The 144179-nt window shown below is 41.6% G+C and overlaps 4 protein-coding genes across 9 annotated transcripts; 1 reads left to right on the forward strand and 3 right to left on the reverse strand.

The window, feature by feature from the left end:
• Nucleotides 1-39531: 39531 nt before the first annotated feature.
• On the reverse strand, nt 39532-46165 carry mrgbp (MRG/MORF4L binding protein). The gene is made up of 5 exons (XM_080444247.1): nt 45961-46165; nt 42840-42961; nt 41327-41408; nt 40229-40303; nt 39532-39841 (listed from the first exon to the last, which is right to left on the reverse strand). The coding sequence occupies exons 1-5, from the start codon at nt 46097-46099 to the stop codon at nt 39648-39650; spliced, it is 612 nt and encodes a 203-aa protein (XP_080300373.1). The 5' UTR covers nt 46100-46165; the 3' UTR covers nt 39532-39647.
• A 1457-nt stretch (nt 46166-47622) lies between these two features.
• Nucleotides 47623-68829, reverse strand: LOC308097590 (minor histocompatibility antigen H13-like). 2 transcript variants are annotated; one of them, XM_080445454.1, is made up of 13 exons: nt 68427-68829; nt 61974-62006; nt 60313-60411; nt 58886-58968; nt 57676-57764; nt 56668-56753; nt 55621-55746; nt 55327-55384; nt 55053-55136; nt 54311-54347; nt 54071-54173; nt 53840-53925; nt 47623-50270 (listed from the first exon to the last, which is right to left on the reverse strand). In XM_080445454.1, the coding sequence occupies exons 1-13, from the start codon at nt 68625-68627 to the stop codon at nt 50165-50167; spliced, it is 1191 nt and encodes a 396-aa protein (XP_080301580.1). In that variant the 5' UTR covers nt 68628-68829; the 3' UTR covers nt 47623-50164. The 2 variants fall into 2 exon arrangements, with proteins under 2 accessions (XP_080301580.1, XP_080301581.1); XM_080445455.1 differs by lacking the exon at nt 61974-62006.
• Nucleotides 68830-71019: 2190 nt separating this feature from the next.
• LOC308096877 (deoxyribonuclease-1-like) lies at nt 71020-91146 on the reverse strand. 4 transcript variants are annotated; one of them, XM_080444374.1, is made up of 10 exons: nt 91052-91146; nt 82687-82858; nt 82486-82574; nt 80695-80709; nt 78911-78997; nt 78228-78325; nt 77265-77377; nt 76583-76740; nt 76077-76173; nt 71020-73728 (listed from the first exon to the last, which is right to left on the reverse strand). In XM_080444374.1, exons 2-10 carry the CDS (start codon nt 82849-82851, stop codon nt 73567-73569), a joined length of 984 nt encoding a protein of 327 aa, XP_080300500.1. In that variant the 5' UTR covers nt 82852-82858; nt 91052-91146; the 3' UTR covers nt 71020-73566. The 4 variants fall into 4 exon arrangements, with proteins under 4 accessions (XP_080300500.1, XP_080300499.1, XP_080300502.1 ...); XM_080444373.1 differs by having other exon boundaries at nt 82474-82574; XM_080444376.1 differs by lacking the exon at nt 80695-80709.
• A 6330-nt stretch (nt 91147-97476) lies between these two features.
• snx21 (sorting nexin family member 21) lies at nt 97477-117654 on the forward strand. Of its 2 annotated transcripts, XR_013934149.1 has the most exons (7): nt 97477-97582; nt 104211-104555; nt 107940-108145; nt 110554-110695; nt 111581-111746; nt 112542-115706; nt 116026-117654. XR_013934149.1 is itself a non-coding variant. In XM_080444200.1 (6 exons), the coding sequence occupies exons 2-6, from the start codon at nt 104240-104242 to the stop codon at nt 113092-113094; spliced, it is 1383 nt and encodes a 460-aa protein (XP_080300326.1). In that variant the 5' UTR covers nt 97477-97582; nt 104211-104239; the 3' UTR covers nt 113095-117654. The 2 variants fall into 2 exon arrangements, 1 of the variants encoding a protein (XP_080300326.1); XM_080444200.1 differs by having other exon boundaries at nt 112542-117654.
• Nucleotides 117655-144179: the final 26525 nt, after the last annotated feature.

Consider the following 144179-nt stretch of genomic DNA (forward strand, 5'->3'; position numbering starts at 1 on the left):
GATTCCAGGGGGTCCCCAGAAAAAGTAGTTAATACAGTGTCACAATCATTTTAACAAATGTATCCATTTATACGTTGGCTATTCAAAAATAGCAGATCTACAAGCTCGCTTGAAAATCTTCTCTCAAAAATGTTTGGACATTTTTGAATAATTTAGATTTATTTTGAACACAAATCTTCTTTTTTGGGGGTCCCTGGCACAAAACAATTTCAGATGGGGGTCCGTGGCCAAATACCAATCAATTTGGGGGTCCTTGACACGAAAAAGTTGGAGAACCACTGGTCTAGTAGCCTATGATCACAATGACATGCCCAGAAGAGATCACGTGTTTAATGAAAATCACATTGCAGTCAGTCGTGACTCGTGAGCCTGCAGCACTTTGAATGTTTTGTATGAAAGGCAGCCACGCCCCCCATTTTACATCCATTTCCCCAAGCTGAAATGACAATGACAAACAAACAAATACGTCATCATCACACGTGAATTTCTCGTTTCACAAGATATCATATTATGTCAAATGTGGTTTTTTTTAATATTTAGAAAATAGCCGATCTACAAGCACAAAACGTGTTGTGAGCTTGTAGATCGGCTATTTTCAAATGGCCGAAATATACATTATATAGGGCTGAAAATGGTTAATGTATGTTTTGTAATAATAATCAAAATCTACAAAGTAACTCAAGTTTAAAAATAACTGTGGTGGAGTAAAGTATAATATTTTCCTCTGAGATGTAGTGGGGTAGAAGTACAAGTATTGAAAATGGTAAATACTGAAGAAAGTAAAAATACCAAAAATGTTTACTTAAGTACAGTACTTGAGTACATGTACTTAGTTACTTTACACCACTGCTTGTCCCTAGTTGCTGCCCAGTCCATTGATATTTTCTAAATCTTTATTAAAGACGCATTTCTTCTCCCTGGCCTTCAGCCTATACTGTAGTACGTTTTCCTTTACTGACGCAAAGGTTTTGTTTGTGTCTGCTTCATTGGTATCGTATGCTAATGTCTGTTTATATTGCATTGTTTTGTTTTAACCCATTGAGACCGGGGAAAGCATCTGTGTAATTTTTTGATTTCTTAAGCTATTGAAAAATAGCAGATCTACAAGCTCATAGCTCAAGCTATGAGCTTGTAGATCTGCTATTTTTGAAAAAGAAAATCGTGAAAATGTGCGCAAACCTTAAAATATAAAAGCTTTGCTTCGGCCAAATACATATCATTTTGGGTGGTCCAAAAAGTTTGAGAACCACTGATATTATAGCAACATATATATATATTTTATTTTTTTACTGTGAAGATTTACAAGACATTTGTAGAATCTCCAGAAGCAAAACTTTGAGTTACAAATGTTAGCTTTAAAAATATACATGCAAAGATTTGCACACATTTTCAGGATTTTTCCAAAAATATCAGATGAATTAACTTGTATATCTGATATTTTAGCCAAAGAAAATTAAAAAAATTACACAGATGCTTTCCCGCACTTTGGTTGACCTGGTCATATTAAATGTGATCTATAAATCAGGGGTCTTCAAGGTTTTTCAGGCCAAGGACCCCTTAGCAGAGAGAGAGATGAAGCAGGGACTTCATACCTCAAAATTGTACTGAAGTACAGTACTTGAGTAAATGTACTTAGTTACTTTACACCAGTGGTTCTCAACCTTTTCAGGCTGTGACCCCCCAAAAAATCATATTTAAACCGACCATCCACCCTGATAAGAGTTTGGAATGCAGGAGTTGAGGCATTCAATTTTGTTTGACTCGGTTACACAGATAAATATTGTGAAAATAGTAGATCTACGAGCTAACTTGTGAGCTTGTAGATCTGCTATTTTAACAATTGTTGCCTCTTTCTTATATTATAAGACAATTTGGCCAAAGTTTGACCAGTTTTATAGAATAGTTTGTCGATTACTTTTGATGGAGTAATGGTCTTTATATTTTTCCTTCTTTTTTGAGGTATTAAAAAGGCCTTAACAGTCCTTACTGTTACTTCACTGTCATGTGGGGACCCCCCTGGGGGTCCCGACCAACAGGTTGAAAACCTCTGCTTTACACCACTGCAAATAGCTTTGCTGAAAACAGCTGATCTAAACAAGCTCACAACGCTTGCAGATCTGCTATATTCACAGAACGTTTGCCTATACAGTATGACTTTGTGCCCAGAAAAGGAAACATTGGAGATTAAGCGATTATTTATGAAAATCCCTTTGCAGTCAGTCGTGACTCGAGAGCCAGCAGCACTTTGAATGTTTTGTATGAAAAGTCAATCAAACAAATAGGCGGGAACATCGACACTCCAATGGTCTGAATTCAGCTATTAAAGCTTAACGTTAAGCCCTGTCTACAGTCACATGAAGAGAGGAGGCGGCAGAGAGGAGAATGAAGACACAAGCTCTGTTGTGTGTTGTGACCATAACAGGTAAGTGCTGCTATATTCTCCTATATGACTGTTAATATGACGGTTAATATGAAGGCAGTGGTGGAAAGCAACTAAGTACATTACTTAGTACTGTACTGTACTGTACTTAAGTACAATTTTGAGGTATTTGTACTTTATTGGAGTATTTCCAATTTTCTGTACTTTTAATTCTACTCCACTACATCTCAGAGGCAAATATTATACTTTTACTCCACTACAATGATTTCAAATCTTTAATTAGGCTACTTTTGTATATTTTGATTATTGTTACAAAACATTACCCACTTCAGCCCTATATACATTTCGGCCATTTGAAAATAGCAGATCTATAAGCTCACAATGCATCATGATGCGACGCATTGTGAGCTTGTAGATCGGCTAGATCGGACATTCTGCATAATGAGTACTTTTACTTTACATACATACATACATACATACATACATACATACATACATACATACATACATACATACATACATACATACATACATACATACATACATACATACATACATACATACATACATACATATTTATATATAGAAGAGTAATCGATAAAATAATCGCTAAGAAAACTATGGATAGTTGCGGGATAGTTGCGGTGGTATAGCAGACAATAACATGTATATTGTATTGTATTGTGTTCTATCCTACAGGGCTGTGGACCCTGTCCTTATGTGTCACTCATCAGTACCATTTTGTATATGACCTAATGACCTGGACAGATGCTCAGCAGTACTGCAGGGACAAGTTCATAGACCTGGCTACTATACACACCCTGGAGGACGTCAACACACTGAACAGCATGGTGGACTTAAACCGGATGGTGGACTCCCCGAGTAGAGTAAATATTTCTACTTATTATAGGGTTTGTATAGGAAGGGGGTGTGTCTGATAAAATAAATATCAAATATCTAAATACTGAATCAAGCAACTTAGAAACTGTCGGGGGTGCTCCCAAAAGCCTGCGTAGATGATAAAATGACCCACATTTGGTGAAAGAGATATACCCCTTTAAAGTACCAAAAGTAGAAAGTACTCATTATGCAGAATGTCCCATTTCACAAGTTTTCAAATGTATACAAATCTTTTGAAAATAGCAGATCTCCAAGCTCACAATGCGTCGCATCGCGACGGATTGTGAGCTTGTAGATCAGCTATTTTCAAATGGACGAAATATATATAGGGCTGAAGTGGTTAATGTATTTTTTGTGATAATAATCAAAATCTACAAAGTAACTACTAATTAAAGTTTTCAAATAATTGTAGTGGAGTAAAAGTATAAAATTTGCCTCTGAAATGTAGTGGAGTAGAGGTAAAAGTACTGAAAATGGGAAATACTTCAGTAAAGTTAAAAAAAAATCCTCAAAAGTGTACTTAAGTACAGTACTTAAGTAAATGTACTTAGTCACTTTACACCACTGTCCTTCATTTAAGTTTTCCGCACATTTAATTTGTTTCTTTATGCTTTCTTCTTTATGTACTTTAATAATATTTTTTTATTTTTAATCTTTGCTTTGCCTCAGTGGTGTACAGTAACTAAGTACATTTACTCAAGTACTGTATTTAAGTACAATTTTGAGGTATTTTTTACTTAACTGGAGTATTTCCAATTTCCAGTACTTTTACTTCTACTCCACTACATCTCTGTGGAAAATATTGTTCTTTTGCTTGAAACTTAAAAACTTTAGTTACTAGTTACTTTGTAGATTTTTATTATTATTACAAAACATACATTAACCACTTCAGCCCTATATACATTTCGGCCATTTGAAATAGCCGATCTACAAGCTCACAATGCGCCGCGATGCGACGCATTGTGAGCTTGTAGATCTGCTATTTTCAAAAGATTTGTATTAATTTGAAAACTTGTGAAATGGGACATTCTAAATAATGAGTACTTTCTACTTTTGGTAATTTAAGTACATTTTGATACCAATACTTTTGTACTTTTACTCAAGTAAAAATTTGAATTCCAGACTTTTACTTGTAACAGAGTATTTCTACATTGCAGTATTGATACTTTTACTTAAGTAAAAAACGTGAATACTTGTTCCACCACTGCTGAGAATAGGGACACGCCAGGGTTAATGATCCTTGGTGTCATTTGTGGATAGGCCTGTACAACGATGTCACCAGCTGGAGATGGTCACTGGCAGATGAAAGCTTCTACAAAGATGCAGAGGAACACAAGTTCAGGAACTGGGCTCCTGGTGCACCATACGGTGATGGAGGTTGTGCCATAATGCGTGATGGAGTGTTTTTCGATCGCAGTTGTGCAAAGAGCCAGCATGTCATCTGCTTCGACGACACAGGTGAGATGCAGTGGTGGAAAGTAACTCATTACATTTACTCAAGTACTTTACTGGAGTATTTCCAATTGTCAAAATGTTTACTTCTACTCCACTACACCTCAGAGGCAAATATTGTACTTTTTTACTTCACTACAATTATTTGAAAACTTTAGTTACTAGTTACTTTGTAGATATTGATTATTATAACAAAACATACATTAACCACTTCAGGCCTATTTAAACTTTGTCTATTTTCAAAAGATATGAATACATTTTATACATAATGATCTTTGTGAAACGGGACATGCATAATGAGTACTTTTACTTTTGGTACTTGAAGTCTCGAGTAAATTTTGAATACCGGTCTTTTACTTGTAGTATTTTCACAAATCAATCGATACTTTTACTTTTTTTTTTTTTTTTTTTATCACTTTTTCCATCTCCACCAGGCCGAAACAGATGGGGGAACTGATCATGTTTTCGCCCCTGTCTGTTTGTCTGTCTGTGTGTCTGTGAAAAGCTAATCTTGGATGGACGCTGGACTGATCAGTGTGATCAGTGTGAAATGCATGCATATTCCTAGTAGGGAACAGTTTTAGTGACTGATATTGTCCTTCTAATGCATGAGGGGGGCCACGTTTTTTTTAAATCACTTTTATCGTTTTTTGATATTTCTTTTGGGAATTTAGTTTTTTTTAAATAAATGCAAAAAGTAATAAAAATAAAAGGACAATATCAGTCACTAGAACCAGGTCTTTGTGTTTTCAATTAGTCTAACATGGTTAAAATGGAGTTTGTAATTACAATGGATTCATATGGGAAGGGGGCATGTCTGATTAAGTGAATATCAAATATCTAAATATTGAATCAAGCAGTATAAAAACTGTCTGTGAGTAAAGCTGGGCCCATGCTACCATTGTCGGTGATCACCCTCTCACCGCGGTGGTTTGAAAACTACAACATGACGTCACTGAGCCGCGGTGATAAGCGACTCACCGCTCACCTCGACACGTCTCTGTTTTTACTGACCGAAATCACCGGACTATGAGCGCCTAGTATAATAACTAGATAACAACTAGATTCTGACAAGTCCCGGAAAAGACGCGCCGTAATTGGCCAGTAGTCAGGAAGCGTGCCTTCTCCAAAATGGCGTCCGAGATACAGACGCCCCAGAGACTCAGGAGACTGAGCTGGTAATAAAACTGTCTGGGGTGCACACAAAAGCCTGAGTAGACGTTAAAAGTACCCCAGAAGTGTTTTCATGTTCAATTCCCCTTTAAACAAACAGTGTAGATTGGGGTCACAGAGATTAAAGAAAAAAATGTGTTTATCAAATGGGGGTCCGTGACTTAATGCATATGAAACTGGGGGGGGTCCTTTAAATGAAGAAATTGCATCACTGCCATATTGTGTTCATTCTGTGCAGGAACTCACTGTAGTTTATTTTCAGAGCCGATAAGGAAATACATCCAAATTCCAAAGTCACTGACATGGTCCGAGGCTCAGAGGGAGTGCAGGGAGAAACACACAGACCTGGCCAGTGTGAGGAACCAGGCTGAGAACCAGGAGATCCAGAAGATCATGGACCCTTCAAGGGCCTACTGGATCGGTCTGTACCGAGACTCCTGGAAGTGGTCCGATGGGAGCAGCTCCTCATTCGGGTACTGGAAGGAAGGGGAACCAAATGGTGGTCTGACGGCGACATGTGCTGCCATGGTGTTTGCCAGAGGGTCCAAATGGGCAGACTGGAGATGTAACATAAACATTTCCTTCATCTGCTACAGTGGTAAGTGATAACTGATAACTCACGGTTACTACTATACTGCTATAATGTGCTGCGGTTCAGAGCCCAAGGTTTGTGGGGGCCCTGAATGAAAATGCTACTGGACCGTATATGAGGCCCTCTGGTTCAGCCACTGGTGTATTTTTCGAACACAGTTCTTATATGAGGCGATCTAAGATTCCCCAATGGGGATTTCAACAAAAAAAAATAACGAACCAGCGGAACAGCGCCCTCTAGCGGCAGTGACGTCAGGACATCAGTGCTCTATTCACTTAGAACGTTCAGAATCTTTTATCAGTTCCAAAAGTGTGGTGTTGGTCAGTCTTTAAAGTTATAAAAGTAATAGAATAACTCACAACTAATATACTGTAGAATGAGATGAGGGCAAAGGTCAAGATATGAATGTTACCTCGGGTTTGATTTGTTTTAATCATTCCGTTTTGGTGAACAGAATTAAGGAAGAACATTATTAACCCATTAAGATTTTTAGCTATAACCATTATCTTATACTTAATATTTACAAGATCTGCTATTTTTGAAAAATCTTGAATATTTTGTGCAAATATTTGAATACATATATTTTTTTGAAACATTTTTTACTCAAATCTTTGCTTAAAAAATATTTGACAAATGTTCGCTTTAAAAATATATATATTCAAAGATTTGCACACATTTTCACGATTTTTCAGGCAAAGACATCCAAAATGGCATAGATACTTTCTCGGTCTAAATGGGTTAAAGAAATGTTTTAAATTAATTTCACTGCATTATACTGTGAAGAATATTGATTAGCATCTGAATTCCATCAATGAAACGGACATCTGATGTTTCTTTCTAAAGTTCCAGTGAAGAAACAAGTGTTGAGAGTGAAGCTGACCGTAAACTCCTCCCTGGATATGAACGACCCTGCAGTACAAGAGGCCATTTTGGATCAGGTATGATTAAACTGTATTATTAAATAAAAGAGCATTTCACCCATTTTCAACCTTATGTTCATATAATTGGTCATCTAATGCAGTGGTTCTCAACCTGATGGACCCCCAAAAATAATCATATTTGAACTGGGGACCCCCCACCCTGTCAAGCACTTGGAATTGTAGGAGTTGAAGGCATTATATTTAGTTTGACTCGGTTTCACAGATAAAATATTGGCAAAAGTCATATGTAATATAATATGTAATATAATATATTACTCTTGATTCCAAGTAATAATATAACATTATAACTTTTTTAAGGAGTAACATGTAATAAGTAACATTACTCTCCTGAGTAATATTGCCCAACACTGCCCAAAAGAGGTACACCATGTAGGTTGAAAGTGGATGGATAACAATGTACATATTGGCAGATTATGAGACAATGTGAATGTGAACATTCACTTTGAGACTACAAAGTGAATGTTTAGGCTAATCCTTTGGTTTTCAACAGGACTTTTGGGGCTCTGTAATCGACATGAATCATTAAGCACTTATTTGACAATAAATACAAAGTTTACCAGCGACAATTCATGCAAAGGCTCTGGGCTAAGGGCCCCCCTGAGCTCTTAGGCCCCTGGGCCTGTGTGGTAATCCACCCCTGACCATGTATAACTCACCAATAGATGATGATGATGACCAGACACTGTTCATCAGAATCATTCTGCTCTGTGTGTCTCAGTTGAAGCAGAACATGAAGGACCACCAGGGGGCGCCAGCAGACATCAAAGTGAAGTGGGTGGAGCAGGCTGATGGAAGGATCTTCCTCAAGGAAGACAAGAAGAAGAAACGGGAGAGGAAGCCAAGGCTAACAAAGAGTGAGCTTTAAACCACTTAAAATGATACCTGGCTAATGAGTCTTATATGCTTTAATACAGTAAAATTGCCCTCTATAACTAAAATTAAATATTTTAAATATTGTATTTATTTTAGAAATTGTTAATCTTTCACTCACAGGGAAAACGACAGTCGCAGGTTGATGATGTCATTTGTCCATGTGTGTTCCAGCCCTGTGGAATGTATGGAATGCATGTGCTAATATTGTAATATTTTACATATTGTTTTGATGCTCATATTAACCTTAATAAGTATTAAGTTGGTTTTAAGTTAGCACATGCATTCCATAACATAGGTCTGGACCACACATGGACAGATGACATCGTCAACTTGACGGGTGTTTTCCCCGTTGAGTAAAAGATGAACTATTTCTAAAATAAATACAACATTTAAGGTGTTTTTATTTTATTTTTTACCAGGAGGACATAGAGCCTTCATACTTACTCCTCCCGCCCAACACTCCCTGCTGACAGGCTCCGCCCCCAGCCTGTAGGAGTACATGCAGTGACAAATATCACCTCCAGTCAGTTACTTTACCACTGCGCCACTTGAGCGCCCAGCCCACCCACCTGACCACTTAACATAAGTGGTCATATGGGTGGGCCACATGCATTTTCAGAGTTTCATGTTTATTCTAATGATCAGAGTTTCATGTTTATTCTAATGATCAATCAGTGGATTTTGTTCCAGCTTGGATCAATGGAACCAACATAACCAACCAATACATATAAAAATACAATGGAAACAAGTCCCCACCACTTTTTTTATTTTATAAAAAAAAAAAAAGAGTAGCCAATTATCTTTTTACCCCTTTTTCTCACCAATTTAGTCATTGTGCCAATTGATTCCTCCCCACACACTTTTCTGTGTTGTCACTGCTGTCGTATCCTACTGACTAACCTGCCAGTGAGGAGCCCTCACCAGGAGGATGTAGAGCTTTCGCCCTACTCCTCCCGCCCAACACTCCCCGCTGACAGGTGCCGCCCCAGCCCGTAGGAGTACGTGCAATGACCAATATCACCCTCCTCCCCGCCCGGCTTCCCTCCTCCCGAACAATTGTGTTTGTGTAGACGCTCGACAAAGCCGGATGCATCACGGTGGATTTGAAGTGAACCCACAACGTGGTGGGCAGTGACTTTACCACTGCGCCACCCGAGCGCCTACCCACAACTTCTTTGTGTTATGCTTTTAGCATTAAAGGGTTAATCACCCCCCCCCCTCCGGAAATCTCATTTGGAAATTAGATTTATCTGCATCACAATGAAAACAAACGTTTCAAGGTTTTAAAGAAAAATGGTAATAATGTTATATTATCAATATAAACCTATTGTTTTGCCAATTACTTGGGGTATACTTGCAATATCCCACAGGTTGTGAATCGCTGGTCTAAATAGCTCATCTACACGCTCACAATGCATGGGCATGTGTTAATAACATGTTCCTCCACACGCGTAACGACCTCCACATCAAACTCCTGACTGTCAAAGAACCAGCTGATCACTCCATTGTGTATCAGAGGCCTCCAGAACCAGCTGATCACTCCATGTGTATCAGAGGCCTTCAGAACCAGCTGATCACTCCATGTGTATCAGAGGCCTCCAGAACCAGCAGGTCACTCCATGTGTATCAGAGGCCTTCAGAACCAGCTGGTCACTCCATGTGTATCAGAGACCTTCAGAACCAGCTGGTCACTCCATGTGTATCAGAGACCTTCAGAACCAGCTGGTCACTCCATGTGTATCAGAGACCTCCAGAACCAGCTGGTGACTCCATGTGTATCAGAGACCTCCAGAACCAGCTGGTCACTCCATGTGTATCAGAGACCTCCAGAACCAACTGGTGACTCCATGTGTATCAGAGACCTTCAGAACCAGCTGGTCACTCCATGTGTATCAGAGACCTCCAGAACCAGCTGGTGACTCCATGTGTATCAGAGACCTTCAGAACCAGCTGATCACTCCATGTGTATCAGAGGCCTCCAGAACCAGCAGGTCACTCCATGTGTATCAGAGGCCTTCAGAACCAGCTGGTCACTCCATGTGTATCAGAGGCCTCCAGAACCAGCAGGTCACTCCATGTGTATCAGAGACCTTCAGAACCAGCTGGTCACTCCATGTGTATCAGAGACCTCCAGAACCAGCTGGTCACTCCATGTGTATCAGAGACCTCCAGAACCAGCTGGTCACTCCATGTGTATCAGAGACCTCCAGAACCAGCTGGTCACTCCATGTGTATCAGAGTCCTTCAGAACCAGTTACAGGCCTTCAGAACCAGCTGATCACTCCATGTGTATCAGAGACCTTCAGAACCAGCTGGTCACTCCATGTGTATCAGAGACCTCCAGAACCAGCTGGTCACTCCATGTGTATCAGCGGCCTTCAGAACCGGTTACAGGCCTTCAGAACCAGCTGATCACTCCATGTGTATCAGCGGCCTTCAGAACCGGTTACAGGCCTTCAGAACCAGCTGATCACTCCATGTGTATCAGAGACCTTCAGACATTTTCAAAACATTCCCCTCATACAATTCAAGGATTTTTTTCTCTCATTCAGATTATTGAGGAAAAGATCCATTGAGTTTGTTGTTTGTTCACTACATATGCATACAGATATTCACCACATATCTGGAACAAACTCCCAGAAAACTGTCAGTCTACTGCCACTGTTATCTATTTTAAATTAACCCATTCAATCCGGGAACGCATCTCTGTCATTTTAAGATTTCTTTGGCTATTCAAAAAGAGCAGATCTACAAGCTCATAGCACGGCACAGAGTGCCGCGCTATGAGTTTGTATATCTGCTATTTTTGAAAAATCATGAACATTTGTGCAAATATTTGATTTGAATCTTTGCTTCTGAGGGGTCAGAATAGCAGATCTACAAGCTCATGAGTGCCGCGCTATTAGCTTGTAGATCTGCTGTTTTTGAATAGCCAAAGCATCTTAAAATGACAAACTATGCTTTCCAGGTCTTAAATAATTAAAGACCTTTCTGTTTGCCATTGCCTTTCATTGGAAACACTCCAGTAAAGTAAAAAATAACTCAAAATTGTACTTAAGTACAGTACTTAGGTAAATGTACTTGGTTACTTTACACCACTGGTTAGTTATAATCTCTATAGGAGTGTCCTTTTAACCCAGACTGAGAGTTATCTCAGTCTGGGTCTCTATATTGTGTGGTTTTGCTGTCATTTATGACCTTTTAAATGTGATCTATTTTGTGTTTTACCCTTTTCTTATGTTTTTACACTTTTTATAGTTTTACTCTGTTTTTAGTCTTATTTTAGTATTTAGGTTCAACCCTGTTGTTTTAAATGAGCTCTATAAATAAAGTGGATATGATTGGAGTGGGAGATGTGGAGTAAAAAAGACTGTAATTATTGAAATGATCTCACTTCTGGGCTGCAACAGTTCATCGTAAATGCAACTATTTAATTGATTATATAAAAAAATATGATAATTTATTAAAATAATCGAGTAACAATCAAGCCCTATTTTGGTCATGTCAGACTCATTATAGGCGAAAAGGTTAAATAGAAATTGTGACAATAGCAGATATATGAGCTTGTAGATCTGCTAATTTCACAATGTTTGCACGACCATTGTGCGACAAAGTATAAAATAGGGCTTAAAGGACCACTTCACCCATTTTCTACATATCGTCAAATGGTCCTCACTAATGCTCTCATTATAATATGGTATCAGTTCAGAAACCTGCCTACCAGTGACATCATCAATGGGGAATTGAAGCTAATAGAAACTGCAGGCTTTCTATTCCTGGAAAGTTAGCATGCTGAAATAGAAGCCATCGTTCCCGCATTAATAAAAAAAAAAAAAAAAAATGTAAATGACCAAACCTGCCTACCGATGATGTCACTGGTAGGCGGGTTTCAGAATATATATGTGTATAGTATATCTAAAGTGCATGGCCCCCTCCTGTTTAAGCTCTACACTAAATATCTTCACCTAAAATAGCCATATATATATAATAGCCAAATAGCTTGTAGATCTGCTATTTTGCCGAAAGTTAGCCCCAGCACAAGGATGCTAGCGTTCACGTGGTTAAGAGTTATTAAGTCACCCATGTTCTGGTTTTGCTATCCCTGACCAAAGAAAACTCTTTCATTATGTTTGTGAAATTAATTAACTCTACATAAGATAAACTATATATCATGGCTGGCTGTCGGTCTGTCTCCATAATTTAACTTTTAGTTTTTTTTCGTAAATCAACACCCTACTTCATCATACTACAGCATCACACAAAAGTATCAAAAGTAGCAGATCTACAAGCTCGAAATGCGGTGTGAAGCGACGCGTTTTGAGCTTGTAGATCTGCTACTTTTGCTATTTTTTGGGGGGATATATGAGGTTTCCACCCGACAGAGACGATATATATAACTCTATATAATAAACTCTATATAAGATAAACTCTATCTAACTCTATATAATAAACTCTATATAAGATACACTCTACATAACTCTATATAATAAACTCTATATAAGATAAACTCTACATAACTCTATATAATAAACTCTATATAAGATAAACTCTATATAAGATAAACTCTACATAACTCTATATAATATACTCTATATAAGATAAACTCTACATAACTCTATATAATAAACTCTATATAAGATAAACTCTACATAACTATATAATAAACTCTATATAAGATAAACTCTACATAACTCTATATAATAAACTCTATATAAGATAAACTCTACATAACTCTATATAATAAACTCTATATAAGATAAACTCTATATATAACTCTATATAATAAACTCTATATAAGATGCCTGGCACAGTTTCTCATGGAACTGGAACTTCAGGATGTAGCTGACAAAATACCTGCAGGGGAGATGAGTCATCGCCTTTATATTTACTTTAGTTTAGTTGTATTTACACAACATTCAATATATAATTCTCAATGTGGCTGAATGGGGGTTGAGCTCCAAGTCAAGCAGGGGCCTAACTCTCCAAAGAAACCCCCGACCATGCGTGTGTTTGCCATCAGAAGGAACCGGTTCAGACAAGGGCTCCTCTTAACCCATTAGGAAAGCATTGTGTGTCATTCTAGGTTTCTTTGGCTATTAAAATAAAATAGCAGATATACAAGCTCATAGCACGGCCTGAGTGTGGGCCTCAAAATACCTCAAAATTTACTCAAGTACTTGAGTAAATGTACTTTACATTAACTGTTACTTTACACCACTATCTCTGATGTTTGCCAGGTAACAAGAGCAACTCTGAGATTAATCCATATGAAAGTGATTGAACATCAATGCAGTCAGATGTATCAAAGGGAAGTAAAAGTATCAATACTGCAATATAGAAAAAGGGTTACAAGTAAAAGTCTGGAATTCAAAATTTAGTTAATCTTTTTTGAGTAAAAGTACAAAATTATTGGTATCAAAATATAATTTGAGTACAAAAGTAAACTCATTATGCAGAATGTCATTTCACAAAGTTTTTAAATGTAGAAAATGTATTAAAAAATATTCAGAAAATAGCAGATCTAGCTTGTAGATCAGCTATTTTCAAATGGCCAAAATGTATAAGACTGAAGTGGTTAATGTACGTTTTGTAATAATAATCAATGATCTCGTACTTTAGTGCATTTATCTTCTCATTTACAGTATCATGTATTGTCCGTCACTCACTTAGAATACAATTTCAGCAAAAATACTAAAACTAAATACAGCCCAACAGAGTACATTAAATAACTGTTCACCTCTCTCATCAGCAACACTTGTGAGCTGAGTTTGATTGGCCTGTCAACATACGCCCTCTAGTGGCTGAGTAATATAAATCAAATTTATATGGCTCTTATACAGATACTCTCGTTCCCAGTGGACAAACTTCTCCATCAGTGACAATACGGTATGGTAACCTTGGGAACCAACAGCTACAGTACCATGTGGCCCATAGAGCAAGAGCCTCCTGTTTTTGTAATGGATAGAGAGGCTGCTTGGGACGCAGAAGGTCCTGGTTTCAATTCACAATCACTTTGTCACATCACAGGTTTACAGGTGTAAAACAGTGGGTGAAATTTGTTTTGTGGAAGCTCCATCGTTTATGTAATTTCCAAAAGAGAAAGGGAAGAAGAAGGGGGCAAGGGGGAAGATAGATCAATTAAAAACGAATTATCTACATAATTACACACATTACTGTATATCTATCCGGTGTGGTAAGTACCTGAGGTAAGACATAAGGTGCGTGAGCATAGCAGCAGATATATACTGTACATGATATGCTATGGACGTTAAGGTGCGAGAACCCCCCCCCCCCCCAAAAAAAGCGCGTTGTACATGCCATCAAGATTTGATTGATTGATTTATTCGCACAATAAAAATAGGACAAAAGTAACATTAAAACAGTACAAAAATACGTGCAGGTGAGAAAGGAAACCCATATAGGGCTTATACAAGGTTCTCACCTAAAATAATAAACACGTAGTACGTTAAACACAGTAATCAAACATAAGACACGACTAAAAGGTACCTTGTGTGCAGTTGAATGTGTGGGTACGTGAGTGTGCCTGCACATGTGTGTCTGTGTATATGCAGAAGTAGGGCTACATTATATGGTAGAAGCAAGTGGAGAGGCTTGATTCATCAAGATGCAAAGTGTCAGCGTGTGTCGACCGCATAGTCCACATAAGGTAACCGTCCCTGGTATAATCCACAGGTAGGCCCATTTAGGCTGGACAAAGGAAAAAGCCCAAGTCACTGTCCCTGGTATAATTCTTGGCCTTGGCTATTATGTGCGTTTTTCATGTTTCATGAGCAAGACCCTTTCCGCTCCAACCCTTGAAGCTGAGCCCGAGTGCCAAGCAGGGAGGCGTTGGGTACCATTTGTATAGTCTTTGGTATGACTCGGCCCTGGATTGTACCCCGACATCCCAGGGCGGACTCTCTAGAAATTACAAGATCATAATAAAAGGGCATGAACCATTTATCAAATAAATAGAGTGCGAAGAAAGACAACCGAGTGCTCCAAAGGATACCAGGTAAACATCAAACCTGTAGCATCATGATGATAAGGTGGTGAGGCTAGCTGGTGGCCTCCTCACTGTCACCATCAGCCGTCCTGCAGGCAATGGTGACAAGTGTCATTAAATTATAATACTAACTGGATCATCTGGTGGCTCGATCAGAATCACGGCCCTTCCTGACGCTGCAAGACAATGTCAGACCTTTAATAATGAAAGACAGTCCACATAATCGCACCATGAATGGTTAATTGTGTTCTATGTGCAGTACTGAACAAATGTAGACCGACCTGCTATGAAGGGGGCAGACTCTTCAGGGGGCAGAGAGTCTGTGTGGACGTCCCCCCCTGGATCCCTTCCACCTAAAGGCCTGCCTTTATTTAAGGATAGGGCCAGTTTTTATTTTTTGTTGCTAAAACCAGCAAGCAAATAAAAGAATGTGAGCAGGCACATAAGTGATTTATCCACCTTCATTTGTACATTGTATTCAATGTATTCGAGGCACTTACCATTCTGTACCAAGATGTTCTTGTACTTTATTTTCACCTGCTGCCAGGTCCTTATTTTGCCAGTCCCGTTTGTGCTTTATGGACATTAATAAGTTAAGATAATTATTTAACAAATGAAACTAGAATACATTACAACCATGTAGGCAGAAGGCTATGTGCCTTCCTCTCAGTCTCTCATAATTATGGAAGAACACATTCTGAATAATTGGTATTGCCATGCAATCGTGACATTACACGGCACTGCAGATAGATTCCATGTAATGTCAACATTGCATGGTGCATTTAATATAGCATTGTAGATTAGTAGGCTATAATTCCAATATTCACTTAAACTCCTCACGTTTAAGCCAAAGTGCAGGCTACAACTGAATTATACATTTATCGACTTTTATATCAATATATTTTTGGACGACTTTCGCATTTAATCTGTCGGCAATATTTGCCGACAGATTGTCCTTGGATGTATTTATTGCGGACAGGTTTCCTTTTTTGTTTATAATAGATTTTACTTCCTCATATGCTTCTATATATAGCTGCTGCCTTTACCATCCTGGCTCGACAAAGTCGCTCCTTCTCAGCCTGGCAAGGCTTTGAGGAACAGAATAAACCAGGATGTACTGAGCAGACTTGGTCAAACCTGGATTTGGCTTAAATCCAGGATTATTTAATTCTGCCTTTGTGAAACAGGCCCCAGGTTGTTTATTCTGAGAATGTTATTTAGATAGCAGGTTGTTTAGAGATTTTGACATTCACCTGGTATTATAATTTAGTTTCTTTGAACTACATTGTTCTCTTTAAAAAAACTACTACAGTATGTGATACGTTTGTTGACTATAGGTTCATGACATGTACCGTGATCTCACACTTGTAAGTTGCTCTGGGTGAGAGCTTCTGCTAAATGCCAAATTGGAAATTGTAATTATCTTACTGTTTTGCAACTGAATCCATCCATACTTAGGCCTACTGGACAATACCTTGATACGCCAACCATTCCTAGCACTTAAAAATAAAATCAGCGCATTAAATACATAAGTGTTGGATTTGCTTACCTGGTAGAATCCTCACCGTTTTAGTTGTTCCTAAGTTGCTCCGAATGGGTAAAAACAGATGACCCTATGGGCCTTTGGATACGTCACCTTTAAGAACAAACATGATTAAGGTTGTGTCATGTAGCCTATGAGAAGCTTAAGTGGTGGTAAATATAATGCTTAAAAAGATTAATAAAAAATTACTCTGGGCAACTTCATTCATTACACTGTATTTCAATGAGTCAACATATCAGCTGAGGTCCTTTAAGGCCTCAACAGTAGTTGGAGAGTGAGGTATAACTTCCTTCATTTTCATTTTACATTTTCCTATTTTGTACCATATCATTTGGTCCCTTCTCTAGTCCCAAATTTCATCAATGACTAAAATGCAAATAATTTGAGTCATTTGTACAGAGTAGAATCTAACAGAATATTTAATGTCACATACTGGAAGGTAAATACCATTGCTCTGGATGGGGTGCAAACTAGTAGTCGGGGTATGTGTGACTGGGGGCTCAGAGGGGTGAAAGGTCGGAAGGAGGTGGTGTGGTGTGGTGAGGGAGCAGAGGAAGGGGATTTGGCAGGAATGAATGGTGAAGGTGAACGGGTGGAAGGGGAGCTCCCCGCCTTGCCTCTTCCACCATTTCATATACACCTCAACACTTTAGGTCAGTGTAGAAGGTCACATCAAAACCTCTCTAGAGAATTGTCTTGAAGACAAAAAATCTCCTCTACCTTCAGCCCACCTCCCCCAGGCCCACCACCACCTGCCCTACCCCTCACAGGGCAGTCCTTTATCAGGTGGTCCGCGGACCGACAGGCATGGCAGGCCTTGGGTGCTGGACAGTCAGTACAGTCCCTCGCTCTGTGCCCATCCACCCTGCACTTCCTGCAGAAGGGAGGCTGCCCGCTGCCGAGCGTAAAACAGGTAACCTCTATCTGCTCCGATGGTAAAGAAGGCGGTGGATGGGCCAGCCACTCAAATCCTTCCGAGTCTATGTTCAACAACACAATAAACTCCGTCTCCTGTCCAAATCCCCATTGTATCGATCAGCTTTTTTTTCCATTGACCCCCACTGATCCGTATCTCATAAGGGTAGGCGTCTGCTCACTTTGTGAAATAGTCCACTATGACACAAACAGATAATTACCCTCCGTTTTTGTCAGCTTTAAGAGGTCCATAGCCACCAGTTCAAATCGTTCTGCTATCTGAAAGACATGTTTTCATGAATATGAGGTTGGTGTTGGTGAGGCTGGTGTTGACATGAATACTTAGTGTCACAAAATATAACTCCTGTAATGGGTCGTGCTGAGTTTTTGTCGTGAATATCGGGTCCTGTCTATTGTCTTAGCTGTGAATCTAAACATAGGATCCGGCTGAGCTCTTGGTTCTCACAAAGCGCATTCTAATATTAGGCAAGAGTGCCTGTTTGACACTAGAACAGTTGCCCTTTTCAGTCAAGCTAGCCGAGATAAGTTAAAACAAACTTATAAAACGTATACTAATCTTTTCTAAATTCACAGATAGATAGGACTAAGTTTTAGTAAAATAGGGCCGAGGGAAAACCCTTTAGTGGGATAGAATGATCACTCTGTGTCTAAGTCCGAGGTTAATGACGGCATCATTGTTAAAGGGATTTTGACGCTCTTTCCAGAGAGCTCCGACAGTTGGAGCAGAGCGCTTTTCTTTTAAGTAACTTTAATCATCTAGATCATTCATACAACGTCGGACATGTTAAGGTTTAGACTTATTTCAAAGCTAATAAAATGTTGTATAATAACGTTATAACGGGAGCATATGGAAAAGTACAGTCTTATAGATAAGGTTTAAGGGAAGGATGTCATGTGTTCAGATCAAGGCAGACGTTAAATCAGTGCCCTGAGAGAAGGAGGCGGGTCAAGCATTGTTTAGACAAGGAGCCTATTTGTGATTGACGGTCACAGACAGCAGGTAGTTTATTTATACTAAACTGTCTGTATATAATGGCTCGCATTGGAAGCAAACAGGACTCTGTGTTTTTGGGCTACACACAGATGTCGCGTCCAACAGGATAAAATGGATGGACTATGCACTGTACGTCGAATTGACTTGAATGTATGGGATGCTGAGAACTCTGACAATAAAATGGGATTGTTAAGAAAGGAAAGCTCCGGTCTCTGAACGATGACTCTTTATTCACCGCCTCCGGAAATGGATCCGTATTTCTGCCGGCTCCCTTATGACTCAGATACCACATTTTCTCCTTCATAATTGGAGAAAACTCAGTACGACCCAATGTCCCCATGTCTTAGTCCGACATACGGCACTGTTGAATCTGAAGGAAGAGAGTGCACAGAATTATTGCATTCATGAAGTTCAGAAAGAAAATACAGTCCACTAGAGTGAAATATGATTACATTACAAAACAGCCGTGACTGTAGCAAATATGAGTTGACTTTAGTTCCCTACCCACTTGCGGATGTCAGCTTGCATCCCAGGCCAGTAATACCAAGCGATAATGGTGGTGGGAGGTGGGTTTCTTCTACATCACAGTGGGCCCCGATATCGCTGCAGTGAAATTCCTGAAGATGGAATCTACCTCCTATGCTGTTGTGAACACCTTAGCCCAGGTGTTGCCTCCTTCTGCAGTAATGGTCAGAGGTTCAAGCCATAGAGTTAAGGTTAAAGCTCATGAGTTGAAGAGAACACATGGGATAAGGCTGGGGTTGATATTGTACACAATTGCTTACCTGCATAGGAGGAGGCGCATCGTAACATTGCATCTTGTCAGCACCAACAGGGAATTGATTATGGACAAGAAAGCCCATCATTCTGCTTCTGCTCTCGTACAGTGAGGACGCTTTTGCTGCTCGCTCTGCCCTATGCTTACATTCCTCAGCTGATATCCATGTTTTATTTTTATTTTTTCCCCTGAGAAACCACGAATGGATCCTGGATATTTATAAACCCATGGGACTCTATTTCTTCTATAGATAGGAGCTTTTGCCATATTTCAATATACTATTTTTCGATCTATTTGTCGACCTCCAGTGACTGGGTACGTGGCATATAGCCAAAGCTAATTAGCATCAGGATGTACCCGACTGTTTCAACAGAGGACTACCAAAAAATTGCTTCAAAGGATTGCAGTGCTGGAAACGGACTTACACTTTTTAAGAGTGAATGTGGAAGTGAATCAACATTATGGAATTCCACAGTCTCAGAGCAACGGACAAGACCATGACAAGGCTTTCTCATGGAACACTCTCGGGGCAAAGCCAAAGGCTTTGAAGGGGCGAATAACTGGCAGAACTCGGAGCCCTGTGATTACAGATCTGACCGGCTGGCCTGCGCTACCACCCGCGCGTCACCATCATCGATGCCCCCGGACACAGGGTACCGCGTCTTCCACCCCCCTTCAACAGCGGAAAACTGCCAACGGGAGATCTACAAACAAATCTCCCAAAACATCGAGTGCTGAGCGTCAACAGTGGAAAACTGCCAAGGGGAGATCTACAAACAAATCTCCCAAAACATCGAGTGCTGAGTGTCCTGTGCGGCTGGGAAATAGATTCACCCCATTGCTTCAGGACCCCAGATGCCCGTCTGATGACAGACCAAACAAATCCTCTTCACCCAGCAGGGTAAGAACCAAGAGTAACTCAGAAGGAAAAAGGCTATATGGTGAGCCTGAATTTCTGATCATAGGGGATGCCGCTAACGGTGAAAACCCTGATTTTGCACGTTGGCACATGTGATACAGAGGACAAACAGTCAGAAATCCTAAAACAGAATTTCACTGCCTTATTCAGCAAAATCAGCTCACTTGATGTGAAGGTGTGCATCAGCGGCCCACTACCACCTACAAGAGGCGGCGATGAACGTTTCAGTAGACTGTCTGCACTGAGCAAATGGCTTTCAACTACGTGCACCAACAAATCTGTACATTTTATTGACAATTTCAATTTTTTGGGGATAGAAGACACCTTTTTTCCTCGGATGGGCTTAAATTGAACAAGCTGGGAACAAAATTGTTTATGTCAAACCTTTTCTACAATGTTCCTATGTCTTCACCAAGCTCTGCCAAGGCCAGAGCACAAGATTCCATAACAACAGATAATGCTCTGTTATCTGCTACCGCTGCTGAAAAACATGAATGGCTCTGTGTAGACGCTACCACACCACCCCCCACCGCTGCTGAGGGGGAGGGGGGCGCCACACCCCCCCCTACCAAGGATGGTGGAGGAACATCCATAACAAATGAACTCTCTGATAGTGAAGACTCGGAAACAAAAACAAAGGACAGCGTACTGAAAGCAACTGCTGATAACAGCCTAACTCCACAGGAGGAGATTGCCATGGCCCCCGGCGTCGGCTCTGCAGCCACGGTCACGCTGGGGGTGGAGGGAGACACGGAGGAGTCGACTGCTGATGACAGCCTGGAGGAGATTGTCGACTCTGCAGCCACGGTCACGCTAGAAGAGGGAGGAGACACAGAGGAGTCTCTCAATGAGGAAGATCATCCAACTCCATCACCTTCCTCCTCCTGATCATCATCTTTTTCCCTGTCCCCAATACCTCTTCTGGAGTTCACCAGTAGCATGAACGACTTGATTAAAGAGGGGATTAGACTCACCCCCCAAATCAAACGCCAGGCCCCACAACCATCAACCGTGCCCTGCCCCCCACCCATCCCCCCTCGACGGTTGACGGTGTTGGCACAAGCGATACAGAGGCGCAAGATCAGGAACGAAGAACGTCAAGAACAGAGGCGCAAGAACAAGAACGTCCTGTCGGCTTCCCTACGTCTAGAGAATACATTTGACTGCTGAGATAGGCAGGGTCCATTATGCATAGCCAAAATCATGTCTGGGGCCCAAGGCTATTTCAGTTAGCCTTGTAGAAAACAAGGTTTACAATATTTCCACTGTTATCTCAAATAGAGCCTCCGGGACAAGGAGTGACTTTAAACACTCTGCAAATATAGCAAATTTAACACGCATTCCCTGTAGAGGCAACAGCCAGATAGTTGAATGCCTGAAGCTAAACTTGGCCCTATTTAACATCAGGTCACTTAATGACAAGTCTTCCTCTGTAAATGATATCATCTGTAAAGAGAAACTAGATATTATCTTTCTAACAGAAACTTGGCTTGGATCTGATGGAGCGGTGCCCCTAGCTGCAGCATGCCCACCAAAGTACAGTTTCATTCACTCAGGACGTGAGGGAAAAAGAGGAGGTGGTCTGGCGAATATCTTTTCTGACACTTTAAAATTCAAACCTCTGCCAAACCTCGGCAGTTTTAAATCATTTGAATACCAGGCCACCATATTGGAGAGTCAATCCTCTGTGCTTATGATTAGTATGTATCGACCTCCAAAGTGCAGCAAAGCCTTATTTCTAACAGAAATATCAGAACTTTTCCACTAATTATGACAGAACTCTGATTACTGGAGATGCTAATCTACATGTTGACATTGTTTCAGATGTTGTGGCTATGGGTTTCCTACAGTTACTGCACAATTTTGACTTTATTCAACATGTTGTTGGGCCAACACACAAACATGGCCATACCCTGGACTTGGTGATCACTAAAGGTTTGAATATCACTGTTGACAGTATTATTGATAAGCCCGAACTAACAGACCACTATTTATTGTGTTTTAATATGACTGTCTCTGATCTAGGGAAAAACAATACAGAATATACTATAAAAAAACGTTTTTTTAGCTCATCTGCAGCAAACGAGTTTCCTCGTCATCTGGCGTGTGTGCAGGTGCCCCCCCTACTTGATGCTCCCTCAGTGAATGATATGGTTCAACATTTTAATCTCAAATTAGAGTCAGCTCTCGACATAGTGGCTCCTATGAAAACTAAAAAGAAACTTAACTCTAGAGTAACACCCTGGATCAACGAGCACATGCGCTCACTCAAGAAAGAATGTCGTAAAGCTGAGCGAATTTGGAGAAAAAACAAACTCACTGTCCACCTAGAGATCTTTAAGAAGTCAACGGTGGCCTATAACAAAGCACTGCGCTTGGCAAGGCAGGCATATTTTTCAGGCATTATCAATGACAACAAGCAAAATGCCAGAGTCTTATTCTCTACCATTGAACATCTCTTAAACCCCCCCCAGGCTTACAAGGAGTCGCTCCCTGCTTCTAAAGCTAAGTGTGATGAGTTCGCATCCTTTTTTGAAAACAAAATTTTTAGCATTCGAGCTGGTATTATGAATGCTGCTGCTAGCACTGCAAATGCGGCAAATGGTGCATGGTGCAAAATGTAGATCACTCCAGAGGAAGCCTAATATCATTCTGCGCAATTAATGAAGAGGAACTCCGTAAAACTATATCACAGATGACATCATCATCTTGCTCACTGGATGCAATACCCACCCCGTTTCTCAAAGAGGTTTTAGACAGTGTTATTGGAGATATCCTAAGAATTGTAAACAGCTCTCTACTTTCAGGCGTCTTTCCAGACTCACTGAAAACGGCTGTAGTCAGGCCGTTACTCAAGAAACACAACCTTGATCCATTGGTGCTGGGTAATTATAGACCAATCTCTAATCTGCCATTTCTGGGCAAGGTCTTAGAAAAAAATATCTTTCATCAACTGGATGTGTTCCTACAGAACAATAAGGTTCATAACAAATTCCAATCTGGCTTCAGGAAAGGTCATAGTACAGAAACAGCACTTGTAAAAGTAATTAATGATCTTAGGGTGTCCGCTGACGACAAAAATGTATCTGTTCTCCTACTCCTTGACTTAACCGCTGCTTTTGATACGATCGATCACACAATTCTACTACAACGTTTGAAGTACTGGATTGGTTTGTCAGGCACAGCCTTGTCTTGGTTTTACTCTTACCTAACAGGCAGAAGCTATTTTGTCAGTCTAGCTAACTTTGACTCAGAAAAACACAACATCTGTTCTGGTATTCCACAGGGCTCAATTCTGGGTCCCTTATTGTTCTCCCTGTATATACTACCGCTGGGAGAACTCATCGCCGATCACGGAGTGAACTTCCATTTCTATGCTGATGATACCCAGCTGTATCTTTCAGTAGCTCCAGACGACCCCTGCGCTCTAGACCCATTGTTGACCTGTCTGTCCAGTATAAAATGCTGGATGAGTGAGAACTTTCTTAAGCTAAATGAGGATAAAACAGAAGTTCTCATAATTGGCTCCAGTGAGCAGAGAGAATCAATAATAAGTAGACTTGGTAACCTGGCTGTAGAAAGTAACACCACAGTAAAGAACCTGGGGGTTATTATCGATTCTGAATTGAATTTCAATACACACATTAATCATGTCACCAAGATTGCTTTCTTTCATCTTAGAAATATTGCGCGAATTAGAGACTATCTGTCGTTAGACGATGCAAAAACGCTGATCCACGCTTTTGTTTTCTCTCGGCTTGATTACTGCAACGCACTCTACTCTGGCCTGCCAAAGAAAACAACTGACAGATTACAACTTGTTCAAAATGCGGCAGCCAGAATTTTAACTAAAACTAGGATGAGAGAACATATCACTCCAGTTCTAGCTTCACTACACTGGCTCCCGGTTGTTTTTAGGATTGATTTTAAAATTATTTTAATAGTTTATAAAGCTCTAAATGGTCTGGCACCTTCCTACCTCTCTGACTGCCTAGAGAGATATGTTCCAAACCGGGCCCTCAGGTCTTCAAGTGCTGACCTGCTCGAGGTGCCTACAATGACATAAAAAATACGGTGAAGCAGCATTCTGCTTTTACGGACCGACAGTGTGGAATAAACTCCCATTACACTTAAGACAGGCAGCCTCTGTCAATAGCTTTAAAGCACAGCTCAAGACCCATTACTTCACTCTTGCTTTTAGCTGATTCTTTGGTTGATTTTTAATTCCTCACTGTATTGCCTATTTTAATGTTGTTTTATGCCTTTGCTTTTATTTTATTTTATTTTATTTTTGTTTGCTTTATTGTTAAATTGGTTCTAACTGTAATTGTATTCTTGCTCTGTAAAGCACTTTGAGCTGCATTTCATGTCATGAAAGGTGCTATACAAATAAAGTTTATTATTATTATTATTATCAATTAGTTAATGTGGATCCATTGCTACCTAAACCATCTACAGTACCTAAACTATCACCAGCTCCAACTATTTCTCTCTGACTATCTATCTCTCACTCTATCTCTATGAAGCAGTAGCTACCTAGGATCATCTTATTTTAATACTAATATTTACTAGATATCTTACACTATACTGTCAATGCAATTTTTTTTCTAAACTTTGTCTTAATTCCCAACTCTACTCATCAAGTGACCAATAAGGTCGCTGCTCCACCAGAGTTTTGAAGGTGTAACGGGTGACCACGCCCCCTTTTAGAAGTATTTATTAATAAACAAGTCCATACCCGTGGGGGGATATGCGCACATGATCTGGCAACCCGGTGACAAAGATTAAAACGAGACCAGATCAACTTGAGATCGCGTCTACTGTTGTCCTAGTAACAGCAGATGTTGTCTGCGGTGAAAGAACGCGTAGCTGTCCTCGTCAATGCCTGTTTTTGTTTTGTTTTTTTAATATCACAATAACAAAACATACCGATCTGATTCTTGATTGGATGAAGAAACGTCAGACAGACGAACGCTCACGTTGCGTTGGACGCTGCTTCTCCGTTGGTTGTGTTGTTGTTGAGAAACAGGAAGACAACCACTCCTTCTGTGAACAGGGCCGAAATGCCACATTTGACTTGCCAATATCTTGGAGATATACAGTAGCACACTTTTACTTTTCTTTTCAATAAATAATTCGTATCAAATTCACAACAATAAAATATCAATGCACAATAAAGTGCGGGTGCGTAATTATTGTGAATCCAATCTGAATAATACTGCTTAACGACTACGCCACCTTTTGTAAAGAGGAAGGTCCCCTATGTACACACTTTTTCCTTTTAGGCTTTCACAGGTTCGGGTTATACTGGTAAGTTTTAGAATACTTTTGGTTTGAGAACACAACACTTGAAAACTCCCATGAGGATCTGGACACGGAAACACTTGTATCAAAAAGGTAAGTCACAATTTATTGGGTCCCTAATACAATGGCATCTGTGCCTTAAAACCAATCAAAATAAACACTATACTAATAAAATACCTAACAAAAACACAGCATTTACACAACAACTATAAAAGCAATTATAAAGTTGTGCAAACTACGCAAGGTTCTTTATCAAAGGGGTTTCACTTAGCAGGGGGTTCTTTGCAACAAGTACTTCAAAAGTAAAGTGCGGTGCCAATAAAGTGCTTGGATACTCAACACGGTTCGTTCAAGGGGTAATGCTGCATGTCCATATATGGGGGTGTATAGGAAGAGGATTTTAGGCCAGCCTTTTCTTCTTTCTCTCCGTCTGAAATTATAGAAGCTTGGACCAGTTCATCTGTGCATTTACAGTATATTGTGTCGTTCTCAGGTAGTGGTTATACAGGGATTACGTTGCGTGTTCAGGTACTTACTCGCCGGCCAGGTTTTTACACCTGGCGCCGATTTGGTTGCGTGTGCAACGTTATCGCCACTTCTCAGTCTCGTCGCTCCTTATATGGTCTGGTCTCATTCGTCTCATGTGGTCATCTCCTTTTATGGTCTGGTCTCGCTCTCTTCCTCCCCTTCGGTTCAATCGCTCTCTCCTTCCTTTCCTCGGATGTAGGCACACTTCGGCTTCCAAACTCCTAGGTGGCTTGTGTCTACACTCACTTGTTCTTCACTCTGCTCCGTGTTCCTCCGCACAACCTTCCCCTCTGCTGTCCTTCTCCTTCTGACAGGCTTGCTCTCTCTTGGTGCTCTGCTCAATCTTTCAAACGGTCCCGCCTCCACTTTTTTACCTGGGAAACCACACCTCTCGCCTCTTTCATTTGTCCTAGGTGACATTATGTCTGGTGACATTACGTCTGGTGACATTGGCCATGACCGTGTCTTTTGGGGCGTGACCTCGTGATCACCTGCAGCCAGTTAGAGTTCTAGGCAGACATTGACTAAGGGACTGGGGGAAAACAATGGTGGATACAATACAGTGCATTTAATGTGATACAGAAAATAATAAGATGATGGCGTTCAGTGAGAAAATAAGTATACATTAAGCACCAATAAAATAAATACCAAAAAATAAGAAAACCCCCGTTTCAACCTTGTCACACTTCCTTTGTCAGTCTCTCTAACAATAGATTTAAACATTTTATAAATGTAACTATTCTAGTCGGAGTCAACATGTCGGGTACAATCACTATTCAGAATTGAAAGAGTGCAAATAAACGCATCAATGAATTACTAAATAAATGTTCATTCCCTCCTGGGATTCGAACTCTTCCCAATGTCAGCATAAATACACAAGTCAGGCGCTTACTCCGGTGCGCCATTCTTCTCACAACAAATGGGTACCGTAAACAACTCAGAGTACACAACCAGCCATTAAAAAAACTAAACAGTCATGGTCACTAGATTAACTTGAGACCTCAGTCACCACACTGTTTGTATTGTACTGCTCTCCAACACGGCTGTTTACTACATATTTGTTTCTCAATCTATCACCACCATCATCATCATCTATTATTCATTATGTTAGAGGCTACGTAGAAATAGTAAATATGACACATGATAGGTTAGATCAACAGTTCATTAGAAGACAACCACTTCTTCCTGTGACAATCTAACAATACATTTTATAAATGCAACTTTTCGCCATTGGAGTCTGATTAAACATGTGTCATGTAGCCTACATTAACTATGCAGGCCATTTAAAGCGTCAAAAATAAATAAATGTTAGCCTCTCATGGGATTCGAACTCCTCCCAATGTCAGCATAAATACAACAGTCTGGGACATAGCCTACTCTTGTGCGCCAGTCTACCCACTCTGACGCATAATCAAATCATAGACTATAAAACCAGCCATTAAAACGCACATGGTCACTAGATTAACTTGAGACCTCAGTCACCACACTGATTTCTAACAGCCCTAAAATCTCTCTCAGTCTGTACAACATGGCACCCTCAAGGAGAAACACCCCCATACCATTTACACAAAGAGCAAAGAAAGAGGCATAGTAAATCAGCCAACCACATGATTTAAAAGTCAAGTTTTTTTATTTGTCACATCTCATACACGGTACACAAGAGTGAAATTCTTGGCTTTATCGTCTCTTCTAGTGTAACAAGTAGTCACAAAAGGGCACAAACTGGCAAATTGTCCGATTGCTCCTGATCACCTCAGGACATTAAGTATAGGCCTTGCCGAGCCCTGCAGGCCCATAGGGCTGGAGCCTAGCTATCTCCCGTTTCCTTAGCGTGCTTGACGTACAAGCATGGACGGCTTAAAGTGAAAATGGGCCCTGTGCACAAAATCCCCACGGGCCCCAACCAAATATTAAAGAAATATGAGGTTTTGCCAAATTCTTGCGTTTAATCCAAGTCTGTTTTGCTTACATGAAGCGTCACATGGCTTCAATAGAAGATTTCCTCCTGCAACTGGGAGGCTTTCAAAATAAGAGTGCGTTTTATTTTACACAATTAGAAACGTGTAATGTGATTTGAAATCTCCCTGGAAGTTGGAAGTCAACATGGGAATCATGTTCTCAAGTAGATGACTGACTAATCGAAAAGCAGAGTTTCAGGTGGCAGTGCCAGGGCCCCCTTGGCTCCAGGGCCCCTGTGCACGTGCACAAGCTATAGTCCGTCCCCCTGCGTACAAGGCACATTCTTGGCTTTATCGACGCTTCTAGTGTAACAACAACTAGTCACAAAAGGGCACAAAGTGGCAAAACGTATGATTTCAGATTGCTCCTGATCACCTCAGGACAGTTAAGTAGGCCTTGACGAGCCCTATAGGACAGGAGCCTATCTCCTGTTTCCTTAGCGTGACGCACACCCTCTGGATCTGACTCTAGTATGTCACAGGGATTTACCCCAATCCAACCCTTAATGCCGAGTTCTAACCAGGGAGGCAGGGTACCTTTCTAGAAGTCTTTGGTAGGACCCGACAGGGGATCAAACCCCAACTTCAAAGTCTCTGGGTGGACACTTTAACCACAAGGCCACTGAGCTCAGGACAGTAATAATAGTGATACATTGCACTCTGGTCCTGTGTATGGGTTTGTAACCTTTCCTGTGCATGCTGATGGAGCAGGTGACATTGGTTGGCAGTGTAGAAATGCACCATAATTGACTTTGGTAGGTTGAACTGAATTTAGGCATTTAGCAGACTCTTATCCAGAGTGACTTAGAAGAAGCAAGGTAAACATGCATCAAATGCAGAAAGATAAGCATCTGTCTAAATAGCATGCCATCTAAATTGCAATTTAACCTTTGCAGAAGTCTGCATCCAGACTAGGTCAAGAGCAGCAAGACAGGTCATCTTTTTTGGGGCAAAAAAAAACAACTATGCTCATACAGGATTCCGAAACAAAATCATAAAGAGTTCCCAGCTGGCCTAGCAGTCAAGGCGCAGACCATTGGCTCTAATGCAGCCTGACCGCACATCGCGGGTTCCAACCCGACGACCTTTGCTGCATGTCTTTCCTGTCCATCTTAAGTAAAAAGAATGCCTCTTAGATGAAAGAAAAGTGCTGATGATCCTGGCATCATTTATTTGGCATCACACCTATGTGGAGATCCATGTGCATTGTGATTCCACTGGGTTATGTGCAGGCTGGGCACAAGTAGTCCTCACTGGTGTTAGGCCTGCCTACACACACCCAGTGGAACCACAATGCACATGATGAGCATTCAATCTGAAAGAAGATGGATACAATGTTATTCATTTATTTATTTAGTTAGTTACAGAAAGAATGTGCTTTCCATGTAAAAAAGGTTAAAGGTTTCGTACCCAATCATCCACGGATGCAGCGGACCTTCCTGTCCCAGCGCTCACCTCCCCACAGGAGCGACAGAGATGTGTCTGGTCATCTATGAAAACATATTTTTTAGTTCAGTGAAGTCCATTTTTTTGGTCTGGGTGAGGCTGATAAACATTTGATTGAAGCCTACCAGAGTCCTCCAAAAGCTGTCGTCCAATATTTTGGCGTACCAGGTCAATGTTGCCTAGCAGGCCCTGCTCCACCCCAGCAGTGGCTAACACCAGCATCTCTGCGATCTTAAAATACAGGTTAGTGTTAACAGTGTTCTTTTAGAATGTATTAAATTGTTACTAGGATAGATATTCTAGGCTATATAATCTCACTTTGCACACAAACACCCCACATGACGTCGTATCCGTTTGGCGGAGATGAGGGACAGTCTCACAGGTCCAGTGAGAGATTGTGCCCCTCATCCTCCGCATATAAGCTCTGAAGAAAAAACGAAACCGTTGGTTACTTGTGAATCAGAAGCCATTGAACATACTTGCAATGAAGCACAATAAATCTATGATTTACTTGCCTTGTACTATTTCGACAATTCTCGACTTGTTTTGGGGTGGCAATAAGTGGGTCCACAAACACACACTTTTGGTCATGTGGATACATAACCTTCGGCAGATAGAATACTTTAATACTTCAAAAGCTTAGTTGTAAATATAGTTGCATAATTTGCATTGATTAAAGTTAACTTACTACTACGGTTGACCTCCTCCACTGCCAAAACGGTCACCCTCCTTGTGGCCTTTTGGGCGACCCACACCAGGTACTCATTGACTATCTACACACAAAAATAAATACAATTAAAAATCACTTTAATATCAATGAGAACACTTGCTCACAAAACGAGACTTACTTCACTGGTCAATGTCTCCCCTGGAGCCAGGCTCTGTACATCGAGGGTTAAAATCTTAAATGGGCCAAATTTGGCCCACAGAATTTGACCCATTTGGCCCTTCCATATAGCTTGGAGAAGTGGAAATTCAGAACATTTCAGTCATTCAAAATGTACATGGCATTATTATTCTTCATGTCACATTAGTGAATGGGATTTACCAGTGACCTGGTCCTCTGCTGATCTCCCTCCTCTGGCAGGTGGGGAGCCAGTGGAGGGGCCCGAGGATGGTGGTGGGTGGTGGAGGGCAGGAGGAGGCCCGGAGGGGCTGAATGATGGCTGTGCAGGGCGGCCAAGAAGAGGGCTGGAGGGACTGGGTGACAGTTGGGGAGGGTGGAGAAGAGCAGGAGGATGAGATAAAGGGGAAAGTGGTGGAGGGGGGCGAGCCAAAGGAAAGGTTCCAGCTAGCTTTAAAAGCTTCGCTGGAATCCTCTCCTCTGGCTCGATGTAGCGTTTCAGCTGGTCCAAATTAGCAATAAGCTTCTCATTTTGGTCCCCAACCAAGTACACCACTTTCCCCTTTCTCGGTGATGGTATAGGGGCCAAGCATCTCTGGTGCCAGCTTTCCTCCCTTTCTCTGCTCTTCTCTGATGTTTTTCTTTAACACCACATCCCCAACTGTGAACTTGTCATCCCAGCCCTGCTCCAGCTTCCTCTTCCTGACCCTGTCTTGTTGTTTGAGGACATTGCCCTGCACAGCCTCATACACTGGTGTCTGCTTTTTCAGCCCCTCACAGACCTCCTCCGACCCGCAATAGGCCTCCATATCTTCTGGTGTCACCTAAGGTACAAAAACACCAGGTGGGGTTATTGACAGTAGTGGTTTTCAATTTCATGTATTCATGTCAAGGACCCCCAAATCAATATGCATTTGGCATACATGTTGGGAAATAGCAGATCTACAAGCTCACATCGTGTCGTACTGCGTTGTGAGACTGTAGATTGGCTATTTTCAAATTGCCAATGTATAAAGGGGGTTAAACTCATTTGGTGCTCTGCTACTAATTTACTGCCCCCCCCCCCCCTCCAAATGGATCCACTTACGTCATAATCCACATAGATTCCTGAGGGATACCTTGCCTCTCTCCCATAAAGGAGGTAGAAGGGCGTGTGTTGTGTGGTAAGGTGTAAGGTGCTTCTACGTCCTCAGTGCAAACAATGCAGCTGGGAGGTACCTGTCCCACTGGTTGGGGTGATCTTCACACAGGGCTATCAGCGACCTGAAAATGTTCACATTACATAACATTATAGCAGACATTCAGATGCATTTAATATAGTCTACAGCATTCATGTTGTGTACTGTAGGTGTATCTGCCAATTTGGCAGTATACAACTTACTTCTGGATGGTTCCATTCATTTTTTCTACCAGGCCATTAGTCTGCGGGTGGTAGGGTGCCAAAAAGCTCCTTTTTATGTTGAGGGCTTCACAGAGCCGAGAATTCACCTATAAATTCCATTAATAATAGATTTGGAACACAATTTGACACAAATCTCAAAGTGCTACATTGCATAAAAGTATAAAAGCAATTAAGAAATGTTTTTAAATGGAAACAATTATAATAAAAACAATTAAATTAACACAATTCAGATCAATGGTACGAGCCCCATCCCCAACATAAAAAATAAAATAACAGTATAATTTGTAATGTTTGACGAGTGTTGTACCTGATTACGGAATTCGGATCCCTGATCCGAAAGGAGCCTTTGCGGGGCCCCATGCCTGTAAACAAAGTCTAAGATACACTTTGACACCTCCCCTGCGTGTTTTGACTTCAGTGGGTACGCCTCCGACCATTTTGTGAAGTATTCAACCATTACGCATATTCATTTCCATCCTCCGTCCTCTTCAACTTCATCAGATCAATCCCCACAAGTTCAAATGGCTCCTGGACCTGAAAAAAAAAGTGATTAAAAAAGAAACCAATTAGACATCTGTATGATTGCTGGTAGCCTATCTTTGCACATTTAGATGCATGGGATATTCAGTTGCAAAACACTCACTGTTATAGGTTGATATTGGGTTGTCCTTTAAGCTACCCTGCTTCTTTTGGCAACCAGGGCACTCCTTGATCTTAAGTCAAATGATATGCACATTAATGTATATCACAGGACTTTGGTCAAGCACAAACAGTAAGTGAAGGGGATATACAATCACACGAGTGTTTGAATTGCCATTGTTTTCCTAAGTAGGCCCTGCATAAATAGGCCTGCATGTACAAATGATATATACACATTTGGATGACCCTTGACCCTTTCAACTTACACATTTGCGGATGTCGGCCTCCATTCCAGGCCAGTAGTATCGGTGGATCACTGCGTGGTGTGTTTTCTCACCACGCACCACAGTGACCACCGATACTACTGGCATGGAATTCATTGAACACCGCATTTGCCTCAGCAGCCGACGCCACCACCAACATAGATAGCATATAGAGAGATGAGATACAGATACTTAGATTCCTCTTTTGATTCCCATGGGGAAATTCAAGTGTTTGAGCACCAAAATTAAGCATTCAACACATTTACCTTGGCAAAATGGGGCTCCTGCTTCTACTGCATAAGTAATTAAGCATTCCATCTAGTACAAATACATGTCAAAATGTTCAATTTACTCTTAAAGGGACATTTTATCGTCTACTCTTGCTTGATTCAGTATTTAGATATTTGATAGTAATTTTATCAGACACGCCCCCTTCCTATACAAACCCATTATAACTTCAAACTCCATTTTAACCATGATGGATTAATCGAAAACACCAGTTCTTGGTCCTGGTGACTGATATTGTCCTTCTAATGCGTGAGGAGACCATGTTTTTTCAAAGAATTTTAAAAGGTTAATGAACAAAGTACTTTAAATAAAGATCGATAGTGTAACAGAATACATACCCTTAAGCACATATTGATTGGCCCTTTTTAGTTTGTACCTCTGCTGCTTGGTGAGGCCTTCTGCAAATGTTTTGTTTCTCTTGAAATTCAAGATTTCTTCAAACATCTGAAAAATATCTTGGGGTCCATGACTCTCTCAATAGTATACATCTATAGTATGTCTCACTCTCTATAGTTTGACTATAATCGCTCCGACTCCCAACACAGTTGTTCAACCTTTTATATGTTTGTTAATTGAGCAAGCAATCAGCAGACCTAAACCCCTCCAAATTTTCATTAGTCAAAAAGCTCCTTTTTATGTTGAGGGCTTCATAGAGCCGAGAATTCACCTATAAATTCCATTAAATTCTCATGTTAAAGGGATATTTCACTTTCAAACATGTTTGGCCCATTTATTTCTTAAAATCTACTCAGAATTGTGTGAGCACCCCAGACATTTTTACGTTGCTTGATTAAGTATTTAGATATTAGGTATATCCTATACCAACCCATTGTATACCCATTGTCAAATAGCAGATATCATCTGAAAGTGTGAGAACTACTGATTTAGAAGGCATTTGTAGAATAGGCCTGGTCTCAATGGGTTAAGGTTACTACTTATGGTTACTGGTTGTCATGGTTACTAGTTCTAATGAGATAACTGAGCAAAGGCTGGGCTTCATGGCAAGGGAAATTTGCTCTTGCAAATACCCCTATACACAAAATGCTATATTGGCTATTAAAAAATAGCTGATCTACAAGCTCATAGCGCGGCACCGAGTGCCGCACTACGAGCTTGTAGATCTGCTATTTTTGAAAAATCGTGAACAATTTGTGCAAATCTTTTTGTTTTAAGCGAACATTTGTAACTCAGATCTTTGGTTCTGGGGGTCCCTGGACAAAATATTTTACAAATGTTCGCGCTTTGAGCTTGTAGATCTGCTATTTTTTTATAGCCAAAAGTATAAAATAATGGTTATAGCTAAAATCTAAAATGACACAGATGCGTTCCCGGATTGAAAGTGCAATTGACTTTACTGGAGTTCCAGACAGGCCTACAGGTTGCCTACATGGGCACAACATAAAATGTGGGCAGTGCTCTAAACAGAAAACAATCAACATCAACCAACCAAGATGAATTCAACGCAATTAGCATAAACATGAATGACTATAAGGTTAGGATAAAACAGGCAGCTCTTACAAAGTAACATAAATGCACACAGAGCATTGCCATCTAACATAAAGACTAACCAGGATTAAAATAACACCCTGACCTCAAAAGGCACACACACACACACCATGTAGGCCTATATACCGCAACGGATACAAGAAGAGTGGGCACGAAGGAAAAGTGGGCACCTCGCTGTAAAATTTGCTATTTTGTGCAAAATGTTAAAAAACCAAATATTTGAAAAATGGTCTTTAGTTATGTAAAGTAGGCCTATACATGATTTGAACATGCTATTTACACGTTTTGTAGCAATTGTAGAAATACTGGGCCTTAAAAATGTCAAATGTCAAAATCATGATCTAATCATGTGTAGGCTACCTTACATTACTTACTTTAACATTTCGGACCGAATAGACAATTGTATATCTTCCTTAGTACCCACTCTTCCTGTTACAACAGTTACATAGCAAATAAACTTACATATTTGCACCTATGCACACCAAGTGGAAGGACTGTGGGAATTGGGAAAAGGAAGGTAAAGCTTGATGATGAGAGGTGGACAAATACTTGTGAAGTAGGCTAGTAGAGAACATGTGTACTGGAGAGAGGGTTGACTGACTGTGGAAAGTAGACTGTCTAACAAACTAATCAATGACAGGTGCAGGAAATTTGGCACATGTGGGGAATTCACCAAATCAAGCCTATGCTGGGGTTGCCATGGCGATCAATTAGCTTATTAATAGGCCACTGCCAGAGCCTTTTCTATGCAATGCTAATGAGGGAAGAAATGGGATCAGTTAGCCAGTATGTATTTTGAGTCGGAATTTGAAAGTGTCCAGGGAGGGGGCGAACCTAACAGTGGACGGAAGGCTGTTCCAGAGGCTCGGTTGCCTTTTTGCTTCAACCGGGTGTTTGGGACTTTGAGAAGCCTCTGGTCAGAGGATCTCAGTGGCCTGGTGCTGTCAGGGGGGCCCAGTAGTTCAGCCATGTAGGGTGGTGCTAGTCCATTTAGTGCTTTAAAAACAAAGACCAGTACAGGGGTGATGTGGTCCCGCCTACGGGTGCCCACCTGAACATGTGTTTTGACCAAAACGTCTCACTTTCAGCTGCTTTAAGGATTGCCACTTTAAAACTGATCGATATGAACAGTTCTCCTCAACTTGGGAGTCTGGCAGTCACAGAATAACAATGTGATTAATTGCAGTTGATAATTGTGATTAATTAATGATTTGAATGATGATGGTTGAGCATTTATAATCAGACTATCCACTCATCCCTGAATCATCTCTTTAAGCAGACTACTCTTATGGAGTCCTTTTTTCTCTTGGTCATGAGTTACATTCCATTTGACATCATTCTACAGAAAGTCTCATAGATAGAGTTTGAAGTGTCTTGTCACCTATATCTCTGAATGTTCATACTATTTCTTCTGGATTCCTGTCTGAACACACACATGCGGGTGCACGCGTGCGTGCGTGCGTGTGTGTACGCACCTGTGTGCATGTGTTAAGAAATGTGAAGGTCAGGATTGATGTCAGTATCAGCTCACTCTCCTCCCTTTGATAGCTGAAGGAGTGCGAAATGTCAAGAGTCATTTTTACGTCTACTCGGACTCCCCCTCGTCCCCTTAAAGTAGCTTGATTCAATATTTTGATATTTGATATTCATTTGATCAGACATTGTAACTGATATCCATTTTATGTCTAAATTCTGTCCTGCACAATAATTACAGTCTGGGTAGCTTTATTCTGCATTTCACCTGAATAACCAATAAAACAAGGATACTGACAGATCATTTCATGTCATATCACCCACCCACCCACACACGCAAGAGAAGTGCAGGACAGATGGGGACTTCTGTGATGGTTACATCTGTATGACGTTGCTACACACAAACGTCCTAGTCTTTTATGAGACTTTATTTTTGGGCGGTGAAACCGCCCCTATAAGTGAGATTTGGAAAAATGTACTAACTCCTGCGCTGTGATCTGGGCCCAGGAAATTAGTAGAATTATCCTGCGCTGTGATTGGCCAATCACAGCCTATTCAGGACTGTGATTGGCCAGTGTCACATGACACATGTGCATAGCCCTATATAAGCAACCATAACTCGAAAAAAACCAAAACTTTGTTTTTTTCGAGTTATGGTTTCGTCCATCATAAAGAGTGTTTCAATAAATGTATTTATCTTTTGTACATGATTGGTTGACTCCATTCAGTATTGTGATTAGCTAGCAAGACACCGCCCACTTCACACAGGGTGTGATTTTTTTTTTATTAATTGTGCATTTTCATTAAAGGTAGGGTATATTTTTAAGTTTTTAGTTCAAATGTTAAAGCCCTATATTGTTTTATTGTTCAGTAACAGGAGTCTCCCAATCTCTTTAATAAACAGAAAATAATGTTTTAGGTAGGTAAAAAGAATTCTGCCAATCAGTTACAAGTAGCCTACCCATTCATCAGCTTCATTTTGATAGTGTTCCAGTTCAAGTTGTCTGCTAATTTCTTAGTGTCATCACTTCCATTTCACTTGTTTAATCTGTATCCTGACTGAGTTCTCTATCCTGACACAATCGGTATCCCAACCTGAAAATGTGTTTTCAGTTTACTATAGAGCGGAAGAGACATAGAGACCCCCGTTAGTGAACAAAGACTCTATAGCAATAATTACTATCAGAATAGAGCTATTTAACAAATATTAAAGTGACTTAGGGCACGGTCACACCAAAATACGGTTGCCCGCTGTTAAACTCAGGTTGTGCGCGGCCGACAGTTTTTTGCAGCCAACGCATTCTAAAAAACTGAGTAGCTTGCAGCGCATTCTGTCTCAATAACCAGTGACGCACCTGTCACTCACTTTCAGGACTCTCCCCGCAGCCACCATTGACTCAAACGATTGGACAAAGGGGGGAAAAGCAGCATCTGTCTCGAGCATTTATCTGCTTCAAATAAACGCAAAGTGTGCGCGACACGTGGAAAGATGCGCAAGACCACACAATTCTCATTAAAAAGCATTGGCAGATTCCGCCCCATAGGTCAAATAAAAGTGTGGTTTGCCTTTACCCTACCTTTAACCAAGAGTATCAATACTTTGTGCACCCTGAGTGCATTAAACAGAAAACAGTCCATAAGCCAAACACAATTGATACACAGCTTTAATGACAGACGTCCAAACACAAGTGTAACAATAAATTAACACAAAGTCAATGTCATAAAAAAAAACTACATTATGTTTGATAACAGATAACTCATAAACAAACATAAGCTGTGATGTAAAACTACACATCAACGGTCAGGAAATACAACTTGCATCAACACACACACACACACACACACACACACACACACACACACACACACAGTATTACTGTACTTGTGAGGACATCCAAATTTTAGGAATGCAATAGCCGAAAATGGCCCCAAAAAAAGCCGATCTACAAGCTCACGTGTTGTGAGCTTGTAGATACCATAAAACAACCATTTCTCCAGTGAGGACCAGGAAAACGGGCCTCACAATGTCTATTTCTCAAATACTACTATACTTGTGGGGACATTTGACCCTCACATGTACAATAACACACACACACACACACACACACACACACACACACACACACACTTCCTCCAGTCTGTTGTTGGAGTATGCCGCCCCCTGCTGTTCTGTATGTGTCATTGATCCAGAGATTCAACAGAGGAAAACAGCTTGTTGCTCAAGGAAACGTTGGCTGTCTGATGGAAAGTATTGGTCATTGAGAGGGGATTTTAACTCGCAACCGTTGGGCTGCAGGACAGTCACCACCTCCTGGCACTGGAGCTGCCCTTGTATCCACCCAGGACCCAAACCTTGTATCTCCACATTTATACGTATGTCTTTTTCTTCCATGAATAAATGACCTACTTGATGAAAGTGAAAGTGGTTAAGTGTGTCGCAGATTGTAGGGCTCGTCTGAGGACCACGTTGAGATACAGGGCCACATTTTGCTCAGCTTAAGTACCAGGTCTTACATGACCTAACTTAAGACCTGGAGGCGTGGCCAATGCTGTTTGGCTATTTTGAGAGGCCCAACAGCATTGGCCACACCTTAAGTTAAGTCATAAGACCTGGTACTTAACACACTTCCTGCAAAGGACGCATATATGCGTCCTTTAAAAAAAAAATCATGTTTGCTCTTCACCAACCTATGAATGATCCCTAACTGCGAGAGAATGATAGAAGCGGAAATTACGTCATCCCCCAAGAAATAACCCCGCCCCCCCCGTAACCCCATGTTATGAGATATAAAAAAACACATCTAGCTCGTTTTTTTGTGTGAAAACGAGCCATATTCAATTGCTGATAACAGCAGAACGGACGATCGCGGTAAAATGTTTGTGTTCTGGTGGATAGAAGAGACCCTCCCCCTCCCGCCAGACAGCTTTTGTTTACATCCGTGTCCACATCGTGGCTTCCGTGGCTCTCTGTGGATCGTCAAAATAAGGTAAAAAACGCTGGCAGTGGCGGGATTAATTAATTTATTAATACCTGGCAGTTGATGTGTTAAGATGCGCAAAATAGGGCCCACCGTGTCTGTTGGTTATTAACTATTGAACCAATGAAAAGGTTTTAACAAGAGCTTTGTGGCTAAATAAGAACTACATTGGAACACACAAGTTTTTTCCCTGAAAAGTAAAGGGCTTTTGGACGATACAAGGTTTCTACGACCCGACAGCGATGATGATGATAACAACAACACCAGCAGTACCAGAGGTCCTGGTAGGATAGTAGGGGTCAGGAACCACAAGTGGGGGGTCCAGGGACCCTTCAAGGTTCCTTGAGAGGGTTACAGATGGGCCCTTACAGGTCTGTAACTCTTGATTGCGTACAAATGGAACCAAATGGACCCTTGCCGGGTCCATTTGGTTCCATTTGTACGCTCTCAGAGTTATGGGTGGTCCTTGAAATCGAAACGTTTGAGGACCGCTGCACTAGATTGACCCCCAGGCCTCCTCCTCCTCAGTCTTCAGTTGCGCCTCCTCTTGACTCCTCCTGGGCTGGCCGGGTTGGAGGAGGAGAGGAGCTTCTCCGCCGCACGACTCCTCTTTTTCTTCTCGGCCTCCTTCACTCCTCCGCCCCCCTCCGCTCCTCCCTTCTCTCTGTCCCTCTCCTTGTCTCTGCTGCTCCCTCGCTCCGAGAGCTTAGTGGAGGAGTTACTGCCTGGGGAAGAGAGAGAGTAAATATACGGTTTATGTCATAATCAGTTAAATAACTGATTCACAAATATCCTTATTCTTCTTTGATAATGATAATGTTAATTGGTTGTCTGCAGACTCGTGATTATAAATTCTTAACCAGTTAAAGGGATAGTTCACCGCCAAAATGTCATTTTTTCCCGGAGACATTAGCATCTTTCCGCCGGTCATCAAGTTATTGGCTTAGGAATGCCACAAAAACAAAATCCATGAATTCAAGTCTCCATGGGGTGTGTAATTGATAGAAAAAAAGTTATTTTGGGGGTGACCTATCCCTTTAAAACCTACAATAACTCAACAGAATAGTGACGCTAGGGTTCACGTTAAACACTGAGGAAGAGGAGTGTCATACCTTCTTCATGAGTACTGGGAGGTTCTCTCTCCATCCTGAACTCCTCCTTAGCGTCCTCCTCTGAGCCCAGCTTCCCTACACACGCGCACACGCACAAAAGCACACACGCACACAGTCATTATTAAAGGATCTCAGTCCAACACCAGCTACTGAGGTGTTTGAACCAGAGCATCGGAGCAGGGCTGGTTTATAAAAAAGGTAGGAACGGAACTCTGAGAGAGGACCGCCTGCTGCTACAAGCCGCTCCCGTCGGGAGCAGCGGGCGCACCACATGTTTGAGCAGCTAGCACGGATGGTCAGACACAAAGAAATCCTCAACACTGCAACAGAAGTACACAGCGGCGCACGTCCCTGATCTCTGAACTACCAGGTATTAATTAATCCGCCAGCGTTTTTACCTTATTTTGACGGCCCACGGAAGCCATGATGTGGACACGTATGTAGGGTCTCTTCTATCTACCAGATAAAAAAAATTGTAATCACAACCGATCTTCCGTTCTTTAGTTATTGGCAGTTGAATATAGCTTGTTTTCACCAAAAACAGAGAATCTGGGAAAAGTCGGGAGAGATCAACATGAGTGGAGAGCAGACATGACAACAGCCCCCTGGAGTGTGGAGCGGCATTTCCCCCAGCTCAGCTCCGCTCACATGCTCTGGTTTGAACCCAAGCTGAACGGGGCTGACGTGCTTATTAAAACACTGTTCACTATTTGTTAGGTGTTCAAAGCATGCAGTGCAGGTTGTTCTTCGCCTGACAATAACAGAATGCTTCCCACCCATATACCTGAGCCCACAGCGCCACCCAGTGCCCACACAGTACACCACAGACACATTTGAGTTATTTTCCCAACCCATTTGGCTCAATCATCGATGATGTCGTGTTAATGAGGTGTGTGTGGACTCTTTTCCCGGTGTTTACCCCGGGTTGACGTGGTTTTGAGGTTAAGTTTAGGCATAGTTTCTGTGAGGTTAGAGTTAAGGCTAGGCATAGTTTTGGTGAAGTTAAAGGTTAGGGTTTAGGCGCCACCTGGGCGCCACACCAAAGGAAGAGGGAGTCCCGGGGTGTGTGACTGCATGTGGGAGTTGATGACCTCATACCTTCTTTAACGTCTTGGATGATGTCATCAGGCAGAGAGAAGCTCTTCTCCGAGTTGGGAAACGGCAAAATCTCTGACTCATGCTGAGCACACACACACACACACACACACACACACACACAAACACACGTCAGCTAATGGAGAAATACCCACATTGAAAGCTCATAAGAACAATTAGAAACATATACATGTACATGCACACACCAAGGTTTCAGTTAGTCGGTATATACTGGCCATTGACCAATACTATTTTTTATTGGCCGTTAATTATAATATATAAACATCACCAGCCATGGTGGCCGATTTAGAAAGTGATGTTGTTAGGCTATTTTATCATTTAAGCCTATTATTAATATTATTATTATTTGGATAAAAGTAAAAGGGAAGTCTGGAGGAAATCTCTGTTGGAACTGTTATCCCTGCGACCCGAAGCGGTTGAAGATGGATGGATGGATGAAGTAACACGACATTGCAATACATAGTTTACAACCATTAAAACCTATCAATCATTTAAAGTTTTTATCGTGATCTTAATGTCAGTGTGGGTTCATTCCTGACAGCCTGCTGTGCGCTGCAGTTATCTGATAAATCAGCATATTCGTTGTAGGTTAGCAACACCATCATGCGGCGAAGCACAAATCAAGCTTTACACAGCTGTGTTCGGTTTCTCTAATGATCAGCACTGAGTACGGGTCTTCTTGGTTTGTTTCGGGTGTTATGATAAACAGACCCAGCGGGCCCCGAGGTAATAGAATCTGAATCAACCCGGACCCAATTTACGATAATAAAACGGGTATGAGTCGTGGATATTATACAAGCAAGCACAGTGACTCACTGCAATGGAGAAAGCGGTGTAAGTTGGTGACACATTGCAGGCAAACTAGTCATCCTTGCACCATTATGACATAACATTAACAAAACAAAACAAAAGCTGCAGTTAACTGCATATTAAGTTTGAATGGGATGTAAAGACCGAAACATAATTTTAGTTTGTTGCGACAGAGTTGCGCAAGCAGTTAATTCACAACCTCCTGACTGTATTCAGATTTTTTTTTGGGCAATCTAGTCAAGCGACACCTCTGCATGATGGGATAGATATTCTTTAGGAAACTATAACACAGGAACAGATTGCATCTGTGATAAAAGTGGAAAGAAGCGCAGCGCTAACGTAACGAGGTGTAATGATCAGTTGGGTGCACGACACATATCTGCATATTGTTGCATAATCGTCATAATCGTTTCCATGTTGAAAACTTTTCACACATTTTCAAATATTAAAAAAGCAGAAATAGCAGATCTACAAGTGTGTAAGCTTGTAGATCAGCTATTTCTGCAATTTTTACATGTTATGCAGTTATTAAATGTTAATAATTTGTATATTTCAGTTATTTGTCAAATCTGCCCTGTGCAATTTTGTATTACGAAGCCTATAAAAGGCTTCATATGTTCCAATGTTCAATGCCAAACACAAGCCGAAACCCTGACACACACACACACACAGTGCTCCTCCTCACCAGGGCTTGCATGTCGTACATGGTTCCCAGGTGATCCCAGATGACAGCAGAGGACACCTGCCTGCCGATGTTCTGGCTGAACTTATCTCTGATGCAGATCATGTGGAAATGACGGTTTACTCCTAGACACACACAGAGACAAATAATTGTGAATAATGGAATAACAATTCATACGTTTCCCTCTAAATCTTATTATTGTCCCCACCCCTTCACCCTATTATTGTTTTGTCTTTAAATGTTTCGATGAATTGTACCTCTGGGCTTTTTTTTGCAAACCGTTTTTCTTTTTACTAAATGTTTTTATCCCACGATTTTGTAACCCATTTTTTCCCCCAGTGCCAATTGTCTAAGTAATCCTGGGCGCTACACTCCCTCTGCCAGCCTCGGGAGAGCCTAGAGCCGAGCTCATGCCTCCTTCAATGCATAACAAGCCTTCTTATCAACTGACAAGGGGAGGTTCCCTGGTTAGACGTAGCGAGTGGAAGGAACACGTTATTCCAACCAGTTCCTTTCCCCTCCATCAGGCGCCCCGGCTGACAAGGGGGAGGCAGTATAGAGACCAGGATTACTGCATGTTTTTGTGAGGGTACTCAGGGTACCTACCCTAGGGGACACGGGGAGAACATGCAAACTCCACACAGAAGGGCCCTTTCGCCAACCCCACCTAGGGTATGGGCACTGATGACGCGGAGGAGAGAACACGCTCCCAGCACCAACAGCGTTCCCGGCAGGAATCGAACCAAGGACCTTCTAGCTGTGAGGCGACAGCGCTACCGACAGTGCCACCGTGCCCCTTTTTTTTTGCAAACTGTTAATAAAGTATTCGATCAATATTTTTTTTGTTTTCATAAAATAATATTCTTCTAAATTGTAATTTAATAAAAAGATTCTGTATTAGTCCTTGCGGAAATTCCTTTTGTGCCAAGCAGCCATTAGGACACAGAAATCACACAATCAATCATACATAAAACAAACAAACACAAACATATAACAAATCACACATTGACAATACAACACATCCCTTGCAGAGAAAACAGTCATAGTTAGTGAGAGGTATCACATTAAGGCTGTGATGACGGCGCATCATTTAGGAGTTTGAAGAAAGCTAATTATAGCGTCTGTTTTGAGTCCTATGTGACAGATTCACATACATATATATATATATATATACACATATATATATATATATATATATATATATATACACATATATATATATATATATATATATATATATATATATACACACACACACAAGTTCTCAAACAAACAACAAGTGTACTTTGGCTATTCAAAAATAGCCAAAGATCTGCTATTTTTGAAACATCTTGAAATATTGTGCACATTTTTTAATATATATATATATTGTTTAAAGCAAACATTTTTCACTCAAATCTTTGCTTCTGTGGGGTCCCTGCAACATCATATCCGCGGCCAAATAGATATAATGTTGGGGGTCCCTGACATGAAAAGGTTTTGTGCACCACTGATATAGTAGCAATTATGGATTGATTAGATATTTGTACTATTGGCCTCAGGTCTTAATAGGTTAATACATTTTCACAAATGTAAAGTGCATTATGAATAAAATCCATTATTATTATTATTAATAAACAAACAAACAACAACCAGTAAAACCTAAAAATAAAGATGAGATGTTATCAGATAAGAGAGATAATTGACTGAACAATATTCAAACTTCAGCTGAAAGAAATGATCGCCTCTTTATTAATTGTATTCATTTATTTTCAACAAACTAACAACAGTTAAAAGTGTTTCAATAAAAGACCGTCGTCAAATAATAATAAAAAAAGCATCTTGTGTCTCAGACTGAAGACAGACAGACACATAGGATAGGCCCGTGACGTCACAAACAATCCGGACGTGTGTGCCGTGTTGCCAGATTGTGTGACAAGCAACCACCAGGTCTATGAAAACGAGCTCAAAAGAAGCGACTACTTAGGCCTCATGAGCACTTTAAACCCATTATACATTGACTATTTGAAAATAGTAGATCTACAAGGTCACAACACGTAGTGATGCGACGCGTTGTGACCTTGTAGATCTGCTTTTTATTTTTTAATTGAGAACATTTAGAATATTTTAAAAACATTTTAACAACACAAATCTTGTACAGGGTTCCTGGCACTTAATATTTTCAGATGGGAGGTTCTTGGATAATTACATTCCTTGACATGTAAATGTTTCAGAACCACTGGTTTAAACAACATTAGGAAAAATAAATAAATAACTACAGTTTAGAAACAAGCCAAAAAAAAACCCCACAACTACCAACATGTACAAGCCCAAAGTCCATAAAGTCCCAAAGCTTATAATAAACAGACCTGGCAACACTGAGTGTGTGTGAGGTCATGAGGTCCTCAATGTTGTTCGAAGAAAGTTTAAGTTGTTGGTGTTTTGTGGGTCTAAAATACGTCCTACTACTACTCTGACGTCAAACAGTCACGACATGAAGTAAGACCAGTGGTGTAAAGTAACTAAGTACATTTTCTCAAGTACTGTACTTAAGTAAATTGTTTTGGTATTTTTTACTTTACTGGAGTATTTCCAAATTTCAGTACTTTTACTTCAACTCCACTACATCTCAGAGGCAAATATTGTACTTTTACTCCACTACAATTATTTGAAAACTTCAGTTTACGAGTTACTTTGTAGATTTCGATTATAATTACAAAACATGCATTTCAGCGATTTTCGAAAGATTTGTATACATTTGAAAACTTGTGAAATGGGACATTCTGCATAATGAGTACATTTCTACTTTTGGTGCTTAAAGTACATTTTGAAAACAATACTTTTGTACTTTTACTCAAGCACATTTTGAATTCAAGACTTCTAATTGTAACAGAGTATTTCTACATTGCAGTATCGGTACTTTCTCCCACCAACTAGACTGAAGTCCGCACTTCCGCTTTTACAACGACGTTCAAGTTGTGTGACGTCACCGTTGAAACCTTGGGCATCTTTAACTCTTTGTGTTAGCATCAACGTAGCTAACGGTCGAAGCTAACCCCGGTTTAACTTATTGTGTGTTTACCGTGTGTGTGCGTGCATGTCTAGTCTATGAGTGTTTGTGTGTGTGTGCTTTGTGTGTTTTTACCGACTGGCTTGTGTCCGAGCATGGCGTGGAATAAACACACTTCTACTTCGTGGCTCCAGACCACCGAGGAGTCCTCCACCAGAGCCGAGTCTGGAGGCTTCTCGTCGGTCGGAGTTAGAGCCACCTCTGCCTCCCCCATGTTGGTGGTTCTCACATAACAAGCTAACTGGTTAGCATGCTTCTGTTAGCCCTCTGTTCTGTAGACGACGACTACTCTTCTTCTTCTGCCATTTCCGTCTACGCTGCAGCTGTAGTGCCGCCACATTACCGCCCCCTAGAGCTAGTGGTTCTCAAACCTTTTCATGTCAAGGACCCCCAAATAGATAATGTATTTAGGCCTGTCTGTCACAATTATTACATAATCGTCTAATCGCAATTGTTTGAGATTAGTCGTACATTTTTAAACACTTTAAAAAAATAGTGGAAATAGTAGATCTACAACTAAGCTCACAACGTGTCGCATTGTGACACGTTGTGAGCTTGTAGATCGACTATTTCCACTATATGAGTATAAAATATTAAATATGGCGTATTTTGGCCATAATACATTATTTATTTTGATTATTGGTATCAGTCAGTCAGTAATTTCTTTGTGTATTTAAGTTTTTTTTTGTCATATCTAGCCTAAAAGCCACACAATTAAATCAGAAATCGCTATCATTTGTATGACAATTAATGGTCAAGTAAAATGTCATAATTGTGATGTATTTGGCCGCGGACAACCCCCATCTCAAAAAAGTTTTTGTGCCAGTAACCCCCAGAAGCCAAGATTTGAGTTAAAAATGTTCGCTTTAAAAATGTATTTATAGAGATTTGAACAAATCTTCCAAGATTTTCCCAAAATAGCAGATATACAAGCTAATAGCGCGGCATGCCACAAAGTGACACGCTATGAGCTTGTTGGTCTGAATGTAAGCGAGTGAGGACTTATGATGGGCTTTGTTAAATAGCACAAATACTTCCTTTGGTTCCTGGTTAAAATAAGTGTTAATTAGCTCAATATTCTGATATTACTCATTGCTATAGAGAGTTTGTTCAGTAACAGGAGTCTCCATGTCTCTCCAGCTCTTTAAACTTTAAAATAAAAAATGAATTTCAGGTCAGGATACCAATTTGATAAAATCAGGATACAGAACTCAGTCAGGATACATATTAAACGATTGACATTGGAAGTGATGACAAAGAAATGAGCTGACAAAACTACAAATGGAACACTATAAAAATGTAGCTGATAAATGGGTACCCTCTCCTGATTGTACTGAAAATGTATTTTCTGTTCATTAAAGAGCTGGAGACAGGGAAACACTAATGATTACTATCAGAATATAGTGCTTTAACCTTTTAACATCAAACTTTTAGTTTTAACCACAAAATATCAGTTACCATACCTTTATATAGCTCAGAAGAGCCTATTCTTCATGTTCACTACCACTGGGGTGGGGACCCCCCCCCCCCCACCTTCATATTGTATATTTATAATTGTGTTGCATATTAAACCTTTTTTATAGATAGCTTCATAGACTTGTTTGACAGCACTGTCAATGTGTAACGTTGTATTGGATTCCGAGGCACCCCTGGAGTGGCGTCACTTTGAGAACTGATCTAGATGATACAGATCTAGATGTAATGTCAAGACTTAAAAAGCAATGAGACAAATCCAGATTAATGCTTCCCTATATGGTGATCAAAGCACCAAAACATTTATTTTGCAAATAAAATAAAATACAGTTGAGGCCACGTCTGGCTCCCACACAAATACAACGGGAGAATAAAGTAAGAAATCAGGTTTTGAAGTACAGTTCCTTTTCAAATAAGACCTGGCAACTAGAGTACACCAAAACTGAAGATGATCCTCTCTTTATTTTTACATAAAAAAAAAAAAAAAAAAATCTTGTCAATATAATAAAACGTTAATATCAATAACATCAAGATTAATAACACAGGTCTGGAATTCAACCAGTCAATCCAGTCCGCTAACCAACCGATGATCCAAATGCCATTCACATTAACGTTACACTCTCTGATCAGAGATCAGTCACGTCTGTAACCTCAAGAGAGTCCTCGCTTCTCTCCTCGCAGCTCATTGGACGAGAAAGGCGGACGTCCCGCCCGGCCCCCCTCGTGGCTTTTTAGCACCAATGGCGTTTGAGGGTTACAACAGGGAAGAGGAAGAGAGAACTGTACAGAGACAGGAAGTAAAATACAACAGGAGGAGATTCGTCTAAAAGGCTGATTCAAACTTAGTTGCGTGTCGGACGCCGAAAATAACCGATCTACAAGCTTTAGAACGCGTCGCAGCACGACACGTATCCGACCTTGTAGATCTGCTATTTTCGACACAGCACACGCGCAACTAAGTGCAAGCGAGGCTTAAGAGACCAGGCACCTCCAGACAGAGAAGAATATACTTTAAAACCATTCTTAAAAACAAATGGTTTGATAACGGAACAAAAACAGAAGCAAAGCTGAGCTCAGAGGAAACATTTGGTCCCTTTTCAATTTTAAATAAAGTCGTTGTAGCGTTCTTTTTAACTTTCGTACTTGTCTTCCTAAAAAGGGAAAGGCCTCTGATTCACATTCACAGCTAGACATTCCAAGTATAAGTTGAGGTGCTGAATGGAAGGAGGTGGATAGAACAGACTGAACAATCACTCCACCACTTCTGTTCAATAATCCCTCCTAACTAAATGCTTCTCAGCCATTAGAACATTGGCCGGAATAATAATCTATTTAACCACTGACCCACAGAACAATTCTAATTATTTCGAAACTAGACGAACAATTTTGTAAAGTTTTCAAAAAATAGCCTTTCAACAATTAATTGAACAAAATGGACCCTTTATGGCAGGGTCTGTAACTCTGGAAAATGTACAAATGGCGTTCTGTTATCTGCTTTTTGAAAAATTGACTAAACTGTTCGAATTGTTTAAAGTTAAGGTGTTTAATTGGAACAACTGTATGAACGTGTTCCACCCCTGCAGTACCTCAAATGCAGCATGCTGATTGGGTGTCAGATTAGCATGCATTTCCACCACTGACTGACTACAGATCTTTAGCAAAGATAATACTATGTATTTTTGGCTGTGTGACAAGACTTGTTATGTCTGAAGTTCTGGTTCTTTTACAGGGAAAAAGTCAAAAGCAGGTAAAATCTTAACAGTTACACTAAGGACAAGAGTGCAAAGATAAACCCTGGACTCAAACTGATCCAGGAGCAGTTAAGATTGAAATGAAAAAGACTGATTAACGTGGGTTTGTTTAAAGAGTTACGATTCCAGAGGCCATCGCACCAAAGAATCCCTACTACCGTTTTGCTTTGTATCGTTTGAATGACTGAGCGAAGCAGGTAGTGGAAGGTCAAAAGGCCAAAGACAGACCTAAAAGCTACTGGCCAAATACTTCAGGAGCCTTGCTTCATGTTACCAGTGATATTTCAATCCAAGGTTTCTAAAACAGAATGTAAAAAACACAGCGAGGAGGTGAAACTGGTTTCTAGATACTGTGGTTCTATACTCCGGTACTGAGGGACTGCTGGTTTCCATTCTAGTTTAAGCCAGTAGAAACTGGTAGAACAGATTAACCAGCCGTAGGGAGTAAAACCCACCCAGCTTAAGACTCAAAAGTCTCACTTTGTGCGTTTGTTTGTTTTTTAAAACAGTGACTCTCAACCTTTTTCCAAGTTCAAGGTTTTTGATATGATATTTTTCACCTCTGGAACCCAAATTTACACTGTAGAATCCTCAGTGACAATTGAACTCTGAGAGCGCACAAATGTACACTCTCAGAGTTACAGACCCGTCAAGAGTCCATTTGGACCTCTTGGGGGTGCCCGTATCCGACCGTTGAGAACCAATGTTTTAAAAAACAACAACCACCTCACTTCCTGTTCCTGTATGGGGAAAACAGGAAGTTGGAATCCGTTTTGTCAACCTGCGTTGACCAATCACCATCCATCCTCGGCCCAACAGAAGCTGTGGGGACCGTTACCATGGTTTCCCAGAGAGATAGGAGAAGGGGAGAAGGAAAAAAGGGGGGGGAGGCGACAAAGCAAGCCCCTCCTGCTAGCGACAAAGATAAGTCCCACCCCCTAGCGACAAAGACAAGTCCCTCCCCTTAGCAACAAAAAGAGAAAAAGGCTGAAGAAATTCAGTGAAATGATTGGGTCAAGAGGAGAAGGAGGGGAGGGGGGGAGCAGCGAGGGTTTCTATTGGTCCTTCTTCTCTGATGGCTCTGAAGACTCTTCTTTGGATTCTGTCTCTTCTGTCTCTTCTGTCTCCTCCGTTTCTGTCTCTGGTCCAGTCTCCTCATACCTAGAGAGGAGAGGAGCGGAGAGGAGAGGAGAGGAGAGAGGAGCGGAAGTGGAGAAAAACATCACATTTTATTTAATATATCAAGATCAATCATTTTGTTTCTTTCCAAAAAGTGAACCAAATTATTGTTCCTGTGAAGCAGATAGAATTCGCACACAACAATATTTTCATGGGCTGTGCACAAACATACACACTATGTTGTTCTCATGCGTATTATCGGTAGGCTGTATCCACCCCCAATAAAAATCCACTGGCGCTGCCAGCGGCTATTTTGTCCGAATGTTCACCCCAGAATAGGGACGCTAGGGTTCATGTGGTTTAGATAATTAACTACTTTCACAAGGGCTGTTTCAGTGCTGTGGTTAACTCTAAAACCAGATTCATACACAACACACAGATAGTGAAGTAATAGGTTGCTATGCAGCCGTTTATAAATAAACCTATTTCAGGTATTTCAGTAAAGGAAGCTTGGTCTATATTGGTTAGTCACAGTATCTAGGTTGTTCTTGTTTAGTTAGGGTGTGATAATAGCACCCTAGAAAACACCCCACACTGTAGGGAACCATTCATTATATTTAGTACATCAATTAATAGACAGTGAAAAAAGCTTAAATAAAGCTGACCTCCATTACCCTCCTGTAACCATTACCCTTCAATAATCAACTCATTATACAAGTTGGCGGTGTGGTTTTCTGCATATTGATTGGTCTTTTAAGACTGTGATTGTATTTAATGTGAAGCAGGCCATTGCTAAAAAAGAACAGTGAATATACCGGGATAAAGTAAAACAAAAAGAATGCACAAGCAACAGACCAGGTCGCCCACCATCACAAGATAAGACCATTTTCAGAAGCGTTCCATTCTTTGTAGACGTTCATATTGCCATGTCAGCAGAAGTCACATCAGAACACCTTTGTTAGAAATCAATACTTGTTGATTTTTAGTGAATGCGTCTGTCTGCACCATCACAAGTTTCATGTTTTACTTCTACTTTGTTTCAGGACGCGAGAAATAATTGAAACCCTACCAGGGGGTAGACAGATAGCAAAGCTGAGAGGTAGACAAGTGTAGGAGAGACAAACATTATGAAAGCTGAGAAGAAGGAGACAGTGTAGGAGAGACAGACAGCAGGAAAACTGAAAGGGAGACAGTGTAGGAGAGACACGTTGGGCTGTCACAATTACAAATTTAAGTTGACGATTAATTGTCACTCAAATCATTGCGATTAACGATTTAATTGTGTGTTTGGCGTTGAACACTGGAACATATGAAGCCTTTTAGGCTTCGTAATCAAAAATTATTAATCTATTAATAATCTATTATTATTGACATATTTAATAATGTTATACATGTAAAAATAGCAGAAATAGCTGATCTACAAGCTTACAACACGTCACAAAGCTTGTAGATCAGCTTTTTCTGCTTATTTTAATATTTGAAAATGTGTGAACATTTTTCAACATGGAAACTATTAAGACGATTATGCAAAAATAATTGCGATTATCTCAAATAATTGCGATTAGACGATTATGTAATAATTGTGACAGGTCTAAAGACACGCAGTAGGAAAGCTGAGAGGGAGACAGTTTAGAAGAGACAGACAGTAGGACAGCTGAGAGAGGCTCTGGTGTGATTTGACACCATAGACAGAAGGATGACAAGCAACAGACAGACAGATAGACAGCGAGGGATGTCTCTAGTTTTGTTAATGGGCCGTTTACCTGCCCATGTGAGGAATAGGGGGCGGGGCCTACGGAGGGAGGGGGCGGGGCCTCTACATGGAGGTGGGTTGTAAGCGACGGCGGCACGGGGAGGAGGAGGAGCCAGTCGCCATAGAGACGGTATCCATGGAGCTAGCCAGGCTGGCGGGAGAACCACTGACTGTTGGGTAGGAAGTCAGCCTGGGAGAACCAGGGAGTACTTCCTGTGATGACTCATAACTAATATTACACCCAGGGTGAGTTAGAGAGAGAGATAGATAGAGTTATAGAGAGAGAGACACACACACAGAGAGAGTTAGAGTGAGAGCGAGAGAGTTAGATAAAGAGTTATATAGAGAGAGAATTAGAGTGGGAGAGTTAGAGTGGGAGAGTTAGATACGAGTTATAGAGAGAGCGAGAGTTAGAAACAGAGATTTAGGAACAGAGAGAGTTAGAGAGAGAGAAAGAGTTAGAGAGATAAAGATAGAAAGAAAGTGATGGATAAAAAGCAAAACCAAACAAAAGAATGAAAAAACAGACAGTGAGAAATGAAACATAAGGAAAGAAAAGAAGGAGAGAAGCTGTTAGTCTTCATTAAACACAAGGAAGAAGAGAAGGAAAAAAAAGAGAGAGGAGGAGAGAAGGAAGATGTGAAATGTCTGGATTTCTACTCGTTTATTTCCACTTCTCTCCGTTCCCGTCCTCTTTTCAACCAGGAAATCTGCCATTCGTTCTACCTGTAGCTGAATGGACCAATCAGGTAACAGCATGCCTATTGGCATTAGTTACTATGGTTATCCACAGCAGCATTTATTGCCACATTTGTATATGTAAATAAGGAAAGGCCCAAAGGGGACCACAGGGAATGCCTTTTGAGCTGGCAGCAGCACCAGATTTGCAATTTGCACTGATATGGACAGATGACAGGACATTCGAGCACAGCAGGCTTTTTGTTTTGTTTTTTAAGATTTTCTTTTTTGGGGGGGGTGGGCTTTTATGCCTTTATTTGACAGGACAGTAGGCTGACAGGAAATGGAGAGAGAAGGGGAGCGACATGCAGCGACGCGCTGTCAGGCTACATTGAGCCTCAGTGCCGGGACCGCTACGCCAGCTGATGATATCCAAAGCACCTCTCCGCTCATAAAATGCCTTCTGTGAACTAACTAACCTAATTGACACTTTCTTAGTCAAGCAATTCCTGCTGGCAGATTCAACCCACTGGAAGGCAAACTGGAGCAAATAATGCACTGAGGTGTCAACGAGACCCGGGCGGACAAGCAACTAGCAGCTGCACATACTTTATATTCAACTGGTTTCTTTCTTTGTCATCATAGTTCTACAACCAAACCAAATGTTTGTCAGGATGCACTGACACTGATAGTTTGACTGGTTCTGGAATAGCATTTAACCGTAACAACCATCAATGTATGTGAGTCAACAAATCAAATGAAACAGATTTCAAATTGGTGAATAGCTTGTGCATTTGAAAAAAAATCCCCTCATATTCCCTGACTTGGCCAAAATGTTTACTAAATTCCCTGTCTGGAATAGACTTGGCGCATGGGAATTCTGTGTTGATCAAATAAATGCTATTTTCTCGTTGTTGTTGTTATATTAACCACATGAATCCTGGAGTCTCTATTCTTGGGTGAACGTTTGACAAAAACGTGTGAGCTTGTAGATCTGCTCTTTTTGATAAGCGGTGAAGATGAAACTATTGCAATGAGACTGTCTTGCCTGACTGCCTGACATGTCTGTATTGGTCTGCAAATCTGTCCACCAGACGGTGTTGCAAACACATCTCAACTATGTACAACTACAACTAAGTTACCTATTATTATTATTATGATGATGATCATGATGACCTACCTGAACATTTCAGTGAGTTCTCCTCTGATGAGAGCAACCAGGCATGGGAACCCAATACAGGCTGGAACCAGGTACAACAGAGCAGGCTGAGAGACAGACAGGGTGGAGAGACAGACAGGTTAGAGAACAGGCACAACAGAGCAGACTGAGAGACAGACAGTTGTGGGAAAACTAAATACGATGACAGACATAGGCAGACAGACAAAGGTTGACAGACAGACAGACAGTTACCTGTGCGTGTTTGAAGGTGTGCATGATGAAGATGGTGAGACCCAAACCGAAGATATACGCCAAGAAACTGGCATAGAAATATGTTCTACTGTTCTTCTTTAGACTGGAGAGAGAGATAGACAGAGAGAGAGAAAGAGAGACAGAGACAAAAGGAATGTGATACATATTTTGAGTGTATAGAGTATAGAGTTTACTACACTGAACCGATACTAATGTAAACAGCAACATTGAAACACTCACCTGACATCAAAGCGCAGCAACAGAGCAATGAAGATACCTAGAAAACACACACACACACACACACACACACACACACACACACACAAATATTAAACACACACGATAATATTAAATCCTGCGGGCTAATCACCCAGTCCTCTCGCTCTCTCTCTCTGTATCTCTTTCTTTCTCTTGAAACAAAAAGGCAGTGAATACCCGATTACAGATTTAGTTCAGACTTAAGAGCAGGATCTTAAGACAGGGGACATATGTCGTCAAGCTTGCATTGCGCAGCGAGGCTTTGCACCCTATATAGAAACAAGGTTTTGCTCTCAAACTTTAGCTGATAATGAGGCAACTAGGAAACCAAAAGCTATTCTCTCTCTCCTCCACTCCTTTCGGTACCAGGGCCTGCACCAAACGATGCAAGTTGTCTAAACGCAGTTGATCTGTCACTCATAAATATGCTATTAAATGCTCATGCCGTTTTTGTCTAGAATTCAAATAGGATTTAATTTGTGAATGGTTGCTTTTCAGCAGCACAAATACTGCAGATAGGGCAGCAACCACTAAAGAGGAACATGTGTAATATGGCCCAAATTGATTTGCATTTCGTACACTCTTTGTATTGCGCTTTAGAGGTTAATTAGGCTATATTTGCAGAATTGAATAACAACCGACGATTGGACTCATCCAATCGCAGACTGCCAATATATTCGTCCAATCGCCCAAGCCCTAATGTCAACGCTGTGCATTATGTTACCTGGAATGACAATGTCTCCCAGACCCAGCATGGCAAAGTTACTGGCATCCAAACCCCTCTCTAACAGATCCTGAGGAAACACCACTGGAGGGAGAGAGGGAGGGAGAGGGAGAGAGACAGAGAGAGAGAGAGACAGACAGAATGAGACAGTGTGAGACAAAGACACAGAGAGGGACAGAGAGAGGGGTTTGTTAGTCATATATTGGCAAATAGAAGTCCACAATGCACACATAAAATCTCTCACACACACACACACACACACACACACACTTACATTTGATTGGGGCCTCAAAGGACTTGGCCACGGTTACCATGACGTTGGTTCCAAACACCTAGCAACAGAAAGACAGACATACTAAGGCACTGGTTCTCAAACTGTCTTGGTTTCAGCACGTCTTTCCATGATTTCTGATTCCAACAAGTACCGTACCCCCTTTACCTGAATACATTTGGCTTAGAAAACTACAAGAGAACACCATAGCTAGCATGATGCTATAAATGAATGATAACCCACTTTTTGAAGAATAGAACACTATAAATACGATGTGTGCGTGCGTTCTTTGCTCACCCAGAAGACATCGTAGACGAACAGCCCCCCCAGCAGGATGCAGCCGGTACTGACGTTGTTCAGGTGAAGCAGTTCCACTCCGTTCAACGCGAACGCCAAACCAAACAGGTTGTTGGCCACCCAGTGCTGTGACATCACAACAATGCTGTCAGCTCATTGGCTATCAGAACAATGCTGTCAGCTCATTGGCTATCAGAACAATACTGTCAGCTTACACGACCTACATGTTGATATACTGTGTAAAATAAACACATTATACTGTATATCAGTGGTTCTGGACCTTTTCTGGGTAAAGGCCAACTTGAAAATCTCGAAAGCATTTGCGGCCCACCCAGCTGACCACTTAACCAGTTAAGTGATCGGATGGATGGGCCGTGTACATTTTCAGAGCACGTTTATGATCAATCGATTGTGCTCTGGCTTGGATCAGTGGAACTAATGTAATATACTTTAATCGATTAAGACCGGGAACGCATCTGTGTCATTTTAAGATTTCTTTGGCTATTCAAAAATAGCAGATCTACAAGCTCGTAGAGCGTCACAGAGTGCCGCGCTATGAGCTTGTAGATCTGCTATTTTGGAATAATCTTGAAAGTTTGTACAAATCTTTGAATATATATTTCTTTAAAGTGAACATTTGTAAAATAGTTTGTTCCAGGGACCCCCCAGAAGCAAAGATTTGAGTTACAAAGTATATATTCAAAGATTTTTCATAAAGATCTGCATGCTCATAGTGCGGCACTCGTGCCACCCTATGAGCTTGTATATCTGCAATTTTTTTAATAGCCAAAGAAATCTAAAAATGACGCAGATGCGTTCCCGGTCTTAATGGGTTAAGGTCCTATTTATCGGTGTCACAATGAAAACACATCTTTTCAAGGTTTTAATATAGAAATAAATAAAATACCATGAAATTGTTATTACTGAATTTCTTTTATTTTTAACGTCATATTATTAAAATCTTAGTGTTTTGCCAATTATTTTGCCAATTACAGGTTGAGAACCACTGCTGTATAATATGTATATTGACCAATAAGATGTCAGTACCTTCTTGAGGAGGTACCAGACTCCAACCACACTGCTGATGATGAGACAGATCAGGTCCTTGGTGTCAAACTCATAGTTGACAACCTCTGGACAAACAGACGAGAGACAGACAGACAGACTACTTGTAGAGGTGCTACTTTTTTAAATGTTTGAAAACTTTGGCCTATAATGACATGCCCAAAAATATTGGGCATGTCAATATTCTTCCCTAATGAAGGTGATTAAAAATCAGGCAGCATAATGGCTGATATTTAATAATAATACATTTTATTTGTAACGCACTTCATATTTGAAACAAATCTCAAAGTGCTATGTGTTAAAAAAAACAATAATAATAAAACAGTGAAATGAATAAAATTCAGATCAAAAGGTCAGCTAAAGCACAGTTAAGAAGTTAAAAAAGTTAAACAAACACACATGGCTTAGGGGTGTGCCGATACACTAATTTCATGAAACGACACGATACGATATTGGGCTCACGACATCGATACGATAAGATATATGGCACTTTTTTATTCTGAAAATATATGGGGGGGAAAGCAAATGCAAACAAATATTTCTGTTTTGCATTAATCAGACATGCAAACTTGTAGCTTTTCAGCTACAATAGCCGTTTTGAATCCAAATAGGGCAATAGTGTGACACCTGACCCGAAAAAAAACAACATGTTGTCACCCTTTTCACCTCGGGGCTGTTTGCATGCCTGATTATTTATTTTTTTCCAAAACGATACATATCGTCACGAAAACGTATCGCGATATATCGCGGGACGATATATCGGCACACCCCTAGGCTCAAAAAAGCCGAAACATACATTTTGCACTCGGATACATTTTGCACAGTATCTGAGTTCAATTAGAACGGAGGATTTCACGGTGTAGATTGGAGTCCCAGAGATAAAAAAAAAAGTTTTGTATCAATCGGGGGTCCGTGGCCTAAGGCAAAACTAACTGGGGGTCCTTGAATTAAAACGGTTGAGAGTAAATAACAGTATTGTGGTGGTGTTACCTTCCTTGGCCTCTCCACTGCCCTGTGTGAATAACAGCTGATACTGTTTGTTGGGCAGGTTGGCTGGAAAGATTCTGGTCATCAGAGGACTGGAGGAGAGAGAGAGAGGAAAGATGGAGGGAGGGAAAAAAAGAGGGAAAGAAAGGAAAAAGCAGGTTTCTTTTTTACTGAACATTCATATACACACTTCATGCTATGGTAAATGACCTGTACATTCACACTGATGGTGGAGGCAACCATTCAAGGTACCAACCACATGTATGAATAGTCTTCCAAGTAAGATTCGTAACACCAAAGAGGAAGCCTGTTTTAAAAAGGAAACTTAGACTTCCTATGCTGCGTTCACAGTTCACACGGGCAGATACAAAGAAGATACAAAAATACACAGCATATTTGTCTCTCTGTCACTTTGTATCTGTGTTGCTCAACATGGTCGTTGACGTCATCAAGCGTGCTGCGTCATCGGAGCTACAGTTGTAGTTTTGTATCTTTGTATCTGGAAGTTGAACCCAGCTCAACTTGAATTTGTAGCAGCTACAAACGTCAGATCTTATCTTTGTATCTTCATGTCACTGGCTTCCATTGAAAATTAATGGTGGCCTGTATCTTTGTATCTGCCCATGTGAACGCACGCAAAACACAAAATCTTACATACCAGATTGATAGTGCTACTTTTTTTATTTAAATCTGTTGTATCCCTGTTGGTCTCTTTTTATGTGATACTTGTTTTTAGTATTCTTTTGTGATACACTATGATTGAAATATTTTCTATGTATATTATTAATGTCTTGGCCCCAGGAAGACTAGCAGATGTTAAGGCGTCAGCTAATGGAGATCCGTATGAATAAACAAATTAATGTTTGTCTTTTGCACCAGAATGTTTTGCATATGGTACAAGGCGTGTACACTGACAGGCAGGCCTTAAAGGACGACTTCACCCATTTTCAACCCATCTTCACATAAATGGTCCTCACTAATGCTCATTGTAATAAATATGGTGGCATTTGTTTCTACTCTGTGTCTCAGAGGAGGGCTGTGGACGGTTCAGAAACCTGCCTACCAGTGACATCATCGATGGGGATTCCAAGCTAATAGAAACTACAGGCTTTCTATTCCTGGAAAGTTAACATGCTATAAAAGGAAGCTACTGTTCTCACATTAATAAAGAAAAAAACCATTAGTGTGTGTGTGTGTTTGTGATGTGTGTTACCTCATGGTGTGAGACAGAGCGAGGATTCCCAGAACAAAGAAGTAGATAGACAGCAGCAGGTTGATGTATTCCTGAGAAAAGACCTGGACACAAATGATAACACATTAACATTAATTTAGCGCCATGGTGTTCATGGTCATGTTTGTTGTTCATGTTCATTGAGAGGCAACGCTGTTGCCGCCCTGTTTCATGCCATCGTTCATGCCAGTTCATCGTTTACGGCTGCTGTGGTGTTGTTTTTTAAAGCTGCACTAAAATGAATTTCACCCACTTTTTTACCTTGTAAACCTGTGATGTGACAATAAAACTTATTCTGAACACACAGTACCTTCTCTGTGTGTGTGTGTGCGCGCGCGCACACACCAGTGGTTGTGCGCACGCACGCACGCACGCACGCACGCACGCACGCACGCACGCACGCACGCACGCACGCACGCACGCACGCACGCACGCACGCACGCACGCACGCACGCACGCACGCACGCATGCGCGCGCAAAAAGACAGATTACAAATCCTTCCCACCAGACTCAACCTTTCTATCTGGTTCCCTTCCACTCATTGCTTGCATCACACAATAGGACTTGTTACAGAAACCACATCACACCTTCTCTGAATGGCTGCTAAGCCTATAAAGGACTTCACATACCGTAGCACCATAAAATACTTGACCCATAACAAAGACATTATCCAAACATTTTACACCCTTGGTGAGGATGTAAAAACATTCCTGTGTCAAACCCTGCATGTTTCATCTCTGTAACGGAATCTATTCACATCATTCAACTAACACACCAGATGTTGTTGTTTATCCGTTTCTTCTTCTTCACGTGGCCCTACACCTTTGATTCTCGTTTAGAGCAGTGGCTCTCAAAGTGGGGTCCAGGGAACCTCAGGGTCTGTAACTCTGAGAGTGTGCAAATAGAACCAAATGGACCCGTACGGGTCCATTTGGTTCCATTTGTACACTCTCAGAGTTATGGGGGTCGTTGAAATTAAAAAGTTTGAGAACCACTGGTTTAGAGGGAGCTTTCATGACAGCGGTCATTAAATACCAGCCATCTCAGAGCTAGGTTATAGGTGCATTCTACTTGTTTTTGGCAGCTGAGGACATGTTCATAATTTGGCCGTAAGAGGCTTGCAAACAACGTATATGCCGAAGACAAATATGCCGAAGACACTGTTACTTATACCCCTGAGGGGTGGTGTGTATCTGTCCACCATTATGCTCTGTGTTTTTTTTACAGCACCTGGAATATTACATTCTCTTTTTATACGGACATATACATTATTAAAGTGTGTGTGTGTGTGTGTGTGTGTGTGTGTGTGTGTGTGTGTGTGTGTGTGTGTGTGTGTGTGTGTGTGTGTGTGTGTGTGTGTGTGTGTGTGTGTGTGTGTGTGTGTGTGTGTGTGTGTCTGTCTGTCTTACCTTGAAGAACAGATAGAGGCCAAACAGAGTGCAGCTGGCTATGATAGGAAACCTGGCAGCATCTCTGCTGGTTATAGTCTCTGGCATGTCTGATGCATTCTAGAGAGAGAGAGAGGGGTAAGGGAGAGGAATTTTAGTGTTTAGTGATGATACACAGTAATATACATCAGCTCAGGAGGCCGCACTTTAACCACTTAAACCCTCTAGTCTGGACTCGGAAAACTGGACCCGAGTTGGCTCTGTACTTGGATCGCTTTTCCCCCCCGTCTACACCAAATCTCTTCACCAAAAATAGCCGATCTACAAGCTCACAACGTGCCCCATTGTCAGGTTAAGTATATAGGGTTTAAAAACCACCCTGTTGTTCAACCTTCAAACTCTACTAACAACATCCACCATCGCTCCTCTGGGAGGAGAACTAGGTCACTACAGGAGACGGGACAGGAGAGGAGAATAGATGAAAAGAAAGGTGAAGAGGAGGATAGGGAGGGACGGAGAGTGGAGAAACATATGAGAGGAAAGGAAAGTAGTTATAATAGTATTAAGTAGAGAAAGGTGTGGTAGAATTTGCACCCGTCATTAAAAATGACTGTTTCTCTAGCTGTAGCTGCTGCACGCTGCACACAACAATGATAGCTATGAAACACTGAATGACCATCAACCACCACTCCACCTGAACCATACATTATCTATCTATCTAGAAGCACAACCAGCCATCATGATGCATCGCAGCATCCAGCTGGTTTAGGCAGAGACACTCGAGAGGCTTACGCATCACTTAAAGTGGGTGTCTGAGCACTGTATAAGTGAAGTGTCTGCAACACACTGACGTACACGAGCAGCTGATTAACTTGGCGGTTGGCACTCCATTTAAGCTCATTTCATTCACTGTTGTAACTCTTGCCACCAGTGTCACTGAAGGTTGGCAACTTGGCATGCGCTTGTTTTGTTTCTATTCACACAATCTATTTTTGGAGTTATCACAATGAAGTTATGAACTGCCTTCATATTTATGTTACTCCTAAATCTATTGGTGTTTTTAATCATTGATCACAAGGACAATTACTGTATGTATTATTCCTCCTGTTCCTGATACTGTATGCCGCTAAATCCCCTTGTACTGTTTTTGGTTTACGTTCTTTTTAAGTGTTATTACATGTGGATTTTTATGTTGCTGTTTCATGTTTATTTTATGTGAAGCTTTCTATGTTGCTGTCTCGGCCAGCACTGCCTTGCAAAACAGAGACGCTGAATCTCAATGGGACTAGACCTGGTAAAATAAAAAAGGTGAAATAAAGAAAGTGCATTTTTTTTCTGCAGCATGACACAAGAACACAGGCAGCTACTGGACAGGTTTGTTTAGCAATCAGGCTAAATAAGAGGTTATCCTGTTGCAACAATGCAGATATTCACTCAAAAGTCAATACTGCCATTGTGAAATAGTGGGCAGGTCTACTGATACAATTCAACAACATACTGTAGCTACATGTTTTCTCTTTGTCTTTTTCTTTACGGTAATCAGACTCGTGAATATAACAGTTATAAGACCCAAGACACCCAAATGTGGTGTTAATTATAATTGTAGACGTGAGATTTTAACGGGCTGGTTAATAAACCCAAGCTGTGATTTTAGTTTAAACAGTGCTTGCTCTAATACTCACTCTGTACTTAGAATCCGAACCATCTCCCAAGGCCTACAGATAGACAGATGAATGGAAGGACAGACAAACAAAGAGAAGGAGAGGGATCAGGACAGGTAGGAAAGGGTAAAAAAGGGACTACATGTGGAAACATTAGGGCATGGTTCACCTCATTACCTTAGTAAATATACATTTTATTGTAATTGGTCCTGTCTGTTTGTTACCAAGAGGAGTTGAGAAAAGGCAGATTTCCATAAACAAGTCTGTCTCTCCCTTCCCTACCACACCCAGGTCAACACTCCAAGCATCCTAGACTCTTCTCCCTTCTGGCTCCTAAACTGGGGAATAACCTTTGACCTTCCCCTCAGTCAGGACTGCAGACTCACTCCCCATATTTACCACAATCTGAAAACTCAACCTCTTCAGACTCTACCTCACCCCCTAGCACTCACCTCTTCAGACTTATCTCACCCCCTAGCACTCACCTCTTCAGACTTATCTCACCCCCTAGCATTCACCTCTTCACTCTACCTCACCTCTTCAGACTCTACCTCACCTCTTCAGACTTATCTCACCCCCTAGCACTCACCTCTTCAGACTTATCTCACCCCCTAGCACTCACCTCTTCAGACTATCTCACCCCCTAGCACTCACCTCTTCAGACTCCAGCTCACCCCCTAGAACTCACCTCTTCAAACTATCTCACCCCCTAGCATTCACCTCTTCAGACTCTACCTGACCCCCTAGCACTCACATCTTCAGACTATCTCACCCCCTAGCATTCACCTCTTCAGACTCTACCTCACCCCCTAGCACTCACCTCTTCAGACTCTACATTACCTCTTAAGACTATCTCACCCCCTAGCATTCACCTCTACAGACTCTACCTCACTACCTAGCACTCACCTCGACAGACTCTACCTCACCCCCTAGCACTCACCTCTTTCGACCTCACCCCCTAGCACTCACCTCTTCCAATTCCTCCTCCCTCCCTAGCACTCACCTCTTCAGACTTTCTCACCCCCTAGCACTCCTGCTAGTGTTGCAACTGTACTCACTGCTTGTTGCCTAATTCGGGTGGTGGGGTGCAGACAGTTAACCGCCGACCACAATGGGCCTCATTCAGGAAACTTCTTAAATATCATCTTCATTTTAGTGTAGAAGACCTGCTTCTAAAGTAAAGACCATGAGATGTGTGTACAACCTTTATGTGTGTGTGTGTACACAGGTGTATCAAATGGAGACCGCAGAGGCAGACCTGATATAGGGTGCGTTCGGAAATTGCGCACCGGAGCTCACTCGCCTATTAGTTTGTATTGGCCGGTGCGCTCAGTGCTGTATTTCCGAACGCACCCTAAGTCTCTGTCGGGTGGAAACCTCATATGTTCAAAACTGTTACTTTTCAGGATTCAAATTCAAAACTATCAAAAGCAGCAGATCTACAAGCTCGAGCTTGCAGATCTGCTACTTTTGATGGTTGGGTGTGACGTTGCAGTATGATTAGTATGATCAAGTAGGGCGTTAATTTACTGAAAAAAACACGAAAAGTTAAAAGAGGTAAGAGGTTTCTAGCCGACAGCACCGATATCCAAGTTCGTTTGTAGCACTTAACAGTTTTCTTTGTACTCTCTTTACATGACCATTTAACCTGTCGGTCGGTTGTTGGCTATTCCATTCACTCAGATCTTGTACTTAATAAGTCACTCTGGATGCGAGTGCCCAAAATTGTTAATTGTAGCTGACAGGAGTCAATAATTCAACAACAGCATGGCAGAGAGTTTGGAACGCATGCATCTCAGCCACCAAGAGAGTGATTAGTACTGCAGCACTCTTAAGCGATTTAAAAAGCCTGTATGAAAGATGTTAGGTGACTAATTTCTCTGAATGAGTCGATGAGATTAAAGGAGAGCCTAGGAGAAGACACAAAAAAAAAAAAGTGTTTAACACATTGACCGCCGGGCCCGTAGTTCTACGGGCCGTTAAATCCAACGGTTAAGCGCCGATCCCGTAGCCTACGGGCTGTGGTGCTTTTTCCTTTTTTTCTAATTTTTTTTTTTTTTTCAATTTTCTAGGGGGACCATTTTCAGTGTAACACCACCCGAAGTCGACCGGAAGTGCGATCCCGTTTTTTGTTTCCCGTCTGCCTCCATTCTAAGTCGTACACAAAAAGCCCTGTAAACCTACAGTATGTAGTTTTTCATCCTCGCATTTCCCATGTTAATATAAACGGTCAGAACTCAAACATGGCGGCTCCGTTTGACACGTGGTTTGGACTGGTACACGCAGGGAGATGTCGCCGATGTAAACAGACCGTGTACGGCTCAATCTTAAGGATTTTAACAAGATCTATGGCGACGTGAAAAAAACTAAAAACAACAATAAAACGTTGGCACTGGTGAGTACATTATGAGATTAACCTCTGGTGGTCAATGTGTTAATGGGCCCTTCACACCGAGCACTATTAACTGTAACTATAAATAGATACCGCTTTTAAAAAAATCCAATTCCAAGTGGATGGCAGAGTGACATCCATCCACTTGAGTTAGAGGAACAATTTTAACCCATTAAAACCAGGACAAGCATCTGTCATTTTAGATTTTAACCACTAACCCTTATTTTATACTTTGGCTATTCAAAAATAGCAGATCTACAAGCTCATAGCGCAGCACTGAGTGTCGCGCTATGAGCTTGTAGATCTGCTATTTTTGAAAAATCGTGAACATTTGTGCAAATCTTTTAATATATATATTTTTTTTAAGCGAACTAAATATTTTGAGATGGGGGTACGTGGCCAAATACTTACCTCAGCGGGTCCTTGACATGAAAACGTTTGAGAACTGCCGATATTATAGCAACATAAGTGCTTCAGTAAACTGCTAGGATCTAGAAGACATTTGTAAAAAATCCCCAGAAGCAAAGATTTGAGTTAATAAAAATTTCGCTTTAAAAAATACATATTTTCAAAGATTTGCACACATTTTCACAATTTTTCAAAAAGAGCAGATCTACAACCTCATAGCGTGGCACTACTGTATATCTGCTATTTTTGAATAGCCAAAGAAATCTAAAATGACACAGGTGCTTTCCCGGTCTTAATGGATTAAAAACTATATCTGAACAGTTATATTTATAGTGCTTTAAGTTAGTTGGTTCAAGTGTGAAAGGTCCTTAAGACGAAAGCAGAGTGCCAGCATTGTTCAGTAGCCATCGGATATGCTGCTGGCAACACACCAAACATCAGATTAGGCACCACGTGAAGTGAATGTGAATATAACTGCTGACTTGTCCAAGGTTCTCTGCTCTGCTGTAGCGCTTAATATCACTACTGATGAATGGAAAGCTACAGTCTGTCCATCACATCACCCCGTAGCAGAACATCATAGTTCTTAAGTCATGTTCTGCAAACTCGCCCTGTTTATGACTTATTTATGACAAACCTGGCAGAGGAGACTTAAAGGAGGCAGTTCTGTGACACTTGTGTGAAGGAAGCTTAGTGTTCCATCTCTTGCTGTCATTGTACAGTTAAATGGGAGACAGATGTTTACCGAAGGCAAGCAGGTTGGCATTGGCAATACCTCATCTAAAACATGAAGTTGAATATTATATATCGTCGCTGTCGTGGAAACCTTTTACTGTACAGTATGTGTTACTTTCAGGATATGGGGGGGGGGGGGAAATAACCTGTGTTCTGATGGATCCAATGTAGTTATTATTTAGTCACAAGTTCTTACTAATACTTTTCATTGGTTCAATATTGTAAAACCCACAGACACACTTAACCACTTTAATCTTTGCTTTCAAAACGTTAGCTAGCTAAAATAGCTCACCTACAACCTCACAATGTTTTGCATCGTGACGTGTTGTGAGCTTGCACATCAACTAGTTTCGATACTTTTGCGCAACAGCCTTGTATGAAGAAGCAGGGCATTCAAATTACGAAAAAAAATATGGAGATACAAGGTTTCTGCCTGACAGCAACGATGATGCAGAATGCGAGCTGTGTGATTTTATTTTATTTTTGCAGGTTCTTAGGGGAGATAGAGGTATGGAGACAGCGGTACAGATAAGTGCAGCACTTTGACTGTCTCCCACTAAACGAGCATGCAGGGTGCTGCTGTGGTTTGAAACCAAAAGCTCACAAGTTCAACACCCCTGCGTCATCATGGTATGCTGCTGTCCAACCAGAGAGCAGCACACCATCATTCAGTCTCTCATCATGAGGAAATGATGCACTCTCAGTCTCACGTCTACTACCTAACCCACATGATAAGCAGCACACTGCGCATGTGTACCTAGACCACACAGTCACACTGTGTACCATTTGAATATGCCTAAAGCACATGGGCAATACGCTGCTTTGCCTAAGTCTACACGTCACTGGTTCTCAACATCCAATCCGGGGGAACCACAACTACAAATGTACTACATCTGTATGGATGTGTAACTCTGAGAGTGTTCAAATGGAACCAAATGGACCCTTACGGGTCCATGTGGTTCCATTTGAACACTCTCAGAGTTCAGAAAGGGATCTTTGATAATCAAATATCTAAGAAAGAGGTCCCGCACAGACCTAACATCTAACAACATCGACTTAATAGAGAGGTTTTTTTTGCAAGTTTGCAAGACGGCATTCTTTGATTTTATATCAAAGATCCCTTTCTGAACATTTGTTTGTCCTACGCACCTTTCACCAACCTTTTGATTTTGCATCTGCCTTCTTTTAAAAGTTAACACTCCCCCGAGTTCAAATTAACACTGAGGATTATTTTACAGGGTTAGATTGTGCTCCTTAGAGATAAAGATGGTCTCAAATTGGGGGGCCGTGGCCTGATGCAAATTAAACTGGGGGGTCCTTGAAAATTTAAAAGAAAGTTTGAGAATGAATGCTTTTAGTGGACCTAAACCCACATGCTCACACAGCACATGGTTACACAGTGGGCTCTCTGATGTGAGCTTATCTAATCTTATGTTAACATTACATTACGGTTGTGAGAGTATGACAGCTGTACCATTGTGTCTGTTCAGTAACAGGAAGATCTCCCAGTCTCTCTCCAGCTCTTTAATAGGGTCAGGTCAGGATACCAATTGTAACCAATAAGGAGAGAGAGCCCTCAGAAAGATAATTAATTTATCACCTTGTTTGTTTCATCACTTCCAATAGATTTGTGCATAACTGTAGGCCGAGGTCTCCCAAAGTTGGCATCATCCCCAAAATGTCCTGTTCAGGTAAATGTTTCCCAAAGCTTCATTTGATAGGCTCGGCAGCAGATTTGAAACAGAAACATGAAGGTGTCTAATACTGTGTTTCCGGTTCAACTCTGATGCAGAGCCTATCAAACAAAGCAATCACGGGGAAATGAACTACCATTAAGCTCAGAGCCAATTTCAATTGATTATCTTGTATGAGCTCTCTCTCTCTCTCTCTCTCTCTCTCTGCTGATTGGATAAAACCAGTATCCCTAACTGAAAATATGTTTTTTGTTGTTTGCTAAAGAGCTGGAGAGACAGGAGACCCCTGTTACTGAACAAACACTCTATGTCTATATAGCAATGCATCACAGATCTACTGTATTTAACAAAGAAATAACACTTCATTGTTGTTTACAACCCGCAACAGCTGTGCTTATTATGAAAAATAATAGTACAAATAATAATAATAATTTTAAAAAGTTAAATAAGTTACAGTTTACAACCTGTGAAGAGTAACAGCTGTACTGTTATGTTATTAACATCACACAGCTGTCTACTCCATTGTGTAACATACATGACAACTTTAATCAATATCATTATTTGTATTCCTGGAAAACTGACATTTATGCCTTTTTAAACGAGAGTTATCCCTAAATAAAACATGAACTTAAATGACAATATTTTACCCTCAATTACTAAATTGAGTTAATATCAACGTGAACAGGAAATATCAACGTGAACCCTTCCTATTTAAGCGTGTTGATATATCTAGAGACGTTTATGTATCTATTTATCACCCTACGACGTTTATGAAACCAAATTTAAGCCTCATTTCTTATACAACGAGGTAAGCCGGTGTCGCGCGCGCCGAAAATAACAGATGTACAAGCGGGTTGCTTGCACATCTGCAACAGCTTCACGACTGTGAGCGCTGTGAGCTTGTACATCTGCTATTTTCTTGTCCCGGTTCGGTTCGGTGTTTTTTGGGTCCCATTTAGGATTTTCTTTTTTTTTTCTTGTTTTGGTCCCCAAAAAAAAACCCGAACCGGGACAAGAAAAACCGAACCGGTTCGGGCTTTCTCGTCTAGGTTAGGGTTTTCTTTTCCCTTTTTATTTTCTTGTTTTGGAACCGGGTTTATAATAATACCATTTTTTTTGGTGTCCCGGTTAGGGTTTTCATTTCCTCTTTTTATTCTTATTTCAGTCCCGGGGTTCGGGTTCGGGGGAGGGGGAGGGGGGGTTCTGTCATGTCTGGGGGGGGTTCGTTTCATCGGTATATTATACCTTGGACTTGGAGCAGGTGACTGAGCGCAGCGCCCCGAAGAAGATGGGCAGCAGGGCCATGACCACCAGGCTGCCGTACGCCAGCGCCGTGCCCTCCGCGCTGGCCACGAACCGCACGGTGCCGTTCACCGCAGCCTCAGTGCCGTTCACCGTGGCGTTCACCGCTACCGCTGCTGCTGCTGCCGGGTCCACCTCCGCCATGATGGGGAAGGTTCGGTTCGGTTCCGACGATCAGTGGTTCGGTTCGGACGACCGGTGGTTCAGTCAGGGAGGTGGTGTCGGTTTAGCAGGTTTTTAGATTTGAATATAGGTTAAAAAGACTAACTACACTGGTGTTGTTCTCCGGTGTTGTTTTTTAAGGCCACGTTTACTTAAAGCTGTGTGAGGAGGAACTGAACTGCACTGCTGTGTTGGCAGGTTTTGAGAGAGAAACAAGCAACTAGCTCTATGAAAACTAGCCATGGTTCACGTGACGCTCGTTGGTCACAAGCGTCATGGCGCAAATTGTTTGGAGATTTCTCCATTTCCAACCTGTACATCTACATAAACGTTCAGATTTCAAATATAAAGTCATTACCCCACGGCCATGGATGTTACAAGTTAAAACGCCCAGGTCTAAGTACCCGTATTGTTCAATAAAAAGCATTTTAATCCGATCGGTGGCCATTTTATCAAAATGTCCTTCATATGCTTTCAACTACGCGACCCTATCGGTTGGGAGGTGTATCGCAATCTGATACATTATAACTCTATGACAAAATTAAAATGCTTTTTTCCACAGGATTAAAATGCTTTTTATTGAACAATACGGAAGATAAGGGTACTTAGACCAAAGCGTTTCAACTTGTTACATCCATGGCCGGGGGTCAGCACTTTATATTTGAAATCTGAACCTTTATATGGATGTAAATGGAGTCATTTCCAAACCCAGGAACAAGTTGTGCCATGACTGTCTGTCATGATATGACAGTTCAGGGGCCAGGGCTATAGAAAAACAAGCCCAAAAGAAGCGAGCCCTTCGCCCGTTAAACCTATTTGAAAATAGCAGATCTACAAGCTCACAACGTGTCGCGATTCGACGTATTGTAGATCTGCTATCCCAAAAAAATCGTGAACGAAATATGACAAAAAAAAAATTGAAACATTTTAACAACACAAATCTTGTATGGGGGTCCCTCCCTGGTCCGCAGACAAATGCATATTAATTGACCTTGACTTGAACATGCTTGAGAAACACTGGTTTAAACAACATTAGGAAACAAGCCCATTAGCCCAAATAAGCAACTTACACTTTAGAAACAAGCCCAAAAAAACGCAACCCCTCAACCACCAATAGTTACAAGCAACTTCACAGAATAACAAGCCCAAATTCGCTTATAATAAGCGGACATGGCAACGCTACTGCACTGCTCTCCTTCGGTGGTACAAAGTGTTCTGCTGCTGCGGGGAGAACAAGCTACTGTGGTTACTTGCGCCCCCCCTTGCGGTGACTAGCGGTAGTAACTGCTGCAAATGAGTTGTCAGGGAGATCTTGCCTATTGATTGATTGAATATTTTTATTAGGCAAAAAATCAGTGTTTCTCAAACTTTTTCCATGTCAAGGACCCCCAAATTAACATGTTAAAAAATATCTTGTGTAGGATCTTGTCTAGTTAGACCCCCAGGCCCAGGGGCCCTTGAGGAGGGGGCCTCAGGAGGTTCCCAGCTAAAATTATGGATATTTATAAACCAAATGAAATGGACCCCTACAGATCTGTAACTCTGAGAGTGTAATTTAAGAATGAAATTAAAATGTGTACACTGTCAGAGTTAAATGAACACTGAGGATTTAACCGGTGTAGATTGCGGTCTCAGAGATTAAATGGGATTTAATGGGGGGATCCATGGCCTAATGCATGGGGGGGGGGGTCCTTGAAATGAAAGACTGGGTAATTCCAAGTTTAATGGTCCAGGGGATGTAGATGAGGAGGAAGAGAACGGGGAGCTCTACATCATGGTGCGGCCTGCTGACTGTGTTGATTTTGTCGACTAAAACTATGACGAAAAATGTTCGTCATACTAAATCAAAATTTTCTGTCAAAATCAACACCACTCCACAAGGCCATGTCCAGATGCCCTGGTAGTAGCATGATATCGTTGCTGTCCGGCAGAAACCTATTCTAACTTTTAGTTCTTCGTAAATTAATGCCCTACTAAATCATCATACTACAGCGTCACACAAAAGCATCAAAGGTAGCAGATCCACAAGCTCGAAGCGACGGGTTTTGAGCTTGTAAATCTGCTACTTTTGCCATTTTTGAATTTGAATCCTGAAAAGTAACAGTTTTGGAGGTTTCCACCCCACGAGACGATATAGAACTATGGAATAATAAAGAACACAAGCCTGGTTTGACAGACAGCAGTTATAGCTTTATGTAGAGCTCTGTATGTTAAATCATTAAGGAGTTGTTTGGAATGCAACATTATGAATAAACCATCAGTGACCAGTCTTATATGAGATAACATAAATCTACTCTAGAAATACTAATATAAAAACACTAAACATTCTAAATGAATGTGTTTTTTACACAAGCAAAATAAAAATAGAAAAATCTAATAAGACAAGATTTTTTATTGAGTAATAAATTCATGACAAACACAAATGTAACAGAAACAAGTTACATCAACCCAATAAAAATATTATAAAGACATCTAAAAAATATTCTTGAACATTAACTCAATGTGGCATCTCAAATATACAGTTCTGAAAATATGAAGCAGTGCGTTCAGATGGTGGTAGTTGGTTTACATTTTGAGGTTCCAAAACATAAACAGATTATAATAATATATATATATAACAGGTGTACTATAAGAAAGTAATCCACCAGATTTCCAAATTCATTAACAATAAATTAAGCAATTTGTTTTAATTAGGTTTGAGAACTGATTGACTATGAAGTAGAATATTGAAACTGAAGGCCACGGATATCCCTTGTAGCTTCCTGGACAAAACATTATTTTAAAATACAATTAACAAGAACCCATGAAAACCTCCCACTGTGCAATGTCTGCCCCTGAGAATAGTCCAACATGTGATAGGCCTGGGCCGTATGGACAAAATAATATATTTATCACAAGATATTTTCATCAAATACATCAATATCTTGTGACGATAACATACATTCTTTTAAAATGTTCAAAAAGGAAAAAAAAGAAAAAAAGTAGTGATTGAATGTTGACCCAGCCCTAACATTAGTTTTAATTATGTTCCATTATTATTTCACCATATTCTGTTAATGAACTGGTGTCCTACTTTGACACAACAGCAGCACATCATATTACCAGGCTGTGAAGTAAAAAAATTGTCAATTTTTAACCACATGAACCCTAGTAGCATGGGTCAATTTTTAACCACATGAACCCTAGTAGCATGGGTCCATTTTTAACCACATAAACCCGTGGATCTACTGCACATGAACTGTCGCATCCCTATTCTGGGGGAAAACATTTGTCAAAAGTAGCACAACTACAAGCTCACAGCACGTCACAACACGTTGTGACTGAATTCACCTTTGACCCTAAAAAAACATGTAGAAACAGACAGTTTGTGTTTTTGGCATTTTAACATTCATGCCCCCCCCATTCTCTCCTTAGCTCAGGCACTCAACTGACAACCTACCATTCAGGTTCAGGTCTGAATTTAGCCTATTGTTATTAATCATTACATTTGCTAAGAAATATTTCATAAAATTCATTCATCGAGCTTCCCTTCCAGATGTCATTACAAGACACATCCGGCATCAGACATGCTGATTAATCCATTATTAAGACCGGGAACGCAACTGTGTCATTTTAAGATTTCTTTGGCTATTCAAAAAGTAGCAGATCTACAAGCTCATAGCGCGGCACTCAGTGCTTGTAGGTCTGCTACTTTTTGAAAAATCGTGAAAATACATAATCCAAAAATGTTTTCTAAATCCTTATATACAAATACATATCTAAAAATGTTCTAAATCCTAACAGTATGTTGCTATATCAGTGGTGCCCTAACTCTTTCATGTCAAGGACCCCCGAAATGATATGCATTTGGCCGCGGACCCCCATCTCAAAATATTTTGTTCCAGGGACCCCCAGAAGCAAATATTGGAGTTAAAAATGTTTGCTTTAAATATATATACTGTATATATATATTCAAAGATTTGCACAAATGTTCATGATTTTTCAAAAAAATATCAGATCTACAAGCTCATAGTGTGGCAATGGATCTTGCGGATCTTGCGCTTGTGGATCTGCTACGAATTTTTTTTGAAATACAAAAAGTTAGAATATGGAGATAAGAGGTTTCTGCCAGACAGCGACGATATCTGTACATTCCTAAACGATTAACTGAAAATAAACAGCGTGCAATGGAAAAAAGCGTTTGTGTACAGTTTTGACGTCTAGATCTGCCATCTACAGTAAAGTGATACTGGTGTTGAGGAAAAAAGGAGCAGACCTAGTATAGAGCTCTGAGGGACTCCGGTCTACTAAGTAAATAGATATTTTAGGTGAAGGAAACCAGTAACTTAATAAGCCAGACCAACACTGACCAGACCAACACTGTACTACTAGTTTTCTGAACATTAACACAATATTCCTGGATTATTCATCTGTCTGTAACTCTGTCAGAACCCATCAGTTGAACCCCTGAAGCAGCTCAGTACTTATTCTGGCAGGAAAAAAAATTGTTAGAAGATTGCGTACAACACTTTATAATATTAGCGTCTAACTTTATAGTTGCACCTGGCAACATCTCAGTTCACGTGCTCTGATCTACTCTACTGTTTTTATTCTGTTCCGTTTCCATGACGATTACGATTATTAACGGAGTCGGAGTGTTTTCAAAAATAACTCTAGATTATTCCTTAGATGTAGTTTGGTTAAATTTAGGGGGCAGGGTGCTGAAGTGCTTCAATAAACTGAATTAACTTGTCATCTTTTGGTCACAAGTTCCATTCCCGGCTAGCTATACAGCCTATCCAAGTGTCCATGAGCATGCAAGGAACTGAACTGCTAGGTGCTCACTTGAAAGGATAAGGTACAATACAATTTAACCACTTACACCCTAGCGTCCCTATTCTGGGAAAAAAAAAAAATGACAGATCTACAAGCTACGAGGGCTCTATGCGGCTTCGTGATCTGTCAGGCAGTACCAGAGGATCACAGACAGGCTGAGGAGTATGTGGAGGGGCGTGGCCTGAAGCTGGAGGGCGGAGCTGCTCTGCCCTGTAGAAGTGCTGCTCAGCTGCACTTCCACAGGGAAATGGTCGCTCACCTTCAGCACCTGGCAGACAGGAACAGTGGAACACAGAGTTAAGACAGCTATACAGAAGCAATACACCAAGTCAGACAGACAGGTTGGGTCACGCCACATACTGAATAAAACATATTAACATACTAAATGCTACATACTAATCAGTGCGTTACTTTTCAACATACTGTACTTTTAAGTACATACAAAACAGTATGTTTCAATTTGGACATACAGTTCTAATGAGACCACGCCAAATGTTAGGAAAGTGCCCCATCATGTGACAAAGTAGAGGTACTACATACTTGTTGCCAGTTACAACCTGAACCCGGGCATTAAAAGGCAACAAATTCCATTTTTAAAAAAATAGCTAAAATAGCGAATTTACAACATCACAAGGGGTCACATTGTGAGCTTGTAGAGCGGTTAATTTTGCACGACACTGTTATATACCGAAGTATAAAATAAAGCTAAAGTGCTTAACCAGACAAATCGATTTAGTCTATTGGCTTAACCCATTAACAACACATTGGGTGCCAAAACCGGGAATATCCGGTTTAAATTTTTTAGCGCTCAGGTGCCAAAACGGGGAATAATCGTGAAATCAATGTTTTTGTTTCTTTCGTTTTTTTCCACAGGGGGGGGGGGGCTAGCGCAACTCTGGAACCACCCACGGTGCCTCTGAGAAGGAAGGGACAGATGGATCACTGTGCCAAAAAACCTGGCTCCCGTCCGCTCCCATTCTATCTCCTTGCAAAAAAACTCCACATTTCCTTAACTTTTTACAGCGTGGAAAACGTTAAGACCGGGAACGCATCTCTGTCATTTTAAGATTCCTTTGGCTAATAAAACAATAGCAGGTATGCAAGCTCATAGCGCGGCACTGAGTGCCGCGCTATGAGCTTGTAGATCTGCTATTTTTTTTAAATCGTGAAACATTTAAACTCAAATCTTTGCTTCTGGGGGGTCCTTGGAACAAAATATTTTGAGATGGGGGTCCGTGGCCAAATACATATCATTTTGGGGGTCCTTGACATGAAAAAAGTTTGAGAACCACTGATTATAGCAACAAACATGTTTTTTCCAAAAAAACTGTTAGGATTTAGAAGACATTTGTAGAATCCCCCAAAGATTTGAGTTACAAATGTTTGCTTTAAAAATATATATTAAAATATTTGCAAAAATGTTCTGGATTGTTCTAAAATAGCAGATCTACAAGCTCAGAGTGCGGCACTCGGTGCCGCGCTATGAGCTTGTAGATCTGCTATTTTGGAATAGCCAAATGACACAGATGCGTTCCCGGTCTTAAAGGGTTAAGGGCTGTTGCACTAGCAGCAATAGTCTCAAATTAATCTGTGCTGCAGATATGAGTGTGGTTCAGATAAGAAAAAACAAAAACTACATAAAAACTAAGCTATGATGACTAAAACTAAGACTAAATATATTGACAATTTCGTCAACAAATAAAAACTAGACCTAAATGTTAGTGAGGGATCTAGTGGAGAAGAGATCCAGTAGAAATAAGACCAGTCATTTTATGTTTGGTTGTGCTCGGGTGTTGCGAACTGTAGATTTAGTCGACTAATATCTTATGATATTTAGTCAACTAAAACTAGACTAACAGTAAAACGTTTCAGATGACTAAAATATGACTAAAACAAAATAGAATTTTATTTAAAAGACTATGACTAAAACTAAATAAAAATGTACTGTCAAAATCAATACTGCGGGATGGTTTACCAGGCTAGCAGGTAATGCAAAACATCATCCATACTACATGCTCCCTCAAGAACACGTATTGAATTCAGAGCAGTGTGCATGATTGGGTTCACGACATCGATACGATATCGATACATGGCACTTTTTTATTATGAAAATATGGGGGGGGAAAACAGCAAATGCAAACAAATACTTCTGTTTTTGCATTATTATTATTGCAAAAAAAAGAAATGGAAAAAGAAAAAAAAAAAAAAAGAATTCTTCAAAGCGATATCTATCGTCACGAAAACGTATCGCGATATATCGCGGGACGATATATCAGCACACCCCCAATAGGAACTCAGATCAAACTGATTCTGACCCAATGATAATGGCATGTTAAGTCTAGTCATACATTAGAAAACAAACTAAATGTCCCCCCATATTTCCAGAAGGAAAACACTATTGTTATATTCAGGGCAAGATGCTACATTCATTCAGAGACCCGCTGCAAATATGTAGTGACAGAATCTTAACTTTAAAAATATATATATTGTTGCTTTTGACATCTGAATGTCCCTCAAGTGGTCAATAAAGGTTCATCTTATTTGAAATGTTACTGGACTGAAGAGAGAGAGTGAGAGAAAGAGAGATAATTGAGAAGAAAGGGAGAAGAGACCTACCCGGTCTTTGGAAAGTCTGTACTCCTTGGCGAAGTTAAACACTTTAGCAGAGTATGGCTTGATGTGCTTCAGAAAGACCTCCCCATGAACCACGATCCTACACACACACACACACACACACACACACACACACACACACACACACACACACACACACACACACACACACACACACACACACACACACACACACACACACACACACACACACACACACACACACACACACACACACACACACACACACACACACACACACACACACACACACACACACACAAAAACTAAATCAGCAGGTAGCATATATTATACTACTATGTGTCCCAGGGGTGAAATGAATGCATGAGTGAATGAATTAATGTTAATGAGAGGCTAAGTGAATGATACATTGAATGAATATTAATGAGTTAGTGAGTGAACGCTAGTGAGTGAATGAATGTTAATTGGTTAGTGAGTGAATGAATGAATCGTAATGAGCTAATGAATATTAATGAGTGAGTGTTTACCTGTCGTAGGGACAGTTGGTCAGGTCGGTCACGGTGGTGTCCACCTTGTCTCCAATCAGCCAATAGAAACCCTTCTCAGTGAACAGTCTGATGTTCTTCTTGCTGGGGCGAGTCATGTGAGCACAGCCAGCGTTGAAGTCTCCTAGAAACATCAGATTCTACACACAACACACAAACACACACACACACACACACACACACACGCACGCACACACACACACACACACACACACACAGCGTTTCTAACAAATAGAGCAGTATAATAACTAATATATTTATATAATTATTGTTATAATAACATAACTGTAGTCGCAGGTGTCCAGAAAGTGGCAAACCGTTTCCTGTTCCGGTTTAGTATCCCTTAGCTTTGCATGACCGGCTCGGAAATAAAGATGCTCAACTATTCTAGGAAGATACGCCATCCCACGTGATGAACGTCCTACACAGTGTGAAGAAGAGCAGTGTGCTCGAAACATCGCTCAGCCCACTCAGGCGGTACCAAAATAAACGTCACACAGATACAACGTAAAACAGAGATGGTGAGTCTTGCTTTTCTATTGTTTGTCTTGGCTTGGAAGACGATTTGAACTGGAAACACGCGTGACACCGTCACACTGTGCCACCTTCTGGAAACCCAAGACTGCAGTTATGCACAGAGCCTATATGAGCTACTTCCGGTCACCTTGGTTATCCACTTCTTGCTGACTTCCTGGAAGACGTCGTACAGATGGTTGATCTCCTGGACGGCATTTTGAGGATCCGTGTGTAGAGGAACCAAAACAAACTCACCTATGGCTGCTCAGCAAAGAGAGAGAGAGAGAGAGAGAGAGAGAGAGAGAGAGAGAGAGAGAGAGAGAGAGAGAGAGAGACGGGGTTACTCCTAGAGCATACATGGGCAACTGGCGGCCCGGGGGCCACATGCGGCCCCCACCTTCACTTAATGTGGCCCACAGGTTAATACCGGAATACTGATATATTATTGATTTCAGCCGTTACAATTCCAAACATGCAAACATGACCCGCTTTAATTTACGTCAGTCTATATTAGTAGCTTAATGACTAGTAGTAAAATTCTATTGTCTTTTTTATGTCCAATCTATTTGTATTTAAGTTCATAAAGTTAACGTAAATAAAATTAAATACACACATTTAAAGTCAAAAGACCACAATGAAAATAAGCCCTTGAGCGTTTTGTGTTTTATCATTTTGAAGGATATGCACTATTTCGTTGGGCAGAAACTTCTATTTTCCATATTTAAACTTTTTTATGTTTTTTTGCAATTCAATGCCCTACTTCATCATACAAGAATGATTCTTGTATGTTCTTTCACTACAAAAGTAGTAAGAATAGCCGATCTACAAGCTTGTAGATAGGCTATTTTAACTATTTTGTACAAGGTTTCTGTCACACAGCGACGATATGTTCATGTATATGCATTTCTGTCAATACATTGACACTGGAGTTTGTGACTATGAACCGGGCTATTGCTACTGTAGGTCCAACCCCTTGAACAACTATGCCACCTGGCATGTAACGATTACCCCAAGTCAGGTAACCTAAAGAAATGTATGGGTAAACTTTAAAAAGATTAACCATTAACCAAGCAAAATACATGATTTTGGGGGGAGTGACCGTGAAACTAACCTGTTCTGTCGCTCTGAAAACGAACCACGAAAGGAGGTCGGACGAACGACTTCTTTGTCTGGTACTGATGTTCACCTGTCACATTAACTGTGTTTGTCCTGTTGGGAGGGGAGGGGAGAGGAGAGGAGAGGAGAGGAGAGGAGAGGAGAGGAGAGGAGAGGAGAGGAGAGGAGAGGAGAGGAGAGGAGAGGAGAGGAGAGGAGAGGAGAGGAGAGGAGAGGAGAGGAGAGGTGAGGAGAGGAGAGGAGCAGTTATTAATCAGTTAGACAGCTGTGAAGACATACTGTACACCACTGAGTGGACCCCAGTCAACAAAGTATATAGGGTTTAAGTGGTTAAAGAGGTTGGTTACAATGCTCTGTATTACACCTTTGATATTAAAGTGCTCCGGAAGGTTATAAAAGTCCTGTGCAGAGGATGACTCTCATACTGCAGTATGGTGCATAGTTTTAGCGAAAACAGCTGATCTACAAGCTGTCAACGTGTCGTGATGTTATGCTATTTTCACTACTTTTAATCTGTTAAATAATCATTCATTAATCAAAATTGAGGCAAAGTTTCAAATAATGGTGATATTGATTTGAAGTCATATCGCCCAGCTTTAACACATTTATATACATTATCTGTATATGAACTGTATATGAATGAACACATACGTATGACTTGATTTCAGATCGGTTTACCTGTATATGAAGACATACTGCTGCAGGTTATCGGAGTTTCCCAGTGGTTTACTGGACACAAACTGGTACTGGTTGGTGTCCTCATACCTACACACAGTACACACATAAATACACACACACACACACACACACACACACACACACACACACACACAACATGACACCAACATAACACGACAACAAAAGAACACATACTGTACCGGCAGCGGTGGTAAAAGTACTCACATTTTTTACTTAAGTAAAAGTATCAATACTGCAATGTAGAGATACTCTGTTACAAGTAAAAGTCCGGAATTCAAAATTGACTGTAGTCAACGGCCTATGCTCCTTGAAAAGGAGCGATAGGCATAAGTAAGTAAGTCATCTCATGACACTTTACATGCACAGAGACCCAACAATTCCCCCATGAGCAAGCACTTGGCGACGGCAGCAAGGAAAGATGGAAAAGAACCATCACTTTATATTATATTGGTATTAATATACAAATATGTTTTATTGGTAGTAACATGGTCATTATTACTGATCAGCAGTGTTGAGCAAGCTGCACTATGTAAATTTCCTCTTCTACCACTTCTTCTTCCTGCGCAAGTGCTGCAATCTTTACCATTGAGCTAATAGAGCCTGCCTGCTTGCTCAGGGGATAAATTGAATCTTGACCATCAGGTCACAATTCGTGTCAGATCCTGTGTCTAGGTGAGACATGACCTTTGACACCGATCTAAATGTCTCAATGGAAGAGCAGGGAGACGAAATACAACCACCCCAAATATATAAGTTAGATTGTATTATCATACTGTGCCATACAGATTGGACATTTTATTCATTAAACACAGTGCCGCTTTAATTGTTGAGTTACGAGTTACTTTTGTATTACTTTTATTTAGCTTCAAAATGAATATACATTTTCATGTTGAACGACTCTCAAATCTATTGTAGTTCACTATGATATAGTGAGCAAACTAGTTGATATACAAACTAGTTGATATAGGAATCATATCTTCAACACTGACAACGTGTCTTTTTAGTTCTGCCTTGGGGAGCAGACGGCTCAACATCGTCTTGAACGCGCCTCCATGTTGAAGGTGCATGCACGTTTTTTTTCACATTAAGTCATGAGTAACGTGGCCATTCAAATGATAGTAACTCTAACGGCGTTAGCTAACTGGAAAAAGTAACTAATCTAGTACTTTACTAGTTACCTCAAAGCTCAAAAAGTAGTTGTGTTACAGTAACACGTTAGTCCCAACACTGCTGACCAGGAGTATAACTTTTAATGTTTCCAGTATAACAGTAGACTATGTGTGTGTGTGTGTGTGTGTGTGTGTGTGTGTGTGTGTGTGTGTGTGTGTGTGTGTGTGTGTGCTCCATCAATGCTTTTATAAAAACTGTCCAAAACAGTCGGTGAGATCATCTCCACCAATCACAATTATTATCGTAATAAAGAAACTTGAACACACAATTACCAATTAGAAATGTGATTTTCTCCAAACCTCCATTCAGAGAGAAACAAGGCTAGAGGGCGTGACAGGTTATGTAGCCTCGGAAACCCATGCCTTTTTTGTTGTTTACAGTTTATGTGACTAGTCCAAGAATGTTAAAGCAAATGTTCCCCAAAGCTCACCAGGCAAGACAAGGCCTTGTTAAAATGATGGATCAAGTTGGTATGATTATTGTTTAGTTAATTAATAGGATTATTAAACAGATTATCAAGGGATTGGCAGAATTAAACTAATTATTATTGTGAGTCATTTTGATTGTATGTATGATAACAATTTGTACTGTACCTGTCAGAAGTGTTGCTGTTGAGGGCAGACAGGAGACACATTATTATTACACACTTGAAATTATTCCTCTTTTTAAAGCTGCACTCTGTAACTGTCGCCCCCGGGTTCTGGGATTTGAACCCGGAGGTCCCCCGCGCAAGTGCTGAAATGTTGACCACTGAGCCAATAGAGCCTGTCTGCTTGCTTGCTCAGGGGAGAAATTGAGTTTTGGCCTTAAGGCAGTACCACTTGGTCAAAAGGTATTGGTATTACCAGACCACAGGATCTAAATGGCTCAATAGAAGAGCAGGTAGACCAAATACGTTATATTGTATTAACATACTCTACTACAGTGGTTCTCAACCTGTGGGTCGGGACCCCCAGGGGGGTCCCCACATGATTTTTTTTGGGGGGGGGGGATCCCCAGATGACAGTAAATTTCGTGACAATTTAATGACTTTTAAGACCTTTTTAATACCTAAAAAAAGGGGGGAAAATACCATTATTTCATCAAAAGTAACCAACAAACTATACAATAAAAACTGGTCAAAGTATTTCCAAATCGTCAAATAATATAAGAGGCAAAGATAATAGCCGATCTACAAGCTCACAACGCTTGTAGATCTATTTTCACTATTTATCTGTGGAACCGAGTCAAACTAAATGTAATGCCTCATGCCTCAACTCGTACATTCCAAGTGCTTAGGGTGGGGGGTCCCCAGTTCAAATATGATTATTTTGGGGGGGTCGTGGCCTGAAAAGGTTGAGAACCACTGCTCTACTAGACAGATTGGTCAAAATAACATTTTATTCACCAATTTCTTTTTTACATAGTGTAGCTTTACGTCTTTCCAAACTGGTAGTACCTGCAGCAGTGTATTATTAGTGGGCTGTGACTCAGGAGGTGGCAGGAGTGGCCGTTTGGAACCTGGAAGGTTCCATCCCCAGCTCTTCCTGGCTTCCTGTCGAAGTGTCCTTGAGCAAGACCCTGAACCCCTACAGTAACCGCTCCAGATGAGCAGGTTGGGGCCTTGCATGGTTTATCCCATTCAATCCCGAGAACGCATCTACAAATGTCTTCTAAATCCTAACTGGTTTCTTTATCAGATATATCTGTTGCTATATCAGTAGTGCTCACATTTTTTCATGTCAAGGACCACCAAAGATGATATGTATTTGGAACCGTGAACCGTCCGGTTCCCAAACAGCCGCTCTACCTCCTGAGTCAAGTGCATTAACACAAGAACATTTAGCTGCAACATTTGTCATATAAATGATAAATATTCATGTCCTGCTTTTATCTCTATGGCGGTTGTGTAATTTCCTCATTCTACAGTATAATGTTTATAGGAACACAACATGATGTTGTGTCACTGATCTAGGATCATCTGACCCTTGTACTCCCATCTATTGGGTGATTGTAACGTGTTTAGTCTAGGATCAGTGCTAGTCATAACCTGCTTAGCTGTTCTCCTATTCTATTGGTTGACTGTAACTAAAGCCCGACCGATGCCAGAGTTTTGGGTCCGAAGCTGATCCCGATTCTGAAAAATCCCACACCACCGATTACCAATGTTTTGGCCCATATTTTGTTAGAATATGCAACATTTTTAAATCCACTTTTCGAAAACAATAGCCAATCTACAAGTTCACGACGTGTCGCGATGCCGTCGCATAGTTCAAATCTCAGGACACAACGGCTCCTGATACCGATGTCGTTAAAAAAAGTTAAGTAATGGCCGATGTATCGGGCGGGCTCTAATTGTAACATGCCTGGTCTAGGATCAGTGAGTGCTGTACCTTTCACTGTACCTATTGAGGGCTTTCACCAGAACCTTGATGGCTGCATGCTGAGGATCCTTCACTTCCTGTAGGAGACAGATGTCACAGCGAGCCAACAGCTGCATGGGGACAGACAGACAGACAGACAGACACACAGTTAGAGATGTCTTCTGTCAAACATTTGTACTTTACTGTGTGTGTGTGTGTGTGCGTGTGTGTGTGTGTGTGTACCCGTGTCAGTGTGTGTGCTATTCTGGTGTTTGATATCTTGGTTGTGTCGAGGTTCTGGACGTTGAAGGCACAGATCCTGAACCCTGAACTTTGACCCCACGACCCGTCTGCGAGAAGGGAGAGGATGAGGAAGAGGAGGAGAGGAAGAGGAGAGCGCCACCTCATGGTTGGACTGTGGAGGAAACAAATAAAAGGAGAGAAGTCTATCAACAAATACTATATCAGAAGAATGTTATAAAACAGTATTCATTGCCTCCTGCAGGCAAACAGTTGTAAGTACATCTGTCTTTCAAATAAAGCTATTCCTTAGGGGGAAAAGGGCATTTCCCAGACAGACAAAATAAAAAGAGAGAAAAAAAATACGTAATTTCATTCACAACATTGTACCCTCAAAGATCAGGCATGCAAACAGCCCCGAGGTGAAAAAGGTGACAACATGTTGTTTTCTTTCGGGTCAGGTGTCACACAATTGCCCTATTTGGGTTCAAAAAGGTGACTGTAGCTGAAAAGTGACACTTTTGCATGTCTGAGAGATATACAGTGCAACTGGATTTCCTGGACTTCCTGACGAGACAGAACTCAGGCGGTTCAACATTATTTGAAGATATGCACTCGATGTGTCTCAATTTCTTCTTTTAATATCACATCTTTTTTTTAATCATGACAGTTGATAACAGAAGTGAAAGCTGAAGATGAAGAAATAAAAAGCATGAATCACATAACTGACACAACTGGTTCCGACCAAGCTTGAACACACACACACACACACACACACACACACACACACACACACACACACACACACACACACACACACACACACACACACACACACACACACACACACACACACACACACACACACACACACACACACACACACACACACAACAGTCTGAAGTTGCAACACAGTGGCAGTGAGATTGAAGATCTGCCGTTTTTGAAAAGGTATGAAAGTGGTTCAAAGAGGGTGATCAATCGACATTATGATGGAAATATGACATTTCTGTGCATTTCCTCCAGGTGTTTTGGTGAATGAAAACAATTCAAACAATGATGTAATAGTATTTGTGACTATGTAATAGTTGTGACTGACCGGCCTTCCATCAAGGCTGTCCAGAAGGAGTTAAGAGGCTCTCTGGAATGTTACAATGTTCACTTCTCCTCCCCCGCAGCCCACCCTGCAGCGCCACAACACCTGTCTAGTCTCGCGTAGACAACTATTCCACCATCTCTGAATGCTACATAGAGTTTGGAACTACACCTCCTGAATGCTATATAGCATACATGGGCAACTGGCGCCCCCCACCTTCACTTAATGCGGCCCGCAGGTTAATATCGGAATACTGATATATTATTGATTTCAGCTGTTACAATTCCAAACATGCAGACATGACCCGCTTTAATTATTTCAGTCTGTATTAGTAGCTCAATGACTAGTATTAAAAATCTATAGTCTTTTTTATGTCCAATGTATTTGTATTTAAGTTCATAAAGTTAACAAAAGTATAACTAAATGCATTCGAAATTTAAAAAAAGTTACTTTTCAGGATTCCAATTCAAAAGTAGCAAAAATAGCCGATCTACAAGCTCAAAACACGTCGCACTGCGACACGTTTTGAGCTACTATTTTTGAGCAATTTATTTTTGCTACTTTTGTGTGAGATAGAAAGAATGGCGAAAAAAGTTAAAATACAGAGATAAGAGGTGTCTGCCCTCTGACAGTATCTAAAATGTGGCCCTCTGGAGTGACTGTCCATCATCAAAGTTGCCCACCCCTGCTATATAGAGTCTGGAACTAAGCCTCCTGAATGCTATATAGAGTCTGGAACTACGCCTCCTGAATGCTATATTTCCCCCTCTCTGCCACTCGGTGGAAGAGCGCATCGCTGCATGTCTGGCTGACACCTCACAGGATGTCTTCTCACCACCTCAAGCTGAACCCAGACAAGACCTAGCTTCCCTTCTTCCCAGTTAGGTCCTGCCCAACGCAGGATCCAACCATTTCCATAGACACCGCCCTGGTGACTTTGGTTCCAACGGGCAAGAACCTTGGTGTTGTCCTGGACAGTCAGCTCTCATTCAACTAATAGAAACTAGTAGCCTATTGGCCAATCGATAGTGACTCATGGTTAACAGGGGTGTGTCTGTCTTCTTCTAAATCTTCTTAATCCTACTGACAAACACGCAAGACTCAAGGTTACATTATTTATACTCAGATACTACATTAGACAGGACAGAAACAGAGGAGCCAAAAGAGTCAGTGTAGTATTCTCCAGGAGAAACAAACCCCTCCAGGTACAACTGTCTGACTTTAACCTGAGATTAGTCCAAATTGTCTGTTTTTACCCGCTTGCTGAAAGCTGCGGGTCTAAGAAGAGGCAGACCTACTACTCATCATTCGACAGATTACAGATTTGCATTCGACAGATTCATTTGCATTCGACAGATTTGCGTCATTGGCTGTCGTTTAAGCCAATGGGATACTTTCCCATACTCTGAACGGGCGGCCTCGTCCTCCCAAGCTATGGGACTATGGATTCCTCCGAGCGCTAGCCGAATTTGGCTAATAGTTAGCTTGTATGATGTTACTAACTAACTGTTTTTAGCCAAGCGCGCTAATGTCCGCTCCCCATTAGTTATCGACGCAAGTCGCGTTATTACTCTGGTAATTTTCATGTATTGTACATCCCAAAAAAAAATTTATTAACCATGTTATGGTGCTGTAATGACTTTATATTTTCTCAACATAATACTTGAGCACTTTAAACCTATATGCATCGGCTATTTGAAAATAGACGATTTGGAAATAGCCGATCTACAAGCTCACAACAAAATAATAACAAATAAAAAGCAACTACCTATATTTACAAGCAACTTTACAGAAAACGAGGTCGCTTATAATTAGTGTACATGGCAACACTAGTACGTGAGGGGGGTGTGTGTGTGTGTGTGTGTGTGTGTGTGTGTGTGTGTGTGTGTGTGTGTGTGTGTGTGTGTGTGTGTGTGTGTGTGTGTGTGTGTGTGTGTGTGTGTGTGTGTGTGTGTGTGTGTGTGTGTGTTACACTAGCGTGTGTGTCACCTACATAGTCAATCTATATACCATTTTAAAGGTACAGGCCTTGTGATTAAAATGTTGCAAACCATTCCAAGATTGATGATGATTTTAGCATCAAAATTGACGCTAAAATCAGCGTAACACAAAACATGTTTCATTAATATAGCAGATCTACAAGCGTCGCCGCCTTGTGTGCTTGTAGATCTGCTATTTTTGATTTTTTTATTGAATACTTTAATTAGAAAAGACATTAATGAAACCAAATGGACCCATTTGGGTATTTTGTTCATGTAAGCCAGTAGTGAAAAGGGCAAACTTGCATGAAATTAAAAGACAAGTTGTGAGCTTCATTTTTATAAAGGCTAAATAATAATAATAATAACTTTAGTGTCAACTGTATTCTTGACTGGTTATGCAGGAAAGTACTCCAGTTAATTGTGATGGAGATACAAATAGATCTTTCAAATAGGCCAATTTGCAGGTGATCAGGTGCAGATTAATGTAACATTGTACCTCTATTACTTACTGTATGTTTGCAAATGCTTGAGCACTATAGATTTTTTCTAAATTTGCACAGTCAAGATTTTAGTCTGGTGGATCATGTTCAGTGGTCGTGGTGTGAATACTTTCAAACATTTTAGTAGTTTTACTTTTGGTACTTTAATTACATTTTGATACCAATACCTTTGTACTTTTACTCAAGTCAATTTTGAATTCAGGACTTTTACATTGCAGTATTGACACTTTTACTTAAGTAAAACATTAGAGTACTTTTCCCACCACTGTTGATGTTTTTAACATGACTGCCCTGTTTAAAAATGAATGAATAAACACTATAACCAAGGTTACTGTAGCAACATTTTTCATGTAAGGTATGACGCTAAAATCAGCTGAATTTTATCAGAAAAAAGCAGATCTACAAGCTCACAACGCATCGTCGCCTTGTGAGCTTGTAGATCTGCTATTTTTTATTATGACGTTTTATTGAATACTTTATTTACAAAAGACATTAATGAAACCAAATGGACCCATTTGGGTTTTTCTCTCATGTAAGCCAGTAGTGAAAAGGGCAAACTTGCAGTTATGCATTACAACTCAAGCCCTGTTTCAAACAGTGAAATCAAAAGACAAGTTGTGAGCTTCACTTTTATAAAGGGTTAGGGTTACATTGCAGTACTGATACTTTTACTTAAGTAAAACATTACAGTACTTTTTCCACCACTGTTGATGTTTTTAACATGACTGCCCTTAGGCTACCTATATTCAATGGACTCACTTAGTTTATTGTGATAATAGTTTATTTCTTTCATACATAAATGAATACTAACTGGTCACCACCGGTCTTTTGTCCAGGAACAATGCAGACAACACTATCAACCAGTCCTCCTGGGTGTGTGTGTGTGTGTGTCTTCATTTTTGTTGTTCATACATTTCTAAGTGAAACACTGTAGTTTTGACTTGGGTAAGGGTAGGCTACATTATTAAGTAACTATATCAGCTGGTGAAAATAGCAGATCTGTGAGATTGTAGATCAATTATTTTCACTATTATTGATATTGCACACACACACACACACACACACACACACACACACACACACACACACACACACACACACACACACACACACACACACACACACACACACACACACACACACACACACACACACACACACACACACACACACACACACACACACACACACACACACACTCTATTGGTAGCCAACCAATGAACCTTTAAGAGAACATTTAAGCAAGCAAATACATTAATAAATTCAGTGTCACTGAACACAATTAAATGTTGAATTTGTTTTTAACACTGAAAGTTGTTTTAAAATGATTCAAGGTGAATAACAACGAATAGCTGCCGCAACTCAAATTTTGTTTGCCGAACATTCAACATAATAACATAAATCAAATAAGTAAACATCAAATATATTCATAATATCACATTCAGAAATATCAGTGATATTTCATATAAAGAAAAAAAGTTAAGTCAGAAGTGATGTTACACTGGTGACTCATGTGTGTGTGCGTGCGTGCGTGTGTGGGCATGTGCCTGAGGCTCTCTGGACCTGTTTGCTGCTGACAGCTAGGCCTGTCACAATTATTACATAATTGTCTAATCGCAATTATTTGAGATAATCGCAATTATTTTTGCATAATCGTTCCCATGTTGAAAAATAGCATGCGGAAATAGCCTATCTACAAGCTTACAACGCGTCAAGAAGTGACGCGTTGTAAGCTTGTAGATCGTACACACAGTTAAATCATTAATCACAATTATTTGAGTGTCAATTAATCATCAACTTAAAATTGTAATCGTGAGTGACAGCCCTACTGACACGGAGACAGAGAGACAGAGGGTATTGTAGTGTGTTTTCAAACATCTGTGCTGTAGCCTGCTGTGAGTGAGGGAGGGAGGGAGTGAGAGAGAGAAAACCAGCTACACTGCTTTATGTTCCCTGACTGTCATAAACAAACCCAACCCCCAACAGTAAACGAGTCAGCATGACCTCACGTCACCAGCTAGCCACACTACTCTCTAGTCAGTCAATAAAACAATAATGTTAGTCAGCAATTCAGTCAGTCAGTCAGTTGGCTTGTCAGCACGTCGGTCAGTCGGTAATTCGGTCAGTCAGTGGCTTGTCAGTCAGTCAGTCAGTTCCTCCCAGCCCTGAGGCAGTAAGACTAACAATGTGATGCACATTGTAGAAGTAGGATCAGTGGTGTGTTCTACGCTATATACGTAGTGTGACCTGCAGGACATTTTCGTAGCCAAGCGTAGCCATTTCATCCATTGAAAACACGCTGGCGTATCTCCACGACCACGCGCATGTCGTGCAGGGAATGATTATCGTATCCCTACGAAAAAACCTATATAACACACCACTTCTTGTTGACACAAGCAATAGGCTACAGTACATGGTTCTCTTTTTAATTTCCATTTCTGCTAAGCAGCAAGCTATATATGCTTAGATGATTTTGATTTATATATTAGGATAAATTTGCACGACTGTAAAACGGAAGTGGGGAGGAGGCTTCACATCCGGTTTCTATTCTAATCATGATCAGAGCTTCCGAGTCCCAGACTGTATGACCGGAAACATTTGAAAATTGTGGGAGGCAACAGTCTGGCCACGCGAGACTAGTTACCCAGCATGTTTTCTGCCCACAAAGCAAAGCACAAAGGGATTGTATTTCAAATTCTCATCATCTCATCATCATGGTGTGTTTTGGGCATAAGATAAATTAGACCAATTAGAATATTATCTCCTAAAACCCCTTAGAGCTGGTTGTACCTGTGCACATTGCTATTTAAATGACTTTCAGCAAGTTGGAGGAGACAGATTTCTGCTGAGGACATTTGCATTTGACCATCTCCAGGAGCAGCATTAATAATAATAATAACGTGATATAATGAATGATGTCGAACAAACAAACGCGGAACAAACAAAAGCACACTGCACATGAAAACAAACACAGTGGCCATACTGCTGTGGTCAGAATCACGCCTTGATGTCTCCTCATGTCCAAGTCAAGAGATGTCTGGGATATCTCTTCTTGACATATAAACTTAAAATGCTCATTCTCAGTTAGGTTCTTTCTTTAAACCGTGCATATTAAAGCCTTACAGAGACGTAGTGTATGCAGTCAGAGGAGCCCCAATGGATATTGATGATTAGATGACCTTACTGCTGTACAGAGACAGACAAAGAAAGCCAGGATGCTATGGATTCACAAGTCACAACAATCGTACATGACGAGAAGTATTTGAGCATATTTATCAGCAATAACTGTAAGGCCACTTATTGAAATAAAGTTAAACAAGCATTAACTTTATTAAATGGGAAGAGAAAAACTCTTCCCCTTACCGCTCTGGTCTCCAAAGACGCACGGAGACATTCCTATTATTATTATTCAATATAGGACAGTACTGTATATGGATAATCTGGCACAGATCATCATGTTTAGCCAGTGGTGTAAAGTAACTAAGTACATTTACTCAAGTACTGTACTTAAGATCATCACAAAACATACATTAACCACTTCAGCCCTATACATTTCGGCCATTTGAAAGTAGCCGATCTACAAGCTCACAATGCGTAGCGATGCGACACATTGTGACTAGTGAGCTTGTAGATCTGCTATTTTGAATTTTTTATACATTTTGAACTTGTAAAATGGGACGTTCTGCACAATGAGTACTTTTACTTTTGGTACTTTAAGAATATTTTGATGCCAATACTTTTGTACTTTTACTCAAGTAAATTTTGATTACCGGACTTTTACTTGTAACAGAGTATTTCTACACTGCAGTAGCCTATTGATACTTTTACTTAAGTAAAAAATTAGAGTACTTTTTCCACCACTGTTCAGGTGTCATGATGGCAGCGCAGTAGGCATAAAACACAGACAGACACATTCAGGGGAGAGCAGAGATACAAGTAAGAACAAAGTAGTACGATAAAAATGTTTCCACAATAAGATAAAAAAAATACTATAGAAAAATAGAAAAATTAAAATCTGGCCTTGGCATGATTGATTGATTGATTGATGTACTTTTATTTAGTAAGACATGAGAATCACAGTACATGGACGTACAAATTCACAATACAAGGTCTACTAAACTGGAAGACTCAGTTAAGCACGCAGCTTGTTTAAGATGAGAACCCCATGCACACAAATCATGATGACATATAAGAGACAGACAGATATACACACTACTATACAGAATGTCATACAATCAGCTTTCAGGTTACTGGTATGATGAGAGAACAAAAAATATATACAAAAGAAGAAAATGAAAGAGGGGGGGGGGGGTAGGTTAAGACTTAGACAGGGGCCATTTTCGAATTGCAGCCTCCTGAAGGTGTATCTTTAGGGCAGTTTTGAAAGTGAGTAGGGTTTTACACTCCTTTACTCCTTTTGGTAGGGCATCTACACTTGAGATCAACACCCAGTTAGCACAATGTATGAACTTTTACATGTACTACTGTAGGCATAAGTATCATCGTGTACAATCTATCAGCAGTAGTGAATATGAGAGACTGAGTTGGTATCTATGACCTGGACATACAATGTTAAACAACTACTCTCTCTCACACACACACACACACACACACACACACACACACACACACACACACACACACACACACACACACACACACACACACACACACACACACACACACACACACACACACACACACACACACACACACACACACACACACACACACACACACACACACACACACACACTAAAGTGAGTTATATTCCATGTTTATTTTCCTACCTGTCCAGGTGAGTCGGTGGAAAGCAGTGATAGTGGAATGTGTGTGTGTGTGTGTGTGTTGGTTTGGTTTCAGGGTGGAGTTCCTGTTCCTCCTCCCCCACGTCTATCAACTTCTGCTCAAGGAAGCTTCTTTTGGGGTCGTTCAACAACACTATTTAAAAGGTTCTCTAATGTTTATCAACAGTTTTGCAACAACAGCCCAAGTGGGTGGGTGGGTGGGTGTGTGTGTGTGTGTGCGCGGGTGTGTGTGTGTGCGGGTGTGTGTCTGTCTGTCTGTCTGTCTGTCTGTCTGTCTGTCTCTGGAAACAAAACAACAGTGACGACAAAAAGGATTTTCAAAAACGTTTAATTGATAAATGAATTAATTAAATAAATAATTTAAAAAATAGTTAAAATAGCCAACCTACAAGCTCACCACGTCAAGTATTGTAGATTGACAATTTTCACTAATGTTTTTTGTTTTGTTTTTTCAATTTCTCTTTTGGGTCATGAGATCACTTCACGGTCTTCACCTGTTGACCGCAACAAACGTTGCAAAACGTTGTGACGTTGAACGCATCCCTGTAAAAAGAAGCGTTCGTGAGTCAGCCGAGTGAGCTGGGAAAATAGAAGCGTTGCTTTTAGAGAGAGAGAGAGAGAGAGAGAGAGAGAGAGAGAGAGAGAGAGAGAGAGAGAGAGAGAGAGAGAGAGAGAGAGAGAGAGAGAGAGAGAGAGAGAGAGAGAGAGAGAGAGAGAGACGTTCAGGTTGAACTGGAAAAGGACAGGTTTGGTTAATCATTTATAAAACAATTATGTATTGTTTTATTATGTAAACACAGGGCAAAGTGCCTGGCCTGCCTTCTACATAAAATTAAAGGCAAAATGCAACCGTGTGTGAAAATGTTATGTTGGAATGTTCAGGCTCTGGTGATGACATCACCACAGATCAGTGGTTCATGTTTTAGCGGCCTATTGAGCAGCAGCGCCCTTAGGGAAACATCCTCGGGTATGAGCGGGTCGACTCCACCAGGGGGTGGAGTTAGCTGGTTTTGCTAACTCCAGGCTCCACACCCTTTTGACCTCCAACCTCATTGGGAGGTCCATTTCTGTTCTTATCAATGATGAACAAAACCTCCTAACTCCACTTTTTGTTTTGTTTTTTACATCTCCATATATGGGCATAAAAGGGGTACTACTGGCCTCCAAGCACTATGATACTGGGTACTGCCTAAGGACTCTGATAACTCCCAATACATGGAGATCCCTGATATGATCAATATGACATCATAGTACTGATGTAATAGACTACTATCTGCTGTAATTACCCTGACAACGGGTACAAATTTGGGTGTTCCATAACTGGAGGAGCATGCGTTTCCAACAGACTGTCCTCCAAGTGTAAACCCAATCTGCAGTGACATCAGCGTGACATCCACTCTAAACTGGTCTATTTCTAAAGAACGCAGCACAGACTGTCTTTCCACAGGTGCGACTTTCTTTCCACATACTGTCCTAGAAGAGCCAGGATTCATTCAAAGTGAAAGTAAAGTTCATCCTAGAGGAGCGTTTTAGAACGACTCGACTGACTGATTTCCTGTCTTGAGCAAGAGTGTTTTTTTTGCTTCACTCAGAGACTAGATGGCTTTCCAGTCGTCTTTTCCAGAAGATTATGTGTCCTGTCCTGTGTGTTATGACATATTTAAACATCCCGTTATCCTGTCATGTAGCCACAGCTTCTGTAAAACCTGTCTGCAGCAATGGTGGACACATAAGGACATAAAGCAATGCCCACTTTGTAAGAAAAGGTCTTACACGGATGATCCATGCTGTAACCTGGCTCTGAAAAACCTGTGTGAGGTCTTCGTACAGGCGAAACGTCCCAAAATGGATCTCAAGGAGGCAGCCGAGAAATCACTGAAGACCTTACAGGAAACACTGAAGGGCTTTAATAAAGTTAAAACAAACTGTGACCAAGCAGCACGCCACATTAAGGTCCAGACCCAGAACACAGAGAGGAAGATTAAAGAACAGTTTAAGAAGCTTCATCGGTTTCTACATGAGGAAGAGGAGGCTAGGATCACTGCACTGAGGGAGGAAGAGGAGCAGAAGAGTCAAATGATGAAGGAGAAGCTTGAGGGTCTGAACAGAGAGATATCAACCATTTCAAACACAATCAGGACTATAAAGAAGGAGCTGAGAGCTGAACACGTCTCATCTCTGCAGAACTACAAGGCCACAGAGGAAAGAGTCCAGCTCGCACTGCAGGACCTGCAACTGGACTCAGGAGCACTGATAGACGAGGTCAAACACCTGGGCAACCTGACCTTCAGAGTCTGGGACAAGATGAAGGACAATGTCTCCTACACCCCTGTGATTCTGGACCCCAACACTGCCTATTCAGTCTACACCCTGTCTGATGATCTGACCAGTGTGAGACGTGGAGGGAGACAACAGCTTCCCGACAACCCAGAGAGGGTTGTCAGCTATGTCCTGGGTTCTGAGGGCTTTAACTCAGGGACTCACAGCTGGGATGTTGAGGTTGGAGACAATGCAGACTGGGATGTAGGTGCGTTAGCAGAGTCTTTCCAGAGGCAGAGAAGCAGTGTGTGTCACTTCTGGAGAATAACGCTAAATGATAGTAAATACACAGCAAACTCACCAAGGTCAATAACTCATCTCTCAGTGAAGCAGAAACCTAGGAGGATCAGAGTCCAGCTGGACTGGAACAGAGGGAAGCTGTCCTTCTCTGATCCTGATACCAACACACACCTACACACCTTCACACACACCTTCACTACTGACACACTCTTTCCATGCATTTATGAAGGTGACGCTACTCTCCCTCTGAAGATGTTACCAAAGAAGATCATTGTAATTAAGGATGATGAAAACACATCTGGGACTTAAAAGGGGTGCCACTCCTTTTTAAATCCATACTTACTGTCAGTACTGTACGCTGTATATAATATTCAACATTGTGAGAAGAAAAGTTTATTTATTTATTTGATGCAGATCACAAATTGTTTCAGCCCTCTGACCTTCCTCAGTATGAGTTATAGAATATGTAACAATTATTTGTAATAACGCACTACATTTGAAACAAATCTCAAAGTGCTACATGACATTAAAAAAAAGTTATGACATTTTAAAACAATGATGTGACCCCCCTCCCCACAACTATAGGCCTGTCACAATTATTACATAATCGTCTAATCGCAATTATTTGAGATAATTATTTTTGACGAATCGTCATAATCGTTTCCATGTTGAAATATTTTCACAACATTTTCAAATATAAAAATGTTTTACATGCATGAAATGATTAAATATGCCAATAATGTATTTGTTAAGTTATTTGTCATATCTGCTCTGTACAATATTTTATTACAAAGCCTAAAAGGCTTCATATGTTCCAATGTTCAATGCCAAACACACAATTAAATCGTTAATCGCAATTATTTGAGAACTTCAATTTGTAATCGTGACAGTCCTACCCACAACTATACAGTACACAGCTAAGAAAAAAGTTTAAAAGTTTAAAAACACAAAGGCATCAACATCAACCAGTGCCTATAGGCAAATGCCTTGTTAAAAAGAAAGGTTTTTAGTCCCCTTTTAAAAGCGTCAACGGACTGAGGTGCTTCCCAAATGGTCAGGGAGGGCATCACCAGTGTTCATTTTGTTGACTAAGACTAAGACTAAACAATTTCAGATGACTAAAAAAGGACTAAAACTAATTGGTGTGTTATTCAAAAGACTAAGACTACATCAGAATTTGTCAAAAGTTAACACTGGCTGTGTTCATTTAATTGTGTTGACTAAGACTAAAAGACTAAATCAGAATTTGCTGTCAAAATTAACACTGCATTCCACAGCCCATGAGCAGCTGATCAGAAGGCCCGGTCGCCCATGGTGCAGGCCTTCGTTCTTGGGAGGGATGTAAGTGTGTTTCCAGAGCGGAGTGTGCATGTGGCAGGGACGTGCTGGCCACTGTGAAATGTGGGACAATTCCAGAAAGGCCTCTCCATTCCAGGCCGACCAGGCCGGCCGTTTATTAAAAAACGGCTGAAATTAAGTTAAAAAATCGGCCGAAATTAAGTAAAAAACGTCCGAAATTAAGTAAAGAATCCGCCTTACTGGCCTCTCTAGCTGAGATTCCCAGGCTGAATTAGGGGCCCAGCATGTCCCTGGCAGGTGGAGGTTGGTGGTGTGAAGAGTTGTTTGAGGTGGGAGGGAGATGTGGATGAAGCACTAATGGAGGGACACCTCCTTACCCATCCATGGGTTTCTCTTGTTTGATCTGGAGGTTTTTGATGAACTGAGGTCATTCACTCACTTTGCCTGCATGGCTCCTTTTAGAATAACCACTTAAACCCTGTTATGGTTGAGTCCCTCAGGGCTCTATACTAGTGTATTTCCTGTTTTTTGATTGTGGGGAAAGGTTTCACTGAAAATAACTGGTCGATCTTCTATTTTTCAGCTAAAGCTTTCCCAACAATAAGGATGCTGGGTGTATGTGGTTAAAGCAAATAACCAAACCTTCTTAAAAAGGATCAATTCACATGAACAAGTGTGACTCAAGTATTCGTTCTATTCTATTCTATTCTATTCTATTCTATTCTATTCTATTCTATTCTATTCTATTCTATTCTATTCGATTCGATTCGATTCGATTGTGTTCTTATCCTGTGTTCTTATCTTGGGATGTTATTCTGTTATTGTACACTTTTACTGTTTTAAAGTCCTTCAAGCTCTGTTTTTTATTGTTTGTTTACACTTTAAGTTGTTTTATCATGTTGTACAGCACTTTGGTCAACTTGGTCGTTTTTTAACATGCTTTATGAATACAATTGACTATTATATTCTATTCTATTCTATTCTATTCTCTAACCTGCCAAGCCAAAGTGCAGTAACTACGTTTTTGGACACACCGACTTATTTGTGTATCCCAAAGGTCAAATTAGCCTTCGTGATTTTGGGGGGTAAACAATTACCTCAAGAACAGATGTACAATTAGTGTAATATCACTTATATGCCGATATCTCATTTGGCTGACCAGTTGAATCACTTTTAAACAAATTTTTCAGTGTTTTTTGTTTTCGTAGTTACTGCTCTTTAGCTTGGCAGGGCAGTGCACTTTTGAGGAATTTTTACTTTACTGGAGTGTTTCCCATTTTCAATACCTTTACTTCTACTCCACTACATCTCAGAGGCAAATATTGTACTTTTTACTCCACTACAATTACTCTGTAGATTTTGATTATTATTACAAAACATACATTAACCACTTCAGCCCACTTAGGCTATTTGAAAATAGCCGATCTACAAGCTTGCGTTGTGAGCTTGTAGATTTGCTATTTTCAAAGCATTTTTATACTTTTGTGAACTTGTGAAGTGGGACATTCTGCATGATGAGTACTTTTACTTTCAGTACTTAAGTATATTTTAATGTGAATACTTTTGTACTTTTACTCCAGTTAGCCTATTTTGAATTTGAATACCGGACTTTTACTTGTAACAGAGTATTTCTACATTGTGGTATTGTAATTTTACTAGTAAATGTGGACGTGGTGCGGTGCCATTCAAGTTTCCATAATGATTTTCATGAATGATGCGCGTCCCCTCCCTGAACCGTGAACACGCCCATCGTGCCCGACAGCGCCGTACACGCGCTCCCACATCGAAATTGGTGAGCTATCGAATATTGTGACCCCCAGGGAGGTCAATGTTGAGGTTTTTGTCGTCAGATATAGATCACTTGTTTTCCTATTTCTGTCGTGATATATATTAAAAACAAGTTTTTGTCAGCTTTAATTTTGTGCAGTGGGCCTAGCCACAAGCAACTCTTAGATCCTATTTTTAATATCTGGAGCTCCTATTAATATTATTATTTATTATTAATATTATTAATATTATTAATATTATTAATATTATTAATAATAATATTATGGAGTTTGGAAGCACTAGTTTTCGATTTTTATGAAACAAACACTTTGCAGATTGAAAGAGGATAATTCAAGCTTTCCGTGCCGCTGCAATGTTGGAGAGTTTAACGTAGTTTGATACAATCAGATAGGACGTTTCTGTTTGGTTGTATAGGCTGTCAAGGGGTTGGTATTGCAACTCTAGATTCCAGATATTAAAATAGGATCTAAAAAGTTGCTTGCTACTAGTGGGCCAGTCTCTATGAATTGAGTACAAATTTAAGGACCCCAATGGACCCCCTCTTAGCTGACCTTGTATAGAACTGTGCTTTCCTGTGTTTTTTTCTGCAAACTCCTAATAAATTATTGAATTCAATTCAATTCAATTCAATTCAATTCAATTCAATTCAATTCAATTCAATTCAATTCAATTCAATTCAATTCAATTCAATTCAGTGGCCACAAAAAAATCGCAAAACAGCGCCTGCCTGAGTCACAGAATTATATAGGTCACCGTTGTCGGTGCAACAGAAGAGAGACGGGCTGACTCAACAGACGGGGACAAGCGTTCTATAAACATTAAAACACGATGGAATATTAACATTAATAACGGACTGGTTGAAGTGAGGTGAGTGGCAATATTCATGGCGTGCATGACGGTTCATACTGTTTACTAAGGCAGTTGGTCAGTTAGTGTCCCAGTAGGACTGTAAAGAGACTGTAGGAAAGTTCACGACTAAACCAACTATCTATTTAGCGTTAACTGGTGTAACTAATCTCGTTATAACCCGTGGTGGAAAGTAACTAAGTACATGTACTCAAGTACTGTAGTTAAGCACACTTCTCAGGATTTATTTTTACCCTTACTGGAGTATTTCCAATTTTCTGTACTTTTACTTATACTCCACTACATCTCAGAGGCAAATATTATACGTTTTACTCCACTACAAATACAATTATTTGAAAACTTCAGTTACTTTATAGATTTTGATTATTATTATTACAAAACATACATTAACCACTTCAGCCCTATATACATTTAGTCCATTTGAGCTATTTTCAAAAGATTTGTATACATTTGAAAACTTGCTGGGACATTTTGCATAATGAGTACTTTTACTTTTGGTATACTTTAAGTACATTTTGATGCCAATACTTTTATACTTTTACTCAAGTACATTTTGAATTCTGGACTTTTACTTGCAACAGAATATTTCTACATTGCAGTATTGATACTTTTACTTAAGTAAAAATATTTGAGTACTTTTTCCACCACTGACGACGAGTTAACTCTCCAACCCAACAACTTGGATCACTTAACTATAGGCTACCTGTTTGATTGTTGGAAAGATTAACTTTGACAAACTGTAGCTGTTTAAGGAGGTGGCTGATCAAGTATAATGTAATGAAATAACTTATAGTTAAAGTCTGGTAGACATGGGTTTGGTGTGGTTTAGATAAAGGTAAGGAATCAGGATAATAAGGCTTGTCCTAGGAGAGACTTTATCTAATCTATGTTTACACAGCAGTCAAAAACATGGCATTTAATCATTAATTAATCAATGCAAATCAGAGGGAAAAGATTAGGACATACTAGGCTTACATTTAACTTGAAATAGGAACAGAAAGTTTGATTCAGTTTCCCACCACAGATTGACCAGTATATGACTGATGATGTTGTGGTGATGCCAAATCCTCTTTCATATTAATGCTAGGGCTGCTGTCACGATTACAAATGCGATTGTGACAGCCCCCCCTAATCACAGTCATCAAACCATTCGGTAAATCAATGTGTCCATAGTGTATTGTTCTATTCTGGCTAGAGGCTGATAGATGTAGCTACTGGCTGTTGCATTATTAAATGTGGGACATTGTTTCCATCAATGTAGCTCCCAGTGCTGTAACTGGATCCACTGGATCCAGCTCCACTGACCTAATACTTGAAACCTCTGATTGACCCAGTTAACACATGACCTGTTTGTTTGTTCTTCTAGCAATCTGTCTATATTGGTTTTGTCACAATCTGTCTGTTTTCACAGTATGCCTATATATATGGTAGGGATGGGCGGATAATCTATGGTGACTCATCTATAGTGACTTTCTCTCTGTGCAAAATGTGAAGGACTTTATGCTCTGGACTCATTAGGCAGTGTGATAGAGTAGTTATTTATCTCTGCCATGCAGGATAGAAACTAGGGATGTGCGGCTGTGCGCGTGAGTTTCATTTCCTCATGTTTGTTTGTGGGCTGCTGGCAGCCAGCTTCACACAGGAGTGTGGTGTGGGATTCTGACAAACTACATGAAAAAGAAATGTGCAGCGTCAACAATCTATGATCGTAGATGCGTTATTAACAAAGTATAAACTATAAATATAACAAAGCGACATATAACATAATATATAATAAGTATATATCAGGCTTCATGGATTTAGTGTTATACCTGGTTCTCAAACTTTTTAATGTCAAGGACCCCCAGTTTTTGCATTACCCCACAGACCCCCACAGGAACCAAATGGACCCTTACGGGTCCAGGGTCCATTTGGTTCCTAACTATAAATCATTCTCCTGGGGACCCCCTGTAACGCTCTCACGGACCCTGGGGGTCCATGGACCCCAGTTTGAGAACCACCGACCTATGACAATGAAGACAAAACAAGACGGAAAGCAAAAACGGCGTGGATCTCTGACATCATATTGACGATTATGTCAGAGATGCACATCATGGCACAATGATGACGTCAGATATCTCTAAGTTTGGGAACAGGACGTCATCTCCAAAATGTCAGCCTGATCCAAGCCCCTTGGGCTGACTTCCATGATAACATTAAAGTTAAATAAAGAAACAAAACAAAGTAAACGCTGACTGTGAAACAACATACATGTCTGTCTGTCTGTCCCCCACATATCTTGAGAATCGTCCAACTGATCAACTTCAAACGTGGCGTGCGTATCACAGAGGGAAGTCGGGCTGATTAGCGGTTGTCCAGAACCAAAAATCCATAAATCTGTCTGTGTTCCTTTCATGCCCATATTATGGAGATCCCCAATGTCATAAAATATGACATCATAGTCTGATGTCACAGTGTGATGTCACAGTCTGATGTCATAGACTGGCCTTCATGTACTATGATAAAGGGTACTGCACTAAGTACTCTTGACAACGGGTTCAACGGGTGTTGCATACTCTACCCGAGGAGCACTGCATAGCTGCAAGCAAATCGGAGGTCTCCCAGTCCACTCCCAAGATGAAGGGCTTGTCCAAGAAGGAAGGGGCCACGAGGAGGGTCAACATGAACGGATGCATCCTCTTCAGCAGTGAGACGTGGGCGCTCATCAAGGCCCGGCACCCACACCTCTACTTCGGAGGGCTGAGTCGCCTAATGGGCGCCGAGTGGGGGACCCTAGAGGCCCCCAAGAAAGCCCAGTATGAAGAGAGGGTGGCCAGAATAGTGGAGCACCACGAGCGCCAGAGGGCACACCCGCAACAGGCACCCCTCACAGCAGGTACCCCAGTAGAGGAGCCGATGGGGGCGGTGCCTTCGCTCCCTAGCTCTATGGGAATGATAAACCATGTCCCAACTTACATGCCTATGCAGGGCTCTCATGAGGGCTTGTGGAGCGTGGCCCCGATGACACCTTACACTGTAGGGGGCGCCCCGCAGTGTTGATTTTGACAGCAAATTTTTATTTAGTTTTAGTCAGTCTTTTGAATAAAATTCCAATTTAGTTTTTGTCATATTTTAGTCATCTGAAATGTCATATAGTCGACTAAATATCATAAGATTATAGTCGACTAAATATACAGTTGGTTTAGTTGACTAAAATGTATTTTGGCGGTGCCTTGATGGTGTCGTAATGGCTGATATTACACTTGGTTGCATGCTGAAAATAGCCGATCTACAAGCTCGTCGCACACAACACGTCGCACTGCGACGTGTTGTCCAGCCGGGTATGCCTGGGTACCCTGGCATCATGCCCCACCTGGGTATGAATGGCTCGACAGGAAGTCCTGCACCCGGAAGCCACTATATATAACGCAACAGCCTGTGATGTTCAGCCCAGGGTGGCATCGTGCCCCCTCATCACCAGACCCTGGACAGGGTCAACCCTCCCGCCTTCAGCCTACAACTCCCATGTCTGTGGCACCGCCACAGAACACAGAGGGTGCTCCTCCACTCAGAGGCCTTTACCTCAAATATCTGGAAGGTTTGACTTTGAACACAGAGTCTGGCAACGTGTCAGCCAGTGGGATCAGACACTCACAAAGCACAAAGGCCCCGACCGACGCCCACCTGACCAAAAGAACAGCTGAGTGAGTCGGCTGCTGTGCTGAGTCACTGGCTGAAGAGCAAAGACGACCACACCACCATGGCAGTGGTGTAAAGTAACTAAGTACATTTACTATGTACAATGTTTGAGGTGCTTTTACTTTACTGGAGTATTTCCAATTGTCTATACTTTTACTTCTACTCCACTACATCTCAGAGGCAAATATTATACTTTTACTCCACTACAATTATTTGAAAACTTTAGTTACTAGTTACTTTGCCGATGTAAATTATGACATTATAAAAGCATACATTAACCACTTTAGCCCCGTTTTATACCTAGGCTTTTTGAAAATAGCCGATCTACAAGCTCACAACGCGTCGCGAGCTTGTAGATCTGCTATTTTAAAACATTTGAGTACTTTAACTTTTTGTACTTTAAGTACATTTTGATACTAATACTTTTGTACTTTTACTCAAGTCATTTTTTAATTCTGGACTTTTACTTGTAACAGAGTACTTCTACATTGCAGTATTGATACTTTTACTTAAGTAAAACATTGAGTACTTTTTCCACCACTGCCACCATGGCAGAAGACTCCTAAAAAAAACGAAAACCCCTTAATAAAAGCTGAGCACTCATAAAATAAGAACAGGAAAACAAATCATCCACAGATCTGTCAGTGTAACAACAAAACATTTCCCCACGGAAACATTGGCCCTTCTGGGTCGTGGCGCCTCCTACGTCAAATTATTTTGGGGGTCCCCAATCCCCATTTGATTAGCTTAATGTGCAACATTGTTTTCTCTCACTCAACAGTAAAACAAACCAGCATTCTAAAGTTATAAGACCTTTTGAATACCACATCGGCCAAATTGTCAAATATTACGTAAGAAAGATAGATTGAAAATATGTATTTATCAATAAATATGTATTTATCAATCTAATCTGATAAAAATATATTACATTTGTATGTGTCCATCAATATGGTTGAAAGTGCTTGTCCTTCCAGGCAGTGCCTGCAACTTAGTTTTGGTCTGATGGCCTCCTTCTGGTATGTCAAACAATAAATAGATAGTAGGTTAACCTCGGATTGTTTACAGTATTTGATGTCACAATGACTTGGGTTGTATACAACTCTGTATCTCTGTTTGAACTTCAGAAGACTATCTGGAACCTAGCTCTACGTTTTTCCGATCTCTTCTCTGGAATATTCAGAAATATTATTTTGTCATAATAGGAAGTTTCATCTGTTTATCATTATTATTATTATATTTTTTTATATCCCATGATTTTTGTAACCCCATTTTTCACCCAGTGCCATTTGTCATGTATCCTGGGCACTACCTTCCCTCTGCCAACCTAGGGAGGCCAGGGCCGAGCGCATGCCTCCTTCAATGCATGAGAGCCAACTGACCTTTTTGTCACCTGACAGGGGAGAGTTTCCCTGGTTGGACGTAGCTCGTGGAAGGAACACGTTATTCCAACCAGTTCCTTTCCTCTCCATCAGACGCCCCGGCTGGCCAGGGGGAGGCAGTATAGTGACCAGGATTACTGCATGTTTTTGTGAGGGTAGTTTCATCTGTTTATTGATTTTATGAATTTATATCTGACAGATAGATATGGACCTGTATTTACTATTTACTAGAGAAAAATAAAGCTATCAGAGGCAAACATTGCGAAAATAGCCGATCTAGAAGCTCACAACGCCTCGCAGTTGTGAGCTTGTAGTTCGTCTATTTTCACAATATTTATCTGTGGAACAGAGTCAAACTAAAATGTAATGCCTACAATTCCAAGTGCTTGTCAGGGTGGGGGGTCCCCAGTTCAAATATGATTATTTTGGGGGTCACGGTCTGAAAAGTTTGGGAACCACTGTCCTTTGTAGTCTGGTAAACCCCCCTCCCTCCGGAAATCTCATTTGCATTTGATTTCAGGAAGGAGTCTGGGATTGCTCAGGGCGTAAAGCTGCCCGGTCGGCTGCGTGTTAGAACCAATCAGCGGCTGCTAGGGGCGATCATCCAATCACCTGCCAAGTAACTTGAAAAAATTAAAACGCCGTCTGTCATCGATTCTGCTACCGGAGTCTCAGATGGAAGTAGGCTGTGAAACAAAATGTGTGTCGCAAGCTTCTTCCATTTGACGGAGTCAGGTTATGTCCTTTGTGCCCTGATGCTGAGAAACTGACTGAACATCCCCCAGACATACAGTAGAACTCTCAACTCACTGTTATACCCCTAAATGCTCTTTAGAAAGGATTATTTGCCATAGAACTCCTATTTATTTAAAAGAACAGAACTACAATCTTTCAACACGTTGCGTCAAGATGGTTTGATAGCTTGTAGATCTGTTATGTTTTTGCACTGTCACGTCTAACATGAAGTTGCAGGACTTTTTTCCCAGCCGAATGATAATCTTGATGCTGTGATCAGCATTGCTTCATCGTTGACCCTTCATCTACCCATGCAGTGCTTGTTATAATTTGCTCAAGACAATTTACACCAAGGGACTTCAATGTTTTTCTGGTCAAGGACCCCTTAGCTGAGAGCGAGAGATGAAGCAGGGACCCTCCACTACATATTGTATAAAATTGTGTGTAGATTAAACCTTTTCATAGATTTCATAGATAGCTTCATAGACGTGTTTGTGTAGAATTGTGTTGGATTCATGTTGTTAATGTGTATTTTCAGACAGTTCAACCACTTGTGATCTCAATACTTAGAAAACTTGCGCTTGGTCTGCTCTTTTTTCCCCCAACACCAAACCTCTTTGCCGAAAATAGCCGATCTACAAGCTCATAGAGTCACAACGCCTCCCAGTTGTGAGCTTGTAGATTGTCTATTTTCGGCTAATGTTCCCGTCAGAATAGGGATGCTAGAGAGAAGAAAAAAAGAAAGTCCCTCAATAGAACAATCGCTAAGAAAATAATGCATAGTTCCAGCCCTATTATGTGACATCTTTTACCTCTCTTTCCGCTTGTCTCTCCAGCCCCACCTGGTGGCCAGGAGGAGGCCTGCATGGCATCTCGGCTGCTGGACCGACTCAAACGCTCGTTGTTCAGAGACGGCCAGGGGGCGGGGCCTGAGGGGGTGGGGCCAGCCGACCAACCAGGAAGTGATCCGGATGGCGGAGGAGGAGGAGAACACTTTCCGGAGGATGAGGACCAGTGGGAGGCGGAGCTGGAGGAAGAGGAGGAGTGTGTGACCGACAGGCTGGTGGGAACGCTGTGCTTCGATGGGGGCGGGCTCGGCGAGGAGGAGGGGTCGGGGTCGGGGCTGGACAGCGACTCTGACTTCCTGGGAGAGTCCATGGAGGAGGTGCTTAGCAGCACAGGTAAGACACTGGAGGCGGGGCTTACTCGTAGGTAAGATGCCGTGGAGGCGGGGCTTAGTCGTAGGTAAGATGCCGTGGAGGCGGGGCTCAGGTAAGATGCTGTGGAGGCGGGGCTTACAACCTGTGAGCCATGCATTCCATAGCCCCAATGAAAAAAAATAAATCAAATGGCGGCCTATACTGGGGGTCCTTGAAATAAAAAATTAAGTTTGAGAATCACTGCAATAGATGACTGAATGTTATAATCATAACCGAAGACTAAAGGCATCCTGAAAAAAGTATGATCGCTTTGGGGTGATGATAATGTTTATTACACGGCTTGGTTGAATGCTTGATTCTGATTGGTCAATCGCTGAATTCAGCTGTGTGTTACTTCTTGATAATGACCGATGAGCTCTATAACAGACCGCTGTCTAATCAAAGACTCAGAGCACCTGGCTCATATCAACCTGCGCTGCTTGATTTATTTTTATGCCGTATCCAACATGACAGCCATGTAAACAAACACACGTCATGTCATTTACAGCTAAACGTTGCTCTCCAGAATGTTTTTGAAAACATTTGAAGGGTGATATAGACAATGCAGTAACCAAAAATGTATTCTATTTGATCCACTACACTTCCTTTTTTTCTGAGGCGACCATCTCCGCCCAGCGCAAAACACTTTTGGAATACTTTCATTGCCGTAAGCAAGGACAATACTTCGTTTTGTCGTTACTTTTGGGTCAATTTATTAATGTATTTATTAAGTAGCCGTGTAATACTAATAAGCGTGATAATTAACACCTCGGCTATCGCCTCTGTGTTAAATCATCCTGTCGGGGGTTATGTTTCAACAACGACCAGCGCGCTGACAATTATCCCTTGCATAATCGCAGTAGCAGAGGGTGGGGGTGCACTGAAGACCTGCCAGAGCTCTGGATCAATCAGATCTTCTCAATCAAAACAAAAGACCACATGACAACGGATCAGATGTCATGATCATGTTTAGAGGTGGCTTTGTTTTGTTCTGTGAGCTCTGTATGCTCTGAATTATGCAGGAAGAAAACTAAAGGCCTTGCATGACACAAACACCACAAACTGCACACCTTCTGTGACAAGTATACAGTAAATGCAATAAGATAGGAGTGCAACAGTTAATGGAATTACTTGATTTAATACAATTAAAAAATCGCTATTTTAATAAGATAATCGATTGATAATTATTCCTTATTTTGGGCTTGTCATTATTGGTGAAAAGTTTCAAAACACTTCAGAAATAGTGAAAATAGCCGATAGTTTTTACAGCTATCGGGGGGAAAAAAAACATACAAATGAAATATGGAGATACAAGGTTTCTTCCTGACAGCAACGATATAGTTTGTATGTACTTTAAGATGTGGCTCTTTGGCCTGTTCAGGCATGCATTATGTTGGCTAATAACCACACTGCCCTGCAATGCCTCTGCATTCTAAGGATACACAAGGACACCCTTCCCTTTTCCTGCTTAAATAACTACTTTAAATCAGATACACAGACACACTGTCTAGAACATTCTATTCTCTGTATCTTTGAGGAATCCAATGATAGATTTATGGTGCTTTGTTTACAAGGACATAGTGGTACAACTCATGATCCAATCAGTGTGAGTTGTTTGACTGGCTTTTTGCCATGATGAGGCTGGCAATGCTGATAAGAACACACTGAAGCACACGTATATCGTTGCAGCGTGGCAGACACCTTTAGACATGAATTATGATACAGTTAGTATTGTGCAGAAGTAGCAAAAATAACAGATCTACAAGCTCACAGCGCGTCACTTCACGATGCATCTTGAGCTTGTAGAGCTGCTATTTTTGCTATCACCTAATGATATGCCCAAAATAGGGACACCAGGTTCAAAATGGTTAAGTGTGTCTATGGCTTTTATAAATATTGAACCAATGAAAAGTATGAACAAGAACTGTTGACCCGACAGTGACAATATACGGTAGTTAAGTGACACTTAATATGTGTTTAATGGCCTTCTCACAATCTCACACACACACACACACACACACACACACACACACACACACACACACACACACACACACACACACACACACACACACACACACACACACACACACACACACACTAGGAGGAGTTCCAGCTATAGGGGTATAAAGGTCTCCGTGTCACAGCAGGACAGCTTTTAATTCTAGTTTGGCAGATTTCCCTCTTGGCACCAAGTGTTTCTATACTTGAGTAAATACTTTGAAGGGAATCTATTTAGTGTTTTGCCCACTTTACTACACATCGCTGTGAACCCATTTCTGTAAGACTAAATTCTATCCTCAAGAGCCCTTAAGGTTTCAACAGCCTTTTTTTTTATTGATTGAATACTTTATTAGCAGTTTGCAGAAAAAAGCACAGGAAAGTACAGTTCAATACAAGGTCTGCTAAGAGGATTTAAAACACAAGAAAGCCTATGGCTTGTTCCTATTGGGGTGCACTGACATTCTATGGAACTACTCCCTACATCCTCGCTAAAAATGTAGCCATCATATCACAAAGTAAGTAAAACCCGACCGATGTATTTGGTTTGGCCGATATATCGGTCATTATTTAACTTACATCATTACCGGGAATTATGCAGCTGATGTGTTCCGATTTTTAACCTTTCTCAACCTGGCATCCCTATTTTGGACATGTCGTTACAGGTCAAGATTTAAAATTGAAACTTTAATCAAATCTAACTTTTTCAAATTGATTAAAAGATTTTGCACCGAAAATCACCACCAGTGAACTCCAATATTTTACCACAATATGAATACAATAATAAAGAGCGATTAAATGGATAGTTAAACCCCAAAATGCCTTTTTTTCTATCGATTAGTCACCCTATGAGAGACTTGAATTCATGGATATTTTTTTAGTTTTTGTCGCATTCCTAAGCCAATAATTTGATGACCGGCAGCGGTTCCGCTAGGAGACACAACAAGTCTCCTTTGTTTCTCCTACTGGCACCGCTGCCTACCGGTCGGCTGGTCATCAAATTATTGGCTTAGGCGACAAAAAAAAAAAAAAAAACATCTATGAATTCAAGTCTCCATGGGGTGACTAATCGATTTTTTTTGGGTGAACTATCCCTTTAAAGTTAAAAAGAAGAACAGTATGTGCAATGGCTCATGGGGGAAGTAGTTCCTTTACTCTAAATATGCGTCTTGTACCTTTTTGATTGATTCCAGGCTTAATATAAGGATTTTCTGAAATGTCTATGGAGATTGGAGAAAAACGAATGGGATATCTATCTGTGGTACCTGCGCCGGTGACAAACATACCGGCCACTATTACAGTACGCTCTATTACCAGTCTTTATATAAAACATATCCATCTCTCTTCATCTCTCTTCCTCTGTAGAGACCAGTCCAGGAGGGAGCGTGTCTCCCTCAAGCTCCTCCCTGTTTACTCGCCAGCTTCAGGAGAGCTGGAGGAGCCTGCGAGGCCCCGCCCCCTCCTGTAGACCGCAGAGTGACAGCAGCGTCTCCTGCAGAACGCAGACGGACAGCTTGCTGTTCGAGGTGACGGACGCCAGCGTGGTGCAAGATGGGACCTCCAAATATGTGGTGAGTCACAACGATGGACTATATGAGAACAATGCAGTTTTGTCTGAGTCACAAGTTCAACGCCTTACGAGAATGTGTCTTGTCTCCTTGTATATTGTAACGGTTAGTAAATGCAATGCCAGAAGGTGCCTCCTTTTAGTTTTGCTGTTCTTACTGGAGTTCAGACATAATTTAGATGTATATAACGAAGAAATCAAAGATACACAACACATAACCAGCAGATACAGGACTTAAAGGGATACTTCACTTTCGGGCCGGGGACACATTTAAAAAAAATATTAAAAATAAATGAAAAAAGTTATGGAAAATTCATGGCCCCCTCACGACACGCAGTGTCCTACTAATGTGTGAGGGGGCCATGAATTTTCCATAACTTTTTTCATTTATTTTTAATATTTTTTTTAAATGTGTCCCCGGCCCGAAAGTGAAGTATCCCTTTAAGTGAGGTTACACACAAGGTGTGAAAGTGGTAACACATCGTCACGGGCATAGAGGCAGGTATGTGCATGAGAAAAAAGTAGCAACGCATTGGAAGGTCCACATGGAGTAGAAATTATGTAGGTAAAAATCCACATGGCAGGACCACAGGGAAAGTAAAGGCCGCATAAAGGAACAGACCCACATGAAGGGAGGAAAACAGTCTCTCTTTCAAGTTAAGTGTTCCAGTTGACAGTAATAATAATAATAAACTTTATTTGTATAGCACCTTTCATGACATGAAGTGCTTTACAGAAAAAGCAAAAAGAATTTAACAAAGCAGCAAAAAAAGCATTAAACAACATTAAAATTATAGCAAAAACAATGCAGTGAATCAGGCAAAACAGTGAAGACATATGAATAACAACACAGAGATTACAAAAATCAACTAAAAGCAAGAGTGAAAAAATAGGTCTTGAGCTGTGCTTTAAAGCTATCTACAGAGGTGGTGTGATCAGGCCTTGTTCAGCAGTCTGATGGAAGCCGGGTGGAAGCTGTTCAGAAACCTGGTGGTCTTATAATAATAATGATACACTTTATTTATAAAGTGAAAACAGTGTTTACAAATTGCTTCACAGTGTCAAGATAAAAAAAAACATCCACAGGGATAAGCAACAATAGTCAATTTAAAATTCATGGAAAAAATTAAACCAAAGCATAAACGTACATACACATATATATTATTGAAAGTAACACAATTGAGACAACCAAATGTGGAGGATAAGGGTATTAAAATCTAAGTATACAAATTTTGGTATACAAATGAGTTTTCAGGAGTGATTTAAAAGATGACACTGACTTAGCTAGCCTTAGATCCACAGGCAGGGCATTCCAGAGCCTGGGCGCCCGGGCCGCAAAAGCCCGATCGCCCATGGTGACGAGGTAAGTCCAGGGAACTTCCAAGTTCCAAGGGCACTTCTTGCCCTTGATACTACGGTGGGCCTCCTTGCCTGGCCGTGGTCGTGGTAGGGGTGTGAATAGTTTGTGGCTGGGGTGGTGCCTGTCCTTCACGATACGGTGAGCTTTGACAACACACTACTTCTCGTAGGGAGGGAGGGAGGGAGGGAAGGTCATTCCCATTATGTTATATGGTCCATGTTTAAATTCTGCTAAATAAATTAGCTGTGTGTTGTTGACCTACACCCATGGTCTGTCAATCAATAACCTGGCTCACCTGTTCATGCTGCTAGTATCTACACCTGCCTCTATTAACCCATTAAAACCGGGAAAGCAATCGGTGTAATTTTAGATTTTAGCTAGGTATCATCTCTGTCCGGTGGAAACCTTATATGTCCAAAACTGTTGCTTTGGTTCATGATTCAAATTCAATACCATCAAAAGTAGCAGATCTACAAACTCGAAACGCAATGTTTCGCGCCGCATTTTGAGCTTGTGGATCTGCTACTTTTGATATTTTTTTGCGACGCTGGAGCATGATCAAGTAGGGCGTTAAAGTTGTTGTTCACCTAATTTTTTTTTCTTATTTTCTATCAATTACACACGCCATGAAGCCGTGAATTCATGGAGATTTTTTAGTTTTTGTCACATTCCTGAGCCAATAATTTGATGACCGGGCCATCGGTCAATAGGAAATTCAGTATAGGAGACCACCGGTCATCAAATTATTGGCTTAAGAATGTGACAAAACCAAAAAAATCTCCATGGCTTTATGGCATGTGTAATTGGCAGAAAATATTTATATTTTTTGGGCGAACTACTCCTTTAATTTATGGAAAGAACACAAAAGGTTAGAACATGGAGAAGAGGGTTTCTGCCTGAAAGCGACGATGTATAGCAACATGAAAGCTGTTAGGATTTAGAATACTTTGAAGAATCGTCCTCAGGCCTAAACGGGTTAAGTTACAATATGTCTGTCTGTCTGTCTGTCTGTCTGTCTGTCTGTCTGTCTGTCTGTCCGTCCGTCCTTGCAGTTGTACACCATCCATGTGAGCCAGTCGGGCGGTGGAGATAAGACCCCCGCCGTCATCACCAGACGATACTCTGACTTCCAGAGGCTCCACAGCACGCTGCGCCGTCACCACGGAGACCACATGGAACGCGTCTGCTTCCCTCGTAAGAAATGACAGGAGAAGCTGCTTTCCATTCTTTACGGCTGTACATTAAGAGGTCTTCTGTGGATCCTGGGTGTGTTTATCGTTATGTGTATTTATTACCCGAGTGGGTCCGAGAAGACCTGTACTCAAGGTTGATACTGAAGGAGATAAAAGCATGAAGTGCTGCATGATGATTAGGCTGACCTAGGATCAGATTGCTGCAGCGCAATATACGGGGGGAAAAAAGGTTTCCTGCACATGCATACCAGGCTGACAGCCAGTGGTGGAAAAAGTACTCAAATGTTTTACTTAAGTAAAAGTATCAATACTGTAATGTAGAGATACTCTGTTACAAGTAAAAGTCCGGAATTCTAAATTTACTTGAGTAAAAAAAAGTTAAGTAAGTATTGGAAATGGGAAATACTAAAGTAAAGTACAAATACCTCAAAATTGTACTTAAGTACAGTACTTGAGTACTGTACATGCACTTAGTTAATTTACACCACTGCTGACAGCAGAGTTGTGAGAACGCATCAAACTATACCTCCATGTGATCAAAGCTGCACGCCCCACGTGCGATCATGGATTCCTTCTTCTTCATCAAGGTGAAAACATTACATTTTATTAAATTTTCTCTTACTGGCTGCGACCTGCTAGATTCCATTATGGAGTAGTAGCCTATTACTGGCATGTACTGGTAGAAGAAGCAATTGTAATTATTAGGTTTGCCAGGTCCATATAATACCGTGGGGTCCACAGATTTCGCTTGGGGACCATGTCTTTTTTGGAGGGTTTGGGTTTGTCATTTTGGACCCATGAAGAGCTCTACTGTACATTATCAATACAGTCCTGCGTATTACGCTCCCCATAGCAACCGTTGTCTCTGTGCGTGTTGTGTTGCTAGGGAAGCGGCTCCACAGGAACTTCACGGCGGAGACCATCGCTAAGCGAAGCCGAGCCTTTGAGCAGTACCTGTACCACCTGTGTTCTCAGTCTGTCCTGCGGGAGGCGCTGTGTGTCAGACACTTCTTCTACCTGACAGACCTGCACACAGGACAGCTGCTGATCAGGTAACTCATATTAATAATATTTAAAGGCATACTGTGTAACTTTAACAATGAAAGAAAAGTTATTATTGATATAGTTTCACTGTTATTATTCTCACAATTACCATTACCATTCCATGTATTTTTTGGTTTTGTTTTTTGCGCAACATCTCTAAACACTATTTTATTAGTGCCTTTTGTATGTGACTATTGTCATGCCAGACCCCTGAACGGTGTTTGTGCCAAGTTTGGTCCAGATCGGAGCAACTTTAAGCCTCGCAATGATACGTTTGTGACGTCCGCCGTCGACTCACCGTCGACCCACCCTCTAGGCCAGTGGTTCTCCACCTTTTCAGGCCACGACCCCCCAACATAATCATATTTGAACTGGGGACCCCCCATCCTGACAAGCACTTGGAATTGTATGAGTTGAGGCATTACATTTAGTTTGACTCGGTTCCACAGATAGATTTTGTCAAAATAGCCGATCTACAAGCTCACATCGCAAAGTTTTGCCTCTTTCTTATATTATTTGGCCAATGTTTTACCAGTTTTTATAGTATTGTTTGTTGATTACTTTTGACGCTGTAATGGTCTTTTTTAATTTAATTTATTTTCTTTATTTTTTTGGGGGGAATTAAAAGGGTTTAAAATTGACACTTTACTGTCATCTGGGGACCCCCCCCAAAATCATGTGGGGACCCCCCCCCCGGGGCCCCGACCCACAGGTTGAGAAACACTGCTCTAGGCAATTTTAATATAGGATCAAATGTAAACATTTAAAGGTGACTTAACAGTATAGTTGTGTTTTATTGTCAGGGTGGGCAGGTACCAGGAGGCCGTGGGACCGCTGTTCAACGCCAAGTCGCTGCAGCTCAAACTGGGCTGGGCCTGTTACTACGGCAACCAGACCCATCAACACGGCAACCAGGGACAGTCCCCGCCCCCCGCCGCCTCGCATTGGTTCTACACCCTGGTCGCCTTGGCGACCTGCTTCCAGGAAATGGAACAGCTGGAGGAGGCTCAGGAAAACTGTGACCACGCCCTCCAAACCCTAGCCCCGCCCGCCTTAGACACGCCCACGTCCACGCCCCTGTCGAACGATCAGCCGCTCCCGCTGGCCGGCGACGACGGCCAGCGGGACGGCCACCATGCGGAGCCACGCCTCCACATGAACAAGCCACACCCGCTCCTGCTCCCGTTGCTGCGGGCGGTGGTGCGCCTGTCGTGGCAGACGGGGAGGGACAAGCGCCGGTGGGAGGAGCTTCTGCATCAGCTGGAGGAGGAGTGGGCGGGGCTAGACAATCAGTCGAGCGTCAAAGAGTTCCTGGTCAAACACAACCTGCAGGAAGGGACTGAGGGAGAAGGCTAGAACACACACACACACACACACACGCACACACACACACGTTTACATTACTATACTTGTTAGGACATAAGCATTTTAGGACTGCATCGAAAGTAGCCGAAAAATATCAGATATACAAGCTCACAACGCGTCGCACTGTGACGCGCTGTGAGCTTGTATGTCTGATATTTTCTGGTGTGCGCCGCTGGCGTGCAACTAAGTATAAATCAGGCATAACTCTAAACCCTAACCCCTCAACCTAACCTTTAAATGTCTTAATTCTAAACTTGTACCGTAAATCTAACTCCATAAAACAACCATGTCTCTTGTGAGGATGAGGAAAGTGGTGTCTATTTCTCACATTCTGCTATACTTATGGGGGGGGGGGTTTGGCCCTCACAAGTATAGTAATTACAAATACACACACAGAGTACAATCACTATCTATCTTTATGTAGTCGTATCATGTTATCATGTACATAATCGAATCATGTAAAGCCTTACAGAATAGTTTACTGTAATGGACTTACGGTTTACATTCATGCTTCTACCCAATAAAAGGTCAAGTTATGCTTTGCGTGACAAGTGTTCGCCCCCCTGCAGAAAGTGACGTCAAAACGATAAAACATGTGTCACAGAGGACCTTGACAGACGGACGGTGTCACGTACTTGTGGTAAAATGAATGGTCACAGACGCTTCATTAAATGTCACGTACTCTGATTGGTTGGGAAGATGACATAAGCTCCGTTACCACAGAGATGCACTAGACCATATTCACTTCCTTGTTTAGGTTTTCTGGTGACTCTGTCGGCGAGTCACAGACCGTATGAATGCTCCAAACTCAGAATGTTGAGACACACAGTGCAATGTGGCCTTCCACACTTGTTGCTCAAAGCATAAATTGACCTTAAGCCAGGGTTTCTCAACCTTGGGAGTGGGTCATGGTATGTCATGACAGAGCAATAATTGTATCATTTCATGTACTGGTTACTGGCGGTCAGTCAGTGGTGGAGATGATGGGCTGTTACAGCGTTTCTCATATTTTTACTAGATATTTTAGCCGAAGGCACATTTAATAGTCAGTAGCTCTGTGTTTTAAAAAGGGAAAGAATTGTGCATTTCATGACATATGCATATTATATTTAATAATAATAATGTGATAAGCTTTGATGTTGTTGTGAAGATATAAAGATTTGTAGGGGAATGAGCTGGGGTTTGAACTAGAAGAAATAGACATGGATGAGGGACATGAGTAGACATTGTAGGTGTGATTTACAACACAGAACGTGTTTTTTTGTTGCAATATGCTCTGTGCATAACTGTATTCCTAGGCATACCTTCCTGTTCCATTTCATTTTCCCATAGCTTCGTTGACTGCCTCGGCATCAGATTTAAACCGGAAACACGTGTTTCCAGTTCAAAATCTGGCACCGAGCCAATCCAATGAGAAAATAAACCAGAATAGGAAACGGGTACGGACGGCCACCTTCTGAAAACCTGGGGAATACAGTTATGCACAGAGCCTACTTTTGTGTCTTGAGGGCCGATGGCTCCTGAGTGCAGTTCCACACGAAATCTCCTATCAGCACATTGATGATTTCCCAAGTATTGTGAGTCTCAGCAGCCACTGTAGGTGTGGTGGTGCTGAGTACTTCCTTTGTGACGTAAGGCCTATAGAGTGCACATCTGGAGACTGGGGGCCCTTTAACGCTCGTTGCTGGTTTTACAACCCACGTGGGGGTTTTGTTCGACTCACAGATGTTTCGCAGTATCCCCCCCCCCCACAAGCATGTTTTGTAAATCAGTGGTTCTCTCAAAGTGACCCCCATGGGTTCCAAGGGGGTCCCCAGCTAAATTATTGATAGTTGGGAACCAAATGGATCATTACAGGGATGTTACTATGAGTGTACTTATGGAACCAAATAGACCCTTATGGGTCTGTAACTGTGTGTACAAATGGAACTATTTGGCTCTCAGAGTTACGGCATCACCTGGTCTAATGCATAGCAAACTGGGGGTCTGTGACATTTAAAAGTTTGAGAACCACTTGTTGTAAGTGAATGGAATAGGTTGTAGCTGATCACATAGACTGGTTGTGTTGCACTCTTGCACTTTCCTGTTTTGAGTCTCTGCTTTGCCTTCCAGCTCCGTTCATCTCGTCTCAACTCCCTGACCGTTGTAACGCCTGATGTGGGCAGCGTCTCACAGCAAAGCATGTTAATAACAATTATTATAACACATTTCATACGTAAAGGGAATTCAAACAGCTCTACATAAGGCATAAGATGCTTTTGAAGAGAATGAACCACTTAAACTCAAAGACAAGAGATCAAACAAACAAACAAAAAAAAGATATACTTAATTGACTGGGATCCCTTAGGGTTCTATACTAGGTATGCTAGTATTACCCCTTTACACGAAATCTCTTCAGATCTACAAGCTCACATTATTTGTGTGTCTCCAGCAGAGTTTCTAGTGTCTCTATCTTAGCCTGGTAAACCACCCCGGTCGCGGAAATCACATCAAATGAAATGTTATATCCTTAACCGGGCTATCTCTATCTCTCTCTGGAAGAGGTTGCACATGAACTCTGCAGCCGCACTGAGGCGCTCCAACACAAACACTCTGACATTAAAGTAATACTAGGTAACTTTAAAAAAAAAACTAAAGTTAAATTTTATACCTTTTGTGAGCATTATAGGATTTGAAGATGGAAAAACAACAGCAAAAGAAAACACAGCTTCACGGTAACTAAAGCTCCACTGGCTTAGAGAAACGATCCGCAAATAGTATAAAACAACAAAAAATAACGCTTTTTGAAACGCTTCCGCCTTCCGGTGAAAACAAATGGAATTCTGGGTATGCAGGAATCCGCTAAAGACCTGCAATGACGGTAGTGACCAGCAGAGTTTGCTAAAAATCGTTATTTTGGGACTTGCACAGTACCCCTTTAAGCTCCACACTACAAACATCAGCACCGCGCTGTTTTTCCAAAACACACAATATCTCCTCTCCCACCGACGTCACGTGTTCATTTATCGACAGCCTTACAGACTCCATTTGACTCATTTTACCTCCTTATTGCCACCTGGTGGTGGATGTGTGTAACAGTCAACCAGTGGTGTGTTCTAGGTTTTTTCGGAGGGATACGATAATCATTCCCTGAACGACATGCGCGTGGTCGTGGAGATACGCTAGCGCGTTTTCAATGGATGAAATGGTCAGTAGAGGGCTACGCTTGGCTACGAATAGTTTCTGTAGGCAACACTACGTATATAGCGTAACACGGTAGAACACACCACTGCCGTCAACTGATTACTCTACGTGCGTTACTTGTGACGCAGCTTTGTGAGCTTGTAGATCTGCTATTTTTGCAGAATGTTTACCCCAGAATAAGGATGCTAGGGTTCATGTAGTTAAAGAACAGAAGGAATAAACAAGAGGTAAAAGTGAAAGAGGCATAACAGAATAAAGGTAGGCTGACATCTTTAATGAAAGGCAGTGAAGAGAAGTTTTTATCTTGGTTTCAACTAGTCTGTGCAAGTCTCATCCTCTGGAGGTTTGGTACAACTTAGTGTGGCATAATATTAATGCTGTGTGAGGACGAGGATATCATGGTATTTGTGGTACAGACGGTGAAATATGATTTTGTCGCTGTCAGCCAAAACCTTGTATGTCCAGAACCTATGTTCCAATGGATCCAATGTAATTGATTATTTAGGCACATTCATAAGTTAAATATTTATAAAACACACAACAACTTCCAAATGTGTCAAGAGTACCAAAAATAGCAGATCTACAAGCTCACAACACGTCACACAGCGACACAGCTTCTAGATCTGCAATTTTTGCTACTTTTGCGTTTACAAAAAAAATAACATTAAAAGTTGAAGAATGGAGATATAAGGTTTCTGCCCGACAGCGACAATATACTGTAGTGTAAACTAATCCACTTACCGTGAAGAAACGACAAAACTATTCACATCATTTTAACATGATCTAGAATGATCTGGATCATTTTAAATATGAATACAATGATTTGTAGAATTTTGATGGTTTATAGAATTATTATGTATCATTTATCATCATGTAAAATGCTGATGTAGCCTGTTGACTTGCAGTGATGGATACAGGTACACAGATCTGAGAATGCTAAAAGGAACTACATGCATTTGGGGGCTGCATCTATCGATTAACGTCCTTGCGATTGTTCCATCAATTTCTTTTTGGATTAATTGAAGAATCGAGAAGCGCGTATTTTGAATCGACTAATTTGATTTGTCACATAAGCCCTATTTTATATTTTGTGTAACACTAAAATAGCTAATCAACAAGCTCACAACGCATTAATGCTGTGATAAGCTTGCTGTTTTAGCTATTTTTGAAAATTATTTTATTAAAATAGTATTTTTTTTATAATTGACTGTTTCACCCCACATGCATTCTATATACAATACTGAGTACATAAGATCAACCAACTACAGACTAACTGCCACATACACACTCCAAAGTGCCTGTTTCCATGACGTGAGTGAAGTTAGATGTAAGCCTTTGTTTAATAAAGTGCATCATATGCTGACTGAACTGCTGCTGTATTTCTGCTCCTTTGAGTTCTTGGAGAAATTAAGTTGATCCATTAAGACCGGGTACGTGTCTGTGTCACTTTAAGATTTCTTTGGCTATTCAAAAATAGCAGATCAAGCTCATAGCGCGGCAGTCAAGCTTGTAGATCTGCTGTTTTTGAGAAATAATCGTGAAAATGTGTGCAACTTTTTGAATATATATATATTTTTAAAGTGATCATAGGTAACTAAAATCTTTGCTTTGCTTTGTATTAAATGCTGGCCTGAGCCAAATATTGTTAACATAGGAAGATACACCATCCCAATTGGAGCCACTAGAGGTGACATGGTACACAAATCCTAATGGTCTCCTACAGTAAGTGGGCGCCGGCGTCTGTACCTTTGTATTAAATGCTGGCCTGAGCCAAATATTGTTAACATAGGAAGATACACCATCCCAATTGGAGCCACTAGAGGTGACATGGTACACAAATCCTAATGGCCTCCTACAGTAAGTGGGCGCCGGCGTCTGACGGCAAATCTCGCGAGCGTCCAATGTTTCTCTGTTTACTGGTGCTAGGGGGGGGGGGGGGGACATTTTCACGATTTTTTGAAAATGGCAGATCTACAAGCTCATAGTGCCGCGCTATGAGCTTTGTATATCTGCTATTTTTGATTAGCTAAAGAAATCTAATACGACAGAGATGCGTTCCCGGTCTTAATGGGTTAAAAGTTACAAGAAATGCTCTGCTAATCTAGCTGGTTTGAGATAACCAGATCATCTGAAATTGCGACCTGTTGTGAGCTTGTGATCTACTATTTTCGGGCCAATGTTCCACCAGAATTGGGATGCTAGGGTTTGTGTGATTAAACGTGCTCAGGTCACGATGTAGAAAAAACAAACGGCAAACAACATCTGTGCACATCAGTGTTTTATTACAGCAATGAAAAATATAGAATCTATCATTTTACACAATAGATTTGTTACACTGAAGCTAAAAGGTCCACGGCTGGGGGTGTGTTCTGCAGTGCTGGAAAAGTAACTATGTACATTTTACTCAAGTACTTGTACTTCAGTTGTCAATATGCAACCCCGGGGGATCCTGACCCATAGTTTGAAGAACCTCTTGCAGCAGAGTAATGTGTTACTGTAGCAACGGTTAGGGAACAGGGTTGTGGTGCTAACATGGCTGGATGCAACAGACTGCTCTATCTTCGTTGCTGTCGGGCAGAAACCTTGTATCTCCATATTTCATTTTTTTTTATGTTTACATTAATGAATGCCCTTCTTCGTCATACTACAGTGTCACCCAAAAGTAGCAAAAATAGCCGATCTACAAGCTGATTGTTGTGTCTGTGGACTTTTACAAATATTGAACCAATGAAAGTATTAAAAAGAGCTTGTGGCTAAATAATGACTATATTGGATCCATTGGAACACAGTTTCATTTTTCCATTTCTTGAAAAGTAATGATTTTGGACATACAAGGTATCTGCCTAACTTGACACAAAACAGCATAAAGTGTGTCACCACACGGCCCCCCAGAGACAAACAGCAGTCAGTACCTTTGTATTAAATGCTGGCCTGAGCCAAATATTGTTAACATAGGAAGATACACCATCCCAATTGGAGCCACTAGAGGTGACATGGTACACAAATCCTAATGGCCTCCTACAGTAAGTGGGCGCCGGCGTCTGACGGCAAATCTCGCGAGCGTCCAATGTTTCTCTGTTTACTGGTGCTAGATCCCGCGAGAGTGTGCTGCTGGGACAGAGAAAGGTCGATAATAAAGTTGATTTTCTCCTGATTTGTCTCTCTGAAAAAAGCCATTTTAGTTTCAAAATGTTCGGAAGATTGTGTGGCTTGTGACGATCTGGTCCAATATTCAGTTCAGTGACCATGGGGCTAAAGAATGGTTCAGAAGCTGTGTTCAAGTTCACTCTCCCATTGAAATTAATAGACTCCAACCTGCTTCCTGTCTCCTAAAAAAGCGTCCGCCCACTTCACACAGATACGGAAAGTAAACCGGAGATGTTGGGTCTTGCTATTTCCGTCTTGGGCTCTATGCACAGCAGCCATATTGGAAAGAAATTGTGCCTCTAGTCCTCCTCACTTCCTTCACAGGTGTTATCAATGATGCTAATGAAGGCTCTGTTCCATTCTAGTCAAATAGAGTCAGTGTGCTGATAATGTGCATGTTGGCTCACTGGAAACACTGCTACACCAGTGGGTCTCAAAGTGTGGTCCAGGGACCCTCATGGTTCCTTGAGGGCGTTCCAAATGGCCCCTTACGGGTGTGTGTACGTGTCCTTGAAATTAAAAACCAAGTTTGAGAACCACTGTGCCACACTAAATGGAACGGAGCCTTCATTGGGAACACCTGTGAAGGAAGTAAGAAAGAGGTCCAATTTCTTTCCAATATGGCTGCTGTGCATAGAGCCTGACAGGCAACGCTGGGCAGGCATACGATATTATATCGATACGGTGATATAAGACCAGATATCGTCTGGGATTTTTGATAATCGTAACATCGAAAATGTTGTCTTTTCCTGCTTTTAATCACCATATTTTCAAAGATTTTCTACATTTTTCAAAAAAAGCGACAACGGCCGATCTAAACAAGCTCACATTATCTGTCTGGTCAAAAATATTGGGATATTTTTTTTCTCCCATATTACCCAACCATGACAAGAGATATACTGTACAAAGTAATTGTTGTGGTAATACTGCTGTTGAGCTGTAGAGGGCGGTATAGTCACAGTTACTACCTGAGCTTTCATACAACGTCCCATCAGGCACTTGTTGCATTGTGGAAAGAAGGTTTCTTTTTTGGCAATACAATACAAACAACTCAAATCAGCTAACTAGCAACGATTCATACCTGTGTAGCCCTCGGTCCCAAAGAAAAATACAAACATAGCTGACAGAATTATTTTCATATAACTATCAATACAGAAACCTTTCCCCCAAACTTAATTCTTAAAACTTATCCCATAAACACACCTTTGTAATTCATTTTGAGACGATCTGTTTCACTTGTGCTAAAAGCCAACAGTTCAATTATCTATCCTGCTACCCATTTAGACTTGAGGCTAATTCTAAAAACGCCTTCTAAATCCTAAGAGTTGTCTGGAAAAACTGAATAAGAATTGTCAATGTTCACAAAAAAGTATAAATATATTTCTCAGTCTCTGTAGCAGACTGTAACATGAAATAAAACACATTTTAGAGCTTAAACCTATGACCTACTGAAAATGTGTTAGCCCTAATGTTCATTAAAATGACTGATCTTTTAAATATTTTCTAATGAACATTAAGGCCAATTAAAGTAATTTTCCATAATAGCCAAAGGATTAAGCTCTCAAATGTTTTTTTATTTGATTTGATTTTATGTGTATCTGCTATACAGAGGCTGAGAAATAAATAAAATATATGTAGCAACCTCTATAATGACATGAAAGGTATAAACATGTTTAGGTTACAACAGGCCGGTCTAAATGGGTTATGAACCAAACAAATATCAGAAAACACAGAGAAAGGTACATGTTAGTAAATACTGTTAATAGCTGGTTGCCTCAGAATGTTTTCTGCATCTGAAACGCTTCGAACATTTCCCTGTGACAGGGGTCTTCAACGTTTTGCAAGCCAAGGACCCCTTAGCTGAGAGAGAGATGAAGCAGGGACCCCCACTACGTATTGTATAAATTTGTGTTGCAGATTAAACATCTTCAATTTCATAGATGCCTTCATAGACTTGTTCAGAAAGACAGTACTACCACTGTGTAAGGCAGCAATACCTAAAAAACGTGTACATGGTCTGCTCTTTTTTCCCCATACACCAAACCTCTTTTCCGAAAATAGCCGATCTACAAGCCCACAACGCCTCGCGCTGCAAGGCATCGTGGGCTTGTAGATCTGCTATTTTCGACTAATGTTCCCCTCAGAATAGGGATGCTAGGGTTCAAGTGTTTAATGTAAAAAAAAGAAAGAAAAACTGTTCCTATCACACAAATATTTGTCGCAGTATCTCTGAGGACCCCCTAGGGGCCCCAGACCCCCTGTTGAAGACCCCTGCACCCAAAGTGACCCAAATATGTACTTACTAGACATCAGATCTCTATTGCTTTTATAAGTTCTATACCCCTGATTTATTGTGTCCTGCTACTTTTGATCATGTCAATTTATAATAATCTGATTTTGATCTGAAGGTATGAACCTATTTTTTACAGTGAGCTATCGTTAGGTTTTCTTGGACATACCCGTAACATTGCATCTGTAAAGCCTTGCTGTTTTTTTGTTTGTTTCATGCTTGGTTTCAGGTTGTTAAAATACTATAGCTACAGTAAATATTAAAATATGATTAAAACCAGGATGGAGCTGCAGTCAATCTACTGTGTTAATAAACGGAAATTATTTAGATTTATAAAAAAAAACAAGAGTGATTATCTTTGGCTAAATATTGAAGGTGTGTGTACTCACTGTACCATGAAATAACGGTGTGTTACTATTTATCACGCTCCTGTTGGGTGGGTAGTAGGGTACACACACGCGCACACACACACACACGCACACACACACACACACACACACACGCACACACACAGGGCTATACTACCCAGTCGTATAACTTCGCCACATTACTTACTTTGCCTTTAAAATCTAGAGCTCTCCTTACTTGATTAATTTCATTCAAATTATTATGAATATTTACATGTACGAGTCGGCCTGCATTTTTCTCTAGTACAGTCACCAATAAAAACAAAGAAACACTTCTGTGATGCAGTTGTTCTAACCCCATTGCCTGTAATCAGATTACTATAATCAGATTACATAATCAGTTTCTTCAAAGCGATTCACACTCGTGCTAGACTACGATGGTATTAATTAGGGGCGTAACAATACGGTAATTGCATCGATTTTTATGTCCAACGATCGTTGGACCCTGCGGCGAAAGACCCGGCCGTAACTTGCTCTTCCAATGGAGCTAGCTCTCTTGGCATTGCCTGTTACCTGCCCTTGCGTGAGCGACGCGAGGGGCTCTAGCAGTGAAGCGAGGAGCGCGAGGGCGCGCTTCAGAAAGGAGGGGGTAGTGTAGCGACCCCGCGAAAGACCCGGCCGTAACTTGCTCCTCTTAGTTACCTGCCGGTCTGCCGAGCTGGATGCCGGGATTTCGATTCCAGCTCGGTGCGCGAAACGTTACAGTATTTTGTAACTATAAATGAACAAATATCGTAGGTGTTCATGTGCTATAATATCGTCAACCATGTATCATGATGCGTATCTTATCGCTGTTAAACCGTACCGTTACACCCCTAGGTATTAATTGAGTTCAAAGACATAAGTAACAGATAAAAGTGATGTAACTGTAGTAACAAGAGTTTTGACCAGGCATTAGTAACAGATACCAGAGAGTAGAAACAGTGCTGCTGTCACGATGCTTAAAACAGACTGTACTAGCTGCTAACAGAATCCTATAGCTTTTGATCAGACAGTAGCAACACATGCCAAACAGATTCCAGTCAGTGATAATAATACCAGACAGTGGTAACGGATAAAGAAATCAATCCTCTCATCATATAATATTTAGGGATGGGAATCTATTCTATCACAGAATCGATTCCGAAGTTGTTGAGAATCGGAAATCAATAATAATAAATCTATTCTAGCGGAACCTGACGTGACATCATGTTATTGAAATCCAAATCGCTGGCACAAACATACATGTATGTCGTACTAATAGAGATTTGACTTCTGTTGAATTTCTTGCCAACTACCTGTAAAAACATGAATTTAAAGGTGCATGAAACCCCAGGCTGATTTTGTAGTTTGTTTTCCAGTTCAGGTTTAAAAACTACAGCCGATTAAAAACATGGCAGACTAGTAAAGCAACACAGCTGCTGCCAACAAATGAATAATGATAAGATTTCCATAGACGTGTCCAGAGCCAAGGGCATGCCAATGTGAAAGCATGATAGACAGTATTGACACCCCTAAAATCCTTGCAACTACTTGCAACTCCTTAAAACTGCAACTCCTTGCAACCATTATCCCCAAATGGCACCAGTCTGCAGCTGGTCAGTCCAGACCGCTGGACGGTTTTGTTCCGAGAAGTTGCGTTGGTGTCGACCGGCCTAACACAACCATTATTAATTTGATTAGCTGTGGTTCTCAACCTTTTCAGGCGGTGACCCCCCAAAATAATCATATTTGAACTGGGGACCCCCCAGAATAATCATATTTGAACTGGGGACCCCCCAAAATAATCATATTTGAACTGGGGACCCCCCAAAATAATCATATTTGAACTGGGGACCCCCTTGGAATGTAGGAGTTGAGGCATTACATTTAGTTTGACTCGGTTCCACAGATAAATATTGTGAAAATAGCCGATCTACAAGCTCACAACGCCTCGCGTGGCGAGGCGTTGTGAGCTTGTAGATCGGCTATTTTCACAATATTTGCCTATTTCTTATATTATTTGACAATTTGACCAATGTTTCACAATTTTTATTTTATTATACTTTGTTGATTACTTTTCATGCAGTAATGGTCTTTTCCTTTTCTTTCTTTTTTGTTTTTGAGGTATTAAAAAGGTCAGAACCACTGTACTGTAGTACACAGTGATGGCAGCCTGCCATGTGTGGAAAACAAACAAAAATCAGCCTTGCGTTTCATGCCCCTTTAAATGGCGAGCATGCACAGCGTATTGCTTCAGTGTTGCACGTCAATAACATGCTCTACCTTTGATTGTCTGCGGAAATGAAATGAAAGCGATACAGTGCCTCAGATTAGCACCAATGTTGCAACCAATGATAGAAAAGGATCGATAAGGAGGAATCGGATCAATAAGCAGGATTGATATGGGGATCGAAATCGACCAAAAAAAATTACGATCCCCATTCCTAATAATAATACATAGATAGTACTGTGCTGGGTTCCTGTCAGACAGTACTTTCTGATAATGGATAACAGGATCAGATCCTGATCAAACAGTAGTAGCAGATAACAGAGTTGTAGATCATGATCAGACAGCATTAGCAGATAACAGAGCCTGGATCCTGATCAGACGGTAGTAGCAGATAACAGAGCTCTGTATTCTGATCAGACAGTAGTAGCAGAGCAGACAGTAGTAGCAGATAACAGAGCTCTGTATTCTGATCAGACAGTAGTAGCAGATAACAGATGTGGGTCATAATCGGACAGTAGTAGCAAATAACAGAGTTGTGGATCGTGATCAGACGGTAGTAGGAGATAACAGAGTTGTGGATCGTGATCAGAGAGTTGTGGATTCTGCTCAGACAAGTAGTAGCAGATAACAGAGTTGTGGATCGTGATCAGACGGTAGTAGCAGATAATAGAGCAGTGGAGTATGATCAGACAGTAGTAGCAGATAACAGAGGCAGTAGAGAGTACGACATCAGACTGTAGTAACAGATAACAGAAGATTGGGACACAGGCGGTTGTCCGTCTCCACTCTCGTCCCGTGAGTCAGCAGCTCCTCCACCGTCGTCCAATCGTCCAGCATCTTGCTGTTCCGCAGCAGGTTCTGCTTCCTGTGGCTGAGTTCCAGAACCATCTGGGACGACCCCTGACCTCCACCTCCCCCTCCTGCTCCTCCCCCTCCCCCCAGAGCCTGCTCCTCCCCTCCTCCTCCTCCTCCTCCTCCTCCCCCCCTCTTCTCCCTCTGTAGCCGGTTCAGCGCCGCGTGGCGCCTCCGCTCCGTGCGGCTCCAGTACTTCCCCTCCCACCCCCCCCTCCCGTCGTCCTCCTCCCCCTCCCTCCCTCCCCCCGGCTCCTCCCCCTCGTCCGTGGTGACCTCGCTGCGCTCCCGGGCCAGCCGAGACGCCCGCGCCCTGAGCAACTGGTTCCTCACCAGCTTCTGGTTGTTGGACATGGTCAGCTTGGAGCGGGGGGAGGTGGGGGAGCGGGGAGGGGTCACGCCCCCTACGCCGCCACACTGCAGCGTGGCGTAGAGGAGGCCGGGCGTGGAGACCTTGTTGGGGTTGTTGCCGCCGGGTCGATTCCCCAGAGACTGGAGTTTGTGCCAGTCCAGCGTGCCGCTGGACCCCGAAGCCGGGTTCTTGTTGGAGAGGGACTCGTCCTCTCGGCACTCTCCCTGGCGTCTGCTGGTTCCCGGGTTGCTTTGTGGCACGCTGGGATGACTGGGGCTGGTTCTCTCTGCGCCGGGGTGGTGAGCAGACTGGCTGGGTCGGTCTAAACTGGGGTGACTGGTTTTGGCGAGGCAGTTGGTGGGGTAACTGGACCTGGTCCTGGGTCGCATGGCGTCGCCAACGGCCGCGTTGGCGTGGCTCTGTCTCAGCTCCATGGTGTGCGGGTGGCTGGCCCTGCGTCTGCGCTGGCCGTCGCTCAGGTTCGTCATGGTTTGGCTCCGCCCCGGTCCCTCAAGGGCTCCGCCTCCTTTCTGCTGCTGCTGCTGCAACCACAGTGCCCTCCGCTGGCATGGCTCGGTATGGCACCCTACACACACACACACACACAGATGGGAGATGTAAACATTGCAGTGAGAATAGACCAGGTGACATATTTTCGCCGGTGCCTTACCCATTATCCCTAAACTCCTTTTTTTTTAATTACAATTTTTCAAATAGTTCAACTAGCCGATCTACATCGACACGTTGTGGGCTTGTAGATTGGTTATTTGAACTGTTTGAAAATGTTTTTAAAAATAGTAAAAAATGGCAAAGAAGTTTAGGGATAATGGGTAAGGCACCGGCGAAAATAGGGCCCCAGTTATTTTGTTTACAAACATTGAGACTTGCACGCGCAGGTGCCGTTTGCATGGAATCAAATCCCAACAGATCCCCAAACCTTCTGTTTTTGTGGGAGCGCTGGTTTGGCTTTATTCAACGTCCCGTGTTTAGGCTGGTGAGGCGCGATGTCCAGCCGACCTACAGGCTCATAATGCATTGCGGATGCGATGCGTTATGAGCTTGTAGGTCTGCTATCCTCGGCCATTCTCTGCGCACAACGCCATCACGCGACTGAGCATAAAAGTGAAGTGCCGTGGTCATTCATGAGCAGCGCTTCCTCCGTGTGTATCACGGCTAATCACAGTGACTAGAGCCGGGTTTTTGCGGACAACTGGTTTGAGAATCGCTGTTATGGCTTAGGCTTACACACAGAAAACCAAGGAGTATCGTCTCTGTAGGGTTGAAACCTCCAAAACTGTTACTTTTCAGGATTCAAAATTCAAAGACAGCAAAAGTAGCAGATCCACAAGCTCAGAGAGATCACAGAGCTTGTAGATCTGCTACTTTTGATGCTTTTGTGTGACGTTGTAGTATGATCAAGTAGGGCGTCAATTCACGAAAAAACACAATATGGAGATAAGAGGTTTATGCCCGACAGGAGAGATATATATAGAGAGAAACCTTCTTCCTTCCGCACTGGGAGGAAAACTGCAGCTAAGAGTTTGATGGAATGCATTTTTAGATGTGAGTACCGTTACCACTGTTTCATTGTGTCTTCTGAGCGGTTTTGAAGCCAGCCTGCGCTGCATACTGGCTGCTATCAGTGTGAGGTTGTCTGATAATAAGGAAATAAGAAAACCAGTCTGAAAAAATCGGCCACAGCAAATCAAGTTGTTGTACCTGTGTTCTGTGAGGGAGGGGGGCGTTGGTGGGTGGGGCTTCTCTCCGCTCGGTGGAACTGAACCGTCGCCATCGTGCTGCTACCCACAATGCACCTAGAGGACTGGGGGCGCTCCGGGGGCGGGGTCATGGGCATCAGGGTCATCTCGGGGATGGACTCCAAGTCCCAGCGTGCTCTCTGCTCCCGGGGGGAGTGGCCGCCACCGCCGGGTCGCGCCAGGGTTAGGGGCGTCAGGGTTAGGGGCGGAGCGTGGGCGTGTCTCGAGTGAATCTTCTGAAAGCGGCGGAACTCCCCGGTGCTGACGCTGTGGAAACCAGAGTCACTGGGCTCCGACGACACCAGCGACTCGGAGGAAGGGGAGGAGCCTGGGGAGGAAGGGGTGTGGCCCGGGAGCGAGGACACGGCGTCCGTCTCGGCCTCGGAGAGCGGCACCTGGTGGTGGCGAGAGCCACCGGCTCCACAGCCCAGACCGGCGCTCATGTTGCTGTAAGGGATGTGATAGGCCAGCGGGGGGCGCTCTGACATCCAGGGAGATGGATACTCTGACTGCAGGAACAAAGGAAGTCAAGTCAAGTATATACAGTGGTGGATCGCGACGCGTTCATGAATTAAAATATATATATATATATATATATATTTTTTTTTTAATAAGATAACTACACACTCCAAACCTGGCTGAAAGCTTGTGAAAATAGGTAGGCTTTTAGTTTGCTTTTAAAGGAAGACACTGTTGTAACAGACCTTAGATCAGCTGGTATACAATTCCACAGAGTGGGACCATGGTGACTGAAAGCACCATAACCTGATTTAGTGTTTATCCTGGGTTTATGCAACACCTGCTTTGTCAGTCCAGCAAAGAGAGCATTACAATAATCAAAACAAAAGCATGAACCAGTTTTTTCAGAATCTGATTGAGACAGGAAGCATCCAACTTTAGAGCTGTTCCTTAGCTTAGATGATTAAAGACAGTCTTGGAGATTAAGAGTAAGTGATGTGCTTCTGGAAGAGATCATTAGACGTTCTATAATATCCATTCTCATCTATGTACAAGTAAGACGCGCGAACGCGGGATGCGAACGCAGCTCGAAAATAACAATAAGAAGAATAGAAAGGAATGAGCAATTGTAGAGAAGTGGGTGGTACAGTTAAATTAGTGAGAACAGGGCCGCCACAAGAAGGCTCCATACCGCTAGCCCCATTTTTTTTTGTCTTTTTAAAATTGTTATGTTTGTTTGTTGTGTTTTCTTTTTTTTTTGTAAATGTTTTTTGTCTTTGTAGTTTTTGAAATGTGTTTGGTTTAGGCATGTTGCAGGCTGTTGTGCATTTTAATCAGAGCATTGTCTTCAGCCACACTGTAATCAGAGCATTGTCTTCAGCCACACTGTAGTGCACTCTGGCGCACTCTGGCGCACTCTGGCGGCTGCACACAGGCAGTGCACGCACACAATACTGCACACAGACACATGGACACACAGACACACACACAACCCGAGCACGGTTTCATAGTAAGCTCCACTTGCGCGGAGGAGCGCCATCGGCGCGCCTCCTTCCGCTGCGTTCGCAATAACTCTAGAAGAGATACAGATACCTTAGATTCTAACAGTGCTTGGTGATATAATACCATATATAATAAGTTAAATACCATCATTTGGTATTATTTTATGAATGCAAACAATTTGATATGTAACTGTCAGGTGGTGGTGAGAGCGGGACTGTTTGATTGATTGATTGATTGATTGAAATTTTTATTAGGCAAAAGAATGTAAAACAACACAGTTACATTTATAATGCTTTTGTCTAAAAGGTCCGGCCAAAAAAGTCCTTGCGGACTTGTTTCCGTTGGGGTCCTTGAGTTAATTTCATAGACATATATAGTAGCAACCAAACAGTTCAAAAATCAACATGAAAATACAGATAATACATAAAAAAAAAAAAAAATAAAATAAAATAATACCACTATGTACAAAAAAAGCATTTAAAAAATATATGTACAAAAAAAAAGGGGGGGGGGAAGCATGGAAAAATAAAAATTATATACAAAAAAAAGCATGAGGAAATACAAAATATGTACAAAAAGAGGAGGGGGGGGTCGTCTGTCTACAGGGAAACTGGTACTAGCTCCTCTTTCGGCCTCCAGAAAGATGGGTTTTTAGGGCTGTTTTGAATGAGCCCAGCGAACTGCATTTTTTGAGGGATGGGGTTAGACTATTCCATTCCTTAGTGGCTGTGCTATAGAAGGAGAATTTGCCCATGTTTGTTTTATGGGTGGGTGGTACCAGATTGTTGTTTACGCTCCCTCTAGTTTCGTGGCTCTGGGTGTCACTAACTTTTTCGAGGTATTTATACAGATATGCGGGTATAGGGGGCATATCGGGCAAATCTGCATTTACAATTTTGAAGACCAGACCCATTTTTAGTTGTTTCAAAGTTGCATTGTCACTGTTTAACTGGCCTGGGACAAAGATCACATTAAAGGTAGGGTAACTTTTCCTACCACTGCGATTTTTCCTACCACTGCTATGCCGATGACACCCAGCTGATCCTGTCATTCCCCCCCTCCGACACACAAGTGGAGGCACGCATTGCTGCTTGTCTGGCTGACATCTCGGAGTGGATGTCGACGCACCACCTGAAGCTCAACCTGGACAAGACTGAGTTGATGTTCCTCCCGGGGAAGGGCTGTCCGCACCGAGACATGGCCATCACCATTGATAATGCTGTGGTGACGTCAACTCGGACTGCGAGGAATCTGGGTGTGACCTTGGACGACCAATTGTCGTTCTCGGCGAACATCACATCGGTGACACGGTCCTGCAGATTCCTCCTCTACAACATCAGGAGGATTCGCCCCTTCCTCACGGAGAAGACAGGTGCTCAACCACACCCAGGTGCTCATCCAGGCTCTTGTCATCTCCCGCCTGGACTACTGCAACTCCCTCCTTGCTGGTGCCCCGGCGTCTGCCATCAGACCTCTGGAGCTTGTTCAGAAAGCTGCGGCTCGTCTGGTGTTCAACCGCCCCAAGTTCTCCCACACAACTATCCTTCTCCGTTCTCTACACTGGCTCCCCGTAGCGGCTCGCATCCAGTTTAAAACCCTGGTGCTAGCCTATAGGGCAGTGAAAGGAACAGCTCCTTCTTACCTCCGGGCTATGGTCGATGCTTACACCCCTACCCGACCACTTCGGTCTGCCGCCAAGGGCCGACTGGTTGCCTCGTCGCTCAGTGGTCCTTCTGGCCAATCTACGCGGTCACGGCTTTTTTCTGTTCTGGCCCCACAGTGGTGGAATGAACTAGTTGTACGAACTCTTGTTTTATTTTATTGGATCTTGTTTATTCGATACACTTATTTGTTTTAGCTTTTGCTCATTTGATTTTCCTATTTTGTTTCATCTGTTTATGAAAGTAGATAGCTGATATATTGCACTTTTACTTTAGCGCTAGGTATACTCTTAGTTGCTTGTTTTAGAAGAGAATGCACTTAATACTTCTGGTGATTAGTAGTTTCGTTCCCTACCTATGTTGAATGCACTTATTGTAAGTCGCTTTGGATAAAAGCGTCTGCTAAATGACCGTAATGTAATGTAATGTAAGTGATATGGTTAAAAGGTTGAAGCTCTATATTCTGATAGTAATCATTGCTATAGAGTGTTTGTTCAGTAACAGTAGTCTCCCTGTCTCTCCAGCTCTTTAATAAATAGAAAATACATTTTCAGGTAGGTGACAACATTTCAGCCAATCAGGAGAGAGCAACCATTTATCAGCTTCATGTGTTGCAGTTCCAATTTCATTGTCATTACTTCCAATTTCACTTGTTTAATCTGTAACTGAGTTCTCTGTCCTGATTGGATAACATTGGTATCCTGACCTGAAAATGCATTTTCTGTTTAATAAATAGCTGGAGAGACATGGAGACTCCTGTTATTGAGATCAGAATATATATATAGAGCTATTTAACACTTATTTGAACCAAAGCCTGTGTATTTTAACGTGTGACCTTTCTAAGACCTGTCTACCTGTTCTCATGTAATCCACTGGAAAAACATCATCTGGCTGTAATAACTTATTGTTGCCTAATTCAAATGAAATCTTGACTTGTAAATGTCAGGTGGCATGGTAGGGCAGTGGTTAGCACTGTTGCCTCCGAGCTTGTGGATTGGCTGATTTCAGCACACGATACTGGCGTGCAACTAAGAATAAATCACCCTTTAGTGTGGGTTAAATGCAGGGGACAGCAGTCAAATCAACTCAAATCTAATCAAATGCAGGGTGACATGCTAGCAGACAGCGGTTGACAAGGTAAGGAGCTAACCGCTCCACCCCTCCCTTAATGAAAATGGATTCACATCACGTTTGTTTTGCCTGGAGACTAGGGATGAGACGATAATCGTTTGTCGCAGTAAAATCACTTACAATAATCGTATCGCAGAGATTTAAATGTATCGTGAAATTGTCCTCCGTCATACACTGGGATCAATTCGCTTTTGCCGAGTTGTAGATTCGGTCTGGACCTCACCTGAGTTGGCTCTGTAAAAAACAAAACCAGTCCAAAACTGTTTTTAATTATTATTTTTAAATCAGTTTACGTACCTGTGTGGGAAAATTGTTAGGCTCCGCCCCATCTGTGTTGCAGCAGCCAATCAGACAGCTCTCTGAGTTAGGCTGGTAGGGCAGCACCTCCGAACCCTGCAGAACATTAGCACACAATAGAAAACAGTCGAATACAACATAATGTATAGATATTAATAATGCATATCATTATGGGGGTCCTTCACTGCTTTAATGCACACTTAGCAATTGATTATCTTTTACAAATATGAACATATAATCAAATACGTGATAGTCCATTCTGTCCAGGTGGTCCATGCTGTAGGAGACGCCGGGCAGGCAGCGATTGGCTGGATGGAGGTCAGGTGACATGCTGGGCAGGTAGCCATTGGCCGGGTACAGGTCAGACGGCATGATCATGTGATTGTTGTTGGGGTACAGGTCAGGTGACACAGTCATGTGACCACAGTAGGGCCTATAGGGAGAGGGAGAGGGGTCACATCACATCATTAGAGTTGAATCAAAGATATTAAACAAGGGAACCAGGAGACCTGGTACTGCCAGACCCCTAGTGGTTGAAAGATCAAAGCACTACGTCACGCTAAGCTTGGCCAATCAAAAAGAGGACAGAAGACAGACCTCTTTTATGCCCATGTATGGACGAAAACGTTTGGAGAGGGGGACCGACAAAGCCTCATGTAGGCCCGACCCCCTGGGTCTGGCAATTATTAAAGATATGCCATCCCAATTGGATCCACTAGAAGTGAAATAGTACACAAAACCTACAAATGGTCTCCTAAGTGGGTGGCGTCTGATCTCGCGAACGTTCTTTGTTTACTGGTGCTAGATCCTGTGAGAGCTTCAGTCTGATATTGGCTCCACTGTAGGCGATTACAAGGGGGAGGGGATTAGAATTTCCCCAAACCAATTAGAATTGGTTTATAATTTCCCTAAATTAGTAGATTTTCTCTCGATTTGTCTCTCTGAAAAAAAGCCATTTTAGTGTGAGAATCTTGGGAAGATTGTGTGGCTTGTGACGATCGGATCCAATATTTAGTTCAGTGACCATGGGGCTAAAGAATCGTTCAGAGGCTGTGTTCACGTTCACTCTTCCATTGGAAATAATAGACTCGCAGATAAGGGATGTAAACTGGAGATGGCATGTCTTTTTTTTTGTCTCGACTTGGGTTGGATCTAATTGTATTGAGGTCTATGGACCAATTATTTGTATACAAACATTAAGACTGCATTGTGCACATGCAGTGTAAAGAACATTCAGGGCATCCTTGCCAGCATTTAGCAGTTCCGACTCTTAGTGACCTATTCGATCCCAATCTTCCCATATATGGATATCCCCATAGATGGAGACAATCAACCTCCCCAATTCTCATCGTAGAATCTCTCTAGACTGCTATACATGGAGTACCTAACATACCTAGCTCTGACATCAGAGAACCCCTCCTGGAACTCATATGGAGCTAACCGAAACGTCCAGAATTGACATCATAGTCCAAGGTTTGGGCATAACTGACGTAGCCCGCTCCATATATGGATATGAGAGCGACATTCCAGAGAGATAAGCATCAATACAACTAACTCATCAGTAGTTGTTTTCCACAGGCTAAAGCAATCTCATAGCGGCTTTCGGATCTGGTCAAAGAATCAGCCGATTATCAGTTTCACGGTAGCATGCCAGGGATTCCCAACAGATTCCCAAAGCCAGTTGGTTTGAAGAGTGCTCGTTTAAAGCCAGGGTAAGTGACATTTGTTTGTTAAAATACGTAAAAAAAACTCTTGTTAAGAGTGTCTGTTCATCAGTAACAGGAGTCTCCCTTTCTCTCCAGCTTTTTATTAAACAGAAAATGCATTTTCAGGTCGAATGTTTAAAAAAAGTAAAATAATAAAAAAGGAATGGTTTTGGACGTACATGATTTCCACCCGACAGCAACAATATATTTCCTTAAAAAGGCACTTAATATTTACTTTGAGACCAGTCTGGAGCTGTGTTAACTTCATATTTGGTCAATATGACTGACATCATTTTTGATGATGCGATATATCAGTCAGCTTGCTTCACACGCTCTCACTGAAGGAGATATTATTAGAGATAAACCCAGTATTCTATTCTAGTCACATCATAAACCTTGATCATAAAGCCCAGAACCTCTGCTGATACAGCAAAGCATTCCAGTTAATAATCCAGTTTTAAGTAGTTTTTACAATAATATTTCTCTGTTTTACATTTTCACGTTTATTCTCAGTGTATAGAAATGGCGTCTGCCAGCAGTCTCCTGTCTGAAGAGCGGTTCCTGTGTTCTATCTGTCTGGATGTGTTCACTGATCCAATCACCATTCCATGTGGACACAACTACTGCAAAACCTGTATCACACATTACTGGGACAGTAGTGATGTGTGTCAGTGTCCACTCTGTATGGAAACCTTCTATAGGAGACCAAAAATATCTGTCAATACCTTTGTTTCTGAGATGGTTCAAGAGTTCAGGAGGCACAAGTTGAAAGAGGAATTTGAAAGGAAGATAGAGGCTGAGGGTCAGCAGATGATCCAGGAAAGACAAGTGAAGATTCAGGAGGTCAAACACTCAGTAGAGCTCAGCAGGAAAGACGCAGACAGAGTTATAGCAGACAGCGTGCAGGTCACTGCTATGATCAGCTGTATTGAGAGAAGCCAGGCTGAGCTCATTGGTGTGATTGAAGAGATGCAGAAAACAACTGAGAAACAGGCTGAAGGCTTCATCAAAGAGCTGGAACAGGAAATCGCTCAGTTAGAGAGGAGAATCTCTGAGCTGAAGCAACTCTCACACACTGAAGACCACCTCCACCTCCTCCAGAACTTCACATCCATCAACACCCCTCCACCCACCAAGGACTGGACAAAGGTCAATGTCCATCAGTCTTCATATGTGGAGACTGTGAGGACAGCTGTGGCTCAGCTGGAGAACACACTCAGTCAAGAGATGAAGAAGCGGTGTGATGTTGAGCTGAGGAGGATCCAGCAATATAAAGTGCATGTAAATCTGGACCCTGATACATGGTTCTACTTCCCATCAAGAAGGTTTTACTATGAGGTTCGGGTTAAAGGGAAGAGTAGCTGGACTATAGGAGTGGCCAGACAGTCAACAATCAACAGGAAGAATTTCACACTGAGCCCCATCAATGGGTACTGGACTATAAGGTTGAGGAATGGAAATGAGTACCGTGCTCTTGCTGACCCTGAAGTCATCCTACCTATAAGAGAGATCGTCCATAAAGTGGGAGTGTTTGTTGATTATGAGGAGGGTCTGGTCTCCTTTTATGATGTGAAGGAAAGAGTTCATCTCTACTCTTTCACTGGCTGCTCCTTCACTGAAGGCCAGAGTTCACCTCTATTCTTAATCTGGATGCCCCTTCGCTGAGAAACTCTATTCATTTTTCTGTCCATGTGACAACCAAAGAGGTAAACACTCTGCTCCTCTGATTATCTCTCCTGTCAACAGGTATTTAACAATAAATAAATAGTTAAATATATAGGTTGACTCGACACGTGCGTGCATTCATGCAAAAAAAAGAAAAGACAAAAAGACCCCAAAATGTTAGTGCAGTGATTCGCATTGAGCTAGAATCAAACCCCACTCTCCCACTCGGCAAACCGACTCACCACCCACTGTGCCTATAGATGGGTTTCCGCGCGACGTCATCACAGAGCAGAGTGCGCAATCTGCGCATGCGCGGGGGAGAACGAACCGGAAGCGCCATTCACTCTATTGTTATTTTCGGGATTTAGATAGGCATAATGCTGCTATTATAGGCATAATAGGCATAATGCTGCTATTATATACAAACAGATCCAACTTCCAACAAATCATTTTTATTGAGTAAAGAAGATATTACAAACTGCATCATTTAATCTACTTTCATTAAACCTGGTGACGACCATTTATTTTATAATGTACAATGGCCAGAGCTGCTGCGGGTAATAGCGCCCTCTACAGGCTCATCCCGCCACTGCGCGCGCATCATCCTCTCATGTTTACAAACAGGAAACCCATCTATAGAGCTGAGCTCAATTGGCAGAGCTCTTGTGGCCTCCTCTTTTCTGGGGCACTAAATCAGCTTTTTTTTCACAATACGTTACTTTATGCAAAACATTCAGAAGTTACCGATTTAACCATACAACCTTCATGACTAATTCTAGGCATTATACCGGAAGACTCACTATAGCACAATAGATACAAAATATCAGCATAATAACAGACATTTTTTTATTTAGCCTACAACTTTGGGAATTCCCCTAACTGAAAACAGGGCTTAATCAATGCAATCATATTCTTTAGTTTGTCATCTAAATGAAAGTGAACTAGAATGTGCTAGTTGGGTTGTAATGGATCACCTAGCTCCATCCCCTCCCCAACTTGTACTAGGACAGTGGTTCTCAACCCGTAGGCCAGGGCCAACTGGTGGGCCGCGAGGTATTGCAAGTGTTCCCTAGCCTGGTAAACCACCCCGGTCGCGTTTACCAGGCTAAGTGTCCATACCCCCCCCCTTTTTTTGGGTTGCAAAACACAAGCTTTTAATGATAATATATAACATTAATATTAAAAAGTTATACCATCAAATAAGAACTTAAAGTATACCTCTACGTTAGTTCCATTCATCCCAGGTTTGAATTTGTTCTCCTGCTATGCCACAAAACATTTTTGGAATGCCCTACCAAAAGCAGTGAAGGAGTGTAAAACCCTACTCTCCTTCAAAACACTCTAAAAGAGTACCTACAGGTGGCTGCGATTAGAAACTGGCCCCTGTAAGCGTCAAAGCCTAGCCCCCCCCCCTCCCCTGAACTGTTTAGTGTTTACTGTACATATTTCAGTTTTTTCAGTTTTCAAACTGTTTTTATGATGTTTTGCATAGTAGTGTATATCTGTCTGTCATTAAATGTCTCTATGAATTGAGTACAAAGGACCCCAATGGAAACAAGCCATAGGCTTTCTTGGGTTTTAAATCCTCTTAGCAGACCTTGTATTGAACTGTAGTACTTTCCTGTGCTTTCCCCCCCCCGCAAACTGCTAATAAAGTATTCAATCAATCAAAAAAGGTGGAACACAATGGATCATTAAAATAAACGTAACCACTTAACGCGGCCATTGGGCTGTCGTGTTAAGTGGTGATGGGTGGCCCACGAATGCTTTCAATATTTCCAAGTGGGCCCTGATCCAGAAAAGGTAGACAACCACTGTAGTAGGACAGCTTCTCAGACAGTCTGTCTTCCTCGCAAACTACAATCAGGTCGCTCACTGAGACTCCAACCAGATCAATTGACCCAAACAGAGACGTGACGTGCAAATGAGCGGTAGAAAACCGAAATATCAACAAAATATCAGAAAAATATAAAATATAAAACTTTTTTTTTTCTGGGAGCAATTCTGGTCCTCTCCTCTCCTCTCCTCTCCTCTCCTCCCCTCCTGTCTCCTCTCCTCTCCTCTCCTCTCCTATCCTCTCAATTCAATTCTTTCTTTTCCAGACACACAGGGGGTACATACAAATATTACACAAAAAAAAACAACCATAAAATCATACATAGAGGCTGAATCTCCAGTGTTTACGCAGCCTGGACGGGTACCGGAGACAGCTCTTCCTCAATAATACTGTTCCGGGACTCATCCAGGCGAGACATGAATCCATACATAGAGTGCCGTAAGAGAGCCTCCCATGTGTGGATTCCACATGTTACAAACAAGTGACTGGCACTATGCCATCTAGGTACTTTAAGTAGTATCCTCAGGGCATCATTGTAGGCCACTTTAAGCCTCTGAATGCTACTTTTCTTGTATGTGCACCACAGGAAAGCTGTATACATGGGGAAAATGTGCACACTTGACAGGACCAGAACACATACTGAACCTGCGAAGCAGCATATTAGCCTAGGCATAAAGTCTCCTCTCCTCTCCTCTCCTCTCCTCTCACCCAGTGCTGTATCCTTCTCTCTGGGGATCCTCTTCATCCATCATCCTCATCGTCAGAGCCTCCCAGTGTCTCTCCGTCGCGTACTGAGACGGCCTCTTCCTGTGGCCCCGCCCCTTCCGCCGGTCCAGCTGCACCGTGATTGGCTGGCCGTACTCATCCAGGAAGTGAAGCTCCTCCTGGCGGTGTTGGTGGTGAGAGGGGTCGTGACCTTTGGTCTGAAGATATGGAACAGTATAAATGTTAGATTTACATTTTTCCATATGGAACATATTTTTTACATAACACTGAGTGTAATGCATGCATTTTAGGTTTACATTTTTCCATGTAACATATTTTTACCAGCTTGCTCAAAGAGCGACTGGTCTAGTAACAGACAGAGCACTACTCAACACCTATACGACATGTTCTCGACATCTTTTTCATTATTGGCTGTTCTTTAAGCCAATGGGGAGACATCCCATACTCTGAACGGCGGTCTCGTCCTCCCATGCTATGGCATTATAACCCTGCACGCCTGCCATCGGTTCTATGTGTTTCCTTAATTTAAATACATTTTAGACAGAACAGAACACATACTGTAGAAAACAGCCCAAATTGCGCATTTCGGTCTTTAAACAGCGGCGTACTGTACAGTAGTTGCGAGGTCGAGATGAACGAACAGAGCAGTAGCTCAGCAGTGTTGCCAGATTCACACACACACACACACACACACACACACACACACACACACACACACACACACACACACACACGGTCACAGAGAGAAAAAAGATTGGATCGGGGCAAAACAAAGCTTGCAGCAAGCTGGTATACATGACTGTGTCATGTCTTGTTACATAACACTGAGCGTAATGCATACTAGTATAGGTTTACTTTTTTCCATAGTAACATATTTCTACATAACACTGAGTGCAATGCATAGTATTATCTCACTATTTCTCAACACCTGGTCTGGGGACCACCAGGGGTCCAAATGAACGCTTACAGGTCTGTAACTCTGAGAGTGTACAAATGTACACACATTCTCAGAGTTAAAATGACACTGAGGATTTACAGTGTATTGATTGGGGGGGGTCCCAGAGATTAAAAAAAAAATATCAAATGGGGGTCCGTGGCCTGATGCATATTGACCTGGGGGTCCTTGGAGAGAATAGCTGCTGTATTGTATTGACACTGTTCATGAATGAAATACTGTGTCACTAGCACAGTATACTATGAACTAACACAGAGCATGGACCATTTTCCTGTTCCTCACAAGAGAAATGATTGTTTTATTGTAAAAAAATCAATAAATAAGAAGATTCTACTTTTTTGTGTGCTGCTATCACACACCCAAAATAGTAGATCTACAAGCTTGTAGATCGACTATTTTCTGTGCGACAACGCCAAGCAATTGCAAAGTCAGTCTTTAGGTTTAGGGTAAAAAAAATGGCACAAATGTCTTTTTGTAAAAAATGCCATTTATAAAATGATCTAGAATGTTGATGTCCTCACAAGTATAGTTATACAAAATGTGTGTTTGTGTGTGTGTGTGTGTGTGTGTGTGTGGCGTGCGTGTGTGTGCATGTGTGAGTGAAATCCAGCTGTCACGGCCTCCCTCCCACATGAGCTCAACACTTTACGCTTGCTTTGAGACTTTCGATAATAACAAGACCGTCACCTCGCTTTACGGGGTGCAATAGAATCTAAATGCAGGCAGCCACACAATCTCCTGAAGAGAAGTGTGGCTGCCGTTTACGGGAGGAGCCGACACAGATGAAATGGCTGTTCGCCGAACATGACGTCATCACCACGCCGGTGATTTCCGAACCAGACATGGCAACGGGGGAATTCTCGCACGTCAACAACACACGTTAAAGGCGGCGGGGGCCAGATGGGATCCCAGGGCATCGGATGTTCAGAGCATGATGTGTGACGCAATTGGCTGGAGTGTTTATTGACGGGTGGAAACCTCATATGTCCAAAACTGTTACTTTTCAGGATTCATATTAAAAAATAGCAAAAAATAGCAGATCGACAAGCTCGAAACATGTCGCTTTGCACCGTGTTTCGAGCTTGTGGATCTGTAGTATGATCGAGTAGGGCGTTGATTTATGAAAAAACACAAAACGTTACATACATTTTGGAGATAAGAGGTTTCTGCCCGACAGCAACGATATACCATTCCCTTTCCCAGAGAATTGACCCCTCATGCTTCATGGAGAGGCTTAGTGTCGGTATCAGCAAGTACAGGCTTTGCACACAGATTTCCAGTTGCTATAGGGGGGTAGAGACCAAGACTATCGTAGATAAAAGTCAGACTCGATAAAATACAGTCTTAATCCAAGGCTGGATCAGTAGAAGGTTAATGGACCCTCACCAATTTGCTTACTGGCAAATCATATCCATGGATGACGCCATATATAGCCACAACACTTCACACCGCCCTCACCCACCTGGAGAAGAACAACTGAGAATGCTGTTTATAGACTACAGCTCAGCATTAAACACCCATGGTTCCCTCTAGATTCAACACCAAGATCAGGTTGTGTACCGATAGGACTCAAGCCCCTATGTCAGGGGTCTTCAATGTTTTCAGGCCAGGGACCCCCTAGCTGAGAGAGAGATGAAGCAGGGACCCTCTCTATATAACTTTTTTTTTTTTTAATTAGGTCTGCTCTTTTTTTTCCTCTACACCTATACCTCCTATACACCTATACCTCCTCTATACCGCCTCGCAGCCTGAGACGTTGTGAGCTTGTAGATCTGCTATTTTTGGCTAAAGTTTTCCTCAGAAAAGAGATGCTAGGGTTCAAGTGGTTCATGTAAAAATAAAATCCTATCACACAAAGATTTGGCGGACCCCCTGTAGTAACCACTGACATAGGGCCTATGTCATTGGTTCTCCAGGGGTCCTTGGGGGCGGGGGGGGGGGGGGATTCCAGGGGGTCCCCAGCTAAAGTAGTTAATGTAGCATCCCAATCATTTTAACGACCTTATCCAAATAGCAGATGTACAACCTAAAGCACACAAAGTTTGGAAAAGTTAGAAAAAATATTTTTACATAGGGAACTTTTCCTACCACTGCTATGCCGATGACACCCAGCTAATCCTCTCATTCCCCCCCTCTGATACCCAGGTGGAGGCACGCATTGCTGCTTGTCTGGCTGACATCTCGGAGTGGATGTCGACAAACCACCTGAAGCTCAACCTGGACAAGACCGAGCTGATGTTCCTCCCGGGGAAGGGCTGTCCGCACCGAGACATGGCCATCACCATTGATAATGCTGTGGTGACCTCAACTCGGACTGCGAAGAATCTGGGTGTGACCCTGGACGATCAACTGACGTTCTCGGCAAACATCGCATCAGTGACGAGGTCCTGCAGATTCCTGCTCTACAACATCAGGAGGATTCGCCCCTTCCTCACGGAGAAGGCAGCCCAGGTGCTCATCCAGGCTCTCGTCATCTCCCGCCTGGACTACTGCAACTCCCTCCTTGCTGGTGCTCCGGCATCTGCCATCAGACCTCTGGAGCTTGTTCAGAAAGCTGCGGCTCGTCTGGTGTTCAACCGCCCCAAGTTCTCCCACACAACCATCCTTCTCCGCTCTCTACACTGGCTCCCCGTAGCGGCTCGCATCCAGTTCAAAACCCTGGTGCTAGCCTATAGGGCAGTGAAAGGAACAGCTCCTTCCTACCTCCGGGCTATGGTCGATGCCTACACCCCTGCCCGACCACTTCGGTCTGCCACCTCGGGGCGACTGATTGCCTCGTCACTCAAGGGTCCTTCTGGCCGATCCACACGGTCACGACTCTTTTCTGTTCTGGCCCCACAGTGGTGGAATGAACTTCCCACTGATGTTAGGACAGCAGAGTCACTGCCCATATTTCGCCGCAGGCTGAAAACCCACCTCTTCAGGAAACACTACCCTTCCTCTCTGCCTGACCTACTTGTTGTTAACTAGTTGTACGAACGCTTGTTTTCTATTGCTGTATTGTTTATTGGATTATTGGATTGTCTATTGGATCTTGTTTAGTCGATACACTTATTTGTTTTAGCTCATGCTCATTTGATTTAGCTATTTTGTCTCATCTGTTTAAGGAAATAGGTAGCTGATATATTGCATTTACCTTAGCGCTAGATATACTCTTGGTTGCTTGTTTTTGCAGAAAATGCACTAAAGACTTCTGGTGATTAGTAGTTTTCGTTCCCTACCTATGTTGAATACACTTATTGTAAGTCGCTTTGGATAAAAGCGTCTGCTAAATGACTGTAATGTAATGTAATGTAATGTACATAAATCCCTAGCACGAAACATTTTCAGAAGGGGATCCGCGGCCAAATACATATCAATTTGGGGGTCCTTGGCACGAAGAGTTTTTTTTATTTTTTTTTATCCTGTGTTTTTATTTTTCACCCGGTGCCAATTTTCTAAGTGATCCTGGGCGCTACACTACCCTCACCAGCCTAGGGAGGCCAGGGCCGAGCTCATGCCTCCTTCAATGCACGAGAGCAAACTGACCTTCTTGTCACCTGACAGGGGGGAGTTTCCCCGATTGGACGTAGGGCGTGGAAGGAACACGTTATTCCAACCAGTTCCTTTCCCCTCCATCAGGCGCCCCGGCTGTCATGGGGCAGGCGGTATAGTGCTAAAGAACAGGAGAACTGTTGCGCCTTTCTTTGTCCTTTTGATAAAGTTTAGCTGCAGGTGCGGTGGTCTCAAGAAATATATGGATAGGCTGACAAGGAGACTCGCTCACTGCATGTAGTTAAAGGAAAAACTCCTTAGACGAGACTTAAAGAAACATTTTTCTTTATTTTCTGATGCCCATTATGTGCTCGGTGCTCAGTGAATTAAAAAAGCAAAACGTTTTCGGTCCTCCTGGGACCTTCGTCAGTGCTATAGTGGTCGACACAGACAAAAACACTGCTTATATATGGTGCTTGATCACCTCAGCTCAGGTGCTGAGGATCACTACTCAGGTTCATCACCATGGTTACCATAGGGCATGGACAGATCAATTGCAGACAGGAAAGAAACAGGATTATACATTTGTGTTACATTTGAATCAAGGAGTACACTTTGCAAGCAATTTATGCATCCAATCCATCATGTCAGCATTCTTTTGATACACATTTTTGAAAAATATTTTTGAAAAACATTTGTTAGAAAGGTCACATTAGTAACAAATAAGGATTTTTTTTAAATAAATTATACAAATTAGTACAGAATGCTATATGCAGGGTTCCTATAGGTAGCATTGGAGGGAAAGGTCTTCATTCATGCCACCCGGATTAACAGATTGCAAGTAGAAAACCATCTGGATTCAGTTTGTAAGAGTTTGGTGTCTAAATCACCACCTCTTCTGGATTTTTTAACTTGGTCTATCACTGCAAATGACAGATCTGCTACAGAGTGACCGGCTTCCATAAAGTGTCTGGCAATAGGAGATTTAATGTCCGTGCGTCTGATGGCACTCATGTGTTCTATAATGCGTGTGCGGACTGGTCTGGATGTTTTGCCTACAGGCGGTATAGTGACCAGGATTACTACATGTTTTTGTGAGGGTATTAACTACCCTGAGAGACACGGGGAGAACATGCAAACTCCACACAGAGTAGGCCCTTTCGCCAACCCCACCTAGGGTATGGGCGCTGATGACGCGGACGACAATACACGCCCCCAGCGCCCACAGCGTCCCCGGCGGGAATCGAACCCAGGACCTTCTAGCTGTGAGCCGACTGCGCCACCGTGCCCCCACGAATACATTTGAGAACTACTGTTCTACAGTATATGTAGCTGGATCCTGGACTGTACTGTAGGGATGGGACCTCTGCCCCACCATTGACCCTCAACCCAGGAGCCCCCCCAGGGCTGCGTTTGAGACCCCCCTCCTCTACTCCCTGTTCGCCCATGCATGGCCATGCACAGCTGATGACAGTGACAGTGACAGGCCTTATCCAAGACGATGATGAGACAGCCATATACAAGAGAGAGAGAGAGAGATCAAGAACCTGACTGGAGAACAACATCTCTCAACATCGATAAAACCAAGGAGCTAAGTATAGGCTGAGTAGAGAGCACGCCCCCGTCCATCTGCATCAGGGGTCGGCAACCTTTTTGACATGAAGTACCATGTTTATCCCATTCAATCCGGGAACGCGCCGCTGTCATTTTATTATACAAATGTTCGCTTTAAAAAAATATATATTCAAAGATCTACAAGCTCATCGCATTATATTTCCAACAGATTTTGATTGTCCATACACATAACAACCTTATTTGTTTTTCTTCTTTTGAAATATATATTTTTTCACATCAGGACATGGTAATGATCATTAGACAGGGTTCAGAGTTGGAATGAATGTAGAATTATGTGCTTTAATTGACAAATAAATATAAATATTTTATTTTAAACCAAAGATCCTCTCTCTTACAATAATGCCAGTGT

The sequence above is a fragment of the Gymnoscopelus braueri genome, assembly GCF_963280865.1.
Source record: "Gymnoscopelus braueri genome assembly, chromosome: 12".
NCBI classification, from domain to species: Eukaryota; Metazoa; Chordata; class Actinopteri; order Myctophiformes; family Myctophidae; genus Gymnoscopelus; species Gymnoscopelus braueri.

Excerpts from the sequence above, each read along its gene's own strand:
- snx21 (XM_080444200.1), top strand. The coding sequence starts at position 104,240 with ATGGCATCTCGGCTGCTGGACCGACTCAAACGCTCGTTGTTCAGAGAC. Across the intron at positions 104,556-107,939 it reads GGAGGTGCTTAGCAGCACAG|AGACCAGTCCAGGAGGGAGC; the intron begins GTAAGACACTGG and ends CTTCCTCTGTAG. Across the intron at positions 111,747-112,541 it reads ACAGGACAGCTGCTGATCAG|GGTGGGCAGGTACCAGGAGG; the intron begins GTAACTCATATT and ends TTTTATTGTCAG.
- mrgbp (XM_080444247.1), bottom strand. The coding sequence starts at position 46,099 with ATGGGGGAGGCAGAGGTGGCTCTAACTCCGACCGACGAGAAGCCTCCA. Across the intron at positions 41,409-42,839 it reads TGTACGACATGCAAGCCCTG|CATGAGTCAGAGATTTTGCC; the intron begins GTGAGGAGGAGC and ends GTGTGTGCTCAG. Across the intron at positions 40,304-41,326 it reads CATCCAAGACGTTAAAGAAG|GGAAGCTGGGCTCAGAGGAG; the intron begins GTATGAGGTCAT and ends GCGCGTGTGTAG.
- LOC308097590 (XM_080445454.1), bottom strand. The coding sequence starts at position 68,627 with ATGGCGGAGGTGGACCCGGCAGCAGCAGCAGCGGTAGCGGTGAACGCC. Across the intron at positions 62,007-68,426 it reads TCACCTGCTCCAAGTCCAAG|GCCTTGGGAGATGGTTCGGA; the intron begins GTATAATATACC and ends GTCTATCTGTAG. Across the intron at positions 55,137-55,326 it reads CTTTGAGGCCCCAATCAAAT|TGGTGTTTCCTCAGGATCTG; the intron begins GTAAGTGTGTGT and ends CTCTCCCTCCAG.
- LOC308096877 (XM_080444373.1), bottom strand. The coding sequence starts at position 82,851 with ATGAGGTGGCGCTCTCCTCTTCCTCTCCTCCTCTTCCTCATCCTCTCC. Across the intron at positions 76,174-76,582 it reads ACCAACTGTCCCTACGACAG|GATCGTGGTTCATGGGGAGG; the intron begins GTAAACACTCAC and ends GTGTGTGTGTAG. Across the intron at positions 73,729-76,076 it reads ACAGACTTTCCAAAGACCGG|GTGCTGAAGGTGAGCGACCA; the intron begins GTAGGTCTCTTC and ends CCTGTCTGCCAG.